This window comes from Mchenga conophoros, linkage group LG20 (genome assembly GCF_057382185.1).
Source record: "Mchenga conophoros isolate Kocher_MC1m ecotype Shallow Benthic linkage group LG20, M_conophoros_male_GT1.1, whole genome shotgun sequence".
Taxonomy (NCBI): domain Eukaryota; kingdom Metazoa; phylum Chordata; class Actinopteri; order Cichliformes; family Cichlidae; genus Mchenga; species Mchenga conophoros.
Window position 1 is genome coordinate 21,097,044 of NC_140545.1, and position 118,100 is coordinate 21,215,143.

General features: G+C 38.6%; 10 protein-coding genes across 17 annotated transcripts; 5 read left to right on the top strand and 5 right to left on the bottom strand.

Moving 5' to 3' along the window:
• The first annotated feature begins 4,464 nt into the window (after positions 1 to 4,464).
• Positions 4,465 to 9,162, top strand: lemd1 (LEM domain containing 1). Its single transcript, XM_085259381.1, has 10 exons — positions 4,465 to 5,203; positions 6,185 to 6,293; positions 6,446 to 6,589; positions 6,677 to 6,729; positions 7,001 to 7,045; positions 7,164 to 7,307; positions 7,473 to 7,548; positions 7,650 to 7,741; positions 8,303 to 8,376; positions 8,542 to 9,162. The coding sequence occupies exons 1-10, from the start codon at positions 5,018 to 5,020 to the stop codon at positions 8,753 to 8,755; spliced, it is 1,137 nt and encodes a 378-aa protein (XP_085115507.1). The 5' UTR covers positions 4,465 to 5,017; the 3' UTR covers positions 8,756 to 9,162.
• Positions 9,163 to 9,219: 57 nt separating this feature from the next.
• LOC146550727 (N-fatty-acyl-amino acid synthase/hydrolase PM20D1.2-like) lies at positions 9,220 to 15,212 on the top strand. The gene is made up of 13 exons (XM_085259380.1): positions 9,220 to 9,574; positions 9,646 to 9,732; positions 12,054 to 12,289; positions 12,376 to 12,462; positions 12,557 to 12,690; positions 12,770 to 12,889; positions 13,030 to 13,105; positions 13,186 to 13,247; positions 13,341 to 13,419; positions 13,519 to 13,590; positions 13,668 to 13,833; positions 13,940 to 14,039; positions 14,546 to 15,212. The coding sequence occupies exons 1-13, from the start codon at positions 9,355 to 9,357 to the stop codon at positions 14,673 to 14,675; spliced, it is 1,569 nt and encodes a 522-aa protein (XP_085115506.1). The 5' UTR covers positions 9,220 to 9,354; the 3' UTR covers positions 14,676 to 15,212.
• A 5,296-nt stretch (positions 15,213 to 20,508) lies between these two features.
• Positions 20,509 to 32,150, top strand: LOC146550728 (N-fatty-acyl-amino acid synthase/hydrolase PM20D1.2-like). Its single transcript, XM_085259335.1, has 13 exons — positions 20,509 to 20,788; positions 20,870 to 20,956; positions 28,990 to 29,225; positions 29,312 to 29,398; positions 29,494 to 29,627; positions 29,707 to 29,826; positions 29,967 to 30,042; positions 30,123 to 30,184; positions 30,278 to 30,356; positions 30,456 to 30,527; positions 30,606 to 30,771; positions 30,878 to 30,977; positions 31,484 to 32,150. The coding sequence occupies exons 1-13, from the start codon at positions 20,569 to 20,571 to the stop codon at positions 31,611 to 31,613; spliced, it is 1,569 nt and encodes a 522-aa protein (XP_085115461.1). The 5' UTR covers positions 20,509 to 20,568; the 3' UTR covers positions 31,614 to 32,150.
• A 5,336-nt stretch (positions 32,151 to 37,486) lies between these two features.
• On the top strand, positions 37,487 to 48,677 carry LOC146550729 (N-fatty-acyl-amino acid synthase/hydrolase PM20D1.2-like). The gene is made up of 13 exons (XM_085261230.1): positions 37,487 to 37,753; positions 37,835 to 37,921; positions 45,831 to 46,066; positions 46,151 to 46,237; positions 46,333 to 46,466; positions 46,546 to 46,665; positions 46,806 to 46,881; positions 46,962 to 47,023; positions 47,117 to 47,195; positions 47,295 to 47,366; positions 47,444 to 47,609; positions 47,697 to 47,796; positions 48,018 to 48,677. Exons 1-13 carry the CDS (start codon positions 37,534 to 37,536, stop codon positions 48,145 to 48,147), a joined length of 1,569 nt encoding a protein of 522 aa, XP_085117356.1. The 5' UTR covers positions 37,487 to 37,533; the 3' UTR covers positions 48,148 to 48,677.
• A 215-nt stretch (positions 48,678 to 48,892) lies between these two features.
• On the bottom strand, positions 48,893 to 53,859 carry LOC146550730 (chitotriosidase-1-like). Its single transcript, XM_085261231.1, has 11 exons — positions 53,783 to 53,859; positions 53,672 to 53,698; positions 53,381 to 53,585; positions 53,243 to 53,299; positions 52,982 to 53,147; positions 52,790 to 52,914; positions 52,587 to 52,710; positions 51,374 to 51,556; positions 51,134 to 51,250; positions 50,879 to 51,011; positions 48,893 to 49,434 (listed from the first exon to the last, which is right to left on the bottom strand). Exons 1-11 carry the CDS (start codon positions 53,805 to 53,807, stop codon positions 49,175 to 49,177), a joined length of 1,422 nt encoding a protein of 473 aa, XP_085117357.1. The 5' UTR covers positions 53,808 to 53,859; the 3' UTR covers positions 48,893 to 49,174.
• A 1,336-nt stretch (positions 53,860 to 55,195) lies between these two features.
• LOC146550731 (acidic mammalian chitinase-like) lies at positions 55,196 to 59,976 on the bottom strand. 3 transcript variants are annotated; one of them, XM_085261183.1, is made up of 12 exons: positions 59,857 to 59,963; positions 59,705 to 59,769; positions 59,588 to 59,617; positions 59,292 to 59,496; positions 58,015 to 58,071; positions 57,739 to 57,904; positions 57,460 to 57,584; positions 56,879 to 57,002; positions 56,546 to 56,728; positions 56,323 to 56,439; positions 55,994 to 56,126; positions 55,196 to 55,844 (listed from the first exon to the last, which is right to left on the bottom strand). In XM_085261183.1, exons 2-12 carry the CDS (start codon positions 59,727 to 59,729, stop codon positions 55,555 to 55,557), a joined length of 1,455 nt encoding a protein of 484 aa, XP_085117309.1. In that variant the 5' UTR covers positions 59,730 to 59,769; positions 59,857 to 59,963; the 3' UTR covers positions 55,196 to 55,554. The 3 variants fall into 3 exon arrangements, with proteins under 3 accessions (XP_085117309.1, XP_085117311.1, XP_085117310.1); XM_085261185.1 differs by having other exon boundaries at positions 59,918 to 59,945; XM_085261184.1 differs by having other exon boundaries at positions 59,705 to 59,976.
• A 1,246-nt stretch (positions 59,977 to 61,222) lies between these two features.
• Positions 61,223 to 80,855, bottom strand: nfascb (neurofascin homolog (chicken) b). Of its 5 annotated transcripts, XM_085261178.1 has the most exons (30): positions 80,398 to 80,855; positions 78,825 to 78,930; positions 78,696 to 78,713; positions 77,867 to 78,011; positions 76,904 to 77,031; positions 76,698 to 76,803; positions 76,404 to 76,594; positions 75,922 to 76,044; positions 74,609 to 74,827; positions 73,378 to 73,489; positions 73,032 to 73,219; positions 72,817 to 72,948; positions 72,577 to 72,720; positions 71,491 to 71,602; positions 71,238 to 71,401; positions 70,994 to 71,141; positions 70,714 to 70,838; positions 70,522 to 70,623; positions 70,198 to 70,395; positions 67,298 to 67,368; positions 66,979 to 67,201; positions 66,419 to 66,534; positions 65,447 to 65,657; positions 65,188 to 65,310; positions 64,775 to 64,948; positions 64,443 to 64,574; positions 64,126 to 64,195; positions 63,357 to 63,368; positions 63,192 to 63,227; positions 61,223 to 63,054 (listed from the first exon to the last, which is right to left on the bottom strand). In XM_085261178.1, the coding sequence occupies exons 5-30, from the start codon at positions 76,977 to 76,979 to the stop codon at positions 62,823 to 62,825; spliced, it is 3,540 nt and encodes a 1,179-aa protein (XP_085117304.1). In that variant the 5' UTR covers positions 76,980 to 77,031; positions 77,867 to 78,011; positions 78,696 to 78,713; positions 78,825 to 78,930; positions 80,398 to 80,855; the 3' UTR covers positions 61,223 to 62,822. The 5 variants fall into 5 exon arrangements, with proteins under 5 accessions (XP_085117304.1, XP_085117305.1, XP_085117308.1 ...); XM_085261179.1 differs by lacking the exon at positions 78,696 to 78,713; XM_085261182.1 differs by having other exon boundaries at positions 76,404 to 76,528; positions 78,696 to 78,930.
• A 238-nt stretch (positions 80,856 to 81,093) lies between these two features.
• LOC146550733 (calcium-independent phospholipase A2-gamma-like) lies at positions 81,094 to 87,099 on the bottom strand. The gene is made up of 9 exons (XM_085260096.1): positions 86,926 to 87,099; positions 84,731 to 86,166; positions 84,444 to 84,596; positions 84,204 to 84,361; positions 83,535 to 83,629; positions 83,267 to 83,438; positions 83,112 to 83,169; positions 82,763 to 82,957; positions 81,094 to 81,966 (listed from the first exon to the last, which is right to left on the bottom strand). The coding sequence occupies exons 2-9, from the start codon at positions 86,081 to 86,083 to the stop codon at positions 81,508 to 81,510; spliced, it is 2,643 nt and encodes an 880-aa protein (XP_085116222.1). The 5' UTR covers positions 86,084 to 86,166; positions 86,926 to 87,099; the 3' UTR covers positions 81,094 to 81,507.
• Positions 87,100 to 88,535: 1,436 nt separating this feature from the next.
• On the bottom strand, positions 88,536 to 90,644 carry LOC146550734 (uncharacterized). Its single transcript, XM_085259840.1, has 3 exons — positions 90,382 to 90,644; positions 89,048 to 89,236; positions 88,536 to 88,957 (listed from the first exon to the last, which is right to left on the bottom strand). Exons 1-3 carry the CDS (start codon positions 90,511 to 90,513, stop codon positions 88,763 to 88,765), a joined length of 516 nt encoding a protein of 171 aa, XP_085115966.1. The 5' UTR covers positions 90,514 to 90,644; the 3' UTR covers positions 88,536 to 88,762.
• slc16a7 (solute carrier family 16 member 7) lies at positions 88,847 to 95,439 on the top strand. 2 transcript variants are annotated; one of them, XM_085259839.1, is made up of 5 exons: positions 88,847 to 88,978; positions 92,651 to 92,881; positions 93,010 to 93,153; positions 93,909 to 94,769; positions 94,892 to 95,439. In XM_085259839.1, exons 2-5 carry the CDS (start codon positions 92,665 to 92,667, stop codon positions 95,113 to 95,115), a joined length of 1,446 nt encoding a protein of 481 aa, XP_085115965.1. In that variant the 5' UTR covers positions 88,847 to 88,978; positions 92,651 to 92,664; the 3' UTR covers positions 95,116 to 95,439. The 2 variants fall into 2 exon arrangements, with proteins under 2 accessions (XP_085115965.1, XP_085115964.1); XM_085259838.1 differs by lacking the exon at positions 88,847 to 88,978 and adding an exon at positions 92,466 to 92,536.
• Positions 95,440 to 118,100: the final 22,661 nt, after the last annotated feature.

The window sequence follows — 118,100 nt, forward strand, 5'->3', positions numbered from 1 at the left end:
GTGGACTTTCAACTGAGGAACTCTATTTGAAGATTTTTGGGTTTGGGGGTTTTTTTTTGGAAAAAAAAAAAAAAAAATTGTCAGGTGTCTTTATTGTGATTTCCTTTCATATATACAACCCCCCCCCCCCCCAACAAACCCCCCCAAATCAAACCGGAAAACCAAATACAGTTCAAACTAGTTAGGGAATGATAAATTACAAATAAAGTATTCCCAGCATGCGGGATGATTTATGTTACTTTGGGTTTGTAGCATTTTATTTAGACCAGCTATTTGTTGCCTCTGAAATCTTTTGTAATTACATCAACAAAGCTGTAGCCTAGAGCATCGAGATCACAAAGCTCTTTTCAATCAAACTTTTGGAGTTGGGGGGCACATATAGTCAGTTTGAGTTGCAGCTTACATAAGATATTTTCCTAGGGATGTTTTTTGGGAAATGACTGACTAGATTTCATAAAATGTGCGACTTAGCAGATGGTTAAGGAAATGAAACAAATCTTTTATTGCTGCTGCCAGCCTTTCCAAAACATCCACAAAGAGCTTTGTTTTCCAGTGGGAGGTTTATTGTCATAGTCACGACTCTTTGCATACAGAGATGTGTTTAATTCAGTAATGTGGAATGTTCTGCACCAGCTGCCCGTTTAAAGTGGACTCTGTGATCTTTGTAAGCCTATTCGCCTCAGCATTGACTCTTTTTTTGCATTTCTTTTAATTTTTGGAGGAAACACCCTGTTTTTTGAAATGATGAAAGAGGAGATGTACTAGATCTTGCTTCAGGGACACGTAGTAACATAGGTTTAACAGCGATTGGTCAAGACTTGGAAGTGCATTCATGAATGCAGCAACAACAACTGGCATTTAAAAATGAAAAAGAAAATACACAGTGAAGGAAACGAAAAATATTTTGACTCATACCAACTGCTGACTGACTATAAAGTCACTTTAGCATGCCTGCTGTTGATGTGAATGCATAAAAAAACAAAACAAAAGTCTTTAAAAAGGGGTGTAGTTCACAAGGCAGCCCTTCAGTGGGTATTTACCCTCAGGGAGTCCCCAGAGCCCTTTGAGCCAAAAGGACCTTTTGCCTCCAGCTCTTCCAACCAAGTACCGTCTTCTAATGATTTAGTTCCTGAGCTTGCGTTTGGGTTTATGTTATGTCACTTTAAAAAAAAGAAGAAATATTTCCTTTCCAGGTTTCCTTAGTTCTTTGTTTTCTATTGTTTTCTAGTGACCAGTGAAATAATAACAGTGGTGGTCATTGGGTAATTAATAAATAAAAACAAATTGGATTAAAAGTAAAGCAAAAAGTAGCATAAAATGACATTTGTGAATGTTGAATGTTTTAGTGGCTTTGGCTCGATTTAGTTCTAGGGTCGATTGTTTTAATATTATCACTTTAAAATAAATAAATAAATTAGAGGAGCTGGCAATGATCAGTGACAAAACTCATGTCACGAGTAGATGGTTTGCACTTTAGCTAACTGAACAATCACAGCACGTTTATCAAGTGCTTCACATGTGAATTGCTGTGGTTTGCCTGCTGTCTCGTTTTAACTAGATTTTTCAAAAGGATTCAAAAAGCATTTGACCACAATAACTCCCTGATGAATATCTCGTGACTTTGATATATCCATAATTGGCCTTCTTGAATCTTATCTGAAGACTGTGTACATTAAAAAAAATCTTTGGCTTTGATATTTAAAAACCACAAAATTAAGTGACTTCTGCTATGAAGACAAACAGAGATGATTGCTATAGCAACATTTCACCAGTTTTAACACAATGGCCTTTACGGTTTCCTCTGAGTCAGTCACAAAAGCAACTGGCCAAGTGCAGCACTGCGAATTGACATAAAACAGCATACAGGTTCATAACTTTAACTGAACTGATCTAAAATGGTGCAAATTATTGGCAATAAGCAACAATTCAACAGTTATTTTCTGTAATGTTTGCATTCACGGATCAATATAGTGAAGTTATGCAGTTACATGTGTTTGAGCTAACATGACGCTTGTGTTGTTCAGGTGATCGGTTTTGCTTTATCCGTGGACACTTTAACGGGCATGACATTGCATTCTGGTCACGATGTATCTTGTTGCTCTGACACTCAGTTTATTTCAAGTCAGACTTTAAGACATACCAGCTTATTAGCCAAACAGCATGTCACTATATGCAACAATATCAAATAGGACAATGTAATTTCTGAGTATATAAATTCCTTAATACATTTCACCAGCCAATTTATTACGTATACCTGCTCAACTCCTGGTTTAAATAAATATCTAATCAGCTAATCACATATAACCAATTCAATGCATTTAGGCATGTAGACATGGTCAAGTAAACCCACTGAAGATCAAACTGAGCATCAGAAGGGGGAAGAAAGGTGATTTACAGTAAGAGACTTTGAACATGTCATAGTTGTTGGTGCCAGATGGCTTTCACTATTTCAGCTGCTGAGCTGCTGGCATTTTCCCAAACAACCATCACCTGGGTTTACAGAGAATGTTCTGAAAAAATGAAAATATCCACAGTGCTGCAGTCCTCTTTAAAAAAGAAAAAAAGAAAAGAAAAGAAAAGAAAAAAGGATTTTTGAGAATGGCCAGAATCTTTGAACTTTGATCGGTGGGGCAATCGTGGCTCAAGAGTTGGGAGTTCGCCTTGTAATCGCAAGGTTGCCTCGGTCGTTGTGTCCTTGGGCAACACACTTCACCCGTTGCCTACTGGTGATGGTCAGAGGGCCCGGTGGCGCCAGTGTCCGGCAGCCTCACCTCTGTCAGTGCGCCCCAGGGCGGCTGTGGCTACAATGTCGCTTGCCATCACCAGTGTGTGAATGTGTGTATGAATGGGTGGATGACTGGATGTGTAAAGCGCTTTGGGGTCCTTAGGGACTAGTAAAACGCTATACAAATACAGGCCATTTACCATCTAACGGGAAAGCAACAGTAACTCAAATATTCACTTGTTACTGCAAAGGTAAGCAGAAGAGTGCGTCTAAATGCACAACACATCAAACCTTGAGGCAGATGAGTTACAGCAACTCAAGACCACCTGTCAGTTAAGAAGAGGAAACTAAGGCTACAGCTTGCATGGGGTCAATAAAATATGTAATAGAAGTTAGGAAGAATATTGCCTGGTTTGATGAGTCTCCATTTCTGCTGCAACATCTAGATGATAGGGTCAGAAACAACATGAAAACATGGATCCAACCTACTTTGTATCAATGGTTCAGGCTAGTGGTGCCATAATGGTGTGGAGGATTTTCTTGGCACTTTGGGCCCCTAGCATCTTGTTGAATCTAAGAATTTGGGCAATTTGAAGGCAAAAGCAGGTCCTACCCAGTATCTGCAAGGTGCACCAAATGAAGTGGCCGATGAGTGTATTTACACATCCTATGCATCTAAAGAAGAAGAGGAATATTTAAGAACTCCATTCCAATAGAGATGCTGTTTAAAATTGATTGCACCTGAAACAAATGAATTAAATTCATTTGCAACGATCTCTCTTATTACTCAGCAGGTTAGTAATCTATAGTGGTTTGTTGAAAGCAAGACAAGGAATCCTGGACACAGAGACTAATCCTATCTGAGAGCTCAGTTTGAGTTTCAGCTTTTGACCAGCTTAGCTGAATTTAGAACCAGTTCAGCTAAATCAGAAGTTACAGGAGCTTAAAACACAGTCGTATGCTAAACAAGACCTGATTGTTATGTCAGAAGTCAGCACAGAGTGAGCTGAACTACACCTAAACAGCAGCTAAACATTAAAATTTGTGGTAGGGAATAGATATGCCAATATGCTGACAAGCCTGCAGAATAATCACCATAGTGATAATATTTTTATCTTCAGCGCTGGGAGGATATGTTGATGTTTTCATCTTGTTGTTGTACCCCAACAATATGGAAATACATCAAATATGAATTAATCAGTGAAGTGAACTCTATTATTGAGATTAGCACCCTTGACAATGAGCTCATGCCTTGATGCAACAGTGATAATGAATTTATCTTTGCTGGTAAATTGCATTATGTGGAAAAATCCTCAAGGTTATGACAACATTGCAAATAGCGCAAGTGTATATATATATATATATATATTATTATTACTGTTAAACTGCTGGAAACAGGTCTGATCATGCAAATATGATGCAGCCGTTATATATTGTCAGATTGTACAATATGGGAGATGGTTAATTGTAAATGTCACAAAAGTAACTAAAAACAAGTGAAAACAATGTCTGCTGACATATTCGATTCCCTGCTTAACAGATAATCACCTGAACCAGTGTTTTTCCTTTTGTTCTTCATCTGCTCACAGGTGTCAGAAAATAAGAACTCACCAATTCAACGGCCTGAATGCATCACTCGTGTCAAAATGCTGCTGCAGCAGCATATATCACAGTGCCAGCAGCAACCAAAGTGTGGGTCACACCTGGAAGTCAAAGGTATGTGATTATTTTACTGAAACTGCTGTATACATCTTTAAATTCATAATGAGAATCAGTCTTTTCTCACTGAAAAAAAAATTAACTGATCATAAACCTCTAAATGTCAATGGCTGTATCCATCACAATAGGGGACTTAAAATATACAAATTAAAAACGCTTGTGCTTTTCCTTTTTAATGGCAGTATGTCTCCACCAGCTCTAATTTTAATAAATAGACTTCCATTTAGATGGAAATATTTTTGGGAATGAATAGTTTTAGCTTTAAAGTAAAATTACAATAAAAATCTTTTTCTTTCTGACTAATATTCTAGCTCAAAGTTGTACTGCAAAGTCTGGACTGCATTTTCAGTTTTCTACTTAGTTTAACAAACAGACATTACATGCAGCTGAAACATATAAATTCACAACGAGCTTGGATACTGTATGTAACGCGGAGTTTCTTGCTGCCAATCAAGTCTTGGACTGCAGCTGTTCTCAATCTAGTCTGATTACAGCAGAAGGCTTTCTTCGCAGTTCCACCGAGGGCACCGAACAGTATTGTTTTCTCACATTTTGCTGTTGTTTTCTTGTGAAATGCCGTTTGTGGAGGAGCCCGCCCATCTCTCTAAATCTCGTCTAAAGTCGGATTTAGTCGCTCATAACGTCGCGCTGCCACCTGCAGCGAGCAAAAGGGCAGTGTATGTGGAGCTGCACCTCAAACACATTGATCAGAAAAACGCGGCGGATTTCTCCAGCGACGAGGAGGACCGTGCAGGAGATGTGAGTCCATATTTTGTGGCTACATGGTTTTTCTACTGTAGACTTTTTCGAAGTAGGGACGAACTTAATGAGTGACAATGACAAAGTATTCGCTCTGTGCAACGGCTCTTTAGTATCGGCTGTCACAACTGATGTCCATACATTAAATTGGTATCAATAATGCCAGACGTTGCCAATGCTAATTCTTTCACACCGCAGCAGCACAAGTTCAGCAGCTGTGTGCTTTGGAGGTGTGGAGCTCTGGACCATTGCTTCCGAACAGCCCTCTTGCTGTTGCACACTTGAGGACTTCAAGCACTTAAACCACCTGCTGTACAGTTGGTATATGTTACATGAGATGTTTCTGTAATGGAGGCTACCATTACAGGCGTGTGCGCACCTGTCACGCTCATCTAGCTCTGTTATGAAGGGGAACGCTGGCGCTTGTCATGTTTTGGGTAAACTATCAAAACTAAGCACAACATTGTGTCAGTTTCACTTTTAGAAACTGCAAGATAAAGTGAACAGGCGTTTAAACTGAGAAATGGTAATAAATATGTGACGTTTCCTTGGTCTCCCCCTGAATGTGAATTATGAGTTGCAACCTAAGTTTATACATTTTTTTTTTTCTCTCGGTTTTTTTTTTTTTTTTTTTCTTATTTGGTATTTTATATTATGTATCAGATTTTTTTTTTAAATTTATTTATATATTATATTAATTTTTCAGTTGGTTTGGTGGGGTACAACAAAGTAACTTTATTTGGCTTTAGTGTGAATAAAATTTAAAATCTTTATAGCTTTTTAATTTTTTTTTTACTTCTATCTTTTTTTCTATCATATCTAAACATGAATGCAAATGACTTACAACATGATTAGAAGACTGAACGGATCCATAAATGACAGCCTCCAGCTGTTTTTATTTCTATCTTCACACCTGGATCTTCCTGGCATTTAACTCACAGCTGTTATCACTTTAAATCGAGCAAATCTTGTCTTTGTTAGGACAAGAAAGATCCAGAGGATGCAGAGATGCCTGTTCCAAGTTGTCTGACTGATGAGGACCTCAAGGCCACATTACGCAAACATGGTGTTAAACCTGGGCCTATAACTGGTGAGGGTTATGAAAAGATTTTTAAGCACCTTTTAATTTTTTTTTTTCCCCATTGAAAGAAAGTCTTTATACATAACATTCAGATGGTTTTTAGATCTATATAGACCTAGACCTTAAGAGGAAATTGGTTTCATGCTGTGTTTCAATGCCAGCCTCCACTAGGGTCTTGTATGAAAGAAAACTCCATAAACTGCTACAGTCTGACAGATGTGAAAGGTTGAATGAAGCAGACAAAGCCATACTGTACTCTGACTCTGAAGAGGAGGAAAAGCAGCAGGAGAAAGATGAAGACTTGGGTATGACAAGAAATGTTTGGGGGTTTATTTGAATAAGATCTTGCTTTATTCGTATCACAACGTTGTATTTTTCTCTGGCTTGTACAGGTTCAGAAAAACAACCTGACCCTTCAGACCAAACCCAACAAGAGAGCAGCCAGGTGAGGAATTATTTTAGAGACTTTGGTTCTTTTAGATGAAAGTCACTTTTTTTTTTTTTTTTTAAAACGTTCTCTTTTTAACAATCTGGAAGTAAGTTGGCCTTATTGCCATCTGCTGGGTATCATACTGCCACTCAACAGTTCTATCACAGCACAAAACTTCCCTCTAGTGCCACCTAATGGTTACTCATTGCAGTTTTAATACTGGATTCAGATTTTTGCCAAAGCATTTGAATTGTAACTTTTGATGTTATTTTCTTTAACTTTTCAGAATCACATTTTTTACCCACAGTGCTTTTTACCCTCATCAAGGCTGGTAATTACTGCAGATATTTCATATCATTTCAAGAACATTCTGTCAAACTGAATTGTTAAGTGATAACAAAGTTGTTCCCCCCCCCTCCCCCCCCCTTTCATGGGCTTGGCTTTTTAAGCGCCCTTGTCCTCCTAGGAACACAAGATGTCGTTCCAACTGGAATTCACGGAATGCGTTAAAGTCTTCAGAGCGGAGTCAATCTCAGTGCTCACAGATTATTAGCACATCCGCTGCAGATCACCACACACGATTAGGATCAACGGTAGGCTGGTCTTAGTAGGCGCCCTATGAATTTTAAATTCTCTGCATTCCTTAGTCTTTTTTTTTGCTTTGTGAACCTCTCAACATACCATAGTTCGATGGTTTTTATTTACCATTCATATGGAGATGCATCATGTTTTATTGCTTTTAACATGATACCTTGCAGGTTCTACCTAGATCAAAGTCCACTGATGACTCATCACTTTCTTCTCAATACTTCAGCATCACTCAAATGGTTGAGGAGGAAAGTTGATCCACATTTAAAGCTCCATATTCAGTCTTTATTTTTGTTATACATAATCTCTGCTGGAGTTGTTGCTCAGTTTACATTCTTGCTGTAAATAGATGGAGAATTCGAGCTCACGGTCTGTCACAGACAATGCGTGCGAGTTCAATGGGACCAGTGTGCAGGAAAACTGGGCACAGTCAGACGGGGTCAGAGCTTATGGTGTTCAGTCACACTTTACACACAAACTTTGGTGCCGGCTGAATTGTTTCAGAGGTTTTTTTTTTTGGGTTTTTTTTTTTCACATTAATGGAGAATGGTGTCATATACATCTTACTGGCTCTTAAGATTTGGATTTTGATCCATATCACTTGATGGGATGCACATGCACTTACTACACAAGCACTATATGTTTGATGGGGTGTTGATTGAACTTTCTTTGATGTCATTTTTATTTTAAATCAATCTATAAAATTCAATCGGCACATTAACTTTAACAATTGCTTAAATGTTTTACCAAACTCTAGTAACTGCAAATCATATACCAATGTCATGCATCGTCAATATTCTGGTTAGTCTTTCCTTTCCCAACCCACTGTTTTTAATTTAAAAAAACAAAAACAAAACAAACATCCCAGTACATCAAACTTGGGAGCAGAACCTTTGTTTTCATTACGGTCACCATCTTTCTACTTGAAATGCAGGGCTCCTGTCTTTACTGTTTCTGGTTTCATTTGTGTGATTTCACTCATTTTTACCGTCTTTTCTAGCCTCCCCAGGAACCTGTGAAAGATGCTTTCAAGGACATCCTTCCAGACAGTAAGACCACTCCGACAGGGATCTAGTAAGTACCACACAAACCCTGTTGAAACTCTTACTTGCTGCATAAGAGATAAAATAAAAAGATTAAAAAAATAAATAAATAAAAAATGTTTGGCAGATGAACATCTTTCACATGGTGAAAGTGCTCTGACTCAATTATAAGGATGTGTATTCCATTGTTTTTCAGCGTCACTCGACGGAGACCCATCAAGGGTGCCGCACAGAGACCTGTCCAGTATTCCTACCCTGACAGTCCTGTGAGTCCCATGACCCAGCAGAGACGGGAGGTGGAGCGCTATCTTGTACCCATTCACATACAGATTTTAGTTTTCATAATTGTAGCATGTGTCCTGTACCTTATTTATGTTAATGTTGAGGACAGTCTAAGCTATTGGTCATAAGGTGAGGACAGGCTTCTGGTTCAGGCAGAGTCACAGGACACAGATGTTGACTATGCACAGGATTAACATTGCTTTAATTTAGTGTTACTTTCACACCGACAGATTTTTGTTTCCCCTTTTGTGGAAGCGAACTACAAAATCCAGTTTTATACTTGTTTTTTTTTTTTTTTTTTTCTTTTCTTTTTGTTGTTTTGTTTTTTCTATAATATTGTCACTGTTCTTGTTACTATAGAAGTGATGCCGAAACGAACTAATTTTAAAAATTGTCTATTTTCTTAACCCTAATTGTAATATTGCCTTTTCACAGAACTTGTCACGGTACTTGCATGCCTTTTTTTTTCTCTTTTTTAAATGTTTGATATGTACTTCAATAAAATTTCTATGCGCCTTTTTATACTGCAAAACAAGCCTTTATTGCACACAAGCTTTGTATATTCTTTCTCCGAATGGTGCTTTAACTAAAACTGAAATAAGCTCTGAAAACTGCTCTCTACATAATGTAGGCGTGACTGTCTGTGTCTGGCAGCGGGTGGCTCTAATGCAAATTCAGCCTGCAGTCACAGTCGACGAGTTCTGCTGTAAACACAACAACCATTACAATGACTGAGTCGGGTTCAAAGTTAAGAATATTTAAGTTTTTAAAGATAATTATTAGCAGCTTGCTTATTACAGTCCTGCTGTTATTTACAATAGCGGCTATCAGGACTCTTTCACTGGACGTTAACGCCGGACTTCAACTCGCACACTGGGAAAAGACGAATAACAAATCGCTCGTCATTGACCACCATCAGAGAGAGGAGCTCCTAGCAAATTTTAAAGGTATTCGGAGTCGTGTTGTAGTGGATGTAGAGACACTTCTGTTTGGTAACAATTTGTCTCCATTTGTCCAGAGGCAATCCGCATCCCCACCGTGTCATTCTCAAATACAGAAAGCAACACCACTGCGCTGCATGAATTTGACAGATTCCTCCGAAAAGGTAAACCTGCCAGTAAAACGTGCTTAGTTTTTGTATTTTAAATACGTAACGGCGGTACATGTATTCCATTACTCCCCAACACTGTTTATATATAATATGCTCAACTGGAACTAGCTGATGGCTGTCGACGCTTGCACGCATGATTTGATCGGTCAGTTGTAGCAAACTCTAAACGTTAATGTAGTTTTTGTATGTCAAACTTGTATAACGCTAATAAATGGATAAAGACGCAGTTAGTGTTTGCTGTGCAGATGTACTTTGTTCCGTACACCTTATTCAGAATTGACCTTTCGACGTTTTGCCGAGCCCAGGTATGTCGAAACCTACATTGAGATGCACGTGGTTCAAAACATCAAGTCACATGACCTGAGGTTTTGGTGCGTTTTACCTGCTTACTCTAGTCTTTATTGGAAGTGTAGAACAAATCTGATGACAGGTAAACTTCCAGAAAGGTTAACAATAATAATCATCATTAAGCAGCAAGTTACACAGCAGTTCATGGCACTTTTTTGGCAGCTGGTTAGTGAAACCCACAGCAACCACAATGTAACCCTCAATTCCACTGTAAAATACTTAATTGATGCCTTTGTCAGTGACACACAATTCACTGTTTTATCTAATATTTTACTATTTATTTGGAACAGTATCTTTCAGTGCGTTGATACACAATATTGCCAAAAGTATTTGCTTGTTTGCCTTCACACTAATAGTAACTGAGTTACATCCCATTCTTGGCCATAGAGTTTAATATTATGCTGGCCTACCCTTTGTAACTAAAAAAAACACAGGTGCACTAAAATTTGTCAAATTAGTCAACATGTTAGCAGTTGCACCATCAACAGTTGTACTAGCAACAACTAGTATAATGTCCTTGCAGTCACAAGAGGCTGCTGTTGCTAGCACAGCCATGGAAAAGTGCAGCAAGAGACAGAGCAGTCCCAACAAAAGAGTGGCCCTTTTCCTGATGTACTCATGGATTGTTTGTTGTTGTTTCATCCTGGATAGTTGTTCTGACACTCAGTGGTCCAAGGCGTCCTTCTTTCCATTAGTGTAGACCTGAATTCAATGATTTGGACAGTTGATTTCTGACTTTGCCAATATAGTGTATTTTGGTAAAATGATGCCTATGTATACCTGCTGCAGGTGTGCCATGAGAACAGATTCTTCCAATTCAAGAAAAGAAGCTGACTCTGCTTAAAAACAATTGAAAACAAATAAAAGTCCTTATGTTTAACAAATGCAGAAATTGCTACTTGATCTTCACTTGTTCATTTTCATTCACAATAAGGATAATACATGCATTACATTACATTCACCCTTCTTTCCAAACATCCCCGACAAAGTGGGAGACATTTAACTGCGGTTATAAGAATAAACATAGCAGCCATTTCTCAGTATGTTTTATTTTATAAATTGGATTGTTACTAAGCAACTGAAAAAGCCTCATGTATGTTAACAGGGGGAAAATTATATTTGCTGAAACACTTCATTACAATCACAGCTTGTTGTCTTTAACTGTCTCAGAGTTTTCTTTGCTTTGGTGTATGGGGACTTCTCAAAAACATTTATTGTTTGTACAGTGAGAGAAATAATTATTTGATCCCCTGCTGAAAATGTGAGCTTGCTCACTTAAAAAAAAAAGAACAGTCTCCAGTTTGTATGGAAGTTTAATTTTAAGTAAGTGAGACAGAAGTTGATCACCAGTTTTACACACATTTCAGGAGGGATTTTGGCCCACTTCTCTTTGCAGAAATTCTCTAAAACTTTTAGTTTTCTTGACTCTGACTTGGCAACTTGAAGTTTCAGCTCCCTCCACTGACTTTCTAAAGGGTTGACATCTGGAGACTGGCTATGGCACTCCATAAGCTTAATGTGCTTCTTTATTTAACCATTTACCTCTTTTGTTGCCTTGCAGTATGTTTTAGGTCATGCTGGAAAACCTATCCATGACCCATCTTCAGTGTTGTGGGTTAGGGGAGGAGGTTCTTATCCCAGATTTTATGCTACATGGCCCTGTCCATTAGCCACTCTATGTGGTGAAGTTGTCCGGTATCCTTAGCAGAAAAAACAGACCCAAAGCATAATATTTCCACTTCCATGCTTGTCTATGGAGATGGTGTTCTTTGGGTTCTTTGGTTTCATCTGACAATAGAACTTTCTTCAAATCCTCTGAATCATTTAGATGTTCGCTGGTGAATTAAGGACGGGCCTGCACATGTGCCTTCTGGAGCAGAGGGATCTTGCAGAGCTGCAATTAATTAAAGCGATAGATGATGAATTTAAGAAAAGAATTGCTCTTTCAGCTTGTTTTTTTTTGTCAGCCTTCCCTACAGTTTTCTCTTCTAGCTTGGTTCATCATGAATTGGTGGCAAACTACAGCCACTTGTTTTGGGTGAAAGGATCACAGCCTGAACTGGTGCCATACATGCTGCTGGCCCACATTGATGTAGTACCTGCTTCAGAGTCAGATGGTTGGGAAGCGCCACCATTTTCTGCAAAGGAGATCGATGGCTTCATCTACGGCAGAGGAACCATAGATGACAAAAACTCTGTAATGGTGTGAAAACATATTACTTTTGTGTGAGCTTACTTTTAAACAGACTTGAGGTATATTTGGCTAAACAGCTGATTTATTTCTTCTAGGGAATACTTCAGGCGCTGGAGTACTTGCTGTTAAAGGGCTATGCTCCACGCAGGGGATTTTACATCGGTCTTGGTCATGATGAAGAAGTATGTTAACAGTTTCACTATGACATTACAAACTTAAGTGGGATTGGAAATATCACATTTTAATGGCTGTGCTCTTCAAAATCTCTTTTTTAAGATCAATGGTCTCAATGGAGCGATGAACATAGTGCGTATTCTGAAGCAACGTGGTGTCCAGCTGTTGTTTGTCATGGATGAGGGCCTGACTATATCTGATGGAATCATTCCTGGTCTTGAAGGACCTGCTGCTCTGTAAGAACCTATCTAAACATGTGTTGTGCACTTGTGTTGATCACATCTTATGTTTATGTGTACGATTTATGATTTGCAGAATTGGGTTAAGTGAAAAAGGCCAGGCCGTTATAAAGCTTAGTGTGTCTGTGGCCCCTGGTCACTCCTCGATGCCTCCCAGGGAAACTAGCATTGGGATCTTAGCCACAGCAGTCAAAAGGTGAGAGGAACATTGTTTTTTAAACTATAATGAGTTCTGTTTAGCTTCTCTGTTCATATGTTTCACTGCCTTCCATAATTTTACTACCCCATGTTTAAAAAGCTAGTATAAAAGATTTAACTGTGATCCTGTTTCCTCAGACTAGAGGACAACCCAATGCCGAGGTTATTTGGTTATGGTCCTGAAGGTGACACCTTTGAGCATCTGGCCCACAAGGTAGGGTAATCTAAATACTTCTTTACTAGTAGTATACTCATGTACTCATTCTTTACCAACTACTAATTCTTTGCCTTCAGTTCAGTTTACCACTAAAGTTCATAATGTCGAATTTGTGGCTCTTCTCTCCGCTCCTTAGCAGGTAATAACTGCTAAATATCATTTAAATATAAATTCAAATGTCATGTTTTCTTGTGATTGGTTCCAGTGAAATAGACCAGTTTTTATGTTTCAGGATACTTGAAAGAAAACCAGTATCTAATGCATTTGTAAGGACTACCACAGCAGTCACCTTTTTTAATGCAGGAGTAAAGGTGCAGTGATTATTTTAAATTGAATGTAATTCACAAGAAGTAAGATTTTAAGCCTGTTACTTTTCTTTGTAAAAATTCAATATCTCCCTCCCTCTGCAGATAAATGTTATTCCTTCCCTTGCTGAAGCTTATGTAAATCTACGAATTCACTCAGCGCAGTCGGTACAAGAGGTAGAGTCCTTTTTGAGAATGAATGCCTTACTATGTACACTTTGACATGAATATGAGATGTGTGCTGTCTTTTTTAGGTACTGGACATCATCAAGGATACGGTGGGCGACCAGCGAGTGAAGGTAGAACTTGTTGATGGATTTGACCCTCTACCCATCAGCGGTGCTGATGACAAGGCCTTTGGCTTCCAAATTATTAAGAAAACGGTGCTGGACTTGTTTCCAACAGTTACAGTTGCTCCAGGTAGGGTTCATACAGATTTGTAGACATTTTTATGAATTAGCTGGAAGCATTTTAAAGCATCTTTCGGGACATTATAAGTAATTTAATATCATATTTAAATGTGCAGGTATCTGTATTGGAAACACAGACAGTCGACACTTCGTCGACCTGACCAAAAATATTTATCGGTTTTCCCCGGCTTGGTTTAAGCCAGGTGACCCTGAGAGGTGAGAATTCAGCAGTTTTTAATACTGTCAAAATATATTTTCACCAAAAATGTCTGCAGACCTCAATTTAAAATTGAATAAATACAGTAAGAAGAATTAATAATGGATTGGATTTATATAGCGCTTTTCAAGGCACCCAAAGCGCTTTACAATACCATTATTCATTCACTGGTGGAGGCAAGCTACAGTTGTAGCCACAGCTGCCCTGGGGCAGACTGACAGAAGCGAGGCTGCCATATCGCGCCATCGGCCCCTCTGGCCAACACCAGTAGGCAAGTAGGGTAAAGTGTCTTGCCCAGGGACACAACGACCAGGACAGAGAGCCCAGGGATCGAACCGGCGACCTTCCGGTTACAGATGCGATTCTCACACAAAAGTGAATTCCACGTGCAGTGATTATTTCTCAACTCTAGAAACAGATCATGCAGCATGAATAGAAGAGGGGAATATATAAAATACTTTCTTGTTCCAAGTACCATGAATCCTTTTTTTCCTTTGTTTCTCAGATTCCATGGCATCAATGAAAGGATTTCCACTAAGAACTACGAGGAGATGATTGTTTTTTACTTCAATTTGATCCAGAACTGTGACATTAGGAAGCTCCCTGAGCCCCACAGCTCTGTCCATGAACTCTAAGCAATTGACAACATTGGTGATAAGATAAACACATGAATAGCATACAAAATGCATTGATATTGCACTAAATAACTTTTGCATTATAGAATCAGAAACTACAATTTTGCTCATTTCAAAGTGGGATGTACTTTTATCTTTTATGTGGACTACTGACTCTTTTCAGTGATATGTGAGTAGATAGAGCACTGACCTTTCTGCAGTAAAATCACTGTGAATTGGCTATCTAGAATTTTGCATTCAAGATTAAGTTTTGGTGCTCTATGCAGACTGATGTACTATTTTTTTCTGAACTCTATGGTGGTATGATATGATACAATTAACCAATTATTATATATGTCTTATTGTGGGACACTGATAGTAGTGCCGTCATAAAGATACATCTCATGGCTTTTTGATTTGGACCGCTCATAATGAATAGTACTAATGACAGCACTACCTACAGGGATGCTTAATTTAAATAAAATACTGGATTTAATGTTCAAAGAATGCTGTTTTACTGGCTGACTCATTAAAATGATTCCAGATTTGTAAATGTGATTGAATCTGTGCACAATTTTATTTTTAATTACCCATCAGCCATAACAAAGGAGGATCGAGTGTTGTCATCAGCCTGAATGTTGTGCCACCTAGGATTTTCAAAATGATTCCATACTTGCATGTACTAAAAATCTCAGATGAGTCTGAATCACAGTTACTTTGACCTAACAGAATTTTCCCATAATTATTTCTGATGAAACACAAAATGAAATTCCTTTTTACACTTGTGCTATATACAGTACATATGAGGAATTTTACAACAGGTTTAGAATAAGTAACATTTCTGAAAATGTGACAGTTTTATCCAGGTAACAATCTTCCATCTGTAATAAAAATAGCTTTAATGTAGAGTAAAGAAGACAAGAAAAGAGTTATTAATTAAAGCAAATGACACACAAGTGGTTTTGCACAAATTTGCATATTACCTTTCACAGATGGAACGTAGTGACCTTAAAAATTAAAATGCATTAACACAGCAGCCAAAACATGAAATCTTAAAATAAAATCTTAAGATGCTTAAAGTGAAGGTCATTAGTAATTGCAGATTTTTACTTGCAGATTTCAAAGCGGATGTGATGGTTATTCCCTCAAGGCCCAATGTGTCCTATTTGATACATGAGTTTTTACATTTTTAATAAAAAAAAAGATGTTGCAAATTAAAACTCTTATATGCAAATTACATTTATTTAATTACTTTGAAAACATTTGTCAGACTGCTCAATCGACACTTCAATTAAAAAAAAAAAGATTCTGAATTTTTCATTTTGAAAATTTTATTTTTATTTAATTTATATTTTAAGTTGTAAAAAATAAGTAATGAGCTTTTTCTAAAACCAGTCATATAACAAATGTCAAAGTCATTTTGGTCATCAAAACTAAGTGCTTTTCAACTTTTCATTCAAAAGCTTTGATTTTGTTTTATTGATGAGCCAACAGAATGTACTCTGTTGTAGTTTTTCTTATTCTGTTCAACTAAAATATTTGTTCTGACTTAAAAGTCAACCCAAAGTGAAACCCAAAGTCACTCCTTTGTGTTTCACATATCTTATTAAAATTTCATTCATTTTTACAAAGGTATACACGTTTCCAGCAACCAAAACCAATTACTTTTTAATATTTTCTACACAGAAACGGTGGGTCTTGCTTCATAGTTAGCATCCTCAAATGAATAATCTAATTATAATAATTATAATTAATAATATTTTATTTCATATGTTGCCAAACCTGGATTAGGTCACACAAGGGTTAGACTCCGAAGGCCAAACCTCAAAACAATAAAATTCAGATGAAGGACATGAATTTGTGCTTAAATGATCAAAACAAATGTCCAAATGTGGCATAACATTATACTGACCCATAAAAACAAGCTGAAACCCCGTCTGACTGACTGATTCCGTCACTAGCAAATTTCATTTGTGTCTCCTTTTATACAGCCTTTTTTCCTAAATACAGTGCTGTCCAAAAGTTTTAGGCAGGTGAGAAAAAAAATGCTGTAAACAAAGAATGCTTTCACAAATATAAATGATTGTTTATTGGCCCCAAATGTATTCTGCAGCAGGACAACAACCCCAAATATACAGCCAAAGTCATTAAGAACTATCTTCAGCATGAAGAAGAGCAAGAAGTACTGGATGTGATGGTTTGGCCCCCACAGAGCCCTGATCTCAACATCATCAATGTGTCTGGGATTACATGAAGAGACAGAAGGATGTGAGGAAACCTATATCCGCAGAAGATCTGTGGTTAGTTCTCGAAGCTGTTTGGAACAACCTACCAGCTGAGTTCCTTTAAAAACTGTGTGCATGTGTACCTAGAAGAATTGATGCTGCTTTGAAGGCAAAGGGGGGTCAATCCAAATCTTGATTTGATTTAGATTTCTCTTTTGTTCATTCACTGCATTTTGTTGATTGATGAAAATAAATGATTAACACTTCCATTTTTGAAAGCATTCTTTGTTTACAACATTTTTTCTCTCACCTGCCTTAAACTGTTGCACAGAACTGTACTTTGTGATGGAAAATGATGTATTACAAAGATGTTTCTGGATGTTATAAATGTGCACATTCTTTTTAGAATCAGATCCGTTATAATTGTAATGCCAGTTGGATTAGATGTTGCGTAATGTTCATAAATAATGTAAGTAAATACAATGTGGAGATCACAAGAATGAATTTAAACTGCAAGTATAAATTCTACACTATCAGACTCCCATCTCTGCAGGACCTGTACACCTCCAGGACACTGGGGCGTGCACTCTGATCACAGCTGACCCTTCACACCCTGGACACAGTCTGTTTGACCTGCTCCCCTCAGGCAGGAGGCTCCGGTCCATTCGCACCAGAACCTCTCGCCATAAGAACAGTTTCTTCCCCTCTGCTGTTGGACACATGAACAATAACCGTATGACTGTTCCCACCACTAACACATGACCCTACGCTGTGTTCACTGCATCATTCCATGTTTGGCACTGATCACCACCTGCACTCATGTATATATCTATCTACTTAGCACTTTTAATTCTTATTCTTATTTTTATTTTCATGTCTATTTAATCAGAATCATCAGAATCAGAATCAGAATACTTTATTGATCCCTGGGGGAAATTATTTTTTGTTACAGTGCTCCATTTTAAACCAACATTAAGACAAGACAGACAATACACTAACTAAGAATAGTACAATATATACATATATACATACATACATACATAAGTCACTCATAAATAAATAGTTGGAAAAGAAACATGTGTAGTTGTAGCAGCAAACAGTGTGTTAAGTGGATGCGTTGTACAGGGAGATGGCCACAGGCAGGAATGATTTCCTGTGTCGTTCAGTGGTGCTTTTCGGTAATCTCAGTCTCTCACTGAACGAGCTCCTGTGACTGACCAGCATGTCATGGAGTGGGTGGGAGGTGTTATCCAACATTGTCTTTATCTTGGACAGCATCCGCCTCTCCGACACCACCTTGAGGGAGTCCAGCTCCATCCCCACAACATTGCTGGCCTTACGGATTAGTTTATTAAGTCTGTTGGCATCTGCGACCCTCAGCCTGCTCCCCCAGCATGCAACAGCATAGAGGATCGCACTGGCCACAACAGACTCATAGAAAATCCTCAGCATTTTCTGGCAGATGTTAAGCGTAATTTATGACAGTATGTTTGCACTGAAGCACCGCAGCAATTTCCTAATGTTGTAAACCTGCTCAACATTTGGCAATAAAACCCTTTCTGATTCTGATTCAACTTCTGTAGCACAGAAGTTGTCAGTAATTGTAGTAGTGATTGATGGTCTGGGATGAGGCAAAATGTGATCCTTATTTGTTGATGTCTCCTGATTCAGGTTTGTGTGAGCAGTTGGAAGTGGAGGAAGATCTGTAGAAACAATAATATTACTAATAATAATAGTAATAATCATTATTATTAGTTAAACAGAATGTGGTTTTCTATGTGATTATTTTGCCATTGTGGTCTTGTCACTATAGAAGTGATGCTGGACTAATTTTAAAATTGTCCATTTTCTTAAACCTAATTGTAATATTGCCTTTTCAAAGAATTTGTCACGTACTTACATGCATTTTTTTAAATGTTAAAAATGTATTTTTTTTATTTTTATTTTTTTTGCCTGTCCCGTTTGGCTCTTTTGCCATCAGAATTGTTGTCTAAAGGCAAAGAAAGATGCCCAACGGATTTACTTTACCAAATTGACCATCCCAGCCTTGCCATAATGGTCCATTTGACTCACCTTTTATTGTTTATTTTATTTTCACTTGCTGAATACGGGACAGACTTGACTGGGGGAAAGAAGGGGAGAAAGAAAGAGGGAAAGAGAAACAGCTGAGAAGAGGGATGGGGGAGAAGGGCAAAAGACAAAAACCAACAGAATGAGCAGAAAAAGAAAAAAAAGAAGAAAAAAAGAAAAAAAATGCATATATCAATCACCTGGGTCACCTGCTGAGAAAGAAAAAAGAAAACAAGCAGAAGAGAACAAGAGTAATAGAATAAACAACATCACAATGATATATGGGAATATGACAGTAAATACTAAATATTAAACATTATTGTGCAGCACATAAGATCAACAGAACACAGTGTGCTTTGAGGTAGGAGCCAAAAAGGGTGTAGTTTGTGGGTGTGATCACCCGTGTGTACACCTGTGAGCATGGACGCGTTTGTTTTTTTGTTTTTTAAAAGGTTCCTTCATGTAATGATCTGCTAGAGGGTGTGGGGGGGCCACAGCCCCGTCCTCCAGGGCATGAAGCAGGTATGGAGGAGATCAAAACTCCAGACATCTAGAGGCCCGCAGAACACAAGAGACCAAGGAAGACCAACAGAGGGGCAGCCGCGCCACTGTCCCAGAAAGAGCTGAGGAGAGTCCCAGATGAGGGCTCACTCAGCAGCCGCGGAGCAGAAGCCAGGGGGAGTTGCAGTGACGCGCCCGTGAGCTCCGCCGGCAGCCAGCCGTGCCTGAGTGACCGAGCCCCAGGCCGAGAGGCCGGGGGCACCCCACCTCCGAGGGGGCCCGAGCGAGCCCCAGGCTCCAGGCCCCGATAAGCGGCCGCCAAGGAGTGAGCCGGTGTGTACCTGGACGCCCATCCCCGGACACAAAGAACCACCAACGCACCGATGTCTGAGGGAGTCCGCCACTGGCAGGGGAAGTGGTGGTAGGGGGAGATAGGCCTCCATACCTTGGAGGGCCTAAGATGTCCCCAGAGAGGTGGCGCCTGACACCCAACCTGACATATAGACACAGAAATACAGGCACACACATATACAAACATCCATTCCCACCCTCATGCTCTCATATACACTTACTCCACACTCAACCAACGTGGAGACAGACATAAAGAGACGCTGTACACACGATCACACTCCCCAAGCGTACTCTAAGCCCCGGGTCTAGGTACCCTTGCCCCTGGAGGGGGGGAACTGCACCCAGACCCAGGTGGTGTTACCCTTTTCCCTGCGGTGGGGGGAGGCAGACCGCCCCGACTCCGCAGCAGCAGGAAGGCCCCACACTCCAGACCGCAGTCGGACAGCCAACTCCTCCTCCTAGCCCCCCCCCGCTCCAGCAGGTCGCAGAGAAAAATGTATTTCAATAAAGTGTTTGCTTTGTATTTTGGCAATTATTTTACTACTAAAAACCTGCACGTCGTGAGGGAGATTGAACACAAGCTTTGTATATTCTTTCTCCACCCGAATGGTGATGGTGATTTAACTAAAACTGAAATAAGCTCTTAAAAAACTGCTCTCTACATAATGTAGGCGTGACTGTCCTTGTCTGCCTGCAGGTGGCTCTAATGCAAATTCAGCCTGCAGTCACAGTCGACGAGTTCTGCTGTAAACACAACAACCATTACAATGACTGAGTCGGGTTCAAAGTTAAGAATATTTAAGTTTTTAAAGATAATTATTAGCAGCTTGCTTATTACAGTCCTGCTGTTATTTACAATAGCGGCTATCAGGACTCTTTCACTGGACGTTAACGCCGGACTTCAACTCGCACACTGGGAAAAGACGAATAACAAATCGCTCGTCATTGACCACCATCAGAGAGAGGAGCTCCTAGCAAATTTTAAAGGTATTCGGAGTCGTGTTGTAGTGGATGTAGATGGAGGCAGAGACACTTCTGTTTGGTAACAATTTGTCTCCATTTGTCCAGAGGCAATCCGCATCCCCACCGTGTCATTCTCAAATACAGAAAGCAACACCACTGCGCTGCATGAATTTGACAGATTCCTCCGAAAAGGTAAACCTGCCAGTAAAACGTGCTTAAAGTAACTTTCTTTTATATATAATGTGCTCAACGTGGAACTAGCTGATGGCTGTAACTCTAAACGTTAATGTAGTTTTTGTATGTCAAACTTGTATAGCGCTAATAAATGGATAAAGTTAATGTTTGCTGTGCAGATGTACTTTGTTCCGTACACCTTATTCAGAATTAACCTTTCCACGTCTTGCTGAGCCAAGGTATGTCGAAACGCTACACCGAGATGCACGTGGTTCAAAACCCTCAAGTCACATGACCCATGACCCTTTGTCGACCAAGAGCACCTGGCTGCAGCCACTGTGGAGTTAACAGTCTAAAAAAACTCTAAAATTAAGGAATTATTCACTAATGCTTTCCCCCATATAGATCAAATCCAAATTCCATTTCACAACCGTTCTCCTGCGATCAAAAGAAAGAAATCAGAGCAAATTACCTAAAACTTCCCATTCCCCAAAAGCTAAGGAGGTCCATTATGAAATACTCTCAGGCGTTTACCGTTCCAAAGAATTTCTCAGACATCGTTTTCCTATTGATAATAAGTCTTGTTCTTTCTGTAATTGGAATATTGATTCGACAGAACTTTTATTTTACGAATGTATATACTGTAAAGCCCCGTGGGACGATGTGCACTACTGGCTTTTCCCAAAGATTCCAAACTTACTTGAATTTTCTAAAAATGATATTATTTTTGAATCTCAAAGAAAAGAAAATAAACTTGAAAATGTCTTAAATGTGATAATTATTATGGGTTCATTCATAAATGTCGATTTCTGAAAACTAAGCCATTCTTTTTCACTTTTCACGAAGAACTCTGCCTCTTCTTCTCATCTGCAAAGTTTATGGACAAAAAACAAGCTGTGGATCTGCGACAATAGCGGACATCATTTTCAAACCCCCCCCTGTGGTCTTTCGCTACTCAAGTTAAACATGATACAAGTCAATTAGATCATTTAAAAATTTTATTGTTTTTTTTTTTTCAGTGTTTCATTTGTTCCTGAGCAAATCAGTTTGGCTCAGATTAAGCTTTATAACTGGACTGTTTTATTTAATACTGAAGTCTTACTTGTAGAGCTGTCAGTGTACTTTAAATTTCACCTGTTATACTGCCTGATGTAAAATATTCTGTTCTTTTTTTAAACAGCTGACTCTGAGTTAAATATAACATTAAAAATATTTAAATTCAAGAGGAAACGTTTTCACTGAGAGCAAAAACAACATGTTAATGCGTGGAGATCCTGACGGCTGCTCCAAATGATCCGATTATATTTTAAATATTTGTTCAATTCTCTTCCAAACCCCAGCTGTCTATTGTAAGGGCCAGTGTCTATTAAAATAAATATAAAAGTGTTCTAACATCTCACCTCTTTCTTATTATTCAGGCATACATGTATACTATTTTTATTAATAGAGAGATTAAGCTTGTGTTTTCATACATGCAGTAATTGTGCTTAACTGCATGAAGCTCTTTAGACATTATGGAACAGATCATACATAAAAGCGAATTTTGCCAGAGTGCTTAAGATACTTTTTGAAAATTATCTTTAAAAAACAAAAAAAGAGAGAAGATCAAAAACATAATGTGTAATTTCCATTGTAAATATTAATCACAGTTAAATTAAGAGGGGATGGCAGTAAAAACTCCGGAACGGTGATGTCATCAAGTATGCTGCTGTTCCAATAGACTATGTGCACCTTAGCATATGCTACTTCCGGTGAGGAAACTCCTGTAGGGCACTTCGTTTCCGGTGTGATATTCGCATCTTGTTTATGGTCGGGTTTTCCAAAAAAAGCCAAGCGGCGATTTACATTTCTCAAGGTGTCTTGGGCATTTACTGAATATATCTGTAGCTGATGTTCATCGACTTATTATATTTTTCCCTCGCGCCTCAGAGCAAAAGAGAGAAGGGATTGAAATTTCTCAGTATTTGTATATAGAATTCCCTCGTTTATCGCGGGTGTTGTTCTAAAAATAACCAGCGATAGGTGAAATCTGCGAAGTAGCCAGCTTTATATTTTACAATTTTTTTTAAAATGTAAGGCTGTAAAACCCATCACTACACACTTTATACACTTTTCTCAGAAAGGCATGAACAGTTTCACACTTTTCTCTCTTGTTTAAACTCTCAAAGCTCAAACCTTCGTAAAAAAAAAAAAAAAGTGATCGGGATGCAGAACACAATGTGCTTTAAAAAAAAAAAAGCATGCAAAATTGCACTAAAAGAATCCGCGAAACAGCGACGCTGCAAAAGGTGAACCGCGTTATAGCGAGGGACCACTGTAATTGTAAGTAATAAGTCACAACATACTCTTCGTAAATACTAATATATACAGACCCTTACCTGCAATCAATCATGTATTTTTTTTATATCCTGTGGCTTTTTTTCACGGTTTGTTGACATCCTGTGTAGGTGTGTACTGATATCGACATAACGGGGAAACATCTGGCTTTGACTATTGTTCACCTGTAGTTTGAATGCTGGACATTTGCCTGTTTAAATCATAAGAACTGTCACTATAGAGAGATGTGCTTCTGAATGTGGACAATGTGTCTTCTGCATGCAGTAATGTAGTTCTGCTTGGGTTGAGTGATGTAAACAAACAATCGATCTACGCTTTTCAAACATCAAAATTGATCATTTGATTTTTTTTATGACACAGCAATGGTGAGTGTTACCACCCTCTGCTCTTTGTAACTTAATGTAATCTTTCCGTTTTCGTATTTTGGACATGATTTTTGAGTTCACCTTTGCAGTAGCAATTGACTGCCAAATAAAGCTACCGGAAATGTACAACCCTACATCCGGTCTTAAAACAGGAAGTTAGCATTTTCTTGTGCGCAGGGTCTATTGTAAAATGATCGTGCTGCGTTCTTGCATTCTTGGGAAATTCGGACTCCCGTGTGCGCCTAAGAAGTCTGGACTCACGTACTTTAGAATTGAGAAACGTCCTTTGTTTTTGTGTTGTGTCCCGTATTGCAATATGTTGGACGTGTTTCTACCTAGTGTGGAAGTCATGGGTTTCAGGTTACTGTTGAGGTCATGTGTTTCCAGTTACTGCAGAGCTCCACAGTGGCTGCAGTGAGACCCTTTGCTTTGTCAATATAAGACAGGCTACAGGCTATCTTGAAGGGCTGCAGTCCCTCAACAATATTCCACCTTGTAGAACATAATTAAATGTGGAAGAAGCGTTGATACAGATGGGCAAACAAAAATAAATAAAAATGTGGGACTGAAAAGCTAAGTGAGAAAAAGAAAAAGAACTTGAAAACAGATGCAGCAAAATGTGTCAACAGTAATACTAGTGTGGGGTGGCTGTAGCTCAGGTGGCAGAGCAGGTCAGCCACTAATCAGAAGGTTGGTGGTTCGATCCCAGGCTGCATGCCAGATATCCTTGGGCAAGATACTAACCCCATGTTTGCCTACTGGTGGTGGTCAGAGGGCCCGGTGGCGCCAGTGTCCGGCAGCCTCGCCTCTGTCAGTGCGCCCCAGGGCACTGATAGAGCTTTACAGCACTGATAGAGCTTTACAGTACACTTTAGGGACTTACTTACTTAGTCCTTAGGGACTTGTTGCTTTTATACAAATGATTTTTTTTTACAAATGCAGGCCATTTACCATAGCAGCAGCCAATCTAAAGTCCTTGCAGTCACAAGAGGCGGCTATTGCTAGAACAAGCCAAGAAAAGGGCAGCAAGAGTGGACCTCTTCCTGATGTACTCATGGATTGTTGTTGTTTCATCCTGGATAGTTGTTCTGACACACATTTGTCCGTGGCATCCTTCCTTCCACTTAGCTTAGCCTGAGGTTGCTGAACTTTGGGTGAAACCCTCCATGGCAAGGAACTTCCTTGTCTTGATGTCAGTAGCTTCTATTTCCTCCTTTGGCCAGCTGATTATCTCAGAATGGTATCTCACAATTGGCAGGACGTGTATAATAATGTATAGGGCTGATACTTTATTTATTTTTCTTCCCAGTCCAGGCCTGCCCAAAGGTGTTCTATTTGGTTGGAAGAAGGTCTTCCATCTTGGACTTGCTCATCCATGACTTTATGGGTCTTGCTTTGTGCACTGGTGTGCAGTCATGTTGAAACAGGAAAGGGCCATCTCCCTGTTGGGAGCACAAGTGTTCCTTTCACTTAAACTAGGGGACCGAGCCCAACTCCTGAAAATGCTCCAAACCATAATACCCCCTCCACCAAACTTTACTCTTGGTTTGTGTCAGTCAGACAAGGCAAGGCAAGGCAAATTTATTTGTATAGCACAATTCAACAACAAGGTGATTCAAAGTGCTTTACAGAGACATTAGAAACAAAAACAAATAAAAAGCATGATTTAAAATTGATTAAAACAAGCAAACAAACAAACTAACTAAACACACACATTTCACACCTGTTCGCGCGATCTGAACCCTTATCGTAAGGGGAGCAACCAGTCCTTCTGTGGACGAGCTACTTTCTATTTTAAATTCCCTGAATTTAAAATACTCTCTAGACCCAGTCTAGACCCAGTTGGGGAGCTACCAAGAGCTCTAATCCCACACTTGTTCGCGCGATCTGAACCCTTATCGTAAGGGGAGCTACCAGTCCTTCTGTGGACGAGCTACTTTCTATTTTAAATTCCCTGAATTTAAAATACTCTCTAGACCCAGTCTAGACCCAGCTGGGGAGCTACCCAGAGCTCTAAACCCACTTAACAAACAAACAAACAAACAAACAAACAAACAAACAAACAAACAAACAAACAAACAAACAAACAAACAAACAAACAAACAAACAAACAAACAAACAAACAAACAAACAAACAAACAAACAAAACAGTATATAAAATCAAAACAGATAAAATCAGAACAGTAGATAAAATCAGTTTTGAAATTTAAGCTTAACAAACAAACAAAACAGTACATAAAATCAAAACAGATAAAATCAGAACAGTAGATAAAATCAGTAGTTAAATGTAAGTTTTGAAATTTAAGCTTAAAAGTGTGGATTTGGTGCTTTATTCAAATGCAGCTGAGAATAGGTGAGTCTTCAACCTGGATTTAAATAAACTGAGTGTTTCAGCTGATCTGAGGCTTTCTGGGAGTTTGTTCCAGATATAAGGAGCATAAAAGCTGAATGCAGCTTCTCCATGTCTGGTTCTGACTCTGGGAACTGATAAAAGACCGGATCCAGATGACCTGAGGGATCTGGAAGGTTCATACTGGGTCAGGAGGTCACTGATGTATTTTGGTCCTAAACCATTCAGAGCTTTATAGGCCAGCATCAGAACTTTAAAGTCTATCCTCTGACGGACAGGCAGCCAGTGTAAAGATCTCAGAGCTGGACTGATGTGGTCCACTTTTTTGGTCTTAGTGAGGACTCGAGCAGCTGAGAGTTCTGAATGAGCTGTAGTTGTCTGACTGATTTTTTCAGGTAGACCTGTAAAGATGCTGTTACAGTAATCAAGCCTACTAAAGATGAATGCATGGACTAGTTTTTCCAGGTCCTGTTGAGACATCAGATCTTTTATCCTTGATATATTCTTGAGGTGATAGTAAGCTGACTTTGTTATTGTCTTAATGTGTTTTTCTAAGTTTAGGTCTGCATCCATCACTACACCCAAATTTCTCGCCTGGTTTGTGGTTTTTAGATGTATAGATTGAAGTTCTCTGGTGACCTGTAATCGTTTTTCTTTGGCGCCAAAGACTATTACTTCAGTTTTGTTTTTGTTTAGTTGGAGAAAATTGTGGCACAACCAGTCATTGATTTCCTCAATGCATTTACCAAGAGCCTGTACAGGGCCTCGGTCTCCTGGTGACATTGTGATATATATTTGTGTGTCATCTGCATAGCTGTGGTAGTTTATTTTGTTGTTCTTTATAATCTGGGTGAATAATCTGAGACAAGTACCATTCTCCTGGCAACTGTCAAAGCCAGATTCCGACACATCAAATTCCCCAGGGAGGATATGAAAAGTGGCAGGTTAGTCTTCTTAGACTGTGAAATTTCCATCAGTAATGGGGAACATCTAAAAGCTGATGTGTACCGGAAACCTACACATATGGATCAGTATTTAATGTTTGACTCTCATCATCCACTGGAGCACAAACTGGGTGTCATCAGAACGCTACAACACAGAGCGAACACCATCCCCACAGATTCAGCAGCCAGGGAAGCAGAACAACATCACATCAAGAAGGCTCTGAGTAACCGTGGTTATCCCAGCTTGACTTTTGTCAAAGTTGGGAAGGCGCCTAAAGAAAGCACCAGCTGATCCAGGAGAGAAGGGCAAGCGCTGCCTAAACGAAAACCTGTAGTGATCCCGTACGTGTAAGGAGTACAGTTGAGACACATTTTTTCTAAACACCACGTCTCTGTGGCTTTAAACCCCAAAACACGCTGTGCCAAAAATTGGTCCACCCCAAGGATCGGGTCCCCCGACACAAACAGAGTAACATAGTGTACGCTGCCAGGAGTATTGCCAGCATTTATACATCAGGGAAACCAAACAACCTCTGGTGAAGCGGATGGCACAACACAGAAGAGCCACCTCTTCAGGCCAGGACTCTGCAGTCTATTTACACCTACTGGCCAGTGGACACTCTTTCAATGATGAGGATGTACACATCCTAGACAGGGAGGAACGCTGGTTTGAGTGCGGAGTCAAGGAAGCCATTTATGTGAAAAGGGAAAGACCATCTCTGAATCGTGGAGGGGGCTTAAGAGTACACCTTTCACCATCTTACAATGCTGTGACTGCAGCCATTCCCCAACTCTTTGTGAATGGTATTCATGGCCATTGATCAGTGGTCTTTGATCAGTGGTTGTTGATCAATGGTCATGAGAATTTGCATAAATATGATGAAGGTGACCTCCCAGCCGATTGTTCCTTCCGTGGGCTGGTTTCAGTCATTATGCAAATGTACAGTTTATAAGATTGGGGGAAACCTGCAGTCATCCATGTGACTTCTTCAGTGTCAGCTGAGTGACGAAACATTTCTCCCAATGAAAACGCTACGTCCAGATGAACAGACTCAACTTTTGGAGGCTCAGCGTCTGCTGTTCACATGACTGTGGAATATTTAGTAGCAAGGACATTTCACGACTGAGCTTGCACTGGAATTCACTGAGGTCTTGAGATCAACTCATTCTTTCACAAATCTTTGTAGAAGAAATCTGCATGTCTAGGTGCTTGATTGATTCCATAGCCACAGGTGCATAAAACCTGTGGCCATGGAATTGATTGGAAGACCTGAATTTAATGATTTGGATGGTTGATTTTTTTTACTTTTGGCAATATAGTGTATTTTGATGCCAAGTCATGTAAGGAAAAGAAGCTGACTCTGCCCCAAAACAATTAAAAAACTAATATTTTCAAATAAAAGTCCTTACTTATAAGAATTGCAGATGTTGCTGCTTGGTCTTCACTTGTTTAAGTGGAAAAATCCCAGATTTTTCTGTGTGGGAAAATGCTAGTAAATCACAAGTTTCTGAAATACGCAGACCAACCCATCGGAAACCAATAACAAATCTGGGTTCAAAGTCACATTTATTTCCCCCATTTTAATGCTCACTTTGAACTTTAGGAGGCCATCTTGACCATGTCTAGATACCTGAATGCACTGACTCGGTTGCATGTGATTAGCTGATTAGATATTTGTTTTAATGACTAGCTAAACAGGTGCACCTAGTAAAGTAACCAGTGATTGCATTTGTAAAGCATTTGCTGCAATTTTCATAGCCTCCTCTATCAGTTGTTTTATCTCACTTGTGAAATGAAACTTTCTATAGTTCAATTTTAGCAGATGACAGCTTGCGACAGTTTCTAAAATGTGCAATAGTGATTTTATTTACCATAGATCACCACTTGCTTGAAGCTGGAACAAGTAGATGCTTTTTGTAGTTGAATTTTTACTATAAATAAATCAATAAGTCATAATCATGAAAAAGTTATCATAAATAAGTCATGAAAGATAGGATGAATTTAAGATAACAATTGCTCTTTCAGCTTGTTTTTAAGTTTTTTGTTTTTGTCAGCCTTCCCTACAGTTTTCTCTTCTAGCTTGGTTCATCATGAATTGGTGGCAAACTACAGCCACTTGTTTTGGGTGAAAGGATCACAGCCTGAACTGGTGCCATACATGCTGCTGGCCCACATTGATGTAGTACCTGCTTCAGAGTCAGATGGTTGGGAAGCACCACCATTTTCTGCAAAGGAGATCGATGGCTTCATCTACGGCAGAGGAACCATAGATGACAAAAACAATCTAATGGTGTGAAAACATATTACTTTTGTGTGAGCTTACTTTTAAACAGACTTGAGGTATATTTGGCTAAACAGCTGATTTATTTCTTCTAGGGAATACTTCAGGCGCTGGAGTACTTGCTGTTAAAGGGCTATGCTCCACGCAGGGGATTTTACATCGGTCTTGGTCATGATGAAGAAGTATGTTAACAGTTTCACTATGACATTACAAACTTAAGTGGGATTGGAAATATCACATTTTAATGGCTGTGCTCTTCAAAATCTCTTTTTTTAAGATCAGTGGTCTCAATGGAGCGATGAACATAGTGCGTATTTTGAAGCAACGTGGTGTCCAGCTGTTGTTTGTCATGGATGAGGGCCTGACTATACTTGATGGAATCATTCCTGCTATTGAAGGACCTGCTGCTCTGTAAGAACCTGCCTGAACATGTGTTGTGCACTTGTGTTGATCACATCTTATGTGTATGTGTACGATTTATGATTTGCAGAATCGGGTTAAGTGAAAAAGGCCAGGCCGTTATAAAGCTTAGTGTGTCTGTGGCCCCTGGTCACTCCTCGATGCCTCCCAGGGAAACTAGCATTGGGATCTTAGCCACAGCAGTCAAAAGGTGAGAGGAACATTGTTTTTTAAACTATAATGAGTTCTGTTTAGCTTCTCTGTTCATATGTTTCACTGCCTTCCATAATTTTACTACCCCATGTTTAAAAAGCTAGTATAAAAGATTTAACTGTGATCCTGTTTCCTCAGACTAGAGGACAACCCAATGCCGAGGTTATTTGGTTATGGTCCTGAAGGTGACACCTTTGAGCATCTGGCCCACAAGGTAGGGTAATCTAAATACTTCTTTACTAGTAGTATACTCATGTACTCATTCTTTACCAACTACTAATTCTTTGCCTTCAGTTCAGTTTACCACTAAAGTTCATAATGTCGAATTTGTGGCTCTTCTCTCCGCTCCTTAGCAGGTAATAACTGCTAAATATCATTTAAATATAAATTCAAATGTCATGTTTTCTTGTGATTGGTTCCAGTGAAATAGACCAGTTTTTATGTTTCAGGATACTTGAAAGAAAACCAGTATCTAATGCATTTGTAAGGACTACCACAGCAGTCACCTTTTTTAATGCAGGAGTAAAGGTGCAGTGATTATTTTAAATTGAATGTAATTCACAAGAAGTAAGATTTTAAGCCTGTTACTTTTCTTTGTAAAAATTCAATATCTCCCTCCCTCTGCAGATAAATGTTATTCCTTCCCTTGCTGAAGCTTATGTAAATCTACGAATTCACTCAGCGCAGTCGGTACAAGAGGTAGAGTCCTTTTTGAGAATGAATGCCTTACTATGTACACTTTGACATGAATATGAGATGTGTGCTGTCTTTTTTTAGGTACTGGACATCATCAAGGATACGGTGGGCGACCAGCGAGTGAAGGTAGAACTTGTTGATGGATTTGACCCTCTACCCATCAGCGGTGCTGATGACAAGGCCTTTGGCTTCCAAATTATTAAGAAAACGGTGCTGGACTTGTTTCCAACAGTTACAGTTGCTCCAGGTAGAGTTCATACAGATTTGTAGACATTTTTATGAATTAGCTGGAAGCATTTTAAAGCATCTTTCGGGACATTATAAGTAATTTAATATCATATTTAAATGTGCAGGTATCTGTATTGGAAACACAGACAGTCGACACTTCGTCGACCTGACCAAAAATATTTATCGGTTTTCCCCGGCTTGGTTTAAGCCAGGTGACCCTGAGAGGTGAGAATTCAGCAGTTTTTAATACTGTCAAAATATATTTTCACCAAAAATGTCTGCAGACCTCAATTTAAAATTGAATAAATACAGTAAGAAGAATTAATAATGGATTGGATTTATATAGCGCTTTTCAAGGCACCCAAAGCGCTTTACAATACCATTATTCATTCACTGGTGGAGGCAAGCTACAGTTGTAGCCACAGCTGCCCTGGGGCAGACTGACAGAAGCGAGGCTGCCATATCGCGCCATCGGCCCCTCTGGCCAACACCAGTAGGCAAGTAGGGTAAAGTGTCTTGCCCAGGGACACAACGACCAGGACAGAGAGCCCAGGGATCGAACCGGCGACCTTCCGGTTACAGATGCGATTCTCACACAAAAGTGAATTCCACGTGCAGTGATTATTTCTCAACTCTAGAAACAGATCATGCAGCATGAATAGAAGAGGGGAATATATAAAATACTTTCTTGTTCCAAGTACCATGAATCCTTTTTTTCCTTTGTTTCTCAGATTCCATGGCATCAATGAAAGGATTTCCACTAAGAACTACGAGGAGATGATTGTTTTTTACTTCAATTTGATCCAGAACTGTGACATTAGGAAGCTCCCTGAGCCCCACAGCTCTGTCCATGAACTCTAAGCAATTGACAACATTGGTGATAAGATAAACACATGAATAGCATACAAAATGCATTGATATTGCACTAAATAACTTTTGCATTATAGAATCAGAAACTACAATTTTGCTCATTTCAAAGTGGGATGTACTTTTATCTTTTATGTGGACTACTGACTCTTTTCAGTGATATGTGAGTAGATAGAGCACTGACCTTTCTGCAGTAAAATCACTGTGAATTGGCTATCTAGAATTTTGCATTCAAGATTAAGTTTTGGTGCTCTATGCAGACTGATGTACTATTTTTTTCTGAACTCTATGGTGGTATGATATGATACAATTAACCAATTATTATATATGTCTTATTGTGGGACACTGATAGTAGTGCCGTCATAAAGATACATCTCATGGCTTTTTGATTTGGACCGCTCATAATGAATAGTATTAATGACAGCACTACCTACAGGGATGCTTAATTTAAATAAAATACTGGATTTAATGTTCAAAGAATGCTGTTTTACTGGCTGACTCATTAAAATGATTCCAGATTTGTAAATGTGATTGAATCTGTGCACAATTTTATTTTTAATTACCCATCAGCCATAACAAAGGAGGATCGAGTGTTGTCATCAGCCTGAATGTTGTGCCACCTAGGATTTTCAAAATGATTCCATACTTGCATGTACTAAAAATCTCAGATGAGTCTGAATCACAGTTACTTTGACCTAACAGAATTTTCCCATAATTATTTCTGATGAAACACAAAATGAAATTCCTTTTTACACTTGTGCTATATACAGTACATATGAGGAATTTTACAACAGGTTTAGAATAAGTAACATTTCTGAAAATGTGACAGTTTTATCCAGGTAACAATCTTCCATCTGTAATAAAAATAGCTTTAATGTAGAGTAAAGAAGACAAGAAAAGAGTTATTAATTAAAGCAAATGACACACAAGTGGTTTTGCACAAATTTGCATATTACCTTTCACAGATGGAACGTAGTGACCTTAAAAATTAAAATGCATTAACACAGCAGCCAAAACATGAAATCTTAAAATAAAATCTTAAGATGCTTAAAGTGAAGGTCATTAGTAATTGGAGATTTTTACTTGCAGATTTCAAAGCGGATGTGATGGTTATTCCCTCAAGGCCCAATGTGTCCTATTTGATACATGAGTTTTTACATTTTTAATAAAAAAAAGATGTTGCAAATTAAAACTCTTATATGCAAATTACATTTATTTAATTACTTTGAAAACATTTGTCAGACTGCTCAATCGACACTTCAATTAAAAAAAAAAAAGATTCTGAATTTTTCATTTTGAAAATTTTATTTTTATTTAATTTATATTTTAAGTTGTAAAAAATAAGTAATGAGCTTTTTCTAAAACCAGTCATATAACAAATGTCAAAGTCATTTTGGTCATCAAAACTAAGTGCTTTTCAACTTTTCATTCAAAAGCTTTGATTTTGTTTTATTGATGAGCCAACAGAATGTACTCTGTTGTAGTTTTTCTTATTCTGTTCAACTAAAATATTTGTTCTGACTTAAAAGTCAACCCAAAGTGAAACCCAAAGTCACTCCTTTGTGTTTCACATATCTTATTAAAATTTCATTCATTTTTACAAAGGTATACACGTTTCCAGCAACCAAAACCAATTACTTTTTAATATTTTCTACACAGAAACGGTGGGTCTTGCTTCATAGTTAGCATCCTCAAATGAATAATCTAATTATAATAATTATAATTAATAATATTTTATTTCATATGTTGCCAAACCTGGATTAGGTCACACAAGGGTTAGACTCCGAAGGCCAAACCTCAAAACAATAAAATTCAGATGAAGGACATGAATTTGTGCTTAAATGATCAAAACAAATGTCCAAATGTGGCATAACATTATACTGACCCATAAAAACAAGCTGAAACCCCGTCTGACTGACTGATTCCGTCACTAGCAAATTTCATTTGTGTCTCCTTTTATACAGCCTTTTTTCCTAAATACAGTGCTGTGCAAAAGTTTTAGGCAGGTGAGAAAAAAAATGCTGTAAACAAAGAATGCTTTCACAAATATAAATGATTGTTTATTGGCCCCAAATGTATTCTGCAGCAGGACAACAACCCCAAATATACAGCCAAAGTCATTAAGAACTATCTTCAGCATGAAGAAGAGCAAGAAGTACTGGATGTGATGGTTTGGCCCCCACAGAGCCCTGATCTCAACATCATCAATGTGTCTGGGATTACATGAAGAGACAGAAGGATGTGAGGAAACCTATATCCGCAGAAGATCTGTGGTTAGTTCTCGAAGCTGTTTGGAACAACCTACCAGCTGAGTTCCTTTAAAAACTGTGTGCATGTGTACCTAGAAGAATTGATGCTGCTTTGAAGGCAAAGGGGGGTCAATCCAAATCTTGATTTGATTTAGATTTCTCTTTTGTTCATTCACTGCATTTTGTTGATTGATGAAAATAAATGATTAACACTTCCATTTTTGAAAGCATTCTTTGTTTACAACATTTTTTCTCTCACCTGCCTTAAACTGTTGCACAGAACTGTACTTTGTGATGGAAAATGATGTATTACAAAGATGTTTCTGGATGTTATAAATGTGCACATTCTTTTTAGAATCAGATCCGTTATAATTGTAATGCCAGTTGGATTAGATGTTGCGTAATGTTCATAAATAATGTAAGTAAATACAATGTGGAGATCACAAGAATGAATTTAAACTGCAAGTATAAATTCTACACTATCAGTGTTACAGAAGGAAATGCAAAGACAGTATTTTTCCATAAAGCCAGGGATTGTTTGTAAATCCAAATATAGAAGAGTCTCTACGGCCTGTCACAGCAGTTACAACAGTCTTGAAAGACTAAAGTAGCTGGGCAGTTTTGGATCCATGCGATGCCATTGGCACAGGTACAAAAAGAACCTGGAGCGTCAGGTTTGGCATATAGCCCACCAACCAAGGTTGAACGTCTGGTGTCCTGGTGCAGCCACAACAACCTGGTGCTGAATGCCCAGAAGACAGTGGAGATTATTGTGGACTTCAGGAAGCACACAGCCCCACTCCCCCCCATCATCCTGACTGACACCCCCATCACCTCTGTGGACTCATTCCGCTTCCTGGGTACCACCATCACCCAGGACCTGAAGTGGGAGCCCACCATCACCTCCATCATTAAGAAAGCCCAGCAGAGGATGTACTTCCTGAGGCAGCTGAAGAAATTCAACCTGCCAACACGGACGATGATGCAATTCTACACTGCAATCATCGAGTCCATCCTCACCTCCTCCATCACCGTGTGGTACGCTGGAGCCACTATCAGGGACAAACAGAGACTGCAGCGTGTTGTGCGCTCTGCTGACAAGGTGATTGGCTGCAGACTCCCATCTCTGCAGGACCTGTACACCTCCAGGACACTGGGGCGTGCAGCTCGGATCTCAGCTGACCCTTCTCACCCTGGACACAGTCTGTTTGACCTGCTCCCCTCAGGCAGGAGGCTCCGGTCCATTCGCACCAGAACCTCTCGCCATAAGAACAGTTTCTTCCCCTCGGCTGTTGGACACATGAACAATAACCATATGACTGTACCCGCCACTAACACATGACCCTACGCTGTGTTCACTGCATCATTCCATGTTTGGCACTGATCACCACCTGCACTCATGTATATATCTATCTACTTAGCACTTTTAATTCTTATTCTTATTTTTATTTTCATGTCTATTTAAGCGTAATTTATGACAGTATGTTTGCACTGAAGCACCGCAGCAATTTCCTAATGTTGTAAACCTGCTCAACATTTGGCAATAAAACCCTTTCTGATTCTGATTCTGATTCAACTTCTGTAGCACAGAAGTTGTCAGTAATTGTAGTAGTGATTGATGGTCTGGGATGAGGCAAAATGTGATCCTTATTTGTTGATGTCTCCTGATTCAGGTTTGTGTGAGCAGTTGGAAGTGGAGGAAGATCTGTAGAAACAATAATATTACTAATAATAATAGTAATAATCATTATTATTAGTTAAACAGAATGTGGTTTTCTATGTGATTATTTTGCCATTGTGGTCTTGTCACTATAGAAGTGATGCTGGACTAATTTTAAAATTGTCCATTTTCTTAAACCTAATTGTAATATTGCCTTTTCAAAGAATTTGTCACGTACTTACATGCATTTTTTTAAATGTTAAAAATGTATTTTTTATTTTTTTTTTGCCTGTCCCGTTTGGCTCTTTTGCCATCAGAATTGTTGTCTAAAGGCAAAGAAAGATGCCCAACGGATTTACTTTACCAAATTGACCATCCCAGCCTTGCCGTAATGGTCCATTTGACTCACCTTTTATTGTTTATTTTATTTTCACTTGCTGAATACGGGACAGACTTGACTGGGGGAAAGAAGGGGAGAAAGAAAGAGGGAAAGAGAAACAGCTGAGAAGAGGGACGGGGGAGAAGGGCAAAAGACAAAAACCAACAGAATGAGCAGAAAAAGAAAAAAAAGAAGAAAAAAAGAAAAAAAAATGCATATATCAATCACCTGGGTCACCTGCTGAGAAAGAAAAAAGAAAACAAGCAGAAGAGAACAAGAGTAATAGAATAAACAACATCACAATGATATATGGGAATATGACAGTAAATACTAAATATTAAACATTATTGTGCAGCACATAAGATCAACAGAACACAGTGTGCTTTGAGGTAGGAGCCAAAAAGGGTGTAGTTTGTGGGTGTGATCACCCGTGTGTACACCTGTGAGCATGGACGCGTTTGTTTTTTTGTTTTTTAAAAGGTTCCTTCATGTAATGATCTGCTAGAGGGTGTAGGGGTGTAGGAAGCAGATATGGAGGAGATCAAAACTCCAGACATCCAGAGGCCCCCAGAACACAAGAGACCAAGGAAGACCAACAGAGGGGCAGCCGCGCCACTGTCCCAGAAAGAGCTGAGGAGAGTCCCAGATGAGGGCTCACTCAGCAGCCGCGGAGCAGAAGCCAGGGGGGGTTGCAGTGACGCGCCCGTGTGCTCCGCCGGCAGCCAGCCGTGCCTGAGTGACCGAGCCCCAGGCCGAGAGGCCGGGGGCACCCCACCTCCGAAGGGGCCCGAGCGAGCCCCAGGCTCCAGGCCCCGATAAGCGGCCGCCAAGGAGTGAGCCGGTGTGTACCTGGACGCCCATCCCCGGACACAAAGAACCACCAACGCACCGATGTCTGAGGGAGTCCGCCACTGGCAGGGGAAGTGGTGGTAGGGGGAGATAGGCCTCCATACCTTGGAGGGCCTAAGATGTCCCCAGAGAGGTGGCGCCTGACACCCAACCTGACATATAGACACAGAAATACAGGCACACACATATACAAACATCCATTCCCACCCTCATGCTCTCATATACACTTACTCCACACTCAACCAACGTGGAGACAGACATAAAGAGACGCTGTACACACGATCACACTCCCCAAGCGTACTCTAAGCCCCGGGTCTAGGTACCCTTGCCCCTGGAGGGGGGGAACTGCACCCAGACCCAGGTGGTGTTACCCTTTTCCCTGCGGTGGGGGGAGGCAGACCGCCCCGACTCCGCAGCAGCAGGAAGGCCCCACACCCCAGACCGCAGTCGGACAGCCAACTCCTCCTCCTAGCCCCCCCCCCCGCTCCAGCAGGTCGCAGAGAAAAATGTATTTCAATAAAGTGTTTGCTTTGTATTTTGGCAATTATTTTACTACTAAAAACCTGCACGTCGTGAGGGAGATTGAACACAAGCTTTGTATATTCTTTCTCCACCCGAATGGTGATGGTGATTTAACTAAAACTGAAATAAGCTCTTAAAACTGCTCTCTACATAATGTAGGCGTGACTGTCTGTGTCTGGCAGCGGGTGGCTCTAATGCAAATTCAGCCTACAGTTATAGTCGACGAGTTCCGGGGTAAACACAACAGCCGTTACAATGACTGAGTCGGGTTCAAAGTTAAGAATATTTAAGTTTTTAACGATAATTATTAGCAGCTTGCTTATTACAGTCCTGCTGTTATTTACAATAGCGGCTATCAGGACTCTTTCACTGGACGTTAACGCCGGACTTCAACTCGCACACTGGGAAAAGACGAATAACAAATCGCTCGTCATTGACCACCATCAGAGAGAGGAGCTCCTAGCAAATTTTAAAGGTATTCGGAGTCGTGTTGTAGTGGATGTAGATGGAGGTAGAGACACTTCTGTTTGGTAACAATTTGTCTCCATTTGTCCAGAGGCAATCCGCATCCCCACCGTGTCATTCTCAAATACAGAAAGCAACACCACTGCGCTGCATGAATTTGACAGATTCCTCCGAAAAGGTAAACCTGCCAGTAAAACGTGCTTAAAGTAACTTTCTTTTATATATAATGTGCTCAACGTGGAACTAGCTGATGGCTGTAACTCTAAACGTTAATGTAGTTTTTGTATGTCAAACTTGTATAGCGCTAATAAATGGATAAAGTTAATGTTTGCTGTGCAGATGTACTTTGTTCCGTACACCTTATTCAGAATTAACCTTTCCACGTCTTGCTGAGCCAAAGTATGTCGAAACGCTACACCGAGATGCACGTGGTTCAAAACCCTCAAGTCACATGACCCATGACCCTTTGTCGACCAAGAGCACCTGGCTGCAGCCACTGTGGAGCTAGCAGTCTAAAAAAACTCTAAAATTAAGGAATTATTCACTAATGCTTTCCCCCATATAGATCAAATCCAAATTCCATTTCACAACCGTTCTCCTGCGATCAAAAGAAAGAAATCAGAGCAAATTACCTAAAACTTCCCATTCCTCCAAAAGCTAAGGAGGTCCATTATGAAATACTCTCAGGCGTTTACCGTTCCAAAGAATTTCTCAGACATCGTTTTCCTATTGATAATAAGTCTTGTTCTTTCTGTAATGGGAATATTGATTCGACAGAACTTTTATTTTACGAATGTATATACTGTAAAGCCCCGTGGGACGATGTGCACTACTGGCTTTTCCCAAAGATTCCAAACTTACTTGAATTTTCTAAAAATGATATTATTTTTGAATCTCAAAGAAAAGAAAATAAACTTGAAAATGTCTTAAATGTGATAATTATTATGGGTTCATTCATAAATGTCGATTTCTGAAAACTAAGCCATTCTTTTTCACTTTTCACGAAGAACTCTGCCTCTTCTTCTCATCTGCAAAGTTTATGGACAAAAAACAAGCTGTGGATCTGCGACAATAGCGGACATCATTTTCAAACCCCCCCCTGTGGTCTTTCGCTACTCAAGTTAAACATGATACAAGTCAATTAGATCATTTAAAAATTTTATTGTTTTTTTTTTTTCAGTGTTTCATTTGTTCCTGAGCAAATCAGTTTGGCTCAGATTAAGCTTTATAACTGGACTGTTTTATTTAATACTGAAGTCTTACTTGTAGAGCTGTCAGTGTACTTTAAATTTCACCTGTTATACTGCCTGATGTAAAATATTCTGTTCTTTTTTTTAAACAGCTGACTCTGAGTTAAATATAACATTAAAAATATTTAAATTCAAGAGGAAACGTTTTCACTGAGAGCAAAAACAACATGTTAATGCGTGGAGATCCTGACGGCTGCTCCAAATGATCCGATTATATTTTAAATATTTGTTCAATTCTCTTCCAAACCCCAGCTGTCTATTGTAAGGGCCAGTGTCTATTAAAATAAATATAAAAGTGTTCTAACATCTCACCTCTTTCTTATTATTCAGGCATACATGTATACTATTTTTATTAATAGAGAGATTAAGCTTGTGTTTTCATACATGCAGTAATTGTGCTTAACTGCATGAAGCTCTTTAGACATTATGGAACAGATCATACATAAAAGCGAATTTTGCCAGAGTGCTTAAGATACTTTTTGAAAATTATCTTTAAAAAACAAAAAAAGAGAGAAGATCAAAAACATAATGTGTAATTTCCATTGTAAATATTAATCACAGTTAAATTAAGAGGGGATGGCAGTAAAAACTCCGGAACGGTGATGTCATCAAGTATGCTGCTGTTCCAATAGACTATGTGCACCTTAGCATATGCTACTTCCGGTGAGGAAACTCCTGTAGGGCACTTCGTTTCCGGTGTGATATTCGCATCTTGTTTATGGTTGGGTTTTCCAAAAAAAGCCAAGCGGCGATTTACATTTCTCAAGGTGTCTTGGGCATTTACTGAATATATCTGTAGATGATGTTCATCGACTTATTATATTTTTCCCTCGCGCCTCAGAGCAAAAGAGAGAAGGGATTGAAATTTCTCAGTATTTGTATATAGAATTCCCTCGTTTATCGCGGGTGTTGTTCTAAAAATAACCAGCGATAGGTGAAATCTGCGAAGTAGCCAGCTTTATATTTTACAATTTTTTTAAAATGTAAGGCTGTAAAACCCATCACTACACACTTTATACACTTTTCTCAGAAAGGCATGAACAGTTTCACACTTTTCTCTCTTGTTTAAACTCTCAAAGCTCAAACCTTCGTAAAAAAAAAAAAAAAGTGATCGGGATGCAGAACACAATGTGCTTTAAAAAAAAAAAAGCATGCAAAATTGCACTAAAAGAATCCGCGAAACAGCGACGCTGCAAAAGGTGAACCGCGTTATAGCGAGGGACCACTGTAATTGTAAGTAATAAGTCACAACATACTCTTCGTAAATACTAATATATACAGACCCTTACCTGCAATCAATCATGTATTTTTTTTATATCCTGTGGCTTTTTTTCACGGTTTGTTGACATCCTGTGTAGGTGTGTACTGATATCGACATAACGGGGAAACATCTGGCTTTGACTATTGTTCACCTGTAGTTTGAATGCTGGACATTTGCCTGTTTAAATCATAAGAACTGTCACTATAGAGAGATGTGCTTCTGAATGTGGACAATGTGTCTTCTGCATGCAGTAATGTAGTTCTGCTTGGGTTGAGTGATGTAAACAAACAATCGATCTACGCTTTTCAAACATCAAAATTGATCATTTGATTTTTTTTTATGACACAGCAATGGTGAGTGTTACCACCCTCTGCTCTTTGTAACTTAATGTAATCTTTCCGTTTTCGTATTTTGGACATGATTTTTGAGTTCACCTTTGCAGTAGCAATTGACTGCCAAATAAAGCTACCGGAAATGTACAACCCTACATCCGGTCTTAAAACAGGAAGTTAGCATTTTCTTGTGCGCAGGGTCTATTGTAAAATGATCGTGCTGCGTTCTTGCATTTTTGGGAAGTTCGGACTCCCGTGTGCGCCTAAGAAGTCTGGACTCACGTACTTTAGAATTGAGAAACGTCCTTTGTTTTTGTGTTGTGTCCCGTATTGCAATATGTTGGACGTGTTTCTACCTAGTGTGGAAGTCATGGGTTTCAGGTTACTGTTGAGGTCATGTGTTTCCAGTTACTGCAGAGCTCCACAGTGGCTGCAGTGAGACCCTTTGCTTTGTCAATATAAGACAGGCTACAGGCTATCTTGAAGGGCTGCAGTCCCTCAACAATATTCCACCTTGTAGAACATAATTAAATGTGGAAGAAGCGTTGATACAGATGGGCAAACAAAAATAAATAAAAATGTGGGACTGAAAAGCTAAGTGAGAAAAAGAAAAAGAACTTGAAAACAGATGCAGCAAAATGTGTCAACAGTAATACTAGTGTGGGGTGGCTGTAGCTCAGGTGGCAGAGCAGGTCAGCCACTAATCAGAAGGTTGGTGGTTCGATCCCAGGCTGCATGCCAGATATCCTTGGGCAAGATACTAACCCCATGTTTGCCTACTGGTGGTGGTCAGAGGGCCCGGTGGCGCCAGTGTCCGGCAGCCTCGCCTCTGTCAGTGCGCCCCAGGGCACTGATAGAGCTTTACAGCACTGATAGAGCTTTACAGTACACTTTAGGGACTTACTTACTTAGTCCTTAGGGACTTGTTGCTTTTATACAAATGATTTTTTTTACAAATGCAGGCCATTTACCATAGCAGCAGCCAATCTAAAGTCCTTGCAGTCACAAGAGGCGGCTATTGCTAGAACAAGCCAAGAAAAGGGCAGCAAGAGTGGACCTCTTCCTGATGTACTCATGGATTGTTGTTGTTTCATCCTGGATAGTTGTTCTGACACACATTTGTCCGTGGCATCCTTCCTTCCACTTAGCTTAGCCTGAGGTTGCTGAACTTTGGGTGAAACCCTCCATGGCAAGGAACTTCCTTGTCTTGATGTCAGTAGCTTCTATTTCCTCCTTTGGCCAGCTGATTATCTCAGAATGGTATCTCACAATTGGCAGGACGTGTATAATAATGTATAGGGCTGATACTTTATTTATTTTTCTTCCCAGTCCAGGCCTGCCCAAAGGTGTTCTATTTGGTTGGAAGAAGGTCTTCCATCTTGGACTTGCTCATCCATGACTTTATGGGTCTTGCTTTGTGCACTGGTGTGCAGTCATGTTGAAACAGGAAAGGGCCATCTCCCTGTTGGGAGCACAAGTGTTCCTTTCACTTAAACTAGGGGACCGAGCCCAACTCCTGAAAATGCTCCAAACCATAATACCCCCTCCACCAAACTTTACTCTTGGTTTGTGTCAGTCAGACAAGGCAAGGCAAGGCAAATTTATTTGTATAGCACAATTCAACAACAAGGTGATTCAAAGTGCTTTACAGAGACATTAGAAACAAAAACAAATAAAAAGCATGATTTAAAATTGATTAAAACAAGCAAACAAACAAACTAACTAAACACACACATTTCACACCTGTTCGCGCGATCTGAACCCTTATCGTAAGGGGAGCTACCAGTCCTTCTGTGGACGAGCTACTTTCTATTTTAAATTCCCTGAATTTAAAATACTCTCTAGACCCAGTCTAGACCCAGTTGGGGAGCTACCCAGAGCTCTAATCCCACACTTGTTCGCGCGATCTGAACCCTTATCGTAAGGGGAGCTACCAGTCCTTCTGTGGACGAGCTACTTTCTATTTTAAATTCCCTGAATTTAAAATACTCTCTAGACCCAGTCTAGACCCAGCTGGGGAGCTACCCAGAGCTCTAAACCCACTTAACAAACAAACAAACAAACAAACAAACAAACAAACAAACAAACAAACAAACAAACAAACAAACAAACAAACAAACAAAACAAAACAGTATATAAAATCAAAACAGATAAAATCAGAAATAGATAAGATCAGTAGTTAGTGTAAGTTTTGAAATTTAAGCTTAAAAGTGTGGATTTGGTGCTTTATTCAAATGCAGCTGAGAATAGGTGAGTCTTCAACCTGGATTTAAATAAACTGAGTGTTTCAGCTGATCTGAGGCTTTCTGGGAGTTTGTTCCAGATATAAGGAGCATAAAAGCTGAATGCAGCTTCTCCATGTCTGGTTCTGACTCTGGGAACTGATAAAAGACCGGATCCAGATGATCTGAGGGATCTGGAAGGTTCATACTGGGTCAGGAGGTCACTGATGTATTTTGGTCCTAAACCATTCAGAGCTTTATAGGCCAGCATCAGAACTTTAAAGTCTATCCTCTGACGGACAGGCAGCCAGTGTAAAGATCTCAGAGCTGGACTGATGTGGTCCACTTTTTTGGTCTTAGTGAGGACTCGAGCAGCAGAGTTCTGAATGAGCTGTAGTTGTCTGACTGATTTTTTCAGGTAGACCTGTAAAGATGCTGTTACAGTAATCAAGCCTACTAAAGATGAATGCATGGACTAGTTTTTCCAGGTCCTGTTGAGACATCAGATCTTTTATCCTTGATATATTCTTGAGGTGATAGTAAGCTGACTTTGTTATTGTCTTAATGTGTTTTTCTAAGTTTAGGTCTGCATCCATCACTACACCCAAATTTCTCGCCTGGTTTGTGGTTTTTAGATGTATAGATTGAAGTTCTCTGGTGACCTGTAATCGTTTTTCTTTGGCGCCAAAGACTATTACTTCAGTTTTGTTTTTGTTTAGTTGGAGAAAATTGTGGCACAACCAGTCATTGATTTCCTCAATGCATTTACCAAGAGCCTGTACAGGGCCTCGGTCTCCTGGTGACATTGTGATATATATTTGTGTGTCATCTGCATAGCTGTGGTAGTTTATTTTGTTGTTCTTTATAATCTGGGTGAATAATCTGAGACAAGTACCATTCTCCTGGCAACTGTCAAAGCCAGATTCCGACACATCAAATTCCCCAGGGAGGATATGAAAAGTGGCAGGTTAGTCTTCTTAGACTGTGAAATTTCCATCAGTAATGGGGAACATCTAAAAGCTGATGTGTACCGGAAACCTACACATATGGATCAGTATTTAATGTTTGACTCTCATCATCCACTGGAGCACAAACTGGGTGTCATCAGAACGCTACAACACAGAGCGAACACCATCCCCACAGATTCAGCAGCCAGGGAAGCGGAACAACATCACATCAAGAAGGCTCTGAGTAACCGTGGTTATCCCAGCTTGACTTTTGTCAAAGTTGGGAAGGCGCCTAAAGAAAGCACCAGCTGATCCAGGAGAGAAGGGCAAGCGCTGCCTAAACGAAAACCTGTAGTGATCCCGTACGTGTAAGGAGTACAGTTGAGACACATTTTTTCTAAACACCACGTCTCTGTGGCTTTAAACCCCAAAACACGCTGTGCCAAAAATTGGTCCACCCCAAGGATCGGGTCCCCCGACACAAACAGAGTAACATAGTGTACGCTGCCAGGAGTATTGCCAGCATTTATACATCAGGGAAACCAAACAACCTCTGGTGAAGCGGATGGCACAACACAGAAGAGCCACCTCTTCAGGCCAGGACTCTGCAGTCTATTTACACCTACTGGCCAGTGGACACTCTTTCAATGATGAGGATGTACACATCCTAGACAGGGAGGAACGCTGGTTTGAGTGCGGAGTCAAGGAAGCCATTTATGTGAAAAGGGAAAGACCATCTCTGAATCGCGGAGGGGGCTTAAGAGTACACCTTTCACCATCTTACAATGCTGTGACTGCAGCCATTCCCCAACTCTTTGTGAATGGTATTCATGGCCATTGATCAGTGGTCTTTGATCAGTGGTTGTTGATCAATGGTCATGAGAATTTGCATAATTATGATGAAGGTGACCTCCCAGCCGATTGTTCCTTCCGTGGGCTGGTTTCAGTCATTATGCAAATGTACAGTTTATAAGATTGGGGGAAACCTGCAGTCATCCATGTGACTTCTTCAGTGTCAGCTGAGTGACGAAACATTTCTCCCAATGAAAACGCTACGTCCAGATGAACAGACTCAACTTTTGGAGGCTCAGCGTCTGCTGTTCACATGACTGTGGAATATTTAGTAGCAAGGACATTTCACGACTGAGCTTGCACTGGAATTCACTGAGGTCTTGAGATCAACTCATTCTTTCACAAATCTTTGTAGAAGAAATCTGCATGTCTAGGTGCTTGATTGATTCCATAGCCACAGGTGCATGAAACCTGTGGCCATGGAATTGATTGGAAGACCTGAATTTAATGATTTGGATGGTTGATTTTTTTTACTTTTGGCAATATAGTGTATTTTGATGCCAAGTCATGTAAGGAAAAGAAGCTGACTCTGCCCCAAAACAATTAAAAAACTAATATTTTCAAATAAAAGTCCTTACTTATAAGAATGGCAGATGTTGCTGCTTGGTCTTCACTTGTTTAAGTGGAAAAATCCCAGATTTTTCTGTGTGGGAAAATGCTAGTAAATCACAAGTTTCTGAAATACGCAGACCAACCCATCGGAAACCAATAACAAATCTGGGTTCAAAGTCACATTTATTTCCCCCATTTTAATGCTCACTTTGAACTTTAGGAGGCCATCTTGACCATGTCTAGATACCTGAATGCACTGACTCGGTTGCATGTGATTAGCTGATTAGATATTTGTTTTAATGACTAGCTAAACAGGTGCACCTAGTAAAGTAACCAGTGATTGCATTTGTAAAGCATTTGCTGCAATTTTCATAGCCTCCTCTATCAGTTGTTTTATCTCACTTGTGAAATGAAACTTTCTATAGTTCAATTTTAGCAGATGACAGCTTGCGACAGTTTCTAAAATGTGCAATAGTGATTTTATTTACCATAGATCACCACTTGCTTGAAGCTGGAACAAGTAGATGCTTTTTGTAGTTGAATTTTTACTATAAATAAATCAATAAGTCATAATCATGAAAAAGTTATCATAAATAAGTCATGAAAGATAGGATGAATTTAAGATAACAATTGCTCTTTCAGCTTGTTTTTAAGTTTTTTGTTTTTGTCAGCCTTCCCTACAGTTTTCTCTTCTAGCTTGGTTCATCATGAATTGGTGGCAAACTACAGCCACTTGTTTTGGGTGAAAGGATCACAGCCTGAACTGGTGCCATACATGCTGCTGGCCCACATTGATGTAGTACCTGCTTCAGAGTCAGATGGTTGGGAAGCACCACCATTTTCTGCAAAGGAGATCGATGGCTTCATCTACGGCAGAGGAACCATAGATGACAAAAACAATCTAATGGTGTGAAAACATTACTTTTGTGTGAGCTTACTTTTAAACAGACTTGAGGTATATTTGGCTAAACAGCTGATTTATTTCTTCTAGGGAATACTTCAGGCGCTGGAGTACTTGCTGTTAAAGGGCTATGCTCCACGCAGGGGATTTTACATCGGTCTTGGTCATGATGAAGAAGTATGTTAACAGTTTCACTATGACATTACAAACTTAAGTGGGATTGGAAATATCACATTTTAATGGCTGTGCTCTTCAAAATCTCTTTTTTAAAGATCAGTGGTCTCAATGGAGCGATGAACATAGTGCGTATTCTGAAGCAACGTGGTGTCCAGCTGTTGTTTGTCATGGATGAGGGCCTGACTATACTTGATGGAATCATTCCTGCTATTGAAGGACCTGCTGCTCTGTAAGAACCTGCCTGAACATGTGTTGTGCACTTGTGTTGATCACATCTTATGTGTATGTGTACGATTTATGATTTGCAGAATCGGGTTAAGTGAAAAAGGCCAGGCCGTTATAAAGCTTAGTGTGTCTGTGGCCCCTGGTCACTCCTCGATGCCTCCCAGGGAAACTAGCATTGGGATCTTAGCCACAGCAGTCAAAAGGTGAGAGGAACATTGTTTTTTAAACTATAATGAGTTCTGTTTAGCTTCTCTGTTCATATGTTTCACTGCCTTCCATAATTTTACTACCCCATGTTTAAAAAGCTAGTATAAAAGATTTAACTGTGATCCTGTTTCCTCAGACTAGAGGACAACCCAATGCCGAGGTTATTTGGTTATGGTCCTGAAGGTGACACCTTTGAGCATCTGGCCCACAAGGTAGGGTAATCTAAATACTTCTTTACTAGTAGTATACTCATGTACTCATTCTTTACCAACTACTAATTCTTTGCCTTCAGTTCAGTTTACCACTAAAGTTCATAATGTCGAATTTGTGGCTCTTCTCTCCGCTCCTTAGCAGGTAATAACTGCTAAATATCATTTAAATATAAATTCAAATGTCATGTTTTCTTGTGATTGGTTCCAGTGAAATAGACCAGTTTTTATGTTTCAGGATACTTGAAAGAAAACCAGTATCTAATGCATTTGTAAGGACTACCACAGCAGTCACCTTTTTTAATGCAGGAGTAAAGGTGCAGTGATTATTTTAAATTGAATGTAATTCACAAGAAGTAAGATTTTAAGCCTGTTACTTTTCTTTGTAAAAATTCAATATCTCCCTCCCTCTGCAGATAAATGTTATTCCTTCCCTTGCTGAAGCTTATGTAAATCTACGAATTCACTCAGCGCAGTCGGTACAAGAGGTAGAGTCCTTTTTGAGAATGAATGCCTTACTATGTACACTTTGACATGAATATGAGATGTGTGCTGTCTTTTTTAGGTACTGGACATCATCAAGGATACGGTGGGCGACCAGCGAGTGAAGGTAGAACTTGTTAATGGATTTGACCCTCTACCCATCAGCGGTGCTGATGACAAGGTCTTTGGCTTCCAAATTATTAAGAAAACGGTGCTGGACTTGTTTCCAACAGTTACAGTTGCTCCAGGTAGGGTTCATACAGATTTGTATGGAAGCATTTTAAAGCATCTTTCAGGACATTATAAGTAATTTAATATCATATTTAAATGTGCAGGTATCTGTATTGGAAACACAGACAGTCGACACTTCGTCGACCTGACCAAAAATATTTATCGGTTTTCCCCGGCTTGGTTTAAGCCAGGTGACCCTGAGAGGTGAGAATTCAGCAGTTTTTAATACTGTCAAAATATATTTTCACCAAAAATGTCTGCAGACCTCAATTTAAAATTGAACAAATACAGTAAGAAGAATTCCACGTGCAGTGATTATTTCTCAACTCTAGAAACAGATCATGCAGCATGAATAGAAGAGGGGAATATATAAAATACTTTCTTGTTCCAAGTACCATGAATCCTTTTTTTCCTTTGTTTCTCAGATTCCATGGCATCAATGAAAGGATTTCCACTAAGAACTACGAGGAGATGATTGTTTTTTACTTCAATTTGATCCAGAACTGTGACATTAGGAAGCTCCCTGAGCCCCACAGCTCTGTCCATGAACTCTAAGCAATTGACAACATTGGTGATAAGATAAACACATGAATAGCATACAAAATGCATTGATATTGCACTAAATAACTTTTGCATTATAGAATCAGAAACTACAATTTTGCTCATTTCAAAGTGGGATGTACTTTTATCTTTTATGTGGACTACTGACTCTTTTCAGTGATATGTGAGTAGATGGAGCACTGACCTTTCTGCAGTAAAATCACTGTGAATTGGCTATCTAGAATTTTGCATTCAAGATTAAGTTTTGGTGCTCTATGCAGACTGATGTACTATTTTTTTCTGAACTCTATGGTGGTATGATATGATTCAATTAACCAATTATTATATGTCTTATTGTGGGACACTGATAGTAGTGCAGTCATAAAGATACATGTTTTTTTGATTTGGACCGCTCATAATGAATGGTACAAATGACAGCACTACCTACAGGGATGCTTAACTTGAATCAAACACTGGACTACATGTTCAAAGAATGCTGTTTTACTGGCTGACTCATTAAAATGATTCCAGATTTGTAAATGTGATTGAATCTGTTCACAATTTTAGATAGGCTTTCTTAACACAACAGTATGAGCAATTTGACAGTTTTTAATAACCGCTCAGGTATTAAAAGGCTGATCGGGTGTTGTCAACCCAAGCCTTGTGTCACCTAGGATTTTCAGCAGCAACTTCACCTACTTCCAAGGTGCATGAAGAGGACAAGGAACTAACAACGTAGGAACTCCAGCAACACTTAAAAGTAAAGTGGAACAACTTTATTAACTGACCAACGTTCATCCTCAGATGAATAATGTAATGTAATTATAATCATATTTTATTTCATACGTTGCAAAACCTGGACTGGTTCACATAAGGATTAGACTCTGAAAGCCAAACCTCAAAAGAAAAAAATTCAGATGAAGATCATGCATTTATGTTTAAAATGATCAAAACTGACCAAATGTGACATGACATTATAGTGACCCAAATGGTAATAAAAACAAGCTGAAAACCAAAACTCAGAACAAATAGTCCAGAGTCTCTACGGCCTGTCACAGCACTTACAACTGTCTCGAAAGACTAAATTAGCTGGGCAGTTTTGGATCCACGTGATGCCATTGGCACAGCTGTAAAAAGAACCTGGAGCGTCAGGTTTGGCATAGAGCCCACCAATTTTTGTAGCACAGAAGTTGTCAGTGGTTGTAGTAGTGATTGATGGTCTGGGATGAGGCAAAATGTGATCCTTATTTGTTGATGTCTCCTGATTCAGGTTTGTGTGAGCAGTTGGAAGTGGAGGAAGATCTGTAGAAACAATAGCTATAAAGTTATACTACTACTACTACTAACAACAATAATAATAATAATACTTATTATTATCATCATAAATTATTATTATTACTTATCAGTAAGTGAAATTAAATTAAAGAAGTTAACTTTTAGTTAATATAATATAAAAAAATATCCTACATAAAACCACGGCTATATTAGGGTGCGCAAATTAATAGTCAGTTAATAAATTAAACATTTGCTAGTGTGCATGTTAGTAGCATACAAGCTCTTTATTAGTCAAAGTTGTTAATAATGCCAACAATAAAATTCTTCGCAAAACCTTTTTTTTTTAACAATTAGGCCAATAATTTTCCTAAATTACGAAATTTTCCTAAAACATTTGTAATTACTGCTTGCTAATTAGTAAGCAAGGTGTTGTACATGGATGTAGGGGCCTATAGTCAATACTCTTTGATAGCCCTAATAACTGCAGTTGTTTCTTATGAACTGCAAATGTTAATAATGTTCAGATAACCTCCTATTAAATGATGGTCTCTTAAAATGTGCTTCCATTTGCTCCTTGTTCTAAAGTGAGGTGTAAGTCACCAGAAATTTGACACTTGGCGCACATGGGCTCCGTACGAGTTCTTCCTCTTTACACTTCCCTGTTGCAATTTATATGTCCTTTTCTCAGGTGTTTCAATAAACCTTAATCAAATTTGGAGTTATACACACATTTTATTTGAATATTTTTTAATGGACAACTTAAGACATTTTAAAATGGTATTAAAATATTTTTACATGTTTTTTCCTTATCTTTATTTTTATTTTTTAAATGTTTAGAACAGATCTCCTCCTTAAACTTTCTGTTTATTTCAGCTGACCAGCTTTCGGTTTGCAAAAGGCCAGAAAGCTATTCAACAGTGTCTCTCTGTTTCATATTATATAGATCCTGTCTGGGTTAATAAGTGTCAGTGTAATAGTAGCTTTCGAGCATTTGCTGTGAGTGAAAATTCAAATCCTGAGTTCAAAGATTTAACCAGTATTCATCTGGATACATTGAACACTTGTTTTGTGTTTTATTTAATAAAAATAGATCATCCTCAAGTGCTTTTATGACAAATTGACCAGTCTTTTATTGCTAAAGAGCAAATAATGTTAGGATTGTCACTGATGTGCTGAAGCCTTCTTACGTATTTCATTTAACAAACATTACGAAGCTATGATAGAATACAGATATCCCAAATAAGGCATTAACAGCCTTTATATTGACTAATTGGAAAATATGCATACTAATAAGTAACTGGCTAGCTGTCCAAAAGTTGATTCTGTTCATCTGGACGTAGCGTTTTGTGGGAGAAACGTTTCGTCACTCATCCAAGTGACTTCTTCAGTTTCAGCAGACTGCAGGTTTCCCCAAATCCAAAACTGGCTAGCTCAAAACAAACATAAAATGCTAATGTAGGAATTTTATTACCTGGAAACAAAAGAGAGCGAAGAGAACCGATGAGGGGGTATTGTCCCTGTCCACAGAACTGTCCATTAAAGTCGTCTAGATCCAGAGCCCAGACAAAGGCTCCTCCAAAAGTGTTGTTTTTTAGGTAACGGACCTGAAGCAGTAACAATCGAAACAACTTAATAACAGTATGCACATTTTAATGTGATATGTTGTTTTAGTACTAATGTTATCTGGCAAAGAAAAACTGAGCAACATCCAGATGCACATGTCTACCTTAGTCATAAAACTTTCTTTATTGTCATATCCAACCCACTCGTTTTGTTTGGTGGCATATGGGACTTTCTGGTCCTCAATCAAGTGGACACTGGCCCCTTGAAGAAAGGTGCAAATCTGAAAACAGATAAAAAATGCATTCTGTGTGGTAACTTGACATATTAACATTGATCTGCTACTAAGACATAGAAACTGACTTAAAATGAACATATTAATATGAGAGTGGGGATTTCTTTTTACCTCATAATAAGACCAAATGCCGGGCTCCCTTGTAAATGTGCCAGCAGCAGCAGGGCTGCTGGCAGGGGCTCCAACTTGACTGGATTGAGTAGAAAGACGAAACGTGCGTCCGTATGTAGCAAAGCCCATATTTAACTTTTGTACAGGTGTTCCCTTTTCTGCCCAGTACCTCATAGCAAAATCCTAAAATGTAAACATATGTAAGTTATATTGTCATTAATACTAGTATTATCAGGTTCAGTGACTCATTGACTTTATAAATAATTTGTGATTTAAATTCTCAAGTGTTAGAATTAGAGAAGGGTGTAAAAATGGTGACAATCAATGTCAATCCATCGACAGTTGGTTGAGAACTGTGTGGAAAAGTGGAGCGTGGCTGGGAGCAATTGCAGTCTAAAACAAAGCACTCAGAGAGCACAACTGTCCCTGAAGGGCAAGGGCTATACTAAAAGTTTGGTGTTTTATGTTTCACTGGTATTGTTATCCCCAATAATGATATCTGCATTGTTTTCATAGTCATTTCTGCACTATATTAATATTTTTGTGTCATTGTGAAGTCATATAATGTTATATCAAAATTTTTTCTAAAGAGCTCAGAAAAAGAAAGCGCTTATGTTCCCCTTTGACAAATATATTGCTTCAAAATTTGGAGATGATTTGATCGAAATGAAAGCTTTTTCCTAATACATACTAAAAGGGTGTATTTTTCATCTTTATTCATATGATTGGATCAGAATTAGCTGAAATCTTTGTGATTTACATGCAAATCTACATGCTTGAGATTTGAACATTTTTAACATATTTTCAGTCATTGTGTAATTTTGAGAAATATTATAGTGTCATAGTGATGTTGTAGTGTCTTGTGCAGCTCTCTCCATACCCTTTTATATGATATATAACTCAATATGGTTGTTTGAATTTATTTCATAAAGGTCAAAGGTTTGGCCAACCTAGGTACACATGCTCCCCAAGACCTAGTATATTGTTGTGAAGTCTGAACATGACCCATAAAAAAATTGTGTATGTAAAGTTTTTACTAGTTTTCACATTGACCTGATTTTCATGAAAATTAAATGACCTTAGATCAGCTTGTTGGTATCTATCATTTCATAAAATTTGAAACACTAGACCGCTAACAAACAGACAAAGAAACAAACGGAATGGATTACATAATCCCTCTTTTTCAGGGAGAAAAATGAACCCATCTACTCACAGTATTTAAGTAAACGTGGTCCCCAATATCTTGGGATCCTTTGTATAAGGGGCTGTTATGTCCTGTGACACTCTCCCAGGTACCATGAAAGTCATATGTCATCACATTAATAAAATCGACATACCTGATAAAGTGCATGAGAGGTCAAGGTCAGCAAAACAGGTTTTGCAGGGCATGCAATGTGATATTACTAATAAGCTTACTTTGACATCTCTGAGACTTCATAACCGGCATCAATGGTTCCTTTACCAGCAGACACAGCAGCAGAAATCATTAACCTGGGCTGTCCTGTTGATGTTCCCTCTGCCTCAAAGGCCTGTAGTAGCTCCTATAAACCACAGAAAAGAAAGGTAACTTCGTGGTTCATGCCAATCATCAGTAACTCCAAATCTGACCTTGCATAACACTGTGAATCTCTGCTTGTCTTCCAGAGGGCTTCCTCTTGCTGCAGGGTATTCCCAGTCTAGGTCTAGTCCATCAAAACCAAATTTTCTCAGTAGTTTGATAGAAGATTGTATAAATGTATTTCTTTTGGCTTGCGTTGACACCATAGTAGTGAACCTATGAAACCGATTGGCAAAAGAAAGGCACAATTAAAAAGATCTGTATAAAGAGAAAATTTATGATTCATTATTGTTTTATGCTTAGTGTCACACTTTTGCGTTCCGAAGTTCCAGCCTCCAACTGCCAGCAGGGTTTTAAGATTTGGATTCCTGTGGGAATGTAAAGATACAGCAGCAAAGATTATTTTTTCTCAACATTTTGTAAGTGATATGAGGAGAAAATAGACTAACCTTTGTTTGAGTCCATTAAAGGATCTATAGAGTTCCTCATCATTCCATTCTATGGTCACTAATTCATTTGCCTCATTAATACCAGAAAAGGCATAGATTAGGTGCGTACAAAGGTTTGGATCAATATTTGAAGGCATAAACCTCCCATTGCCAGGTCTGTATTGGGACCAGTTTGTGAAGTAACACACAAGTCTGGAGGATGAGACTGAATATGAAAGAACATTTTTCAATCTCTTTAAAACATTATATGACTGTCCAATATAAAAGGGTTGGTACAATTTATGAACTCACCCAGACTGCCAAAGGCGAGACAGAGACCTTAACAGTTGCATTTTTTTGTTACATACAAATAGTTAAATATAAAATTTGCATTTGCAAAATCTGTATTTCAATTTCCCTTACCTGAGATCACAATTAGGATGCGCATGATAGCTGAGGTCAGACTGGTAATGTAATAAAACAGTGCAGTAAAGAAAAAAAAAAAAGCAGAATCTATGATAATCATTAACTCAAAGTAAACCAAATGTCCTAAATTTAAGGACATTCTGGTATTGCTTCATAAGTCAAATAGTAACTGATTCATGAACTCACTCACACACACACACACACACACACACACACACACACACACACACACACACACACACACACACACATTGTTTTGAAAGCCTCCACAACGTTTGCAGAAAACCTAAGATTGCTCATCACATAGCTTGCAAACACCTGGACCTGAAAGTTAAAATTACGTGGATATACAAAAAACAGCTGTCTTACTATTTTACATATGTTCCCCGCCTGTCTGCTTGTCTGTGAACTACTCCTACACCGTTAGGAGCTGAGGAACCAAAACCGTCACATGGGTACATCTTAGGCCCCTGAAGGATCTTACCTGATATTATGACGTCATCGTGTTTCCTAGCAGCCCCCTACCAAGCAGCAGTTTAGTAGTTATACACCTATAAAAGAAACTTAGCATCTTAATTTCATTACAGTAAAATCAAATTATATGCACAAATGTTGAATATTATAATGAATATATTATGGTCTGATCATGTTGTCTGGTAGCTTCCCAGTGACAGACTGAAATGACAGTAAAGCAGGACCTGAACATTGCAGAAGACCCACAAAATGTAATTTCTATAATTTGCCTATGCTTTATTAGATATCCTAACAGGGTCAAGCAACAATATTTAGCAAAAGGAAAGGGTTTTCATTCTACTGCAGCACCACGATGGTAACAGTGGTGCAGCACCACAACAGTCAAAAGTTTACTGACGCTTTTGCACCAACATTTGTTTTACTAAAATTCAATCTTGCAAAAAAAAAACCTCAAAGCCATTTTTAATGTTAGCAATTGTTAAATATTATATTGAGCTGTGCATTGAAAAAGCTCGAGTACCAATGATGTGGAATTGCAGCGAGTATTATACTGACACATAATTTATTTTGGTGTTTCCTCAAAACAAAACCTAATTTTCAGCTTGGTCGGATGGCTGGAAAGTGCATGTGCTTACTTGTTGGCTCAATTTATGTCAGCTGTTTGTTTGTAAAGCTCTGACTCACTCTTTCTTTCTACCGTGCTGCAGCAGCCACTCTTCTCCTTTATTAATTCAACTATTCAAATAATGGTTTAACCTTTCACCGTGGTGTTGAGACCTTTATTGTGTTTGAGCCAGCCGTTACAATGCTGGCACAGGGACAGCCACAGCAGGTTTCGAGGAAAAGAAAATGCCAGATAAATGCCAGACAAACAGAAAAAAAGGAAACATGGCCAGATTTGTATTTGTTGTACAATCTTTTAGTTACCTTCATGTAAAGTTTAACCAAACCTGCTCCAGTTTCAAGTACATTAACTGGGTGTACAATTTTCAATCCAGAGACCAAAAATTCAATATTGTTCATCTAATTCTAACCTTTAAAGAAAAAAATCTGCAGCTAGCTGCAAATCTTGGCAAACCCATCCTAGCTTTAAAATGGACCTATATGTAGTTCAGGCTATAGTAGCTGCATTACATAATGTGTATTGCAGAGTACTGGGTACATTTGCTTAATGGTTAATACAGTTTTTAGAATTTATGGCTTTATTGACTGTCCAGGCAGTGTGGTTCTCATAAAAAATAAAAAGAATAAAAAACCATTTTTGCTAGATCAAGACAACTTTTATTCAGTGTCAATTAGGTACAGCATTTGCATGCATCACTGTAAACAAGATAATTTGGACATGTCTGGATGTAGACATGTCCATGGACACACTGATAAAAGGTGTGGGGATCCTCATCATTTACATACAGGCCATCTGGCTTTTCAGCGCAGAATCCACTTCCAGAAACAGGACTTGAGGTTGTTTTGGCAGTAGTAGCAGTAGTGGTAGTAGTAGCCGTAGTAGTGGTAGTAGCTGTTGGGCCAGGAGGGATCGTAGAGACGAGTGGTGGATGTGTGGTTACCGGTGGAGGTGGTGGAGAATCTAGTAAATACAGTAAGTACATATATATATATATATATATATATATATATATAGTTTAGGAAATTTTGGAGAAAAAAACCTTTTCTTAACTAGAGATGATGACACTGATGAATATTAAAATGTCCATGTTTATACTTTTTTCAGTTTACCTGAATTCAAAAGAGTGCGCAGATAACTAATGAGAGGATAATGTCCCTGTCCACAGAACTGTCCAGCAAAGTCATCGAGATCCAGAGACCAGACAAATGCTCCTCCAAATCTGTTGTCTTTCACATACTGTGCCTGTGAAATATAAACTGTGAGTTGCAATTTAAAACTACCACATTTCCACCAGTGCACAATCCAAAAGTAACCAAATGTAACCAAACTTTACCTGATGTCTGTACTACTTTAAGAGCAGTAAGATATAGCTGCCAGTTAATAAGAACATTATGATTTGTTTTGTATTATCACCTTAAACATAAATTGGCATTGGTACCTTGATTTCAAAGCTCTGCCTGTTATCAAAGCCAACCCACTCATTGCCCTTAATGGCATAGGGCACCTTTTGCTCATCAATCCACTTTATGCTGCCTGTTTGGATGAATGTGCAAATCTGTAGAGAAGAAAATAATACTTCAACACCCTTCACACAGTTTGCGATTTATGGAAAACATTGTGGTGTAATAAATCTGAACATAAGCTGCTTTATATTAGCTGACCTCGTAGTAAGACCAAAACCCAGCTTCACGGGTGTAAGGCCCAGCGCTCGCTGGTCCTGTGGCTGCAGCTCCAAGACCATTAGCAGCTGTTGATGTGGTGAATGTGCGTCCATATGTGGGGAAACCGACTAAGAGCTTTTCCATAGGAGCTCCCTGGTCCCTCCAATATTTCATAGAAAAATCCTTTGAGAGAAAAAAATAGTATATTATATAATATTATTATAATGATATTTTATAGTGATATATATTTCTATATTTATATATATATATATATTTATATATATATATATATATATATATATATATATGAATGTTGATGAAAGTTTCACTCACCACATTGTAATATATGTTATCACCCTGATCGACGGAGCTGCGGTACAGAGGGCTGTTATGACCAGTGAATGGGTCCCAAGCTCCGTGGTAGTCATAGGTCATGACATTTATAAAGTCTAGAAACCTGTAAAACATCACCATTAAATACAATGTAACAAAATAATATCAATAATAATAATAAGTTAAATAAGTTAAGAACTTGAACATATTTAAAGTAAAAATCCTTAAAAATGCCCATGTATTCAAACTGTAACTTTAATACTTTTTATCAGCATGTATCATTCAAGAAAAATCATTCAGTGTATTCACATTATGTAACTATCTCTCTACATCATTTTTTCATGTTATTACTGTGGTTTGCTGTCTAAGCCTTTCACATTAAGCAATGTGTGTATAGTAAATAAAACCACAGGTAGCTCTTCTGATCAAATATTTGCTGTCCCTGTAAATCTGGGACCGTCAGTGTTTTAGTATGAATTAACACTTGCATTTACACTTGCAATCTCCAGTGCTGCAAAATGAAAAGTGGGATGAAATCTTTAGGATTGGAACTTTAGTGACTTCCTATCAAATAAACTCACTTTGACACATCGGCAATCTCGTAGCCGTTGTCAATGTTCCCCTTCCCACCGGCCACTGCAGCTGTGAGCAAGAGCCGTGGTTGTTTGGTCTCAGTAGCTTCTTTTTCAAAGGCAGCAAGTAATTCCTAGACGCAAGAATACAGTAGACAAGGATGATATTGTGCATTCATTTTAATAAGAAAGCATATTTTATATGTAAAATACATATAAAAGGAACGATAACATACTAAAATATAATGTGCATAGTATTAACAAGTATACATTGATTTCCAGACTAACCTGTAAGAGCACTGTGTATCTCTTCTTGTCCTCTGGTGGGCTTCCCCGTGCTCCAGGATACTCCCAGTCCAGGTCAAGTCCATCAAAGCCGTGCAGCCTCAAGAATCTGATGCAAGACTGGATGAATGTCTGGCGACTGGCAGGAGTTGAAGCCATGATGGTAAACCTATTGAGATGGAAAGTTTATAGATATATTGAGGTGATGATGAATTTGTTGTTGTTATGTGAAATAATGTAATTCTACAGCTTTGTGATGCTGTTGTCATGTAGACTAACTGTGCAGTGCCAAAGTTCCAGCCACCAACAGCCAACAGAGTCTTCAGCTGGGGGTTTCTGTGATGGAGATGTAGAAAAACAGGTAGATTTATAATTAAGCCATGTGACTTGACAAGAATGCTACATTTTGCAAGTCCTCATTCCTCATGTCATGTAAAATCATCCAACTCTTTTTATTTGTTTACCAATTTTTTTTATTCATTTAACATAACTCCTATGAAAATTTTGCATTAGAAACCCTTTACTTCAAAAATTGTGTAAGGAGTGATGATCAGTGATAGTCCTTTAATAATTCTTTGTGGTTCGAGGTGGCAGAAGTTGTCTTTAACCTGGGTTGTTTTTGGTCAGCAGGGAATGACTCTTCTGTTTGTATAAACAGGTTGAATTTTGTATAGGTCTGAAAAAAACCACAGTACTGCTAACTGGATTTTGTATCTCAGTACTGAGTCAATTTGAACCCCTTAAAACAGGTTATGTGAGGATACAGTGTCCTATTTTGTTTTAGTCAGATTCACTCCTTTCTTGTTATGTCTCATTTAATAAAAGCAAAATGCTGACTACCAAAAGCTCAACTTGAGTTTGTTTCCACAAATCATTCACATGTGACATGTCTTTTATATATGAACACAGTTTAAAATTTATCCAATTTGATGCAAAACGAATGAAGCACAAGAATGCTACATTTGAGAAATGGTGTGTGTTTCATAAAAAAAGCTTCTTATCCTGGTATAAATACAAATATATAACAGAAACTAATATAAGTTTCTATAAGAACACTTAATACGTATAAAGATTTTTAGGATATCAGAATCATGATAAGAATGCAATAAAAACAGTGGCACACTCGTAGAACATTATCAGAATCAGAATCAGAAAGACTATATTTATCCCCAAGGGGCAATTTTACATAATAATTTTACATAATATTTACATAATATTCATCAGTGTCATCATCTCTAGTTAAGAAAAGGTTTTTTTCTCCAAAATTTCCTAAACTTATATATATATATATATATATATATATATATATATATATATATATATATATAAATGATAGGTTCTGTGTTCATTTAAAGACCACTGTCTTGTTAAATCTGTTTTATTTTGGGATTTTTGCATGTAACTCTTTCCTCTTTCCTCTTTATTTTGGCTTAGGGTTAAAAATTATTTGAATACCACTTCACCGTTCATGCCAGAACAGCTGCTGAACCTTGCACACTTTTGTTATTAATGATTGAGAACAAAGCCACGGTTAAAGTAATATTTCAACCACGCACCTGTTCTTGAGGGCATTGAAGGATCTGTAAAGAACATCATCATTCCACTCGTACATTGTTATCTCATTTGAGGGGCTGATTACAGAGAAGGCGTAGATCAGGTGTGTGCACAGGTTGGGGTCTACATTTTCAGGAATGTATCTCCCAGCACCCGGTCTGTATTGGGACCAGTTGGTGAAGTAGCATGCCAGTTTGGTTGAAGACACTTTTGCAAAGAGGAGAATTTTTTTTTCTCATTTTAAGTCATGTAATTCAGAAACACGTGTCAGTAATACATATAGATGATCAATACATACCAACTTGAAGACAAATCAAAAGGGACAAACCTGGAAAAACAAATATATTAGTTATTATTTTGCAGAATTTTACACTTTTGAATCAATTAGTAACTGAAATAATGATGATTTATTTACCAGCCAAGATTGTTACTTGAGCCATGTTGAATCAGTTGATCCTTTTTCTATCTGCAACATGTGATCTGCAACACCAACAAATAGTTATTTACGATAATTATTCAAAATTTCATGAATCACTGTAAGACTGATTTTGACAGAATCAAACTAACTCTGCGTTCTACAGCTAATTCTTCTGTGAACTGCTGCTACGCATATTAAAGTCACGAAAACCTTCTTGCGCTGATGATGAACTTTTCACAGGTAGTTTGACACAAATATTCTAGGGAGTCCTTTTTATAGTTCCGATAGGGCAGGGACAAAGGCTGTGTGCCAACAAAATGTAATAAATGCATCAGTCATTAGATGACTGCTTATAGCTTTTATTACCTGATAAACATTGATAACATTGTGAGCCGATGCATCGTATTTTACAGAACATCATGATCATACTGGTTTCCATAGAAATGTCTTGATAAACAGCTAACAACAAACTTCAAAGTGGTCTTTCGTTTAGTTACACACTGTTGCTTCGTGTTATGCCTCAAATAAATTAGCGCTGCAGCTTTGTATCACTTTTGTAAACAATGAGATTATTAATGATGAGATTATTTTATGAAGTAATTGATCAAATAATTGATGGTTTATTTAATAATTTGGATCATTTGGTCGATAAAAAATAGTTTGTTGGTGTTTATTTGCAATTACAAATAATCAGTCCGAAACCCAAAGATGATCATTTTTCTGTAATTTTTATATGATAAACACGTAATCACCTTTATAAATGAGATGTAATTGATAAAATAATTGATAATAGAGGTTTAATTAATGATTTGGATCATTGTTGTAGTTGTTCAGTTGTTGTTCAGTTGTTGGCATTTATCAGTCCCAAGCTTAAAGATGAACATTTTCAGAAGGATAAGAACAACAAGAAAGACAGTTTCAGGATATTATTAGATGTTTTTCCTCTCACAGAAAAACAAAAGAAAAACAAAAAAACAGCTTATTATTTTTCTTTAATCTCAACATATATTTTTCTAAATAAAAAACTTAAAGTAAATTGATAAGCTCAGTGAATGTTATTATATGATACATGATTAAAAACCTCCAAAGGATTAATTTTTATCTAGTTTTGGAACCTTCTGATCCAAATCTAACATCTTTGATAATTTGAAGTTCATTTAACATTGTTTTTCTTTCAGCTCTCTCATAGTCTTGAACCCTTTAACATTACCAGCTAACCCCTAGGTATGCTTGATTGGAGGGGCATGACAAAGATAACTCAGAGCTATAGCAGATAAACCAGAAAGATTTTAGATAACATATCGTTTTGTCTTTAAGTTAATCCCCAATGGTGTAATGATGGATTACAGTGAACCTGCCACATCGTAGTGAATTGTCCAAGGTTCAGGGGAATTAAAGTGTTTTTATCTTTTTAGTGCAATTTGTAATTAACAGTCTCTTTCAATTCGATTTTTTGTAATTTTAACACCATCATTGAGCCTTAAAACGACCTCAAGTGAACAAGAACACATGATATAATATATGAAGTCAATATTTATTTAACAAAAATCAAGCCAAAATGCAGAAGCAGTGTATGAAAGATTAATTAGATTCTAGATTCACCTTTAGGAGCAATAACATATTAATGTTTTTCTGTATGACTTTCAGTCATGCAGCCTCTCACATCATTGTGGTGGAATTTTAACCCACTCTTTTTTTTAGTGTTGCTTAAGTTCAGTTCACTTTCCTGTTTGTCATAGCATTTGGATTAAGCTGGAGGCTGGACTTTGGACCATTGCAACACGTTCATTCTGTTGTTTTTCAGTCATTCTGTTGTAAATTTCATGGTGTGCTTGAGGTCATTGCCCTGTTGCATGACCCAATTTTGACAAAGTTTAAGCTGACTGGGAAGACCACCAACTGTCATGAATGTTTTCCACTTGTGAAACATCCGCTAACTCTAAGAATGATAATAAAAGAAAGTTTTGGGTATCCCTTTAAAATTCCAAGATACAGAAGCTGGTTTCAATATTTAGTCATATGAAACATCCTAGAAATACTTTCACTTTATTTAAAATCAGATATAACAGTCTTAATACAGAGGTGGCATTAGTAGTCAAAAAAAAAAACAAAAACCTGCTGTTACATAAATATTAATCATTTTTACTGTGAGTGAAATTAGGAGACCGGTTCATGTGTGACCTCTGATTTTATAGTTGATTTATGGCTCACAATTGATTCCTCAAATGGTTTGACATCTTGTTTCATACAGAATCAGATTTGAAACTGACAAATGAATTGTTAGTCCATGGAGAGATTTTATTTTCCTTTATTTGTAGTTCCCTTTTTGTGGCACAGTTGCGGACACGATAACCTCCATGTCTGTGTGGGTTATCTCTGGGTAGTCTGGCTTCCTCCCATAGTCCTAAGACAGGCATGAGGTTAGGATATTTTATTATCTAAATTGCCCATAGGTATGAATGTGACTAGTTGTCTGTCCTGCATTTTAGCCTTGTGACAGATTGGGCACCTGTTCAGAGTATAGCCCACCTGTCACCCTAGGACAGCTGGAATAGGCTTTAGCCCCCTTGGCGACTGTGAATTGGATAAGCAGAAAAAAATTGAATTGATAGATGGTTCCCCTTCAGGTGAAAGTAGGATACTTCCCTTCTATGAAACTGCAAGTATTCAAAAATAATAGATTTCTTGAAATTAGCAGGAAAAAAAAAATGATAGAACCAATCTAGATCAGTCCTTGTAACCCATTTTTATCAACATGATAAACTGTTCCACTTCCATCTCCTGTGATCCGCAGCAAGTGTCTCTTTCCTAATAGGATAACTGAACAATGTATATTTGTATTTTACAAAAGAGATAAAAGCTTTGTTTAAAAAGAAAATCACATCTCTATAGAAAAATTATTCCAACTTTTCTACATTTTATTCCATAAATGCCTGAAAGTTGTGCTGTCTGCAAGGATAGGGAGGGCTTAAACAGCACTTTACTCTCAAGCTGTGTCCTGCTGACAAATAAAAGTTCCTCCAGGTTCTAAATTGAAGGTGGAGGATGCAGGGATAGTGAAACCACATGACAAATAGCTCTGTGTATTTCAGAAGCACAGTCTGACATCTGAGTGTTAAGCCAGGGAGTAGATGGTATTTATTGGTGAGTGCAGCTCCAGATTTCCACCAAAGTCCAACTCCCTGACGTCTCTCCTGGTTCCTGTGTACTGGCCAATGAATGAGCCATCTTCATTGAATGGTATCTCGCCCCCTTCTCCATATTCCACCAGACTGTCATCGCTGTCTGATCGCTTCATCATTGCCTCAATAGATGGCTGACCTCTTTGAAGCCCTCGTTCCTCTTCTCTACAAAAAACAATGAAGGAATGAATGATTAAAAAATAAATAAAAACTCAAGATATTATGGAAAAGATAAAAAATAAAAATGATTCAATCTTATTATAAAGTAGTTGTAAAGAATTTGCAGTACTAAATGATCATACCTGCGAGGGTAGGGGAGAGTGGACACACGTGCTATTCTAAAATATGAAAAGAATTCAGTGTGTCAGAGGACTGACTACATATTGCAAGTACAAATACAGTTTTTGCATCTTTCCAGGATCGCACAGGTATAATATCAAAGTGTCAATATTTGTTTTTTTTCATACCTTTCAAGGGATCTTTGAAAAAGAAAAGGATTGAGGTTTTGGAGGGGAAGGGTTTAGATAGAAAAGGCAGAGTAAAAAAAAGAAAAACACAGATTAATGTAATTATGATCAAAGAGTTATTATAAATCAAATGAAAATAAGATTTGAACCTGTGCATTGTGATGCTAAAATCTAATCAAAATTAAAGATACCCAATGGAGTTTTAAATCAACATTAAAGTTATAAAGAAATAATGGTATATAAGTATTTAGTTCCCTGCTGTTCCACTGATCACATACATGCAGAAGGAGGGTGCAATGTGCTAGCAAAATAAAATGTTAAGTGTAACGTGTTTATGATGAAGGACACGGGAACAGCAGTTCCACTGGGCAGCTTTAATTTATGAAACCAAGAGAAAAATGCACAGGAGCAAATGGATAATAGGTAAACAAATAGGCTGTTTTTATCTAATTTTTCAGGGTTTCAAAGTTTTAATTTTAGTTATAGTTTTCAACAGTGATAGTGTGGTGCAGTGTTACAGTATAACAATAACAAACATAATACACATCTTCCTTGTCGAGTATTATTACTGTGCAATTACAAAATAAATTACATGACTTAAGAAACATTGCAAACATTGAATACTTTGTAAAGCAGTTTGGTAAGATAATATTATTTACTGATTTGAGGTGTTGTTAAATCACAACTTCCCTCAGGGAGAAGCAGTAAAAGTTTTTGTTAGTGTCTGAATTTAAAAATTCATTCATTTTCCAGAGAAGGTAAAACTTACCGATAATCAAATGATCCCTCCTGATCTTTGTCATCCACCGGCTCCAGTGAAATGTCCTTTTTATCCCGTACTGAAATAGTACCAATGAGCTTTATTAACACCATGGAGCCTGAATATGACTATAACTAACAATTTTTTTGATAGTTTGTATTTCTTTTTAAAAAATAAATTAATTGTTTGTTTTATACTGTATTAAAATTTGGTAAAACATCCCAAATGACAACACCCAAGATGTTTTAAAATTCTATTCAACCAACACTACAAAATGTAAGGCCTTAAAATTTTTCTACAGCTACAGTTAGGCATCACCACCCTACCTGGGTATTTTCCTCCTCTGCTCCGCTTGATGAAACAGACGATGAGAAGGATTAGCACGATGAGAGCCACAGCGCACATTATCCCAATGAACCAGCCCTGAGTGGTGATATCCACCTGATCCTGAGCATAAACTGAGACATGCAAGGGCACACATCATTAAGTAAACCAACGTGAACATAGTCATTTAGTGTTTATTTTATTTGTCTGAGTAGGTGGCTCTAAAGTGTTGTGATTTACACATTTGCTGGGCATGTGCTGAGCTACTTGCTGTGACCCCTTGTGACAATGGAGCAGCTTTAAGCAGTTTTAGCTGAAGAAAGGACTTAATTACTCTCTGTAGTGTAGTGGGGTGATTCCTCTGTATGCCATTCGCCTATCCCTAGGCGAGTTCGTGCTGCCACAGAAAATCTGTATCGAGTGTATCGGTCATATCGGCGGATTGAGAAGCTTGTCACATTAGGAGGAAGCTCTTCAACTCGCAGCTCCTCTCCCCTGGTGGCGTTCACTGTGGAGAGAGTGGGCATTTCCTTTTATAGGGAGAACTGTTGATACTGGTGCTGAGCTATTAACTACCTCCCCTACTCAGAGAGTGACTATGCAAGTGTTCATAAGAACGTGCTTTAGTCATATTCTGATCTTTGAGTGCTTATTTAAGAGCACTGTTGAGTTACATAGATGAGGACCTTTGCCAGCTTTACTAGAATAATCAGATTCCTGTTCTTTCAGAGTGTTTTCAGCTCATACCTGTCTGGTACTTGAGGGAATACCCAGTAATTATGCCATTGGGCTCTGCTGGCAGGCCCCAGTCAACATAAATACTGTCCAGATGTCGCTGTTGGATCCTGAAGGATCTAGGAGCAGATGGTACTACAGGAGAGAACACAGCAGCAGATGATAAACATACCAGGGGGAGGAAAAACACATTAATTTGTGAATTGCTTGTGATTGATAGAGGCTAATCTCTAAAATTATTGTTTTGTTGACAAAGTGGTAACACTTTTACCTCCTTCAGGTGTTGAGAAATGTATGTTATTACTTTGCGGCCCTTCGTATCGACTGTTTGCCACAACTATGTACATTTTGTAGTTGCTGTAGGGAATAAGCTCATCAAGGACCCCAGAGGGGTCTGGGCCATTGATAGGAAATTCTTTGGACTTCATCCCTCTGTCAACCCAATGCCACCTCAGCTGGCTGCTGTCCCTCCAGTAGTAGACCTGAGAGACGAGAGACAACACACATTTTAGATCTTCTGCTCTCCAAACAAGCAATCGAGTATTCACGTTACATAGCAACATGAAACTCAGTAATCTTTCTACTGTATGATTTTATCAACCTAAGCTTGATTTCCTCTTAAGATGGCAAAAGCAGATAAAACAATGACAGACCAATTAAGCCAGAGTTTCTTTTACATGAGGGTAAAGGTTTTTTTTTCCTTGAAATTAGCCGAAAAGATAGATAAGTTCATACATAAAAAATTATATTATTATTCAGAATTTCAGTAATATCTAATGTATAGTGTAACTGATTAATTACTGGATGGTCAGGCCCACTATTTAATATATAATGTGGTTGCTGCAAGCTGCTCTCCCGGTGTACTGATAATACAGTGAAAAATGAAATTTTAGAAATCAAATGATAAAGCAACAGCTCAAAATGTAATTTAACTGAATGGCAATTATGGAAAATGCAGAATGGGTTAACTGGGTTAGCTTAAAAACTGTTTTGCATTTGATTCTTTTAGATGTATAGTATATAACTTTTCACACAGAGCACACTCTGAGACTTCTTTCTCAGCTGGTATTAATGTTTTAGACACCATTATATCAAATGAAACCTGGCATATTTTAGTCTTTTGATTGCGTTCATCACCAGCTGCATTTCATTAAATTAAAATGATTAAATGCCCTTAGTTTTGAATGTCAATAAATAAAAATGTAGTGCAAATTTACTGTCCATTATCAAATGCTGAATTCACCTTGTATTCTTTCAGTTCTCCCATAATTGTGTCACTTGTCACTGGATCCCAGTGTAGAGTCACCTGAGTGCTCTCGATGTCGGACACTCTCAGGTTCAGGGGTGCTGTTGTTGGGCCTTGGGGAAAACAGAGATGGCACTGAATTTCGTCTTTGCTATCAGTGAGCATAAAACATGTAATGACAAAAACCGTTTTCCTCCGAAATTATTCATGATTCCCTGCTTTTGTCTCACCAGGAATACTTGGATGTAAACTGACCTCATTATTTGAGATTCTGCCCATGTTAATACTGAACACCCACCATTATTGTAAATTGAATATCAGCTGACAGCCAGTCTGACAAAAAACTAAATGCAAAAAATTAATCAGGGGAACAGTCTGGCTTTAGATGGTGCTTTATACCAAATTAAAGAAAGTCTATCTATAGAACAGTTTGTAATCTCTAATGTAGTGAAGCAGAGAATCTACCGAAGTACAATGAAGTTCACCAACATGTATTGATTTCCTTCCAAAATTCCTACTCCTTACTATGTTATGATAAAAGAAATGTAGGTACGTACGGCCTTCACCAGAATAACCAATGACAACAGAAGACTCTGGTCCCAGCCCAAAGTCATTCACTGCCTGGACTTTGATCTCATAAGGAGTAAAGGTATCCGCATCATAGATGTAATATTTTAGCCACTTAGTGGTTGCATTCTTCCACTCCTCTCGAGAATCTCTCCTTCTCCACCAGACCAGATACTTTAGATGGGGTCCATTCCACTCTCTGTAGGTTAGAGGCTAAAAGCATGTTTTTATAAAATTAGAAAGCTTTATTGTGCGAAGATATGTGAAGATATTAGTGATAAATAAAAGGATTATGTAAATTCTGATTACCTCCCAGCTGATTTCCATGTTATTTCTCCATGTACCAACGCCTTTTAAATTCTTTGGGATTATATCTGGAGCTGTGCAAAAAAAATGAACACAATTTTGAAAAACTGTTTGTGATTCAGAGAGATACATTTACTACAGTTGAAACATAAGCTAGCTAGCTAATGGAACCTAGCTTAGCATAAAGATCAGAAGTTGGGAGTTGGGAGGTGCCTGGTTTTGCAAAACATCTAAAAGCTTATTTCTGGGACTTTTAGTGATTAACTTATTACTTGTCATTTATTTACTCAAAAGGAAAAATAACTGCAAAAGTAACAAATCTTTTTTATCACTCGAGAACAAGACCCTGAGATACATAAACTCCTCCACTTGGGGCAGGAACTCGTCCCTGACCCGGAGTGGGCACTCCACCCTTTTCCGGCTGAGGACCATGGCCTCAGATTTGGAGGTGCTGCGAACCGTTCCAAGGCAAGCTGGAGGCCATCACCCGATGAAGCCAACAGAACCACATCATCTGCAAAAAGCAGAGAGGAGATCCTGAGGCCACCCAAGTGAAAGCCTTCCGCCACTTTGCTACACCTAGAAAATCTGTCGATAAAAATTATGAACAGAATTGGTGACAAATGGCAGGCCTGGCGAACCCTTCACCCACTAGGAACGAGTCTGAATATTGCCGGCTATGCGGACCAAGCTCTTGCAATGGTTGTATAAGGATTGAATGGCCCGTAGCAATGGGCCAGACACCCCATACTCCTGGAGCAAGCCCGTGGGACACGGTTGAATGCCTTCTCCAAGTCCACAAAACACATGTAGACTGGTTGAGTCCCACAGGCTAACCAAGCCCGATAGGACTCCTTCTTCAGCTTGGTGGCTCCCCTCACCTCTGGGGTCCACCGTTTGGTTCGGGGATTACCACCACAACAGGCACCAAGTACCTTGACGCCGTGGATCAGTGCAGCGGCTTCGGCAATGGAGGTGCTGAACATGGTCCATTCGGACTCAATGTCCTCAGTCTCCGTCGGAATGCTGTTGAAGCTCTGCCGGAGGTGTGAATTGAAGATCTCGTGGACTGGGGCCTCTGCTAGACGTTCCCAGCACACCCTCACTGTATGTTTAGGCACGCCAGGTCTGTCCAGCGTCCTCCCTCGCCATCTGATCCAACTCACCACCAGGTGGTGATCAGTTGACAGCTCAGCCCCTCCCTTTACCCGAGTGTCCAAAACACATGTCCTCAGGTCTGGCGATACGATTACAAAATCGATCATCGACCTGTGGCCTAGAGTGTCCTGGTGCCACGTGCACTGATGGACACTCTTATGTTCGAACATGGTGTTCATTATGGCCAAACTGTGGTTTGCATAGAAGTCCAATAACAAAACACCGCTCGGGTTCAGATCCAGGAGGCTGTTCCTCCCAATCACGCCCTTCCAAGTCTCACTGTCATTGCCCACGTGAGCATTGAAGTCTCCCAGTAGGACAACGGAGTCCCCAGGAGGAGCACCCTCCAGTGCCACACCCAGGGACTCCAAGAAGGCTGGGTACTCTGAACTGCTGCTCGGCGCATAAGTGCCGACGGCGGTCAAGACCCATTCCCTGACCCGAAGGCGAAGGGAACGAACCCTCTCATCCACTGGGGAGAAACCCCAATATACCAAGCCCAAGGGATACCACGATACCCACCCCAGCCCGCCGCCTCTCACCAGGGGCAACTCCAGACTGAGACAGAGTCCAGCCCCTCTCCAGGAGGCTGGTTCCAGAGCCCAGACCATGCGTTGAGGTGAGGTCACACACTATCTCAGGCTCCTTCCCCACCAGAGAGGTGACATTCCATGTCCCAATTGCCAGTCTTGGTAGCCAGGACCTCCGCTCCTGGCTCCTGCCCGGCTCACATTGCACCCGACTCCTACGGTGGCTCCTGCGGGTGGTGGGCCTGCAGGAAGATGGGCCCATGTCCCTTTTTTGGGCTGTGCCTGGCCGGGCCTTAGTCCATGGGGCCCGGCCAGGCCAGATGCTTGCCCTCGGGCACCCTCCCCGGGCCTGGCTAAAGGGCGGGGCCCCTGTGACCCTATCCCGGGCAGGGTGAACTGTTCCCTCGATGGTCTTTTCATAGGGATCTTCTGAATTGCTTTTTGTCTGGTCCCTCACCCAGGACCAATTTGCCATGGGAGACCCTACTAGGGGGCAAAAGCCCCCAGACAACATAGCCCCTGGGATCCCTGGGACACAAACCCCTCCACCACGATAAGGTAGCGATTTGTGGAGTAATGATTCAAATCTGTAAAACATGGTGGAGACTCTGTCATGGTTTGGTCCTGCATTTCAGTCAGCAGTGTTGGAGATCTTGTCATGATTGATGGAATTATGATATCATAAATGTAATGACAGATGAGCTACCGTATAATCTGGAAAGCATTTGATTGGCAATGGCTTCATTATTCAGCAACGCCAATGATCTCAAACACACAACCAGTGCACTAAAAGCATACCTGGATAGTAAAACACACAATGGAACACTTCAACCATGGATTGGCCTCCCCAGAGCCTGGAAAGCTACATTATTGAAGCTTGTAGGGATCTTCTTGACAGAAAAATAAAAAACTGCAAATATCCAAAAAGAGAACTATTCTAGAAGATTTCCTATAGAAATTACATTAAAGCTTGCCTAAGAGAGTTCAGGCTCTGTTAAATAATAAAGGTGGTCATACCAAATACTAACTTTGAAGCTCATTAGACTTATAAAAACTTTGTTTTTGCCTCATATACTGTATTTCCACACATTTACAATTTTCCTAGCAAAATATAAAGAAATAAGAGGTACTTCAAAACTTTTGCACAACATTGTCATATATCCCAGTCTTTACTCTGAGTATTTATTGTCCCAAACAAAAACATATGACACCCACGTGCACCGCTGGTCTGAAAACGCTTAGATGGACGACTAGGGCGACTAGCTCCAATTTCGTTAATAGCGATGACTCTGAACTCATAGTACGTAAAAGGTATGAGATGCAAAATGACAGAGTTGAGGTTCCCTGGGTACGTTGAAAGATTTCTCCACTTTCCAGGCAACCAATCATCGTCGTCATACTGCACTAAGAACTCTGTGAGAGAACAAAGAATGCAAAACAACCAAAATGCTAGTCAATACAGCAAAAGAGTCCTCAAAAATGGTAATAATGTTTAAAAAAGTGTTTACTTTTGTAATTTTTTGAGTTTTCATCTTTTACCTGTTATGGGGCTGTGGTTGCTATCTCCAGGAACCCAGCTCAGTCTTACAGTACGTTCATATGGATCAGATAACTCCAAGTTAGTGGGAGGATTTGGACGGTCTATAAATAAATTAAATACAGAAATAATTAAAAAGACATTTCAGCATGTCATATGGTTGATAAAATATCTTTGGTTTCAGTGTTTCATACCCATCACCATTAGGTGTGCTGAGGCAGATTTCTGTTCAAGCTCACTCTTGATGACACATGTATAATTTCCCTCATCGCCTGTGTTTACATTAGTAATCACTAGATTTGATTCATCCATTGAGATTCTGAGAAATTGAATAAAATTGGTGAGACCTAGAAGCTCATTTGATTACACTGAAACTAATAATATGAACTTAGTTGCACAAACGGGCCTCATATATGTACTCATATATGCATAAATGTACTTTAATTAACAGTAAATAATACACAATAATCCTACCTCCAACCAAGAGTGAGATACTTTTTGTTTTTTAGCCAAGTGGTTGTGATAGGAGTCGTGACATCTGCTGTTACACCACACTCCAGGCGGACATCACTTGCACGCATGACTTTCATACTCTGTGGTCTTGTGACAATTAATATGGGTTCTGCAAACAAAATAAATACAATAATGTACAATGAAAAAAAAATTATGTCAAATTTTATTGCCAATTCAATTATTTTTTATTTTAATGACTCTTCACCTTTGACCTCTACTCTGACTTGATCCTCATCTCTCCCTGCAATGTTGCTGACTACACACACGTAAGTTCCTTGGTCTTCTATCTTGATATGTTTAATCTCCAGAGTCCCATTGCTGTGGGTTTTAAAACGATTTCCTTCAAGATTTCCTTGCCCATATTTGGACCTGTGTAAGAAGAAGCATGGACATATGTTAAGACACACACTTACTGTGAGTGGATTTATAAATCATAACAGTGTCACACGCCATCTTACCATCTCAACTCAGGCACTGGAGAACCAAAGTACTGGCAATCTAAAAAGGTACGACTACCCTCAGTCACTTTGATGAATTCATTTCTTGCCCCAAGGATTCGTGGCGTTGCATCTATGGGAAAAGGGAGCAACTGCAGCATCATCAGTGATTATTTGACTTCAATATGCACCCAGTATACTCTCCCATGATATAAAAAAAAGCAAATTTGGCCTAAACAATGCATCATGGCAAGGACACGAGCGGTAGAAAAACGTGTTATTTCTACCTCAGATAGGGAATGACCGGTCCAAAATGTGATTATTTAATTAAACCCTCATCTGTAAGAACTGAACTACATAATTTGTTAAGTATTTTGCCATTGTTGATAGATGTGCATGGTTGATTTTATTACTCTTTATTATCCTAAGCCTATACTGAACTGCAAATCTTTAAACCTGATACACATAAAAACTCAATGTTATGTCAAAACAATCGGCAGTGAAATTAAAGGATTATTATTTAAATGTAATATTTACTATATAAAATATGGAACTGTGACTGCCTATTGTGCTTAATAAATTGACCTATTACATTTTCAAATGTAGTTTTGAGTAAAGAAAGTTAAAAAAAAAATGCTAACAAACAGTTTCACTCTCCTAAAGAGTAACTTTTCAAATGAGTAATTATAAATCGGTGTAAAGCAGGGGTCTCAAACTTAAATGAGCTGTGGGCCACTGCTGGCACTGTCATCTCATTGGAGGGCCACTTTAGTGTTCAAGTAGCACAGAAAAAAAACAAGAAAACACCCATAAATATTTGCAAAAATCTAGCATTTTGTTTGTTTTTTAAAATATTGTATAACGAGACAAAATTGCAAACGTGAACTCATTTTTTTTTCTCACTCTTAACCAAATGAAGCCTTTTATTGAACTATCAAATTAACACACTGGTACTGGTCTTTCTGGCCAGATATGTAGCAGCACTTCTGCTATAATTTTGTTCATATTTAACAAAATAAAAATGCAGACATAAGTGTACACATTCGTTTTCTTTAAAAATAACTCTGTTTTAATTAATGTTATGAATGACAGTGGCTGGTAACTTACGTAGCACATTAATAAATGCATTGGCCAGTAAGTAGCCGTACTGATTTGAAGCATTGCATTGGTAGACAGCAGTGTTTTCAGTTGTTACACTGCGGAAGATTAGCGTTTCTCCTGAAACCTGTCTGTTAGGCAGTGGTGTAGCAGCTGAAAAAAACCCCACCAAAAAGGAAAAATAAAAGTTAGGCACAATATTTTTTTATTCATTTTTATGCCTTTTAGACAAGATCTCCTAAAACATACTTTCAATCGGTTCTCCGTTAATGAACCAGCTGATTGTGGGACGAGGAGCCCCATCAGCGCGACACACCAACCGTCCATTTTCCTCTGGTGCCAAAATCAGGTTGGTGGGTTTTTCCAACCAGAAAGGAGTCGCTGTCAAACAGAAAATATGTTATTAGTTTGGATTATAATGATCAGTCCAAACATAAAATACTCTATGTTTCTGAAGAACTCACCTTTGACCCTGACAGTTATTGTGTGCTCAGCGTAGCCTAACCTATTTTTAGCAGTGCAGGTGTATTCACCTGCATCTTCAAAAGATGCTTTTGGGATTTGAATCATTTTGTTGAAGTTCTTCACTTTCATGCGAGATGCCACTTGCAAGTCCTCTCCATCCTTGGCCCAGGTAATGTGAGGAGTTGGCCTTAATAATCACAAACAAGGCTTTACACAGGATAACTTTCATGAATTCAAGGTGAAAATACTTACACTAAACACAAAATAAACTGTTGTATAATCATTTGTAGCATAAACTTGAAATTAGAAATTTTTTTGTGTGTGTGATCCTTATTGAAGACTCACATTCCTGCAGCAATGCACTCCAGGAGCAGCTCCTCCCCCTGCAGGATCAATATTGAGCTTGATGAGCCTGTAGGAGACAGCCAGGTGGGAGCAGCCTCAACCACTGCATGAGCTTTGGAGAAAAATAACCAGAAAATCCCCGTCAAATACCTCAAACATTGAGTCATCACACTCCTCATCCAAAACAGCAAGTATAAAAGATTAATAATTAACATTTCAGCCTTGTGGCACACGGGCACCTACTCAACCAGTGAGCTAAACTAGCTCCAAAAGGAATAGGATTTTAATTTGTCATGTGCTGGTAGTGATTATATTTAGTGGCATCTTCCTGTGTTTCAAACAACATATGCTAACATCCCAACTTGTTATTTGATTAATTTTTGTCTACTGCATTTATTAATGTGCTGTGCCTGTACTCTATGTTTGGTCAACGTCTGAAATGTACCTGTGCTATTTGCATGTTATGTGTAAAGGGCTGGGTGGGTGCCTATAAAGTGGCTTCAAACAGTGACAAATGGTAGAAAGGTGATCTGGAATAAGAGCAAAATGACAAGACACGGGGCAAAATAGTATTGTGGGAGACCTCACCCCCTCCACGGGCTGTATTACTAACAGACAGAAGAAGTGGCTGACATCCTACCAGGCAGTCTAAAGGACAGCACAGAGACTCTGCCTAAGCACCAGATCCATACAGGATCCAGTTTGCAGATAGTGCAAAAATGCTATGTCCAGCACATAGTAGCAGGCTGTACGATGCAAACTTGGACAGCATACAGTATCATGTGATCATGATTATGTAGTTGAATATCTCCAGTCCTGATGGGAGACACCTCTAAAGATGGTTAAGAAAAACAGGGGTAAGGTTCTACAGAAGTTCAGCTTCCAGACAGTTTCTGGCAAACCAGTCTGAAATACTAGTGGTTGACTAGAACCCAAAGATAGCAGCTCTGATAGATAAACTAATACCAGCCAACAGCCACATTAAAGGATTAGCACAATGGAACTAAGAAGTACCAAGAGCTGAGATATTAAAAGGAGCAGATGTGGAGGATAAAGTCCAGAAGGGTCCCAGTAGTAGACCCATGTAATAGGACTATTAGGTGCTGTGAAAGGGAAACTGGAAGAGTGGTTCCAGCTGATTTCAGGATTAGATATTGTGCAGAACCTCCAAACTGAAAAGCCTTGAGGATGTAGGACATTTAGAAATAATTATGAACACAGTTATACTCACTCGTAAGCACCTTCACAACTACAGGCATCTTCTGCTGGATGACATTTTTGTACGGGAATCGGGCATTACAGCAGTAATCAGCAACAGAGTCATTGAACAACACATTAGAGAAATATAGATCTCCATTGACTCCCATGGAAACCCTGCGGTCCTGCCGCACAGGCTGCATGGTGGGGAAAGCTGTCTGAATGGGCCAGTTGAAAGGTCTCGCATATGAACCTGAAATGAAGCACAGAGTTAAAAATTCCTTATTCACATTGCTTTAGAAGTGTAATGCCAATGGTGGCCCTGAAAAGTAAAATGCACCGCAACCCAAGGAAATGCCATCAAATGGACAAATGCATCAAAAGTGCACAAAATACAACAGAAGTAGAAAAAAAGTCACGGTGGAAGCCTCAATACAACACAACAGATGTAGAAAAACACCACAAAAGCTCATAAAACAATAGAAGTTATTTAGGTGAGACAGTAGCCTGATGGTGTCATGGTACTGAGACCCAGTGGTGTGTGTATTTTAGTTTTATTTCGTGGATTATTGTATTTTTCCCTGTCTCCCGTTTTATTCTGAAAGAGTCTGCGGTGTTTTTGTGACTGTGTTTAGCTTCATGTCCCTGTGAGTCATTATGCTTAATTTCAGTCAGCTGTTTCCCCATGTGTTCTCACTTCCCCTGATCAGCTCCTGTGTATTTAAGTCTTCTGTTTTCTGTGTTTCATTGTCAGGTTGTCTGTTATTCTCTCCACAGTTTTCATAGTCTGTCATATTGTTCACAGTTTTTTCATAGTGTTCTTAGTTTTTTTTTCTAATAGTTTCTTGTTTGCTGCTGTTTTTTCAGCCAAAATAAAGGCTCGTTTTGTGTTAGAACCTGCAATTCCTCTGTCAGCTTTTGCTTTTGGGTCCTGTTTCTAAAACACCGGCACACCCCACCGTGACAGATGGAACTGGTTACAAATAATAGCAAGCATGTATTTACAGTATTATATGAATCATGCGATTAGAACACACAAAACTTTGCATCTTCATTTCCCTCACAACATAGATCAATCCTGCAGTTCTTCTCAGTGCATATCAGTGCAATCTGAAGCTGTTACATCATGCTATTATCTCCCTCTATTCTATTTTCATTATGTTTTATTCCACTTTTGTTGTGTTTTAAGTGCTTTTGTAGCATTATTCTTTTTGCTGATGTTTTCTTAGGTTGCAGTGCATTTGACCTCTTAGGGCCAACATAGATACCACATGATCAAAATCTTCCTGTTTTTGCTCATTTGACCCTAGACTTGATCTAGCATTTCATTTGGTATCAGACACTTACAACTGGACATCCAGTATGTTTCAGGTTTAAGTGGGCCAGGTGGAGGGTCACAGGACAGGACAAGTGGTAAGCCAGCACTCACCACCACAGGCTCCACAATCTCTCTTGGCCACACAGGGGGTCCTGCACAAATAGAATCAAACTCCTCTCAGCTGCAAAGTTTGCTTGACACTGCTCATTAAATTCTGGCTTATGCTGGATGTTTTGGCCCCATGCCAATTACTGGTATACTTGCTAATATTTAATATACATATTGTTGTTTTGGGTCTTGGATCTTCTGGTTTTCTGTGTTTCTAGTTGTATTTTAAGTTTAAATTTAATTTAATAAATGGAAAAGACCATAGCAAATTATTCTTTAAACAATGAAAGCCTTTTGGGATGGAAACAGTTTGTTGTCATTTATTTATACATCCCAGATATTTTTAACCAATACACTGAAGTCATTGTATATCTTTTTCACTGCTAGATTCAGACAAACTTACTGTATAATTGTAGTATGATCTTGTGGGAGTATGCAGATCCATACTGGTTGGAGGCAATGCATTGATACTCTGCCTCATACTTTTCTGGATTGTTCCGGGCATAGATATCCAGAGTCCCTGAGCGCCTGCGCATTGACACCTGAGAGTCACGTGCCACATTGAAATACTTCCCATTACGCCTCCATGAGAAACTTCATAAATGAGCAAATGAAAAAAGGCCGGGAAAAAAAAATCAGTGGTTTGCCAATCTAAGTTTAAAAAAAAAATCAGTTCAGTGGATTATTTAGGTCTTACATAGGATGAGGGTTTCCTTTGGCTTCACACTCTATTACCATGGTCCCTTTGGGGTCAACAATGTGCTCTTTCATTGACTGCTTTATGATAGTAGGGGGTTGTCTGACTGCAGGCAGAGAAATAAAGTCAGTTTAAGAAGTAATGTGAAAAAACAATTCATAGACATAAATTTACAACTAGCCAATGGTCTTAAGATATTCGCTTACCTTCGAGAGGGACGTTCAAAGCCCCAACACTCTGCCATAAAAGTAGCAGCAGCGCTGGTTTGACCAGTGTCCCCATCTTTATATTTCATTTAGTCCAGAATTGATTGTGGTCACCTATTTCTCTACTCCTAGTTTGAACGAAAAGTAACACAAGACATCTAGAAGACATTACATCTTGAACAAATTATAAAGTGAAGAAAACATTTTACTCATAGTTCACAATCTAAACTGTACCTAAGCAAATATACTTTCAAATTTTCCTGTGACAAATGATAGCCGTATATTGTAGTTATTATGAGTGGCGCTTGAGGTGCAGTTATGAGATTTTTTAAAAAGTATGGAAATAAGACAAACATAATTTTTGCTACACAGTTTTGTATTTTTCTTGTTTGCGTGAAATACTGCATAATCTGACAGTCAGATATTACATATCTGAAACATGTGACAATTGAGTCTAAGCATAATAGGGTGGGAATAACTGGTTTACTATAAAACAATGTAGTATTAAAACTCTATTAGCATTAAACTGTTTTCTTTTTAAGGAAAAATCTTGTAGATGTAGTAAGTAAAATATTTCCCATTGAAAACCTAAAAGAAGTGACATAAAATTGCAGTATACGTGATGTGTATTTGTACTTAGAAACACTTGTTTAGAAGCTGCTGCTGTGTTAGATTTACTAACAGAATATTTTCACAACTGCGAGCAAACTACACAAACAACACAATCTGTGGTTATTAAGCTGTCTACAAGTGACTGCCTCCCACATATGTAAATGAATCCTCCGAATGCCTGACAAGAATAAATTGTGGTTAAGTTCATGTTGAAGGTCGAATACAATTAATCTGTCAGTGTGAACAAAAACCAATTCATTCGATGCCTATATTTAAAACTGTTTGCTATTAATATGTAATGAACTGTGGAATGTGTCAGGACTTCGAAACAAAAAAGTTATGCGAACCTACCTCACTTGTGCCAAATCAGGGTTTTCTCCTCCCCATCTCTGTTACTTTCACACAGCAACAATAATCCAATGACTTCAGGAAATTATTCTTGTTCTTGCAGTGTAGAAATTAATACTCCAGCCCTTCAAATATCAGGTCAAGAACCCTAGAGGAGTTCATACACATCAGTAATTGAGTTTCTGTCCGTCACTGCCACTTACACTCTGCCCACCCATCTCATGAATAATGAATGAGCACCACACAACACCTCCACCTCACCCACTTCACTGCTCTGACCAGGCTGTCATAATGCTGAACACTTCATCAACGTGGTCACAAAACTAATTTTGCACAATAAATAAATTGAAGTTCAAAGAATAACTTTTAAAAAATGACTACGGTATATCAAGAGAGGCTTGTCACATGGTTGAGCATATTTTGGCAGCACCTGTATTTTCTTCAGCTGAAAAATGTTTGCTTGATCCGGTGTGAGCAAAATCTGTTTAGTAAAAATGAGGCTGGACCACATGAAAGCAGAGAACAACCCAGATTCTGTACAGTTTGCATTCTTGCTGGTTATGATGACATCAAAATGTGGGCTTTATTGTTGAATGCAGAGAACTGGGAAGCAGAGCATGAAAGCAATATCTGTTTCCAGTGTATGAATACTGCATCTGGCACATCTCGTATCACATGACATCCTGACAAAGGCAATTGAAACAAGACTAATGTTTTGTTTTTGTTTTTTTGTTTTTCAAAATACCAATTATGATTTGATTGACTTTTTGTGAAAGAGAGTTTTCTACACTCAGTCATTCACACTCATTGGAAAGCAGGAAAAGGTCATTACCATTCATCTGAGAAAATCCTACGGGGTAGGCGGAGAGCAGTTTTCTTTTCTAGAAGGTGCCAAAGATGCAGGAGAAGCTGTATTTGTGTTAGACAAAAGCCATCTCACGGCTGTTGACAGTGTCCTGACCTGTGTAGGCTCTCAGGCATTCACATGCTGCATGTACAGACCAGCACCGACTGGATAGAACAATAGCTCGGTGTTGAGGTGGGGTAATATGAGGTGGCACTGCAACCTAAGGATTAAAATAAAAGTATAGTCAAAATTTGTATTTCCAAATCTTTAAAACTAAATATTATGATTAAGTAGTGCTTTATCATGGTAATAGATTTCTTTTCTTTCTTTTTTTTTACTGAATAAAAAGAATTCAGAGAAGAGAGAATATCAGTGCATCTACAATGGAAACCATTACAATCCTCCATTAACATCAGAAACACATCTTGACTTGGCTCACATAGGACACAAAAGCACAAGGGGTGTGTTAAGCCCTTTGGCTCTCAGAATAAGCATTTTCCCCCCATAGATTGGACTGAAGCAGGCCTGACAGTGAGCCGTGATCAGTGCCATGCACCAGATTGCATGGCACTGAGGCAGACGAGGCCAGCTCGGTGACGACAAAAAGGTCTCTATGCTCGTAGGTCCCCTTTGGCACGAGTGCCCAGGGCTCGGGTAAGAGCAGATGGCATGTGAGAGGGAGTGTTCAACCACACAAGATGCTTGTTCAGAGTCAGAGCACCTATCGTTTGCGCTTTGACGTCACTGCATCAGAGAGAGCAGAAGAATAGGATGGAAAGAAACTTCTGTTGAGCAGGACACAGTGCGAAATTACATCATCACCACTGTGCAGCCAAAACAATACTGCCTCACTGAGCTGAATACTCATTTTATAGTTTGATGAGCGCAAACTGTAACAACATTTCTCCCCCAAAAATGTCCATGTGGAAAAAATGCATACACTTTATTACGAAGAAGTGCTCAGTTGAATGAAATACAATATAATATCTGTATTTTTTTTATATTTGTATGACTACACATGTTACCATATTTTAAATACATGAGATCTAAATGTTTAACATCTTATGCACACATATTTTAATATTTAAAAGGTATCAGCTACTGTACCTTAGCTGTCATTTTGCACTGAATACAAAGTACATGGGGGTATGCATAGATGTTATAAATTTTACTAATTAAACTACAAATGTCACTTTCATGGGAAGAAGTCAGTGGCCATCTGTACAAAATCTCTGTGTGTCAATTAATCTAGAAAATTGTGGCACATTTCCATAGATATTTCAAAAGATGGACCTGATAGTGGTGTTAGAGGAAAAGCCAAAGGATTACATGAGTCATATGGATTTGTTCCTGGGACATCATGCATGAACACCGAATCCACCTCATGTTATAACATCACCGCTCCAAAAATGATGCTAATGCATATCAGTTCTCTAAATGTCAGGCGCAGGAACTGCACAACATAGTGCTCACTCTCACATAAATCTGCTGATGCATTTGTCGACCAGCCCCACATCTCAGTTCACACTATGACATCATTAAGACTTCCTTGAAAGACAGATGCAAGGAATAACACACTCATTGGCCCAACAAGACACTTGATGCTAATCGAAAGTTTTCTAATGTTCTTTATAACACCACATATACTGTAGTCCTAATTACAGTTGGTAAATGTGTAGTGTCCTACCTTTAAGTCTTTTTTGGTCTTTGGTTGCTTCTTCCACTTCGTGTTCAGCTGAAAGCAGATCCCTACCTTTTCCCGATCTTCTGTCACAGCAACATGTCCACACTGTGCCTTACCTCTCCAGCAACATCTGAGTATAGTACAATTCTTTTATTCCATTATGTTAAAAAAGGTGACAGAGCCTGGCAAGGGAGTCTGATTCGGATGGCTGTCCTTAGCCTGGGTCACACGCTTGGCGAACAGGCCCTGAGAGCTTGTTATAATAAATCCATTGTGAAATCCACACATAAATATAACGTCATCTTCATTGTGATGGGTGGGAAGTTAAAACAGAACTGCTATATCATGCACCAGATTAGGTTTTGGGGGCATCCAGCCAGCATCTATTAAAAATAATTTAAAGCTTTGTAAGAGGTGATATTTTTTCTTTTGTCTGTGCTGATTCTGATTTTGAGATAGATGGTAGATGGGGGGTGGGTCATTGACCTTGTATCTTCACACTGGCTGGCACGAATACACACTCTCTCTTAGACAAAGCGTTTCTGTCTGAAACAAAGTCAGCTTTTTGTGGACACGGGGGCACGGCTTCCAGGCACATGGGGGGGATTTAACCCATTGTAGTCAAGTGATTGGAGGACTTCTTTTTCACTTATAAACTTTTAAAGACTGCAGTAATCTGAAAAATAAAACCCTGAAGAGTGGCATTTAATATGTTTAATGAAACATAGACTCTTAAATAAATATTCTTTGATTTTCAAAGACAGAAAGACCTATAGTGAATTATATTTATACATTAGGCATTTTTTAAAGAGTGCATCAAAGTGCTTGTGAGTATTTGTTCTGTCTAGGTCATAAAGTCAAAAGAAAATATATCAAAAGATCAGACAAAAACACACAAAACCTCTGCACATTTGAACTGCTTAGCAAAGCTCAGATGATGAGCTTTTGGTTGCCTCACATAAACTCAAAATCATGACATATACCACAAGCCAAAAAACGAAATTTTGTCAAACAGCGTTTATATCATGGATGTTGCCTTTAAAGTGTTTCTGTTATGTGTGCTTCTATGCATATGATATACATCTCTTTGTAGACATCTTTTACCTCACCTACTCACATCAATCTCTGTTTCATCTCCCAGGCCCTCTCACTGAACCAGTCCTTAGTTCTCCCAATAACTGAGCGTTCTGCTGAAAGCACTAAACAAAGTCTGGCTAGTTTTGGCTGGTTTCTCTCCAGATAGTTCTGTGTGTCTCTCTGCAGCTGGTCCAAGGCCTGCGGCCGGTTCTCGTCAAGCGACACATCAGAGCTCAGCATGGGGTTGAAGCGGAAGTAGACATCTGGGGCCAGCAGGTCATCTAAAAGGGTGTGAACCCCTTCAGTGTCAGTGGCACTGCAGATCAGATTGCTGATTTTGGCCCTCAGGCTCGTGGAGGTAGCAGGTCCCTTCTTAGCACTGTCATAGCGACCTGTGCCCAGGGACAGCACACATTGGAAGTCCTGGTTTGGCCACAGCAAATGGCTTTCATGGACAGCCACGGCACAGGGATTGTTCAGGGTGATTCCACCATCCTAATAAGACACAAATTAATCTATAAAGCCGAGAAATTAGCATTTTGTTCAAATCAAACCTGCACAAAAAAGCTTAAGAAAAAAAGCCTGAATGATTAGAACTCCTTTAAAGTAAAACAAATACAATATCAACAGAGGTTCTTATATTTTTGATTTAAGAATTGTAGAAAAGTATTAAGGTGTGAGTGATAGGAAAGGGAGCGACTGGCATTTTTCTTTTTTCCTGAACGGAATGCGATATGTTGAATTGGGTTTTTGTATGGAATTTGTATCCAACCAAAGACTGTATATAAAGGATGACCATAGTGTGTTGACATCACTGAAAAGCTCCTACAATGATGCTTTTATACTGTTTAACACTTGTTTGGAGCTTTTTTGCACATAAGGTCTTGTAAACCAACTCCATTAATGCTATTTCACTTACGTTCTTACACTGAAGATTGGGGCAGGCACACACATCACTGCAATGATGTGTGTGCCTGTATCATTGCAGTGATGATGCAGGCAGTGATGATGCAGGCACACACATCTATTATGTGTGTGCCTGCATCATCACTGCAATTCACCAATTTTTGTGTTCACTTCATTGACTGTCATTAGAAAAAAGATTAATGGCTAACAATTGCCACTAGTTATTGGGGCATTTTATTTATTAATGTTTTTTTTTTCTTAAAGCAAAAAGTAAGGTTAACCTTCACCCCCTTCATAGTCCTTCAGTTAATCACATGTTTATTTCGCCTATTCACGTTTGAGACAAAACAAGGACATGTCAACATTGGAAACTGTCATTAACAACCTGGTGAATGTCATTTTCTAAGGTAAACTCCTGGAAGTATCCTGGGGCGGCTGACGATGCCCTCACTGCCTGCCACATCTGGTAGCCTGAGCCTCCTGCGTAACGGCTGAGAGAACCTGGTTTGTGGTTATAGTTGCGGAAGACAAAAGCCTTAGGGCTGGTACCCCAGTTTACCACTGTGCTGACTGCAGAAACCTGAGCAGACACCAACAAAACCAATTGTTAAAGCTGTGCAAGCTCCAGTTTTTAAGCTGGAATCAAAACATGGAATCTCACCACAGCGGGGTGCTCCAATACAGCAGCTTGGAAGTCCTTTTATTGGTGTTCTGTGAAAGTGCAATATTCTTACCTTGGGACTGAAGAAATCTCTGGCTGTTTTAATAAGTACTCTATCACCTAGCTTCTCTCTAATGAGAATGAAAACAAGCAGTGTCTTATTAACTTGTTAAAAATTTACTCCTTTGAAGGACTGAAGCACATTTAATGTGTCTCTTATGTGCAAACCGGAGTATCGTCTCCCAGGTCTCAGTGTTATAGTAAGAATGGCTCCAGCCCATCTTCACAGTACCAACCAGCGGGTTTTGCCGGAATACTTCAGAACCAAAACGACGATACATGTCAGCACACTCTTCTATAGAAAAACGAGCCAAACCCAACATGAAGGCTAGGACAGCACCTTCAACAAACAGATGCGGAGACATGCATTTTAAATAGAGTTGTAGATTCAGACAGGCATGCATTAAAATGTTAGTCTCAGTTTACTATATGTCACCTGTGCTCACTCCACAGATGTAGTCAAACAGCTGGTGAATCTTTTTGCCTGTTTGATCCTCCAACAGCTTTAATATCTGAAGAGGCACAACACCTCTGAAAAATGCAAAGAAAAAGGAAAACATAAACCCCCAGAAATATGAACACATTAGCATAGTCATACACAGAACCAGTGGATACCATCAGGCACAGCTTAACCTTTATATACTGTTTGGCTCAAATTAAACCCATTTTGACATTTAACAGCAGTAAAAACACAATAAATGTATTTGATTGATTTTTCCTGGAGTGACCCAAAATACAAAAGAAACGCAAATGAAAAATATTTGTAGTTTGTACAGGTGCTTCAAATCTTTCTGCACAGAGGCTGTACCAGGTCAGATTTCACCTATATGTATTCAGATGGATTTTAGCCTAACCGACATGGATCAAATCAAAGAAAAGGGTGGTTTTGAATGATAGAGTTCAAGGAGGTACTTTACCACTTCACATACAAGTAATACCTGTGATCCACAGTCCAAAGATATACATGCTAGGTTAACTGGTAATTCTGAATTGACCATGAATGTTAGCTAGTTATGGTGCTTAATGTGTACTAAACAAAATGCTTCATGAATGTGTAGTTAAAGTTGTTTTGAGTGCTTAATGATCTATTTTTTCTTACATTTACCTCGTTCCACCACCATCAATTGAGAGGACTCTTATGCCACGGCCTTTGACTGGATCCGCATATCCGATAAGAGCCAAAGTTTCTCTTAATGCAGCCTGAAGTTCCTGGTTATGTTCATAGTTCTTCCGTTGTCTCAGCATTGAAACTGCAATTTTCTCCTGGAAACAAAATCATGTTTTAAATTTAATGAGGTTAAAACAACTGTTAAATATAAGTATTTGTGTTTAATTCTCAACAGACCTTCCAGATTAAGGCTTTGCATGAGGGGTAGTGGATAAGGTGTTCATTGAGTGCTTCTACGCAGTCAGTCAGATCTTCTGGAGTAGAAGCCAGTCTCAGGCTATCAGCGAACACACATGTCATTTCATCTGCTTGTTTCCTATTCAAGACAAGCTGACAAACAAGCAGAATCGCATCAAAGTTCATTTTTATGTATTTTAGCCTCTTACTAATGAGAGCAGATTTTTATCTTACTTAGTTCATCGGGGCATTAACTGGGAATTAATGAAAATGTTACTTTAACTCACCTTTTTATTTAATACTGCCTGCGGGGCAGAGATGGCAGTTTTGGAGTTGCTTTTTCGATAAACACCCAGCAGTTCTGGAATGGTACTTGTGGGGTTGCAGAGGTAATCCATAAAAGATACACTCTTCAGTCTCTTGGGGGACTTCTGGGATTCAGTGTCCTCATTCACTCCACTTTGACCCTGGAAATACTGATTGATGTGTTGGGATGTTTGGAAATAGTTCTCACTGATTTTAGTTGTATTACAGCTGCTGTGGAAACTGCCTGCAGCTCCTGGGGTGATAGATTCTTCTTGCTTCAGTTGTAAACTGGCACTGTGAGTTTGTGAGGTGGATTGTGTTAAAAGGTGTTTCTTGTAAGTCCAATCCTTCTCTATGAGAGGTTGTTCTTTCGTATTCTGAGCTTCATCTGTTACTTTGGCACCAAAGTATTTGTTAATGTGCCTTGCAAAGTGAAGGTATCCTTCCTCCCAGGTACTGGAGTTACTGTCGGGTTCCAGTGCTGCCTTTACTTGAGACTGTTTACCTCTGATTTGTATTTTTCGTCTCTTCTCCCTTCTGTTTGTCTCTTTGGAAGGAGGCTCCAAATTCTCCTGCTTTTGAACTTTTGCCAAACCCTGAGAGAAAACTGTGTTAATGTGATGAGCAACATAATTGTAACCCTCACCAAATCTTGTCGTGAGAGAGCTGATGTGAAATAACTGCAGTCCAGATGTTTCTTGAGTTGAATGACTTGTTACAGAGTCCCACTGTTTGTCCTTACATTTCAAGGTCTGTGTTGTGTCTTTGCTTTCAGGTATATTTTCCTCTGTGGCTGCTTGCTGACTTTGACTAATCCTCTGTGACCTGCAAGCATACTCTGGAGTAGACATGACAACACTGGCATTTTCAGACAGACTTAAAACTTCTTTTCTTTTGAAATAAATGTTAATGTGTCTGGACAATTGATTAAATGATTGACCAAGACACCCTCCAACCGAACTTAAAAGAGAATTGTTCTGAGCCTCGTCAAAAATCCCAACTGGAGCTTTGGCTTTGAAGACATCCTTATTAGAAGATGAATAAAAACGCAGAGCCTGAGGATGTCTCGCCTTTTCTGTAAGGTCTCTAAGGAGGCTATAAAAGGTAGAGGTTGTATCACTGTGCTTTACTTTTTTAAAAGTGGCTTTTGTTGCAAACCTGGAAGGTTGAGGAGGTGACAGCTGTAAATATCTATGTAGGTCAAGGCAGAGTGGTGCTTTAGTCAGACCATGGTCCTTTCTGAGAAGGTTCATTGTGTATTTATATTTGCTGTACAATTTCAATGTCCTGTTCACACAACATGAACACAATTTTGTGCTCAGGTAACGACCCATGTTGTCTTGATGAGCGGCACTCAGTCAAAGCCTAAATATCACTCAGCACTGAGTCAGCTTGCAGTGGCATATTCAGCAGGAATCTGGAAAAGTCAACAAAACATTTGAACAACAACTAAGTCAGCACTACACAATAATGACGCTCTGTGGCTGCAGGAGTGTGTTAAACAAAATGCTTACATGACACATGATATTGACATGTTGAGCTTTAGTAGTCATACATGATCAGAAACTTTGCTAATTATAACAAAAAGAAGTGCAGCTCATGATAGTTTCGTCATTTTTACTTGTAAATCTAATTATGGGAAAGTTGTGAGTCAAAGATGAAATATTAATACTAGGGATATTACATAAAATTATAAAATTATTGCATTCATGTTTCCAAAGCTTGTCTGCGCTGATGACATGCACATAAACAACTATAAACAACTCTGACTGATCAAACTACAGGCATCATGTTTTACAATAGCCTGGTGCCTTTCTTTCCTTATGCTGTCTCCACAAGAATGTAACATGAAACCTCCAGAAAAAAGCGTGGCCTATAAATAACTCTCTATGGTGTATCTGTACTTCCATATTTCCATTTTGACAACACACACACACGGCTTTGCCTGTAGTTAATCTCTTATCCTTATCAATAATGGTGGAATGGTTAATACCATGTAAAATGAAGTGCATGCACTAAGGTGGCTATACAAACTAAAAGGCAGACAGCTCGGGTATGCAATAATCAAACATCGACATAGGTTAAAGTCTTCCACTTAAGCAAGGAGAGGTCACGAATGACAGAAAATGTAACCTTGACAGAATATGTGTTGAAAGCGTACACACTAAAGATTTACCTGAAACATAACACCAAGTTTTCCTGTCTTCACAATTCCTCTTCGTGCTGATGCCTGCTCTCTAAAATCCAGAACAGTAGTTTTGACAGACTGTCAGAGTCGCTTTTTTTTTCTGCTGTGTTTTGACACTTGATTCAATCCTTCCTACACGCAGGACTTTAATCTCATTTGCTGGGCTGGGCTGGGGGTGTGTATGGGGGGTGCGAACTGGCTCGGCCAGTGTTCAATAAGACACACAGGCTTAAGGTCATGTGTTGTCACTGCTGACAAGCACAAGTCTAAAATTAGGGATGGGGTGACAGCTTAAGGTCTCAGTGAACTCATGTTGGGTGCTTTAAACATCACCACACATCACACACACCAAACAGACAGAGCTGTGACTCATCACCGCAAACAGCACTCCAATTCTTAGAAGCTGTGCCCAAGCTGGAAGGTACATGTGATGCAAACAACTGGAAGTCTGCAGTTGTAAATGGATATTATGAAGTGTGCTCATGTTTTAAATTAGAGCCTGGATGTATGATTTAAATGGGCCAATGTTATTCAGCAAAAACAATTAAATATGTGCTTATGTGACCTTGTGTCATGTTCCTTCTTTGCAGCTGTGCCCAAGGAGGCAGAAGCAAGTCCCCTACCTAGAGCGTTCGATCCCTGGCGTGTATGTTCGGAGTATCGTCTCCCAGGTCTGTAAGTGTCCGTGTAAGTATCCTTGGGCAAAATACTGAACCCCAAATTTCCCCCCAGTGGAGCACGAGTGTGTTTGTGAATTTTATGCAAATTGCTTAGGCATGTTTGAATGGGTGAATGAAGCTTGTAGCAAGAAAACACTTCGAATGCTCAAATTGATTAAGTAAGAAGAAAAAAGTGCCATACAAGTAAATTCCATTTGACATTTACGCTGTAACCAACAGTGTTTTATAAACACTTTTGTCCTATTGCAGGATCTCATGTAATCTTTCACCAGCACATGCCGTTCTACACAGCTGTTTATTTTTGGTGAAACATAAGAGGAGGGGCTCACGTGTTTCTCTCCAGCACACAGACACTGACGTTACTTTCAAAACAATAGTCATAAAAAAGACATAAATAATCAGAGAGCTTCAGTAGTTTTGATTTTTTTTTGTTAAACAAATCCACTAAATTTGACATTTCTGCTCGTATTTGTTCTTCTGGCTATGATCTGATCAGTTTGCTACAATTCAGCACAATTTCTAAAGAACAATTTCACTCTCGCAGACTTACAATGACATCTAGTGGCAGATTCTTGACAGTTTGGTTCTTAATCGGCTTTGAATGAACCGCTGTGCATGACAGGAAATTGATCATATTCCGCTTCAGTGACTTTGAGTCTTATCTCTGCACCATGTATATGATGAATACATGACAGTCCTTTACAGAACACACAATCCTTTCTGTCAAGAATGATTCTTTCCATGTACAGCAAAGCTTTTTTCTTTTTTAAAAATCTGTTTCCATAGCCACTATCTTGGGTCTGACTGCCACCTCCCCAGTGATTTTGTTAGAAGTAAGATTGGACCAATCTGCTGATACGAATACACACCAGAGGAAGAATAAAAATCATGACAAAATGCTGTTATCAGTCAAAAACAGATTTTCAAACTGCATTTAATGAAACCTGTACATCCAGAAATATTTCTTTGAATACATTCATCTTCAGCTCTATTTTACAGTTGTAATTTTATCTCTGCATCATTGTTGTTATTTTAAATTACTTTAGGTGAACTACATAACCAACATAACCATTTTTTACAGGATTATCAGCATATTTATGCAGTTCTTCATATATTTACAGTACTTATAAAACAGTGCTGGAGCGTCAGGGTATTTTCTTTTCACAGCGTCCTGTGGTGCACTCCTCTCCACGTCCGGTCCACTTTAAGCGGTTCCTGGCAAAGATGTCATAGGATTTGTCCATCAATGGTCTCACAGGTGACCACATCATAAAGCGACCCAACCAACCGAGGCCTACGGCGCTATACATGACTGCAAACGCTGGGACTCCGCTGTGAACCTGGTAACACACAGCATGAAGGTGCATAATACAACACTTAGGTTAAACTGCATATTGTGAGGTTCATTAAAATCTTGGTTAAATAATCACCTTGTCTTTCTTATCAATCACGTGCATTTCCTTCATGGCCATCTCATAGGTGATAGCCTTGTATTTTGTTCCATCATAACCTGGCAGAGAGATATCAATGAAATGTACTTTCTCAGGCCGGTTTCTCTGCAGAAACTGGAGCAAACGGATCTCAGTCACACATATTGGACAAAGCCCATCATACAGAACCTGGAAAAGAGTGGAGAACAGACATTTACATGAGGAATTGTCTGATATTTTATCCCTAATTTTCCAAAATTCAGTTAAACTTGAAGGATATCAATCCTGTTGGGAGGCATAAACCCTTGTGGATTCATTTAACCTGCTTTGGTTCAAATGAAAGTACAACAGTTGCATTGGAGAAGCAGCAAAATGGTGAGACTGTTGCTCTCCCCATATCGCTCCTGACTGATATTTCTCTTTCCTTTTTGCTAGTTTCCTTGTCTCTACTGGTAGCGTTAGATGGTACTTGCAGCCCATTCAGGTTGCACAGGTAGTTCCATATACTAATATGCCATCACAAGATGGTTTACAGTCTCAGTCTCAGCACAGGAGAGTGGAGGACATATAAGAGACGGGCTGCTACACAAGAAGAGCTGGACAGGGTTGCACAAGGGCATCAACGCAGCAGCAGGAGAGATAACTGCGCCTTTGTTCGAGGAGGAACAGAGCCCTTGAGAATGACCTACTTGTGCCAGCTTTTGATCAAACTGTAAGAAGAACCAGACTCCACGTGCATGACATGAGGGCCTGACCTTGCAGCTCAACTGAGTTTACCAAAGAAAAGCAGGACTGGCAGGTCCACCGATGGACCCCATTCACAAATAAATGCAGGTTCACACTGAACACATGTGACTGACATGAGAAATCATAATCTTTTTTCAAAAAGGCATGTTAACCTTGATGAGATTACCTCATTAATAGTCATTACATCAAAGATCCTGAATGATTTGAATTTGGCCCAGGAAAACGTCCATCAACTAAAAATTGAGTTGCGTATTGCCACAGCGTTGTCTTAAGTTAACAACGTTCAAAGTGCAACTTTCATTTTGCTCAGCTGGCACAGATACTACCACACAGTGAGGACAAGGTCAAAAATGAGTCTTACACATGTAAAATAAGCGTTATGAAATCGTAAGCGTGGTTTTAAATCATTTTATATTATACTGCCAAACTGGAGACGTTTCAACCAGTAACGCGGAATCATTTACTTTACAGGGTTTACATATTAACCAGTATATTATCCTAAAAACGGTTTACCCGTTTTACAGACCGCTAACTAAAAATTTAAAGACAAGTTTAGCAGAAACAGAGAGACAGTGGGAGCAACTCACCCTGACACCAGCAGACTCAGAACTGAAGGTGCGATGCTGATGTTTGCAGAGCACAGATGTTACTCTTGAATTTACACAACTGGGCAATCTGGCTAAACCCGAAGTCAAACATGTTCTCACTTTTGAAAACATCTGAAGCTACAAATGGCTACACAGCTCTAACTTGCACTGGAATCAACCCGACTTTTCCCCAACTAACAACCAGATTATACAAGCGTTTGAATAACTCTTGAATAACTTCTTCTTCCCCCTTTGAGGCAATCTAGGCTTTGTTTTATTATCGCCATCTAGTGGACTGGAGTGCGAGAAGTTCCCTGACTTACGTCTACAAACAGAAATGCTGAGTATTTATTTACATATCCACATTCCATGTTTTTGTACGTTTAGTTTTCAGTTTGATTTTTTATTTATTTTTACACACATCTAATTAGCCAACTGAACAGGCTTTAGAACTGGGAAAAAGGAGATTTTAGTGACTTTGCAGGTATCCAGATGGCTGGTCTGAAACTGCTTGGATCACACAACCATAAAGAGAATGGTCAAAAAAGAAAGAGAAATATCCAGTGACCACCAGTTTTCCGAGTGGAAACTTGATTGATGAAGTTGATGCCAGAGGTGCTTTGAGCCAAAATGAAGCATTTCAAATAACCACTGATTACAACCAAGGCATGGAGAAGAGCATGTCTAAATGCTCAACAAGTTAAAGATTGAAGCAGATGGGTTAGAGCTGCAGATGACCACACCTGGTGCCGGTTGTGAAAGATAAGAACAGGAAAGGGATGCTACAGTTTGAACATCTTTACCAAACTTGACACACTTTGAGACCTTTAGTACCAACTGAGCAGACTGGTTTCTCTGGCACACTTTCCAGATCTTAAGCCAACAGAGCATATTTGGGATGTGGTAGAACCGGAGATTCACATCATGTTTGTGCAACATCATATCTGCTGCAACTGTGTGATGCTAACATACTTTTATACACTAAAATCTCAGAGGAATGTTTCCAGCACCTTTGTATGATCTATGCACGCAGTTCGGAAAGAAAAAAGTGGCCCAACTCTGGCGTACCTAATGAAGTGGTTAGTGAGGATATGTCAGCTGTTTAATTTCCTTAAATTCTAATCCATAAATTGTAATTATTATTCTCTCAGTTGAATTTTATGTAGTGTTTGTTGTATTTCTTTCAAAACATGCGGTTTGCAGTCTCAATAGCTGATTAATGAGGAGGTTGAATTGGAGCACATTATCGCTCAGCATCTAGACATCTTTAAATAACTCATGAAAGAAAAAAACAGAGCTCACAGCACCTCTAAAAGATACACCAATAATCCATACCGGATTAATTTGCATAAAAACTAGGGATTTTGTGCTAAGCTGAAAGAATATCCAGTGACTACATCAATTTAAACAACTCATAATTTTAAGAAAATAAAATAGAGACCAATTATTTCCAGCATTCACATTCAGCAACCACATGGCCCAACACTGCTGACATTGAATTTGTAGCCAGCGCTGTTTTTCACAACATGTACAAAACACAGTTTTTCAGTTAATTAATTTTTACTTAATCAAAGCGTGCAGACAAACCATAAAATTAAGAAAGCCTTCCTAATATTGTATAAGTCCCTCCCACATGTACTGAAAAAACAGCTCTGGGGATCTAGTTAGATTGGCACGAAGTTCCAAGCATTTTTTTTTCAGTTAGCCCTGCTGAGGGAGACCCCCTGCCATCGGGGGGTGCCATTGTATTGGGGGCATGACATCAAAACATAAATCCCAGCTTTAAAGGTTTCCCAAAAGAGCATGTCATTTTGACCAACCCACCTGCAGTGCACAAACACATAGGAGTAGACAAACACCGCTTACATGAGTTCAAAGGGCCTCGGCAGTAAAACCAATGTATGTCTATGAAAGGGTCGTATGTTAAAAGAAACATATTTTAGCAGTTGAATTACACTTCCTACAAGCATTTATTGTCATCAATATCTAGTGCTTGGCTATTGCTCTATTTTGTATGGCCACTCATATTTTGCATCACAGCACACGTGATGAGATCAAAGAGCTTACAGCAGAGTGAACTCTGTCCCAGTGCAAGACTGTGTCACATGGACTGAGTTCATAGACTTTGCGATACAGTTTCAAGGACTGGGCCGAGGTGAGGTCTTGTGAAACTTATAATGGATGCAAAATATGTGAATCTAACTCTTTCTTTGAAAAGTTGCACTTGTTTATTTTCTGTTCACTTATTTTTGCTGTTCCCACTTTCTAGCCGGAGAATTGAACATGCCCCCCGCAGCAGCAACCAATCTAGGCTACACCCCACCAGACGGAGGCTGGGGCTGGGCTGTCGTCTTCGGCGCTTTCATCTCCATAGGATTCTCGTATGCCTTTCCTAAGTCCCTCACCATCTATTTCAAGGAGATTCAGGAATATTTTTCAGTTTCCTACAGTGAGATTGCCTGGGTGTCCTCAGTCATGCTTGCTTCTATGTATGCAGGAGGTTAGTGGCCGTCATACTTCAAGTATTGGCACATTCCCAAGCAGCGTATCCCATGACCAGATTTGTCAAGAAAAATTTGTCCCTCAGAACGTTGCCAAAAATGTAAGATATTTCTCTCCTGTGTGCAGGCCCTGTCAGCAGTATACTGGTCAATCGCTATGGCAGCAGACCTGTGGTTATAGTTGGCGGGGTCCTGGTTTGCACTGGCATGGCTCTCGCTTCTTTTGGAACTAATATAATACATCTGTACCTCTGTGTTGGAGTAATTGGAGGTAAATTATGTTTCCTTTTTTTGTTAACAGTCAGATAGGCTAGTCCAACAATTTAAAAAACTATCCTTTAAAACGATTCACTTTCTTACAGTGCACATGTTCAATTCAGTTTTGTGTTATTTTTCTGGTATAGCTGTTTCTGTCCTTTATAATGTTTGCTTTATGATACCTGGTTGTAACTGGACTACACTGAAGGAAGGAGTGGTTGTGTTGTAACTCTCATTCAGTCTTTTACTATCAGGATCAATCCACAGGGATTGTTTATGTCCCTGTGTAAAGCAGAGTTGGTCGTTCAGTGCAGCGAGTGCAATGACCCTTATGATATAATATAAGTTATAATCCCCTCTTACAACATCAAAGCAATGTTTAGATTTGGGTAAAACCTTTTTTGTCCTGTTAATTCAGGTGCATTTGGAACATCCACACATGCACATGTGCAGGCAAAACCACACGATCATTTTACTAACTGAGAGCAAACAAACCTCTCAGACTTTAAACCTAATCTTTAATCTAGTAGCACTGCACCAGTCAGAGACGTACAGAAAAGAAATGCCCAAACCATGGGACTAGTTATATTTTTTTTTCTGTAAACAAATCATCACCGATATAAAACTAATGTCACAGATAATAATAAGAGGTGCATTCAACTGTCTAAAAGTACTTTTTAAACTGATACTTTAGGCACTTTATTCAAAATATTCTAAAGGGAATAATTCATAAATTACTGTGTGTAATTTTAACCTTATTTTTAACAGGTTTTGGTCTCGCCTTCAACTTGCAGCCCTCCCTGACGATCATAGGCACTTACTTCCAGATCAAAAGGCCCATGGCCAATGGACTCGCTATGACTGGAAGTCCGGTTATTCTCTCCACTCTGGCGCCTCTCAATCAGTTTCTGTTTGATTCCTTTGGTTGGAGGGGAAGCTTCCTCATCCTGGGATCCATTGTTTTGAACTGCTGTGTAGCTGGTGCTTTGATGAGACCAGTCAACAAAAGCATACCACGGAAAACAATAGATGAGCCATCAAAGTGTGAAAGCGAAGCTCAGGAACACGCTGCTGCTGAAGACACCACTACCCACTCCGATAACCTTCAGACTGAAGATCAAAGTGAGAGCAAGGGTCACAGCTTTGTGCAGAAATTCATAGATCTCTCACTTTTCAGACACAGGGGCTTCCTCATTTATCTAATTGGTAATGTGGTCTTGTTTTTTGGCTTTTTTGCACCTGTGGTTTTCATGGCTCCATATGCCAAACATCAAGGGATTGATGAATATTCAGCAGCTTTCTTGCTCTCCATTTTTGCTCTGGCGGACATGTTCATTAGACCGACAACTGGCTTAGTTGGCAACACCAAGTGGATCAGGCCGAGAATACAGTATTTTTTCAGTTTTGCTGTTTCATACAATGGCGTATGTCACCTAATGTGCCCACTGGCGTCTGGCTATACGGGCCTAGTTGTATATGCTGTCTTCTTTGGTTTGGCATTTGGGATGCTTTCTGCACTCCTTTTTGAAGTTCTAATGGACCTTGTTGGAGCTCCTCGTTTCTCCACTGCTGTTGGACTTGTCACCATTATTGAGTGTGGGCCAGTGCTTCTGGGACCTCCAATGGCAGGTTTGTGGTGTTTTTTTTCTTCTCTTTTTTTCCATTGAATTGTGATTTTGATTATACACATAAGCAAAGTATAGAAATTTCCAAGATGGAGTTACTAACAGATTATGTGTGTTCTCTTTCAGGAGCTTTGGTTGATTATTTTGGTGATTACAAATACATATATTATGCATGCGGTGTATTCATGCTGGTTTCTGGCATATTTTTCTTCGTTATGCATTACTACAACTATAAAAAACTGGATGAGGAGCGCGGAAAGAGCAAAGCAATGGAGACAAGGAATTCTGACGAGGCAGTACAACTAAAAATGAACCAGGCTGATAGAACGATGAATGAAACAGATGAATGAACTTGCTGACTATGACTTTATTTCAGTGGATGCATACAAAATGACACTACAAAGGCTTTTTATGCAGTATGTAAATGTATTTTGTACCTTAAATGACTTAGTTAGAGTAGTTAGACTTTTACATATTTGCAGATTCACATTTGTTATTTTGTAAATGCTCATATTACGTATATTATTATTATTACAGTGTGTGGCATATGTAACTCTCATGGATTTGTTAATAAATCTCCAGGAACTAACTATGTTCCTTCTAATGCAATCCTTATGGCTTTATAAACTTAAGCAGTTCATTTGGTTTCTTCATCAATTAAATAATAATAAATCTTCTGACTCTTATTTCTGAATAATGTAAGAAAAGAAGTCCAAACCCACATGCAGTCACAGTTTAGTGTTACTAAACTGTGTTACTTATTACCACTAGATGGCACTGAACCCTATCACATGAAAACTGAAGCCACACACATCTTTTCCATTAAACTTCAATTAAACAACAGGCATCCTCATGCCTCGGGCTCAGTTCTCTACAGCATCGCTTTCCATAATCTGGGTCATGACCCCCGGCCCAATGGGAAGATAGCTATTTTGAATAGTTTACAACATTTGCAACAGTAAAAACAAAATTTAGGTGTCTGTTGTGAAGACTGCAGTTTCTGACTTAAATAGCTTCCCTGAAATCCTTCTCACTCTAAAAAGGCGAAAGGAAGATTCATTCTTTATGTTCTAGTCTACAGTAAAACACATTTTGAATGTCATGGGGATCTGTAAAAGTTGTTTCACTGCAGCATAGCTTCAGTGAAGTCATAAAAATTCAGTATGAAGTTATGGAAATATTTGAGAATTAACTTTTAAATAAGTGTGGTGAACCCAATGTGCATTTAATAAGATTGGATTTGCAGGTGTGGCTGAGGAAATGAAACGCTTTACTTATCCTCACAGACATAGAAAAAAATGTATTGTGCATATAACACATTTAAGCTGTAGGTCAGACCTTTAGATATGTGAATGTGAATCTGCAATGAACATATACATTGCTGTCATATGGACAATCAAGACAGGTCAGCCCGTCTCTCCATAGGTCAACCTTTCTCTGCACACACATCATGATTTTAAACCCTTAGAATTCATCCTCAAGCACTAATGCAATACAAGATTCATGTGCAAGCCATAAAAAATGAACAATGCTATTATTACAGATGTATGCTTAAATGATCCATCCTCATCATGTGCCTGTAAGGTGCATATTGACTCCCTTTCTGGATGAACAAAAATTGCTCATGTGAGTGAATCAATACTTTAATGTATAGTGTAAAGTAATGTTACTTAAAAATCAGATAAACAGTGTAAATCCCTTTGTTATGGCTGAATGAACTTCTTTTTGGATTTTAGTCCAATTTCAGTCAACTAGGCATCATTTGATCAGATCCAGTTTGGGCAAAAGTAGCAACAATGAAAGTCTGATTGACTTTGGGTTGTTTTGATCCAGTTTTAATGGTATGAGAATCTAATCTGACCTAAAGATTTTTTTTCTACAGTAGAATTACAAATGAGCCAAACTGGTAAGATTATTAATTGTAGAGAAGTATTGAAAATGAAAAGTCTCAAAAGCATGTATCCATGTATCCACTGTATATACTGCATTTTCTCAGTGGCAGGACATTTATTTATCTCAACTGCAGAAAGCAACAGCACTATATCTGAGCCAGGCTTGCATCAGAGACAGGGTTTTCTTTCTAAGTCTTTCTGTTTGACAAGAGCAAGTGGTCATGATTGTGTAACAAAGGCTTGTTTCGATTTGCTTCCATTTGCTCCTCTTCAGTTGGTGCCTTATGCTGATTATACCATAGCAAGCGATGACTCACTCATTAGACAGCTGAATAAGATCACTCGAATACGACCACAAAATTGCTTTAATTTCCATACGTCTAAAAATATATTATACTCTGGTTTACATATGTTTTGATTTCTCGTGAATTAATTACAAATTTGATCGTTGTTGAGGAGTTTGTTTTTAAGGGTTATTATTTATTTTCTGGTTTTTTTTAATGAATTTATATTTTTTATCAGTAACATGATCATTATCATTCTATCTCTGTCTGTTATTTTCTCACCAGCACATTCATTTTGTGGTTTGTAAAATGGAAGATAACCAGGAATACATTTTAATCACAATTACCCAGACCTCAAAGAGACATTTTCAGTTGTCCTCATTTACCTGACTAATACTCCAAGTCCAAAATTATTTCTGTAACTTTAGTCCAGTTTTTGTCATTTTAAGTCGTGTTTTTGTTCATAAGTTTAAAAAGTAAAGAATGACTCTATCTTGCTGCTAAGTAAAGAAGACAATATTTCACAAAGCGACACATTTCTTCTTAATACTGAACATGAATAATTTCCACTACTCTGAACATGACATTAAAAGGGGAAAGAGCATATTATTAACAGTCATGTACATCTACAAAAACTGGAGTAAATACAATTTGAAGCCAAACCATGGAGAAAATGATGGTACCAGTGGAGTATCAGTAGAATAGAATAGCATAGAACAGAATAAAATAGCCCCATGTCATTGTAGAGGTACATACAATTTGAAAAGTGCTTGGAAGTAGTGCAAAGACAAGACTTGATCTGAATAGAGTCTGTGTGTGAGTGACCTGAATGATGGGGGTTACTCAGACCATGGCTCAGATTAGTGCAGTGGGTGGACAGGGATGTGGTGTGGGGGGGATAGTGTTTATTGACACTCCAAATGGCAGAGGGAAGAAGCTGTTTGTGAGTCTAGAGGTGTGGGACCTGATTGACCTGAGGTGCTGACCAGAGGACAGCTGATCAAACAGGTGGTGGGTGGGGTGCAAGGCGTTCTTCTGAGACAGGAGGCTTTCACCAGGGTGTTGATGTTGTGGGTCCAGATGAGCTCAGCTGAGATGTGGGTGCCCAGAAACCTGAAGGTAGACACGAATTCTACCCGTCCTCTGTTTAGAATGAGTGGGGAATGAGTTATGAGTTATTTTGTTTTAAGGACGTTCAGCTTCAGGTTATTTTCTGAGCAGCAGCAGGACAAGTTCTCTACCGTTGCCCTGTACACTGTATTATCTCCATTAGAGATAAACCCAACCACCGTCACTGGTGTCACCGGCATACTTGACGATAACGTTGGTTGGATGTATTGGTGTGCAGTAGGAGGGCGGAGAATGCAGCCCAGCGAGATCTGGTGCTGAGTGACGGGGGGCTGAGTTGGACTGACTGAGGTCGGTTGGTGAGGAAGTTTTTGATCCAGTAGCAGGTGGCAGGGGGTATCTGACGGTGGTCCAGTTTGGTGAGGATGTCTGGTATTATGGTGTTAAACACTGAGCAGTAGTCCCAGAAGAGCATCCTCACGTGGCTCTTCCTGTTCTCCAGATGGCTCAGCGCTCTGTGAAGGGTGATGGTGATGGCATCCTCCGTGGACCGATTAGTTCTGCAAGCAAACTGGTGGGGGTCAAGGGAGGGGGATAGACAATCTCTCATGTACTTTAACATTATATGCTGTGAGGACTATAGGTCTGTAGTCATTGAGCCTGTTTATACTAGTCTTTTTGGGGATGAGAATGATAGTGGAGGCTTTCAGACAGTTGGGAGAGTACATAAAGGAAAACTCGAATACATTATTATAAAATTGTTGTAACCCAAAAGGATTATGCAGTGTAGATATGACAAATCTGTATGTATCCCAGTGGAATAGATATGAGTAGACAGAACGTGAGAGAGTGAAGACCACCAATTAGTGGTGGTTCCCATAAGCTCTGTATCATCTCCTCACTGAACAGCTTGAGCATAATCACTGTGATGAACTGTGACTGATGTCAGTAAATCTGACCGTAATTGGGACCAAGAAGATTGAATCCAGGCAGCTCTGTGTCCAATCAAGGTGATGACTGCTCCCGTGGGGAGACATGGTGTTTTTACCATGCTGGTTTAAGCACTTGCACCCTTAACCACACAGCTGGGATGTTTGCAAAGAAATAAGTGATACTGTCTGTTTAATTCAACATGTTTGTTAATAATCTCTGCTAATCTGCTTCACCCACAGCAGCAGAACTAATCTGTCTGCACATTGTTTACACTCTGAGGGAGGGCAACATCGTGCATATACCAGAGACTTAAGAGTTTATTCATCAGCCCTGTGGATGAAGCTGCTAACAAGACATCACTGGTCAAAAATAAACATCGATAGCCAGATCTGGCTATGCATAGATATATTAGATGCGTTGACATGTTCTTGCAGAGAGAGGACCACTTGCTACATCAGCCTGTCCAAGGAGTCCCCAAGGATTATATCCAACCGAGACTAGATATATCAGATCATCAAAGATAAGGCAGTACTCTACTCTCAAAATCAAACACTTTGAAAGAATACTGCCTTGTTTTAGGCCATAATCACCCTGATTTACATATATGTAGATCAAAATCATACGCACATCACAAATGTTTAGAAAAATAGATTTTCTCCTGCAAAAGCAGTAAACATCTGAATATAAAGAGGGTAACATGGTGGGAATCTAGATATTACTTCACCCTCAAAAACTCAAAGAGGGCAACCTGAATCAGATGAAAGTTTATCTGTTCTACGAAACACTCATGGCTGATTATACTGGTTCATCTTTAAAGGACTGTTCACAGACATATGAGCAGTAAGCTGTTAGCAGTGATGGAATATAACAGAGTGAATTTGCTCAAGTACATTACACTGGTAAAAATGTGAGGTATCTGTACTTTCCTTGAATATATCTAATACTGTTACATGCATCTAGCTACAGTAGTTATCTTCCAGTTAAAAGGCTAAAGAAAGAAAGAAAGAAAAATGAAAAAAGAATATATATAGATAGATAGATAGATAGATAGATAGATAGATAGATAGATAGATAGATAGATAGATAGATAGATAGATAGATAGATAGATAGATAGATAGATAGATAGATAGATAGATAGATAGATAGATAGATAGATAGATAGATGGATGAGGTGGTAGAATTAAGAACAGTATCTGAAAAATACCTGTATTAAGAAGTAGAAAAAAAACAGCAACTGACCCAGAAATACTGACACGTTGCCTGCGTCTGGTGCATCAAAGGCTTTACTGTGACCCAACAATACTAAAGCAGAGCAATTTCTTTGTCATTCATTACGCTGTCTCTCTACCAGTGTATCATATGAGAATATGTATACAGTGTAAGAATAAAAAAGCGACTACTACTCTAAATCCATAGCAAATCATTATCTGCAGCTCTTTAGCTTTATGGAGCCAGTTTTAGCTCAGTGCTTAACTGTTCAGTTCATAAATTTTATATGACAGTGGTCATAATACAGCGCCTTGGGGGACTCCACAAGAGAATACGTTCAACATTCACTCTCCTTTTAGTTGTTTTTGATCTATACCATGTCTTAAGGGAAGCATCTGTCCATGTTTCTTTTGAAGCACTTTTTTTTATCAGCTAAACACTAACTGAGGTTTTCTAAAACTTCACAGAAAGGGTGAACCAAAAAAAAAGTTGAACAAAACAAAGTTACAGGCCAGGCAGCAAAACAAAAAGTTAAAACTCTAAAATTCTGTAAAGCAGAGGGAAGCTGCAGATTCAGGGGACAATTCTCTATAGGTTTTTCACTACGAGTGACCCTCTCACATTGTCATATTGTTTTCACAGTGTCATTTGTTACGTGACGAAGTAAACATCACTGGTGAAAAGAGGTTGTATAAGAGGTTGCTGGTATATTGTATTCTACAGTCAGATGGTAGCAGTAAATCTTACATTCCCTTATTTTTTGGTAGAATCGCAACATTGAATGTTTATGTTTTTTATAAGCCAAGACAGTTTAATATTACAGACACTCAAGCAGGCAAACTGTGCTACTGGTGCTGTGGACATCAGGTTTCCTTGTGGAATACAAAGGGGCCAAAAAAACAGCTCTTATGAAGACGGACATTTTTTGAACTCAGACAAAAGAGGAACTTAAACCTCTAAACTACTCAATCATGACTAATGCTTGTAAAAGAAATTGAGTCGCAAAGCAAAAGGACTTAATGAGATTATGCTACCCATAATTAACAATCTGTGAAACACATTTCCCAAAACCAAGAACAGAGCTGCTTTTTTGTTCGCCGTCAAGCTTAAGAATGTGTGAATTATCATCCAAGCACACATTTACCCCACTTTTCAGAGTTGACAATGCAGAGCCTCTGACCAATATCCTTAATCTGCCACTCAAAATACATTTAGCCTTTGTGAGAACAAATGTGCATTGCCGAAACACTGGTTGTGGAGACTCTGTGCAGCCTATTAGAACCATTGTTCCTCTTTATCTGTTGAATGCAGCCAACGACGAAAGCTTGTGCGTCTGGGGAAGGTGCTGCTGTTTTATGCATATTACAGGGAGAATACAAGGATTGTCCTGCGGATTATAATCTATCCACTGAATACCACACTGCTATATAAACAAATTTGATTGAAGAACTGAAGAATGGAAGGATGACATAAACTGCCTGCAAGGACTTTAACATTCACACATTGTGCACATAAGCACTCAGATGGAATCTATGACATGTGGATGATAAAAAGCAAGTGGCTTGCATTATCGGTCTATCAAGGCAGCACACTTCAGTGACCAATTCGACCCGAGAGATAACATTGTAAGATTTCATTTAATTCCTCAGTCTTGATTTGTAAAATTTTATCGAATCTAAGATGGTTCCCAATACCCATCTGGAGACGCTTGTGATAGGCATTCCAGCATCATATCCTCAGGGATCGACACCCAGGCCTGGGCCAAGACTGAGAGCAAGACAGAAACACTAGGCATGGAAAAAGGGAGAGGAGCAGAAATAATTATGAGAGCAACTGAGGCGTATCGGCTTGTCCTTGCCTCAAAATGAAAAGCAGGATGAAACATGATGACACAAATCAACTGCAAGCCCATATACAGTACCTGATTCACTCATAACATCTGTGTAATTACACACCAAGAACCTCATATTACTGGAATTCTGTTACCAAATTGTGCCATTTGAACATTTCTGGCCAGGACCCAGAATAATTAAGTGTATCATTACCCTGAACTGAAATTGTCCATGAGCAGGGAGCTGTAGTGACAGCAGCTTTCTCTGGAAATGTGGGAGGCATTAATGACTAACTTATTTTGATACCCACATTGATTTATGTTGTTTTATTGTCTCTTGTTGGTGCTGAAAGGTTTGGTGAACACTGGCCTTTGTAACTGTGAATGAGCGCTACAGTGGCTGAAGTGAATCAATGTCCTCCGAGGTTCTTTGTGTTTCAAGGACAGTCTCTCCTGAGTCTCTGCCTGACATGATGAGGTTGTTGACTGTCACAGCTGCCTCACTAAGCCCGCCAAAGGTGTGTGATTAAATTCCCATTCTTTTTCTAAAGAGAAGTGGAGCCATTTAGAAACCTATAAACCACATGGACAAGTCAATAAAATGTCTTTAAAGCAGACCTTATAGGTTCTCTCAGAAGGAAATTACAATAGAAAAAGGATGTCTTTGTGTGCAGCACACAGTATGTATGAACACAGAGGGATTTTTTTCCCCTTTCATGTAGTTGAGCAACAGTTTTAAAGGAGCTGTCAATAGCTGCACAGGTGGAAAGTCAACCTAATTTTCTGCTTTGCAGGTTGAAGAATCCATTCTTTTTCTTTTTATGTTATTTCGAAGAACCAGCTGAAACCATTAAACAACCAATGTATACGGTTTTGCCATATTATTAAAAATAATATGGACTTTTTAAGGCTGCTACAGAGAGCTGAGGTTGGTTGCAATAGGAAACACTGGGCAACACAATCTGTTCAGTATAATTAGTAGTTTATTATTGTTTGAATTTTATTCCAATAAGTTACTGAAACAAGCAGTTAATTGATCTTATTAATCTTTTTTTTCTTTTTTTTCTTTTTTTTAGCACAGCTTTGCATTTTGTTGGTAAAATTAAAATTCAATCATTTCAATCATTTCAATTGAGTTTGTTTTTTTTTTTTTTAACATGGCACCATGTCACAGCAACAGTTGGATAAAGTGGCTTTATACTATAACGCAAAGACCCTGCAGTATTCTGCAGAAAAAAACAACAGTCAAGCAACCCCTTAGGGCTAAGCACTTTGCAATGGTGGGAAGATAAAACTCCCTTTTAACAGGAAGAAACCTCCAGCAAAACCAGGGTCAGGGAGGGGCAGCCATCTGCTGTGACCAGTTTGAGGCTGAGGGCAAAGAGAAAAGAAGAAAGTGGAGAGAAAAGAAAAAGAGAGCACAGGCAGGCAGGACAAAACACAAAGTAAAATGTAGTGGTAGTTTATCTTGAGTCACTCTCAACTAATCTAGTATTGCAAATATCTAGTAGCGCACCAAACTACCCCATTGAGTCATGTTTTCCAAGTGCTAAAGTCCTCAGATTTTCTTCAATCTCTTGCCTGCCAGTAATAAATGAGTAATGATTCACTAATTATTTAAGACCTCACAGAATATGTAAATTAAAGATATAAAATTATAGATAAATTATTTATTAAAAGACGATGATATAAACAATAAAAAAAACTTGTTCAAAACTAAAAATTCTATTATCATGAAATAACAAACTGGATTTAAGTTTTAATACCCCAGTTTGAGGTGGGTACGCTGGAATTCTCTGAGAAGTAACAAATTAACAATTTTTTCTTTTGAGGAATGCAAATAATATACATATACCTTTAACATTAAAAGTATAATTTATATTACAGAGCAATCTGCAATCTACATTCTACTGCTGGCGATTAGCTATTAGAGAAAAAATATTTTGGTAATTATCAGTAGTGCTAATTTAGAGCAGCTCTGTTAAACAAATACTACAGGTGGTAGCATGGGTCGCGTCCAAATGAGAAGGTTGGTGGCTCAGTCCCTGGCTCCTCCTGTCCATGTGTAGAGGTGTCCTTGGGCAAGATGCTGAGTGTGTCGAAGTGTGTGTGTGAGTGTTAGATACTGCTGTGGTGTGGTGGCAGGCACTATTGTCGCACAGCAAGAAGACTTTGGGTTTGAATCGAGCCTAGGGCCTTTCTGTGTGGAGTTCATGTTTTCTCTGACGTCCTCCCACAGTCCAAAGACATGCATGGGGTTAGGTTAATTGGTAATTGCCCACAGGGGTACCTGGGAAATCTGTTGTCATCTACTAGTACAGTTTATAAAATCAAATTACAGTTTGATTTGTAGGGCAGTCTTGCTGAACTAAAAACAAATTACTGAAATGATGATGTTTTGTTTCTAAAGAGGAGCAAAAATAACCCATTCAACAACTTACACACAACCTGGGCTTCAGCAGATCTGGGAGGCTCTTACAGACAAAGACTTACTATAATGTAGCTGCCAATTAACAACTCAAAAATGTTTTGGGAAAAAAAAAACCCAAATGAAAACAATATCAGCTATTTTTTTTAATATCAGAATTGAAAACAGAAAATTAAAGGTTCTCACTGCAGGTTGTCATTAAAGCATTTCCCAAATGCACTTTTCACAATGTGCCAGATATGACATATTAACAGTGAAAACTCAGCTTGCTAATACAAACTAATGCATATTAATGTATTCTTTTCAAACATGCCACTGCTTTATTTGCTATTTCTAATAACACTTACCTAGAATCATTCCTCATAATTACAGTTTGGTTGACATGTTATTGTACTGTGCAACTGGTGTCAAAATATCACATTTTAGGAGAATGTAGCACTTTCAATGTCTGTATTCAGTGACACACTGGATTTCTAAAGATTTACATTATACGTGATAGTAATTTATGAGTAGTCTATGACTGCACAATGTGTGAAACTATGTTACTCATCTGCTGTCGTCAAATAAGATCAGATATGGCATAATGGGTTTATGTATAAACAAGCAGAAGCACCAACTGCCTGTCATGTCGACACACTTTATGCCTTTTGTGTGTCATTTTTCAAAGTTAAATGACACATGAAAAAGTTTGGGTATGTTTTAGCATTTTAAAGACTACATGTCACAAAATGATGCAAAGAATCTGCAGCAATAACAAGCTTATCATATACCATTTAATGATACAAGTGGATAAAACCCTTTAGCCCTATTGGCAAGAAAAATGAATGCTCAATTTTAAAATGCTAATTGTATTAGTATTTAGTTTATTAATTCTATCTAGAAAAATATCAATACAAACTAGAGATCCTTTTCTTTATAATGAAGATGAGTATGTACTGTCACCTGAGGGTGCAAATGCAACAGAATTAGAAACAACATAACTCACAAAGTGAGCCGTGTGCTGACAGTCGGCATTAATGTATTGTAATGTATTCATAAGGTCGTTCAATGGTGATGGATTTGCTGAGCTTAAAGGGGTTTGCTAATAAACAAACTTGTTAAGTATTAATCTTCTACCATTGTAGGTCTGGATGCATCACCACATGTACAGTTTAAACTCTGTCACTTGGACATTTTTTTTTTTTTTTTTACAATTTTATAAAGAATAATAAAAACAAAATCTTAACAGTGGATGTATGGTGTGCAAAAATACTTTAGAGGTCAATTCTTACAACACACATAAGCAACAAAAGGAACTGAAATCTGAATGAGAAACTAAGACCAGTCCAATTAATTCATAATTTCCAAAAATATAAGATATTGGAAGCTGATAGTTCACAATTAAGGACATTAAGAACATGTGCTTGTTTTGCAGCTAAATTAAACAGCTTATGTAAACAACAAAATCAGCAAAATATACACAAAAGACCCCAAATTAACCTCATCATCACAGAGTGAAGAGCATGATTGCAAGCACTGGCAGCATTATACAATAGCATGTTTCAAAAAGCAGCCCTCTTAGCTGTCTAAATAGGATGATTGCTGCTGGCCTGAAGGGTCCTTCAGTGAGAGGAGCTTTGGAGAAAAGAGACAGAGAAAGAGGTAGCATATGTGGGAGGTGCAAAATAAAACATCACTGATTAACTTGTTCAGTGCTGCGCAGTGATTGTGGTGTATGTATGCTTGCAGTATACAAACTGCAATTTGTGTGAATTCCCGCATCTAAAATTGGCACATTTACTTGGACTTTTAACAAAAGCTAATGAAAGATGTCTGGGCACAGATGCTCTTTGTTCTCACCTTTTCTCTGAGCAGCAGCTGCATCACAGCCAGGTGAAGGACTGGGTCAAGGGAGAGTATCTATTTGTTATGGCCGAACCTTATTAGCCTTTAACAATATGATGATCTAATTACCTCTTCTTGTAACTGCCAAGTGTATAGCTAATAGCAAGCATCTATCATGACTTATTAACAAAAGACGACTACCACAATTAATCAGCTGTCATGTGACAAATTACTCTCGCATAGCCTAATAAAACAGCTGTTTTCTTCCAAAGTAGTGTAACCACATAATTGTCAGGATTTATTACACTTAAATATGTAACATTAGTATCCCTTTAAATTATTTTTGAGCAGATTATATGTAATGGAGGTTCACCTTCTTTTTAGAAAACAAGCAACGGCTCTTGTTCCTTGTGCCTGAGCCAGTTTCTTCAGCGTATTAGCACAATCATTAAACTGTATATCTGTTCTCTCTGAAGCCACTCTCTTTGTCTCCATGCACAAACCCATGTGAACTGGTTCACAACACACTGTTTGATTTGACTCGTCTGTTTTTACAAATGAGAATTATGCAGGAAAAAGTGGTTGTGCAATACATTCTCCCTCCAGTCATGAATTTTGGACAACATTTTTATTAAGACAGAAGTGGTAATATTTATTTTCTTTAAGTGTGGTCAGTGTTATTATGTTGTTAAGTTGACATTATAGGTATTCTCATAACTTCTGGTTAACAGATGAAATTCCTCATAAAATAGTGGTGTAAAATATAGTGGAGAGAACAAAAGAAAGACTTGCACTACACATCTACAATATACTGTATATGTTGTTTTTTTGCTGTTGAGTTATGGCAATAGCACACAATGGATGATAGGACCATAGACTTATCAATAATGCATAAGATAGTGAGAGAAATGACAGGCACTCTGCTGGTAGGTTCTCTCCAGAAGCAAGCCATAAATTTGCAGGGCAATAATAATGACTCTTCTCAGGGAAATAAAGGCCACCCTCTGCTCCCCATAGTCATAAACCTGACTCACTCTTCCATTGGTTGGAAGAAAAATGCTTCCTCTCCCACCACACAGGAGTCATACACAGGAGGTACTTCAACCAGCCAACTTGATATGCAATCATCTCTCTTTACAGAGGAAAGAATACAATTTCAGTTTTTATATGAGCTATTTTCCTATTATGCCTGTGGAGGTGGGGAGAAATGGTGAGCAATGGTGAAATGAAGTTCAGCTGAACAGCTTGGAAAGGTATTCAGAAATGATTTCTGGTAATTCTTTTACTTCAGTCATCTTCGAATCCTGTTATGCAGCCTGCTGTGTAGTAAAAAAAACCCAAAATATTTTATCATGTTTCTTTCATTATAATTTAAAATCTTAGTTTTTTTGCTTGGGAATCAAAATACTGGAATTCAAATTAGGATGTCCATATCATCTATTGCCAGGTGAGCTTCAAATTTTTGGAAAATAAAGTAGAAGTTCTTTGGGTCAACTAATAAATGTAGAATATACAATATTAATTTTAAAAAACAAGTAAAACTGGTAAAAAATGAATGTTTGTGGTTTTAGAACAAACACTGTAAATTTTTTAAAAAATGGATGTCGTGAAGACAATGAGGAAGTGCCTTCAGCTTTAATTCTTTCTAATGTCCAGCACAGGGTCACTCCTTTGTCTGCAAAAGGGAGTTTGATCGTAAAGAGTGTGGGGAGATGATTGTGCTGCTCACTTAATCTGTGCCCCCACATTTCCTTATGAGTTTTTGCTTTCAGTTGCTAGTTCCACTTCTTATTTAATAGCATAGCTATGATCCCAGTGAGACTCAAAGAGTCTCAAAAAGGACGATAAAGAAAGATATGCCAAGGCTGGGCCTTCTTTGTAACAAAAAAATTGCTATGAACGTTTTTATTTAGATGTTGGACGTTTTTCACTCACTTTCAGTCCAGTCCTTGTACCTGACCAGTTTCAGAAGAATGTTCTTTTTTTTATTGTTTGTTGTTGTCGTACTTTGGTAAGCCGCTGATGTATGAATCATTCAAACATAAAAAATGTTAAAATAAACCCCCCAAAACCTTATGTGTCTACACAACACTGGTTCTTAGCAGAAAAAATATTTTAAATTGTTACTAGCAGCCTGAGAAGAGTGGCAGACCTAAAAAAACAGATTAACAATATCTAAAAGTCCTTAAGAAAAAAAAAAATCCAGCAAAGACCTGACACAGGACCTGAGATGCATCAGACTGTTCAGTTGATCCATCTACTGTTTGTTGACACCTCATCAGAATCAGTCAAGAAACCACAACTAAGGAAGAGAAACAGGGAGAGAATGCTGAAGCATGCCATATTAGATTTAATGTCAAACAATATTTTCACAGACCGGCCTTTAGGTGTCACAGTTAAATACAACAAAATAAAACGCTACCACCAAGACAAAAATGGTGGTATTTTGTAAATATAATAATAAAAGTGAATTAAGGGTGTAATTGTTGTTTATTAACAGCGTCCTCCTGTATGTGCCAACAACACTGAGAGTAACATCCTCCTCTTTGTCCCTTAATGCTCTCTTATTGCTATGGTAATGCATAAATATGTCTTTCAAAATAAGACACAGGAAAAGACCCAGGGAAAACGAGTTAACGATAAAAACCTTGAAAACCCTAAACTTAACACCCAAGCCTCAACTCGTGGGCCGGGGTGTCATATTACACAGGAAACAAGCTGAAAATCAATCATAACTGGTTTTAAGGAGTGAGGAATCCAAATTTAAAAGTTTTGGTTCAAATATGTCAGTGTATATAGAGATGAGGTTAGCAGAGAGGTACAACAGAGTGTCTACATCCATCTGTAAAACAAGGTGGGGGCTCTGTCATGGTTTTGGACTGCATTTCAGCCAGTGGTGTAAGGGTTCTTCACAAAAGCGATTGAATTATAAATGCAAAAAAAACCACCATATTGATTGATTGATTGATTGAATCTTTATTTTGAACATGTTGAAAAAGTATAAAAAAAAAAATAGAATTAAAAGAGACAAATGAACAAAGCAAACAAAAGGAAAACGAGCAACCACAACTCCAAATAACGTCCATGTTCAAAAAGGAGCAGGAAGAAGCATAAGCTTATTTAATCCCACCCCTTTTCCACTATCTAGTATCAATAGACTACAGAAATACCTCCTTGTAATTACATTATATGTTATGTGTAATTTTTTTTTTTTTTTTTTTTTTTTAATATATACACATATATGTTTCTATCTATCCATACCTACGTATATACACACATACGCACATATACACATTTTCAATAACCCTATTAACACCTGAAGGATACACAACCTACAATTTTATATATATTTAATATATATATATATATACATATATATATATATATATATACATATATATATATATATATATATATATATATATATATACACACACATACATACACACACATACACACATATATATATACATATATATACATATATACATATATACACATACATACATACATATACATACATATACACATACATATATACCCATACCAACAAACCCGTGCATGCGCACACACATGAAAATATTAGAAAATATTGCTTCATATCTTTACTTAGTCTGTTCCACAGCTTCACTCCACACACAGAGATGCAAAAACTTTTTAATGTTGTACGGATACGAGGATGTTTTAAATTTAATTCCCCCCTCAAATTGTATCCCCGTTCCCTTTTAGAAAACATTTTTAGAATATTGTCAGGAAGCAGGTTATTTATTGCTTTATATATAATTTGTGCTGTGAGAAAATGAACCAGATCTGTGAATTTTAGAATTTTTGATTTTAAGAATAGTGGATTTGTATGATCTCTGTAACCAGTTTTATGGATTATCCTTATGGCCCTTTTTTGTAATATAAAGATTGATGATAGCGAACATTTGTAAGTATTGCCCCAAACCTCTGCACAGTAATTCAAATACGGTGCAATCAGGGAACAATAGAGAATGTGGAGTGATTTGTGGTCCAGAATGTGTTTTACTTTACTCAAGATTGAGACACTTCTTGAAATTTTGTTATGTATATGATTTATATGAGACTTCCAGTTTAATTTATCATCTATAATCACACCAAGAAACTTATGTTCAAGTACTCTTTCAATTTCCACACCATCTACATGAATCTGCACTTGTGCATTTCTAAGGGAATTCCCAAATAAGATAATTTTAGTTTTACTTAGATTTAGCGATAGTTTGTTCCTGTTAAACCATTTTTTAATTTTGCACATTTCTGAAGTAATTGTATCCAGCAGCTCCTTTAGATTCCCCCCAGAACAAAAAATATTTGTGTCATCTGCAAATAATACTAATTTTAATATATCAGATGCCTTACAAATATCATTTATATAAATAATAAATAATTTTGGACCCAGTACAGAGCCTTGTGGAACACCACAAGCAATGTCCAAGCATGATGAGGAATGGACACCCAGCTTCACAAATTGTTTCCGGTCACTTAAATAATTTTTCACCCATTGCAGTACAACCCCCCTAATCCCATACCGTTCCAGTTTATTAATTAATATGTCATGATTGATTGTGTCGAATGCTTTCTTGAGATCCAGAAATACTCCAGCTGCATACTGTTTCTGATCTATAGCATTCGTAATCTCCTCAATTGATTCGATTAATGCCAGAGATGTTGATCTTTTTGATCTGAATCCATATTGACTGTCAGAGAGTAATTTATATTTATCTAAGAATTTGTCTAATCGTTTATTAAACAGGTTTTCTAGGATTTTGGAGAATTGTGGTAGTAAAGAAACAGGCCTGTAATTTGTGAAGTGGCGTCTATCCCCGGTTTTATACAGCGGCACAACTTTAGCTATTTTCATTTTGTTTGGCACTTTTCCCGTCTGAAATGATAAGTTGCAAATATATGTTAGAGGTCCTACAATTCCTTCAATCACCTTCTTGACGATTTTCATGTCAATATCATTACAATCAGTGGATGTTTTATATTTACACATGTGTACAATGTCAATTATTTCTTTTTCCTCCACTGATGTGAGGAACATTGAGTTAGGGTTCCTATCAATCAGGTTTTCACTACATTCTACTGATGGCAGTGACTCAGGAATTTGTTCTGCCAGTTTTGGTCCAATATTTACAAAATAATGATTAAAGCTGTTGACCTTATCAGCAGTGTTTTCCATAATATTGCCATTATCGATAAAGTATTGTGGATAACTTTGTTGTCCAGAATTATTTTTAATGATACCGTTTAAAACATCCCATATTCCTTTCATATTATGTTTATTGTTGTTCAATATTTTACTATAATACTCCTTTCTACATACACGTATAATATTGGTCAACTTATTTTTGTATTTTTTATATTTATTTTCAGCTTCTTTTGTTCTTTGTTTTAGGTATTCCCTATAGAGTGTATTTTTCTTTTTACATGCATTTTGTAAACCCTTAGTGAGCCATGGTCTATCTGAATATTTGTGCTTTCTGTTGTATTTTATTGTTGGACAGTTTTTATCGTACAACTCCATGAATATTCTTAAAAATATGCCATATGCAATATCAATATCAGCTTCTTTGTACACCTTGTCCCAGTCCTGATTTAATAGATCGTTCTTAAATGCAGTCATCGTTTCTTCCGTCCTTACACGTCTGTATCTCAGTTGTTCTTCATGCTGATTTTTCTTATAATTAGTGTCATAAACTGCAAAAACTGGTAGGTGATCACTGATGTCATTAATTAATATTCCGCTCACAATGTTGTTTTCCATATTGTTAGTGAAAATATTGTCAAGTAAGGTGGCACAATGTGGTGTAATTCTGCTAGGCCTGGTTATTTTAGGATGTAAACTCAAACTGTACATAGTTTTTAGGAATTCGTCGGTCATTTTATGCTTTTTTGGATTCAACAGGTCAATATTAAAATCACCACAGATAAACATAACTTTTTGATTTGTTTTAGAGAATATTTCCTCTATGAAGTCATTAAATACTTGAATACTAGAGCCAGGTGTTCTATATATACAGCTAATTATTACATTTTTTTCTTTTTCCTTATAAATTTCAATTGTTATACATTCTAGTAAATTATCAATTACAGTTGTCATACTTTCTACCACCTTGTAGTTTAGGTTTTTATCCACATACACAGCTACTCCCCCTCCACTCTTGTTCCTTCTATTTACAAAATTCACTTCATATCCCTCCAGTCCAAAGTCCATTCCTTTCTCCGCATTGATCCATGTTTCAGAAATGGCAATAATTCCAAATGGATTTGTCAACTCATTTAGATATTCCTTTATATTGTTGAAGTTGGCATACAGACTTCTGCTATTAAAATGGATTATTGATAATTTATTTTCCGTGTTGATGGTGTGCTTAAACTGTTCATCAGTGAAGTAGCAGCAGTTACAGCTGATGTTGTAGAAGAAATTATTTTCCGGGTCTATATCCTTTTCTAAGTCTAGAACATTATGGTCTGTGTATCGAAATGTTCTCAGTTCCAGATTATCATAAAGAGAATTCCAATGAGTCATGTTGATATTGTTGCCGGATGCAGATGAAGTTCTTTTGGACTGTGCCATGTGTTGTGTTGTGTGTCACGTCACATGTGTATTCATACCTCCAGAGTAAGTTGACCTCAGTATTTGTCCAGCTCTTCCATATTTCTGATGACCAACACTTTGGCTTGTTCCGGTGTTCCATTGAGTTTAATGAATACTTTGCAGTTGGTGGTCCATGTATTTTGAATTTTTCCCTGTTTCTTCAAGTAACGTGCTTCCCTGGCAATGTCCGCATTTCTTTTTATCAGATGTTCGTTCATGAAGACATCGGATCCTTTCAGTTTCCTTCCTTGTTTTAACAGTGCTGTTTTCTGTTTTCTGTTTGCAAATCTCACAATGATGGCTGGTTTGTTACTGTCATTTTTTCGGGGTAGAGGGTGGCAAGCCTCAATGTTGTTATAATCCACTTCCACACCTTTGGACCGTAGAAAGGTAACCACTTGATGCTCCGTGGAGTTGACATCTTCCTCTCCTGGCCCTCCTACATTGTCAGTGGCGACCGCCCGGGCGTATGACCGGGGTTTGATGCGAAGCCCCGTGATGATAACATCGTTCATCCGGGTGTACTGCTCCAAATCCGCCACTCTGTTCTCCAGGTACGCCAGCCGCCGATCCTTCTCGGCGTTCTGGATGCGGAGAGCCTTAACTTCCTCGACCAGGTCCAGGATGGCTTTCTGCTGCAGTTTGACAGTAGAAATCTCTGTCATAAACTCCAGCGACTTCTTAATATCGTCTCCTTCCTCGGCTGACAGAACTTTTTTCGGGCCCATGCTGAGAGACGCTCTCGTAGCTTTGCCGTGACGACCGGCTAGCTACTTCCCAGAATATTTTGATCCACCCGTGAAATACTGATTTGCAACAGCTTCATTTTACAGTATGACTCACTGCCAAATAACTAAAAGCATATCTGGATAAAAAATAAAGTCAAGCCAGACACGGTTTTTTGCCTTCTATACTTTATTATATACTTTATTTAAACGTGTGTTTGCATCTTTCACGCATTGCACCTATTTCAGATTGAGATTCAAATAATTTTATTAATCCTAAGAAAAGGCAGTTCATCTGCAACTTACCCACACAACCTTCTCACACAATCAAACTCACACAACCTCCAGTCTATAAAAGTTTATCACACTGTTGGGTGTCAAGGAACAGATCAACCAACACTGAGTTAAGCGACCTGAGTCGCACACAGCGGAGCACCCCCTGAAAACAGCAGGTTATTTCCCATCTCTTAGCAAAATATAAAGAAATGAAACTTTCATATGAACGCATCATATGTGTCAGATGGAGCCCAGCTGTTTCACAAGGTTTCCAGTATTCTAGTAAGCTAACCAGCTGTGGGCTGTCGGTTTATATTTACCATTGAAATATGAGAGACATAGTATTCAACATTTGGAGCCCTGATAATAAAAGAGAGTATGCTAGAGGACATGGATTTTGCCCTTGGGTGTCAGTCAGATCCACTCCATGGTTGTGTAATCTGATTACTTTTTTCAGGTAACGAGTAAAGTAAGGGATTACTATTGCAAAAACGGTAATTAGATTACCGTTACTTTCCCGTAGGAACGCTGCGTTACTGCGTTACTAAAACCGTGATTTTTTTGCGAGAATGTCTCATGAGAGTGACGTAAGCGAGTGCGCCATTCGTGACAACAGCTGTGTGCAGATCAACAGTGCATCATATATTGACTGCGGGAGAGAGTATGAGCGTGCAGCGTTTAAAGCGTGGAAGTACTGACCTTACTTTGAGTTTGATTCCATAAAAAGTGACAAAAACATTTGTGTCCGTTGTGTGTGGGAAGAAAACTTCTTTTAAAGCGAAAAAAACCCCCCTAAACTTCCATGCAAGCACCGGGAGTGCGCTACCACATAATGGGAAACTCACAGAGAAACTCGTGGATTCTTCCACTGACCGCTGCGGCACACCTGCACCAGGGTAAACCTCCGCCTACCCTACTCCTGCTTTACAGGTGAAAATAGAGCAACAGGACCGCTAGTCTTTGATGTTATTTATTTTCTGCTGTGTTTTACTTGCATCTATTTGAAAGAGTGAGTGTAAACACACAAAAAATATATATTTTATGTGCTGGAATGTGCAGAAAATAAGTTTAAATGTTAAACAAATTTCTTCCAGTCAGAGAATGTTGCATATAATAAAATTTTTGCTTGATGCATAAAGTTAAAAGATTAAAACTAATAAAACAAGTTAAAAAAAGAGACTTTTCCATTTGATTACATTTTGTATGATGGATTATGTAGAAAAAGTAGAATTGGGTTGAAAGATCTATCGCTTTATCACCTATTCAGGTTGTAAATCGTGTTTTTAAAAAGTAACTAAGTAACTAAATAATTAATTACTTTTGAAAATAAGTAATCAGTAAAGTAACGGGATTACTTTTTGGGGGGAGTAATCGGTAATTAGTTACTGATTACTTTTTTCAAGTAACTTGACCAACACTGGTTGTCACATTTGATTTTACTAAGAGAGCAATGATCGAAATGTTGAACTTGAGGATTTAATTATGGCAGTGTGCAAACCAGTGGGAATGGTCTTCATCTATCTTTTATCTATAGCATATGAAACCCTACCAAAAATACCCGTAGAGCCAGATACAGAAGGTAGCAGGATATAGATACAAACAAGAATAATAGGGCAAGATGGCTGAAAAGCACTTGCTTTGTGTTAGTGAGCTACTATAGATAGCAAAGTCACATTATAACATTCTGTGTAGTTCTCTGATTTGTAAATATCCCATTGTTATCCAAATTATAACTGTAAATTAACTTACACAAATATGAATTTACCTTTTGATAAAACGATGCAAAGTAGTATTACAGTTTCATCTTTACAAGTGTTCACTGCCGCTAGATTAATGCGATGGTGTTGTGTTTAGTATGTTGCTCTGTTTTTTTGTTGTTGCCTGTTTTCTCTTCTTTTTCTCTCAACAGGTGATCCAGGAGAATTTTTTTTCTTCTTTCTCTTTTTAAGTGCCCTTTCTCACTGTCCCTCTCCCCTTCTGTCTTTCTTTTCCTTCATCTTTCTTTCTCCCTTGCCTATCCCCCAGTCATGTCTGTCCCGTCTGTAACAACTGGAAATAAAATAAAATAAACAATAACAACAAAGCTCGATCAAATGGACCAATATGGCAAGGCCGTGATGATCCATTCGGCAAAGTAAATCCATTGGGTATCCTTGTTGGTCTTCAGACAACAAATCTGATGGCTAAAGAACTAAATGGGACAGGCAAAAAAAAAAAAAAAAAAATACAAGTGTTCACTGCCACATATAAAATTTCAGTTCTCTGTTCAGTTCTTCAGGTTCTAAATGCACGCTTGTAAATAGCCTGTGTGACAGCAATTAACTAAAAGGCACAAGGACCAAAAACTGCTATGATGATATGGACTATCATCTGACAGTTTGGCAGTATATAAGTTTATTTTCTTGTTAATTATTATGGATTATTCTGCAAACAATGTCCAGGAGTTATAAATGGGAGTCTTTACCCAGATATCTGCTTGCTACGCAGGTGGTTGGCTTCTCAGATTGGAGGGCATGCATCCTGTAGCAGATACCGCTAAGTTGCATTCTGTTTCTGCAACGACTTATATAGTGTGAGTAACGGTAAATAACTGAGCAGACAAAATTAAAATGATTTTCTTGTCAGCTTTTGTTATTGTGCTTGTGACTTTTGGCAGGACTAGAACCACAAACACATATTTATAGCAAACACAAGTGACAGGCAATATAAAGTCAGTGGAGCATTTTGGTCTTCCCCCCTGCTTTGTCTTTGTAGTAACAGTTTAGAGTGAAGGGTATTGTTGAAATTAAGTCAAATAGCAGACAAAATTATATTGTATAAATCCTAAACCTACCATGAGTTCATCATTCAAAGAACGTTTGGTGAGAAATAAGATTTTTGCTGCAGGATATTTTACGAGAAAAATGTATTTGATTTTTTTTCTTATAAATAATAACTTGAGTAACACAAGTACAAAATAAGTCTTGTCAAAACAAGAACTCGTGATAAATATATAGATTTACCTTGCTTGGGCAAGGTAGCATCATATTATCTTTACAAAAAAAGGTTGTTATTTTTCCGACTGCTGCTGGTAAGGTTCTTCCAGCTGTTCAAGTCATATTCAGTAAGCATTGGCCCAGAACAAAATAGTCTGGGATGGAGAGTGCCGGGGTGGGTATCCATAATCAACTCTAGTGGGCTGCCTTTAGAGTGCAAACAGCAGGTATCAAACAGTTTAGGGTCTATTTGTTGTGCTGAGTGCTTTCCACAAAAGGTTGCATGAGACTCTCTGACCTTGTCAAGGGGGTTAGAAGGAGATTTCACAGAATCCCTTTCTGACTGCAGAAGAGACCAGCAGCAATGTGACAAAGCTCTCACTGATTTCTTCTTGAATTATGTATCTTTAACTTGTTTTAACAGTCACCTGATACCACAAGAAATAATGCATGAATTTTCTGTCCTTGTATGCATGACAGTTTTGAAAGGATTGAATTTGACTGGATTATACGAGCTTTGTGACTACCAGTAGATAGCTTGCAAAAAAAAAAAAATGCTTTTCAGCATCTTTCAGCAGCACCAGCTTGTTCAGAGACGTTATCTAGTTTGGGCATCTCTGGTGTGTAACAAATAACCAATGGGGAAACATGACTGAATGATTATGTTCATGCTTTTCAGGTGTTAATGTAAACATTTGAAGGGCAAACGTGGCTTCGTCTCACGAGATGAATACAGGCATCAGAAGAGGACTGGCGAGTTCAATTACGGGAGCAACAGCAATTTTGGGGTTGTCATGTGATATGATGGAGCCAGCACAAATACATTGTGCCATGTCAACCATATGAACTGGGGCAGGCACAATAAAGGCAATGAAATTGATTGAATGTGACTTTGGGGAGAAAAATGTCTTCCCACAAGATTTCTTTCCCTTTCAAAATGCCTTAAAGATAATGTAATCTCTATGTTTAACATTGTCATATCTGAGTCTATAATCTTTAAGACAGCAAATGAAAAAAAAAAAAAGCACATGACAGTTGGCATACAGTATACATTTAATGTCAATTATTAACACAGTCCTGTGCACTTAACCCAGATAAAAACGACTGCTGATGACATTTATAAAGATGGGAATAAAAAAGGCACCTATTGATATTTTTCTTCACCTGGATGCCACGAGAGAGATCCGTTTTTTACTGTAGCAAATCTCAGGAGGCGCAGAGATAGTTGCTGGAATGGAGTGGTGAAGCGAGGAGCCAGAAGGCAACA

What these genes read in the sequence shown, in the direction of transcription:
- LOC146550734 (XM_085259840.1), bottom strand. Translation starts at nt 90,513, where the DNA reads ATGTTTTCAAAAGTGAGAACATGTTTGACTTCGGGTTTAGCCAGATTG. An exon ending in CTGAGTCTGCTGGTGTCAGG is followed by an intron (nt 89,237 to 90,381) that starts GTGAGTTGCTCC and finishes ACTCTTTTCCAG; the next exon opens with GTTCTGTATGATGGGCTTTG. An exon ending in TGATTGATAAGAAAGACAAG is followed by an intron (nt 88,958 to 89,047) that starts GTGATTATTTAA and finishes GTGTGTTACCAG; the next exon opens with GTTCACAGCGGAGTCCCAGC.
- LOC146550731 (XM_085261184.1), bottom strand. Translation starts at nt 59,729, where the DNA reads ATGGCTCAAGTAACAATCTTGGCTG. An exon ending in GGTTTTGGTCTTACTACGAG is followed by an intron (nt 56,440 to 56,545) that starts GTCAGCTAATAT and finishes TCTTCTCTACAG; the next exon opens with ATTTGCACATTCATCCAAAC. An exon ending in GCGCACTCTTTTGAATTCAG is followed by an intron (nt 55,845 to 55,993) that starts GTAAACTGAAAA and finishes TGTATTTACTAG; the next exon opens with ATTCTCCACCACCTCCACCG.
- LOC146550730 (XM_085261231.1), bottom strand. Translation starts at nt 53,807, where the DNA reads ATGCGCATCCTAATTGTGATCTCAG. An exon ending in GCATTTGGTCTTATTATGAG is followed by an intron (nt 51,251 to 51,373) that starts GTAAAAAGAAAT and finishes ATCTGTTTTCAG; the next exon opens with ATTTGCACCTTTCTTCAAGG. An exon ending in TCGCTCTCTTTTGTTTCCAG is followed by an intron (nt 49,435 to 50,878) that starts GTAATAAAATTC and finishes TTGTTTCTACAG; the next exon opens with ATCTTCCTCCACTTCCAACT.
- lemd1 (XM_085259381.1), top strand. Translation starts at nt 5,018, where the DNA reads ATGCCGTTTGTGGAGGAGCCCGCCCATCTCTCTAAATCTCGTCTAAAG. An exon ending in TTTTACCCTCATCAAGGCTG is followed by an intron (nt 7,046 to 7,163) that starts GTAATTACTGCA and finishes TGGCTTTTTAAG; the next exon opens with CGCCCTTGTCCTCCTAGGAA. An exon ending in ACACACGATTAGGATCAACG is followed by an intron (nt 7,308 to 7,472) that starts GTAGGCTGGTCT and finishes GATACCTTGCAG; the next exon opens with GTTCTACCTAGATCAAAGTC.
- LOC146550727 (XM_085259380.1), top strand. Translation starts at nt 9,355, where the DNA reads ATGACTGAGTCGGGTTCAAAGTTAAGAATATTTAAGTTTTTAAAGATA. An exon ending in ATGACAAAAACTCTGTAATG is followed by an intron (nt 12,290 to 12,375) that starts GTGTGAAAACAT and finishes TATTTCTTCTAG; the next exon opens with GGAATACTTCAGGCGCTGGA. An exon ending in GTCTTGGTCATGATGAAGAA is followed by an intron (nt 12,463 to 12,556) that starts GTATGTTAACAG and finishes CTCTTTTTTAAG; the next exon opens with ATCAATGGTCTCAATGGAGC.
- slc16a7 (XM_085259839.1), top strand. Translation starts at nt 92,665, where the DNA reads ATGCCCCCCGCAGCAGCAACCAATCTAGGCTACACCCCACCAGACGGA. An exon ending in TGCTTCTATGTATGCAGGAG is followed by an intron (nt 92,882 to 93,009) that starts GTTAGTGGCCGT and finishes TCCTGTGTGCAG; the next exon opens with GCCCTGTCAGCAGTATACTG. An exon ending in CTGTGTTGGAGTAATTGGAG is followed by an intron (nt 93,154 to 93,908) that starts GTAAATTATGTT and finishes TATTTTTAACAG; the next exon opens with GTTTTGGTCTCGCCTTCAAC.
- LOC146550728 (XM_085259335.1), top strand. Translation starts at nt 20,569, where the DNA reads ATGACTGAGTCGGGTTCAAAGTTAAGAATATTTAAGTTTTTAAAGATA. An exon ending in GCTCCTAGCAAATTTTAAAG is followed by an intron (nt 20,789 to 20,869) that starts GTATTCGGAGTC and finishes CCATTTGTCCAG; the next exon opens with AGGCAATCCGCATCCCCACC. An exon ending in CAGCGCAGTCGGTACAAGAG is followed by an intron (nt 30,528 to 30,605) that starts GTAGAGTCCTTT and finishes GTCTTTTTTTAG; the next exon opens with GTACTGGACATCATCAAGGA.
- LOC146550733 (XM_085260096.1), bottom strand. Translation starts at nt 86,083, where the DNA reads ATGGGTCGTTACCTGAGCACAAAATTGTGTTCATGTTGTGTGAACAGG. An exon ending in AGGCAGTATTAAATAAAAAG is followed by an intron (nt 84,597 to 84,730) that starts GTGAGTTAAAGT and finishes CTTGTTTGTCAG; the next exon opens with CTTGTCTTGAATAGGAAACA. An exon ending in ACCTGGGAGACGATACTCCG is followed by an intron (nt 83,170 to 83,266) that starts GTTTGCACATAA and finishes CATTCTCATTAG; the next exon opens with AGAGAAGCTAGGTGATAGAG.
- nfascb (XM_085261180.1), bottom strand. Translation starts at nt 76,979, where the DNA reads ATGGGGACACTGGTCAAACCAGCGCTGCTGCTACTTTTATGGCAGAGT. An exon ending in GAGAACTGAAAGAATACAAG is followed by an intron (nt 65,658 to 66,418) that starts GTGAATTCAGCA and finishes CTCGTCTCTCAG; the next exon opens with GTCTACTACTGGAGGGACAG. An exon ending in CAGAGGAGGAAAATACCCAG is followed by an intron (nt 64,196 to 64,442) that starts GTAGGGTGGTGA and finishes GTACTATTTCAG; the next exon opens with TACGGGATAAAAAGGACATT.
- LOC146550729 (XM_085261230.1), top strand. Translation starts at nt 37,534, where the DNA reads ATGACTGAGTCGGGTTCAAAGTTAAGAATATTTAAGTTTTTAACGATA. An exon ending in ATGACAAAAACAATCTAATG is followed by an intron (nt 46,067 to 46,150) that starts GTGTGAAAACAT and finishes TATTTCTTCTAG; the next exon opens with GGAATACTTCAGGCGCTGGA. An exon ending in AAGCCAGGTGACCCTGAGAG is followed by an intron (nt 47,797 to 48,017) that starts GTGAGAATTCAG and finishes TTTGTTTCTCAG; the next exon opens with ATTCCATGGCATCAATGAAA.